This window comes from Felis catus, chromosome A3 (assembly GCF_018350175.1).
Source record: "Felis catus isolate Fca126 chromosome A3, F.catus_Fca126_mat1.0, whole genome shotgun sequence".
Classification (NCBI taxonomy): domain Eukaryota; kingdom Metazoa; phylum Chordata; class Mammalia; order Carnivora; family Felidae; genus Felis; species Felis catus.
Window position 1 is genome coordinate 76155857 of NC_058370.1, and position 144179 is coordinate 76300035.

The 144179-nt window shown below is 36.7% G+C and overlaps 2 long non-coding RNA genes and 2 pseudogenes across 2 annotated transcripts; all 4 read left to right on the forward strand.

The window, feature by feature from the left end:
- The first annotated feature begins 16531 nt into the window (after positions 1 to 16531).
- On the forward strand, positions 16532 to 17039 carry LOC101097060 (annotated as a pseudogene).
- Positions 17040 to 20650: 3611 nt separating this feature from the next.
- On the forward strand, positions 20651 to 26156 carry LOC123384470. The gene is made up of 3 exons (XR_006595588.1): positions 20651 to 21348; positions 24134 to 24264; positions 24389 to 26156. It is a non-coding gene; the product is annotated as an uncharacterized LOC123384470 (long non-coding RNA).
- A 4234-nt stretch (positions 26157 to 30390) lies between these two features.
- Positions 30391 to 38730, forward strand: LOC101097966 (annotated as a pseudogene).
- A 30317-nt stretch (positions 38731 to 69047) lies between these two features.
- Positions 69048 to 75371, forward strand: LOC109498601. The gene is made up of 2 exons (XR_002155431.2): positions 69048 to 70243; positions 75317 to 75371. It is a non-coding gene; the product is annotated as an uncharacterized LOC109498601 (long non-coding RNA).
- Positions 75372 to 144179: the final 68808 nt, after the last annotated feature.

A 144179-nucleotide genomic window follows, 5' to 3' on the forward strand; every position in this document is an offset into this window, starting at 1 on the left:
ATACAGCACACAAAGCTTAAAAATTCACAGAATAATGTCCCTTACAGAAAATGTTTTCTGACCCAAACCTAGATTATTGCCTTCACCCAACAATCCAGAAGAAAAACAAACATTAACAACTTTGAACATAATATCTCCATTTAATGTTGTGTTTACACAATACAAATGTAATCTATGTTCTCAAGACTTGCCCATACTGTTGTCTCCATTCCTGCTCTCTCATGTAAATTTGGCAATCTGTCAGTGATTACATCTGGCACTCCTACTAATTCTCCACTATTCACCCAGTTGGGTCAGATGGGGTTGCAAAGTGTGGTAAAGGCAGGCATGCTTGGACCCAGTCACTCTGCCTTTTTGCCCAATGGCCTCACAGGAATATCTGGTTTTAGTGACTTAAGTATGAGGCTTAATGCTATCTGCTACCAAGAACATCTGCATTCACCCCCAGCCCTTCCAAACCCTCTGTTTAGTGGTATATTAAGCCTCTGAACCTGTCATTGAACTACTTCCATTCTTTGTAACCCTATTAAAACCAGACAAATGCACTTTCAGCCACAAGTTGTTGAGGTAGCAGTGTCATCCAATAGCTGGACAGGTTAATACCTAAGATCTAATCACTGTGGCCAGTGAGAGAACATTCCAGCGTTTAGTTCTTTTACCAAAAAGTGGCACTGTGAATTCTAGGGATCCTAAGTACATTACTCACACTTCTTAAATTGCAAGCTTATTTTCCCTTTTCCTTTGCTAAAGGACATCTTAAAGTAATTATATCTTTCACTCTGGGGTCCAAGATTCAAATCCACTTCCTTTCACCATTGACCATGTATTACCAATGACAGTTAACAGTCAGTCCAGATTCAAGAGAACACAGAGATATTTGGGACTCAAAGTTGACTCATATTATCAGGGTTGATCTGACTTTAAGTCTGTTTCAGAGGCATGAAACCAGAGTTTTCCTAAAGCTTAGGATACTGGGATAGTGGCCCCAAGTGAAAGTTTAAACACACTAACCTGGAGACATTTACAGATCTGTTGTTGCTAGTGATTACTAGGACTTGCAGGCTCGGCCAGTAATTCACTTGTGGTATCAAAAATGCCATGTTTTAAGACTTTTTAGATATCCGTCCATACTTAGCAAAGCAAAGGTATCTTCTCCGAAACCTTTTAAGTTGATCTTCATTCATCCGAGAATTGAGCATAATGTTAAGAGTCATGAAGATATCTATCTATCTACACATATATATATATATATACACATATATATACGTATATATGTGTAGATAGACACATATATATGTATATATATGTATAGACAGATAGATATAGATATATATACCTGATCCTTTAAACATAGTATTTTATATAACTACTATTTTAGCAAATTTTCTCACATTGAATTTGCTGACAAGTGATATATTCAGTAATTTGTTATGTATTTTCTACATACAAGGCACTTTTATAGATATGCAGGGATTCTAAATATTAATAAGACATTGCACTGTTTTATACATTTACAACGTAACAGGCAAAATTATATATGTATACAATATATACAATATATACAATAGAAACAACAAAACTAGTAGCTTAAAGATAATAGAGTGCTGTAATGGGTCTGAAAATAAGTCAGATTCTGAATAAGTGAAGAATAGGAAATGTGAAACAGAAATGTGTTATCCACGCTAAGACCTAGAAGGCTGGTAACATATAATAATAGGATGGAGCAGAAACAAATCTTAGACCAAGAGAATAGCAAGAAAAAAGGGAGGAAAGTCGAAATAGCAAAGAGCATCTTTGGGAGGGTATACTTGATTATAACATAGGAAATGTTATATAGAGAAAAGAGAGACCAAATCTAATATAAAAACCTGGATGATTCCCTAAGGAGTTTACAAATTACTTAGTGGCCAATAGGAAATCACTAGTTTTCTTATAAGATAAACGTATTATTTATTTAAAATATTTATTGGATTCTTACTTTATGTCAAGACAGACAGAGCCTATGAAGTGAGGATCTTATAGTGTAATAGAGGGACAGAAAAAAACAAATACAATGGAAGGTGACATGATTTGTTATAAAGATTGGCAGGAGTTTTCTTTAGTAAAATTAATGTGAAAACAACTAAAGAATTATGGAGAGAGATAAAAGGCCAAGAGGTTCTAGTAATGAGAAGCAGTGGGTACCAGTAATTCTAGATTTGAAGTCTAGCATAACCACTTACTAGCTTTGTAACCTTGAACAACTCTTGACCTTTCTTAAGTTGAGTTGCCACAACTCCGAGTTAATGTTGCCTATCTCCTAGGAACCTGTAAACATTAAATAAGATAATGTATGAAAAGCACTTGACATCAAATAGGTAATCAATAGTGGTAGCAATTATTATAGCATTCTAGGTAAAAAGTAATTAAAGCTGCAGTGGAGAGTTGGCAATGGGAATGTGAAGGAAAAAGTAGAAGTAAGGTGGACTACAAAAGCACACTGTATAGCAGTGGATTTCAAACTATGGTGTACCTATTTTAAAGAGAATATGTTTCTTTATCTCATTCAAAGTGATTCTGATTTGGGGATGGGGTGGGGGAAGATAGACAATCCAAGTGATTCTTGGCATATAGTCAGATTTTGAGAAACACTATCCTACAGGACTTGGTCACTAGCTGGATGTAGGGGATAAAGAGAGAATTCAAAGATGCTCACAGTAGGTACCAATCCAAGGATGGTGAACCCTCATGCTAATGGATGGAGTTCAAAGAGGTTAGGTGAACATAGGTATATATGAATGCTGAGAAGAAAATCCATAGCCTTCATCAGATATTCAAAAATACTTCTATTCTGAAATGTTCAGCTTCATGACTTACATATTGTGGGTAAAAGAAATAAAAGATTAGCAATAGAAATGGAAAAGCCAGAACAATTCATACAATCTGGGATACATGCTGCTAGCAACTGATCATGTGACCAGTAATAGAATATAGAGTATAGAGTTTGTTCTGGAAGGTAAATTTAGGAGGCAATCTGTGGAAAGAGGAAGAGGAACACCATAGGAATGGGGGAAATCTTTAAAAGGAAAAACGAGAGGAGAAAACAGAAGGTGGCCAGACCTAAGAGTTTGGATAATGGCTCCGTAGAGTAGATAAAGAGTGAGTGGCCCCTAAAGGAGCCCTGAGTTCAGTTAGGAAAGCCAGGTAACTGAAAGTTTCAAAAAGCAGGAAAAGATCAATAGTGTTCAATACCACAGAGATCAGACATTGAGAGCCAAAAGAAACGTTAGTTGTTGACTCGGTCATCAGCAACGTCAGAACAGATTGGGGTTAGGTTGCAAATGGTTAATGAAGGACTGAGTATTAATTAAAATACTTGTTCTAAGTTCATAAATTACATTTTCTCTGAAGAAAACAGGAGTTCAATGAAAGGCCTCTTTGAATTTTCACCCCACTGAAATTCTATTTAAATCGCGTACTCTGGCAGCAAAAGAACCACAGTTTGGGGTAAGGTAAGACCACTCAGGTGCAGTCTTAGGCTTAATGCTTAGAGTTTCCATTTCCAAAGGAGAACTGTCCCCAGTAGCCATAGAGACTGATTCAAAAGCCAATTACTTCCGCGTGCCTCTATCCCCTACTTGGTCTGATTTGTGGTGAAGGCTAAGCACAGAGGGAAAACGTCAAATAAAATGTTCACTGTCTCCATAAAATACCATCACAGTACAAGAGGATAATCCTGCTTCTTTGAACTAGCTAAAAACTGACCTTCCCTCACTCAAACTGCCTGTAAGAGTCCCAGGACAGGTTGTTCTGACATTCTTTTAATATCATCTCATCATCACAGCCAAAACTAATCACAAGAATATTACCCGTTGACAGGTGCATTTATTCTGTCAATTAAATCAGATGGTTAAATCGAAATGTGCCCCAAATCTCTCTTGTTTGCATTATCCATATTGGCGTTTCTTGGCCGTGGTTCATTGCTGGCTGGAAGTCGTCCAGCCCCCACAGAGTCACTTTGCAATATTGTGCCAGCAAGTTTCCATGCTCTGCAGCAGCCACTCCAGCGAGGCCAGAACAGCACTACAGGACTGACCTGGAATGTTATATTGCTTCACTAAGATTTATTAAAAAATGGAAGGAGAGAGACTTAGATCAATGTTTTTGGAATGGAAGAGGATATATCACCTCATGGCTAAGCACAGGTGACACGTGGGCAATGAAGCGAAGATGCTAAAGACAGGCAGTGAAGAAGGTTCAAGGAAGGATAAAACCAGCTGTATGCCTGCAGCTTTCTGCCCCTTTTCTACAACTCCCCTCCATTAAAGTCTCCAAAGAAAAGCAGAGCCTTGAAGACTGACTCCTTCTGTTTTGAAGACCACTGCCCCAAGAAGATATGCAAATATACCCACACCCAGCAGTAGAGCCTAAATTCTGCGACAGAGCCATGCCTATATTCCTACAACAGAGAGGGAGTTTACCCATTTTGGCCACAACAGCTAATCACAGTGAGGCACATTAAGGGCAGGTCTAGGATTCTAGTCCCTGATGTACAGTTGAAGTGCCAGAATATTTTGGCTCCCAACTCAAAATCCCTCGCTTTTTCAGCCAGTGTCTTCACCTAAGCATAGCTATAAACATGCCTCCTTTTTTGTAAGATGCATTTGAAAAGCAAATAGTTCTGCTTTGGAGAGTATGAATAGAAAACACAAAAACGAAATGGGGAGGTAATGAGTGCAAAAAAAAAATCTAGAGCATGAACAACAGTTGACATATTAGATTATAATGGTAGCGCCACTGGAGAATGTCACGTCCTCTAAAGATATGTTTGGACATAACTGCAAATTTCAGTCTGTGTATTATCTACCCAAAAGGTCCTAATGGCTTCTTGGAAACATTTCAGATTGTCAAATAAACATACATGTAGACTACTGTTTTTAAAGCTCAGTATTGCATTATCTTACCTAAATACCAGTAAGTTCTCAATATCTGTAAACTGTATTTAGCTTTTGTGTCAGTTTGCATTATCTACCCGAAGAACTTAAAACAGTCAGTGATCTTTCTTTCTTTCTTTCTTTCTTTCTTTCTTTCTTTCTTTCTTTCCTTTGTTGCTTGCTTGCTTGCTTTCTTGCTTTCTTGCTTTCTTTTTTTGGTCAAGCTTTTCACCTTAAAGCATGGCATGAGATTTTAGCTACTCAATCCTCATTGACTCTAATGGTTCAGTCCCCATATACACTTAAAGAGTTTAGACCTATGATTTATCTTTGAGAACAGTTACAATCAATCAGGTAAATATTCTGGCCATTTCTCAGTCAGGTATTCAATCCACCTGAGAGAAGCTGTTTTAGCCTATTTTGTAAATCTTTATTTGAGCACTTCTAAAAATATGCATATTCTATACCCAAGAGAATTATTTGATCTCCAGCTTAGCTAATTAGCATTTAGGACATGGATTGCACATAATAAAAAACATATATTAAGACTATTGGGGAGGGTCACCTGGGTGACTCAGTTGGTTAAGCATGTCTGACTCTTGATTTAGGCTCAGGTCATGATCTCGAGGTTCATGAGTTGAGCCCCATGTTGTGCTGCTGCATGCTGACAGCATGGGGACTGCTTGGGATTCTCTTTCTCCCTCTCTCTCTGCCCCTCCTCTACTGCCTTTCTCTCTCTCTTAAAATAAATGAATAAACTTAAAATATATTTTGTAATTGCCATGGAAAAAAATAGCTACCAAATATGCACACAAACCAGTGTGGAGGACTTATCAACTAGGAGTTCTGGAACATCATGGCCAGTTCAGTAAGACTGAGTTGGTCCCTGCTGAGAAGGTGAAATAGGCGGATTCCAATAGGATCAGATGCAGAGCAAGGCTTATTCTACATTTTAAGTAATTATTTCTCAAAGACCCGTCAATAATTAAATAGGCTCTATTTCCTAAAGCCTAGTATTTGATTTCTTATGTGAAAGGGATAGGAAAATGTCTCTCCTATGTTCCAAAGTCAAGCTAATATAATAGGTACAACCAAAGAGCTGAGGGTCAGATGTGGGTGCCATATCAAAAAGGTGCAATATATTATAGGTTTTCTGTGTTCCAGGTATTGTTTGAAGTGCTTTGCATATATTATTTAATTTTTTCAAAAGTGTATGAAGTGTGATTTATCATACCCATTTAACAGTTAAGGAAACTGAGACTCAAAGAGTCTCGGTAACTTAACCACAGCATGTAAGTAAACTAGCCAAGATTCAAGTTCAAGTCCTTCTGATCCCAAAGTCTGAACACTGAACCTTTATATTCTGCTGTTATCCGTGACCATGCTTGGTGTATCCAGATAGGAAGCAGATTATTGATTTTATCATAAATAGCTCAAAATTTTGTATCTTGTTAAGATGCAGAAAGATATAATCCTCTTGCTTAAGGAAATGACTCTTAATAATTCAAGAACTCAAACTCGATCGATTGATCAATAGATAGATCTATGCCACTAACTTACTTTTTTAAAGTACTCACAAATAAGACTTCCCTTATATTCCTTATAGTCCCCTTCCCTTATATTCACCCTAATGGTGGTACTATGAACCTATCAGTATGGTCTCAATGTCAACCAAAACCATTAAATGCTCCTCCAATCCTACACATCTAAATCTTCTCTATGGTTTAGAATGTATTTCAATTCCTACCTCTTCTATTAGTTTCCCTTATAGAGACTTTCCATAATGCCTTCTTTAGGTAAATGATCCTCATAACCTCTGCTTTTTCTAACCAGTCATGGCCATCTCTGTATACATCATATTTTGACATACGCTGGGTGTACTTGAAGGTCTGGAACTGTCTTTTAATTGTTTGCATGTCTCCACAAAATACAAATCTCTCCATTATGTTCATTAACTGAGAGAACAGACTTCATTTTATATTTTTTGCTCTAATTCAGTATCCTAAAGGGGGGTGGGGGTGGGAAATGTCTGTTTAAGTCCTTAAAAGTTTACCAAATATGTTCCTAGCATGTTGGGAATACAGTAATGACACAAAATAGTTGTTGAACTCAAATAAAATCCTATCACTTTTGGTGACTTCAATTTTTAAGATCCAACTTCTTGAAGAAATCTCTTCCATCCTTTCTAACTATTGACCAACAGGGAAGAAAATTTGTTAAAACCAACAACTTCACATTTGAGTGGCTAATTTATGTAGGTGTTTACACTACCATAGCCCTTTAAGACCCCTACATCTCTAGAGGTTAAGCTGCCCTGAAGAAGCTGTAGAAATGCAAGACACGTGATGGGCTTCTCTGCTCTGACTGTGGTTTGTCCAATATTAGTTTTGAATGTGGTTGACAATAGACATCAGAAGCTGGTTTAAGTGAGTGTATGTCAAACCCTAACAAGTGACTCTTACTTTGTTGAGAGGATTATCAGCCTCAGTAAGAATCGGATGAAGGTATGGACTGGAAAAATGCAATTACAACCACCAAAATTCCACAAATTTGGCCCATGCTTAAATCAGCTTAACATAAACCAAATCAACACAGACTTGACTTTTATTCCTAAAGTCAACTAGGCATCACATCAATGTCAAGGAACATGAAGTAAGAGAGAAGAAGCCCCTGGAAAATGGCCAGATTTTTAAGACTCCGTGCCATATGAGTCTTTTTCCTTGGGTTGAGCCTTGTTACCATTAATTAGTGACTTCACTTGGGACTAAAGGGGTATCAACCATCTGACTTCCATTTGTCAAGAGATTTCTGATAAAAAGCAAAAAAAAATGAACGCATGGTAAATTCTGGACTACCTATGTTCCCCAAGGGTTTGGCATATGACTAAGCAAATACACTAGCCCAATGGTTCCACCTTTCTAAATGAATGGGCCTGGCTCCAGAAAACACAAATCTTATAAGGTTGCCTGGACTGCCAGCTGCCTCAATTTTAGCACAACGATTTAATGTATTTTAAATAAATGTAACATAAGGAAAAAATGCTTTGTACAAATTGGTCATCTGTTGTTTTTCTGGCTGGCACCATGATTTATGTAATATATCAGTAGAACGACATCTCTCTATCTGTCTCTTGGATAACAAAGTACATATGCAAGTTTCTTTATAGTGCTTTAACCCCCTGATGACTAGAAAGGTCCTACTGATGATTTATTTCTTATACAGCATCTAAGTAAGTTAAAGAAGCTGTCAAATAATTCAAGTATTTTATGTTTTATCTGTTCTACTCTTACCCTGGATGCCACCATCGTATTCCTCACACTCAGAGCTGTGCATTGTTTTTTTCATTGTGTACAAAAGTCAGCACTCAAGATTTGGGTGACATCCATCTCTACTCAAACTAGCATTAACTAAATTGTCATAATATCCCAAATTAGTCTTTATTGATTTATGCTAATCATAAGGGCCACATGTGTATATTTACTTTCTATTCCTTCTTTTCTCCTCACGGAAAAAAATTGAAATAATATATTCCTCCAGTTTAGCAAAGCATAATGCAATTCTTGTTTTTGGTAGAATACCAATACCAGGGATGACATCAGCACAAATCACTAGAGCATGAAATAGAACAATTTTTTAACCTATTTTGGATCACACAAATATATTGTGAAAGTCTTATGAAAATTTGGAGGCCTCTCCCCAGAGCAATGTATATTAGCTCTTACATAAAATTTTGCATAAAATTTCAAGAGGTTCACAAGCCAGAAGAACATAACAATATGATTTTGTATGTCTTTCAAAGATAAAGCATTGTTTTAGCTCTCTAATTAATCCCACAGGAATAACATGGTGGATTTGTGTTGTAGCTTGCTTGTAACAATTGTTTCTGGGCTAGTTAGCTTTTTTTTGGAGCTAATGAGGAAGGGGGTCATAGGTTCAATTCATTTAGGGGTCAGTTGGTTGTCATACAAAGAAAAGGCCTTTGCCATATTGCTGGCCCACCATCTTGCAAATTTATGCATTTTTCTCACCAATGAGAGAGTGGATGGCTAAGAACAAATCATCATTTCTTCTGGAAGGAAAACTCACAAGTGCTTTTCCTTGCTTTGAGGATATCAATAATTATATAATTATTGGAAGTGGCAATGTATTATAGAAAGAGGATGAGGGTCAAGAGATCAGAGCCAAAGTCTGCCATAAACTAGCAAACTGTAGGACTTTCAGCAAGTTATTTGGCTTCTCTGGGTCTGTCTTCTCATTAAATAAGAGGATCATACTACATAATAAGAAATATTTCAACTCAAAAACTCTAATATTAAGGATAATTGTATATGAAGGAGAAAGAATTGCATATTGTAGCAAAAACAAAAGTACATACAAATGGGGAGCCCCTGACGGTATTCAAATGATTCCATAGTAATAACAAAGTTCCCTGACTGAAGCATTCTTATCACTGTCATTGATTATGGGAAAGCTTAATTCACAAAAATGTGACATACTGATTTACGTTTATAGTCAATCTACATATATATATATATATATATATATATATATATATATATATATAGTGCTTTAACCCCCGATGACTACACACACACACACACACACACACACACACACACACTATTAAAGTCCATGTTCTTAGCTCCTAAGGAAGAAAATACACATGCACCAGTAAGTTAACAAAAGAGAAGAATATAATTTTTAAATATGTAAAACTTTGTTGGTTCAGCAGAAAGGGACAGGGAGAGATCCTGAAAGGAACCCATCTTTCCCTAAGTCGGAAAAATCAGACAGTTTCTCTGTATAGGCTGATGAAACAAAGCACAGATTAAAGCATGTAATTACCAAACTTACACTACTTATGATAAAAACACCACCTATCTTTAAAACCTCTCTGTATTTCTTCTTTTTTTTAGATGTAACATACCACACACACACACACACACACACACACACACACACACACTGGATAGACACTGTTAAGTCACGTTTCATGGTTTGGTTTGGTTTTGTTTTTCTTTTTTCCAACACCAAAAAATGCCTCTCTTTTCATTTGTTTTATAGTCTGCTAATTTGGCTACAGAGCTAATGCCCATTTAAGGGAATATGGTGTGGGACGACTGTGCAGCAATATTAAGTGAGGAAGCCATATGTTTCTTAGCCCCAGCATACTGTCTGTGACTGCCCTCACCCTTGTGGGTTAGCTTTTTCATCAGATAGGCCTGAAGCGGGTGGGATGCCTTTTTTACAGGTGTTTGGTGGAGATCACACACAAAATAAAGATTTCTAAGGGGAGTGAGGTGTGCAAAACATCCAGAAATAGCAACTTGTTTTCACTTAAGATGCGATCCACAGAGGACTGTTCAGACTCTTAATTTATAGTATTATCTTTATATATCATAAGTGACTGCCTGCCCCTAGGTAGCTGACACAGTGCCCGGCATATTCAGAGCTGTCTAGTTTCGATCATGTTATAGTCTGTCTAGAAAAGTATTAGAAACAAACTTCTTACGCCACTAGATTCAGTGGCCAAAACTGAAAATACATTTCATCAGAGAAGCGTTTCATGTTAAATTCCAAGGGTACACTTTCTAATGAGGAGATTAAAAGGTAGTGTCATTAAATATGTCCACACTACCAAACCCCTTTTTACAAACTGTCATCAGAGTCTCTTCTAATTTGCTATTTGGGGGTGCCACTGAAGAGAGAGAGGCAGAAACATACAATAAAGTCAAAAAGGCCCTCAACTAAGCAGAAGGTTAAACACAGGCACTGACAGTTCCCATCATCTGAAATTATATTATCGTGGTTTCCTTGAGCTCAAGAGAATTCTCTTCTACTGACTCATTTGCTGCCCAAATTAAAGTGTAGGTGCACACAGCCTCAAAGAGGAAATCAAACAAGAGAGAGGGTATAAAAACAATACAACTGGAGAAGCATGAGGTTTATATTTTTATGCTAATGTGCTGGTAAGAAAAGGGCTCCATTTGGGGAGCAATAAAGAAAGGGGTGGGGGGAGGCTGTGAGCAGATCTCGGTAAAAAACACAGAGGCTTTCTATGCAGATGGGGGATTTAAAAGAAGTAAAATGATAACCACATAGTCAAGAGACTAGAAAAGAGACCTTGATGTTTGATAGTTGTAATAACCTGCAGAGTGCTCTAATGGCTCGGGGATCAGGTGCAGAGCTCCAGCAATAACGAGAGCTGAATAATTATCTCGGCCGTATCTGTATCACCAAAGTCCCAGCGTATGAGCTATATAAGGAGGCTTCTGCTGCCTCTCCAAGATTTCCTGAAATGTTAAATCACTGATTTGGGAGCACTTCCAGCATTAGTACTGCCCAGTTAGAAAGAAATAAAGCCCAGAATTCTCCTGTGGCAGTTCTAATGTCTTTGTTAATTATGAATTATGGGTAAACATGCAGACTCACAGAGGTCACGGCTGTCAGCAACAATAGTTTTCAAGAAGGATTTTTACGAGGGTCTTTTTCACTCCACCATAATGTCCATTTTATATACATAAACAGAGCCAGGCATACAAAAAATGGTGTTTGCTTTTGAGGGGAGCTGTATTTTTTTTTCTCTCTTTTCCTCACCTCCCCCTCCCCTTGTGTGGAGGCATGTAGCCACAGCCAAAGCAAAGCGGTTCCTAACTAGAGTTCTCCTCTGTGACTGACAACAGCTGCACCATTCCAAGGACTAGACAGAAAGTGTCGCTGGGGCTGAGGCTGGGTTAATGATCAGACACTGAAAACCACCTCTTTCTTGTTAATAGAGTAAGCGGCCAGTTGGGTAACCCATCAGCAGTGGTCACCTTTCACATACAATGGAGAAACAAAAGCTGCATACAGTATGCTTGATTAACCTCACTTAAATGGCAATGCTAATCTCAAATCTATCCCAAGAGTGTATATAAACAGGATTAAAATTATATTATGTGTGGATCCAGCCCAACAAAAGCAACTGGCACAAAATCATTTTAATTAGGTGGTAGCGGCTGTAACTCATTCAACTTTGGCATTAATTCTTTTCGTCCCATCAAAGAACTTCTGGGCCTTACTGTAAGACAGTGTGAATGCAGGCTAAAGGAGGTGCTCGGTGGACATGAATCACTCTCATGCCTCAGCTTCACCCATTATGCGTTGACATATCGAAGGTAGGTTAGACAGTACCACCAGATCAAACTCTGATTAGAATATTCAGAAAATCTGTGACGATCTTTGTACGCAACTTTGTCTAGGCAGACAACATATATGGAAAAATGGGTTGGCAAATTTTGCCATGCTGACCTTCAAATGTCAAATAATGGTAGTATTAGTACTCACTTTGGGGACTGTTTTCTTCACACATAGCAAACTTAGGAACTATGTTAACCTCTGGATGTGGGAAAAACAGATTTCATGGCCAGGCCCTCTTCATTTCTCTTTCCACCCTTTCCACTCCTGGTCCATTTATTTAATTTTTTTTTCAATGTTTATTTATTTTTGGGACAGAGAGAGACAGAGCATGAACGGGGGAAGGGCAGAGAGAGAGGGAGACACAGAATCGGAAACAGGCTCCAGGCTCTGAGCCATCAGCCCAGAGCCTGACGTGGGGCTCGAACTCATGGACCGCAAGATCATGACCTGGCTGAAGTCGGATGCTTAACCGACTGCACCACCCAGGCGCCCCCTCTCCTGGTCCATTTAAATGACATTTTCTTGTCATGGGGCCTATGAGGCCTCTCCAGGTTCTATCTCAGAACAGATGTCACAGGGCAACCTCCCACAACCCTTTCTTGAGGAAGGTCCTTTGTTTACTTGAACTGACTTTTAAGATGAAGGCCAAGCAAGGTTAATCACACTTCAGATCATATAAGAGAAAATACATTGTAAAGAAACATTCTCTTCAGTTTCACAGGGAACACAGAAATAACATGAAATCAAAATGCCCAGAGAGCATCAGGTAACTCCAATTTCTAGATGGTTCTGTCCAGCCCAAGTGCTTAGCGACAATGCAGTCTCGCTGTACACATCTGAGTTACCTGCAAGCCCTCACACTTTAATAACCATCATCCGAGGGGCGCCTGGCTGGCTCAGTGGGTTAAGTATCCAACTCTTGATTTTGGTTTAGGTCATGATCTCATGGTTCATGAGACTGAGCCCCATAATGGACTCTGCGCTGACAGCACAGAGCCTGCTTGAGATTCTCTCTCCCTTTCTTTCTGCCCCTCACCCCACTCATATGCACTCATATGCACATGTTCTCTCTCTCTCTCTCTCTCTCTCTCTCTCTCTCAAATAAAACATTTTTTAAAAACATCATCCTATTTTTAAACCTGTTTCCTAGAAGAAATAGTACCTTAGAGTGGGTTGATCTTTCTCAACCTATTCAGAAGGGAACACAAAGAAGAGTCCCACAGATGGTGTCCCCAGTCCCAACCTCCTCCCCCACAAACATTCCCAAGGCCTAGATGAGCCTCACCTTTCTCTCTCTGCCCTGCTACAGAAAGGGCAGCTAGAGGCATGGTGCATCTTTCTTAGTAAGAACTCAAAAGGGGGGCGCCTGGGTGGCTCAGTCGGTTGAGCGTCCGACTATGACTCAGGTCATGAACTCGTGGATCGTGAGTTCAAGCCCCACGTCGGGCTCTGTGCTGACAGCTCGGAGCCTGGAGCCTGCTTCGGACTCTGTGTCTCCCTCTCTCTCTGCCCCTAACCCACTCGCATTCTGTCTCTGTCTCTCTCAAAAATAAATAAACATTAAAAAAATTTTATAAAAAGAAATCATAAGAAATTTAGGAAACTAATATGAATTAAATATATACCTTGGAACAGGCGCTGCCTTCCCAGTCATCCCATGCACCTCTAGCACATGACTCCTCACCCCTGGGGAGTTCTGACACAGCACCTATACCCAGGGCCTCACCCCCAAGGATACCGATGCAACTTGTTATGCAGTCAACACATATTATTATTATTGTTATTGTTATTATGGTTATTAGTAGTATTATTAACATGACTATGTAGATAAAATGAACTTACCAACCAGAGTGAAAAAAGGGAGTCTGTTATTGGCTTTAACTGAAAACTTCTAAAATATACGGAGAGAGATGTATTCGTCTAACTTTGACGATAATAACTTGTAGAAAATCTGACTATAAATATCTTCAAGATCTGGGGGTGCTTAGGAAAGACACCAGGTTATTCTGAATGATAGAACAAAATATAGAAGTGAGGAAAAAGAGAAAAGTGAATTCAACGTTCAAACCAAGTGAAAGTTGAGGCAAAGTCTGAGTGACATGGGAAAAATGTGGCACGGCTTCCTTGAGAAACTGCATAGATGGTAAAGAAGGTAGTAATGAGAGAAAAATCCAGAATAGCAGAAAAAACAAGCTACTTTGCTAGCTGATTTTTGAATAGGGAAAAAGAAATTGTTTTATTGAGTCAATAACCCAATTCCCATTTCATAATTCCTTAATTCTGTTTGGATTAAGACACCAAACCATGTCTCCTAGGAGCAGAATAATTTTTACAGTGTGTTAAAAAGAAATCTTGCTGTATTTAAAAAAAAAATTAAGTTTTAAACAAAGTCAGCTTATGCACCAGATTACCAGGACTCTGAGAAGCTCAGAAGTCAGGAGGAAAGAGGAGGGGTGATCTGGAGCTTGGCCATGGCTATCGTGAGGGAGGCGATTGGATCCACTCAAATGCTCCTTAAATCAAGCTTCTATTTTCTCTCTACTCTCATTTTCACTTTTGCCTTTTAATGTTGCCTGAATCTATTCCAAGTGTCCTTTGCCATGGCAACACCTGCAGGTGAAGGCCTTGCTCCTCACTGCCAGCCTCACCAGTGATGAAGAGGCAACTAATCACCGCACAAGGACAGGAGTGCAATCTCCAAGACACCCATGAACAATTTGAGTATGAGGGTGTCCCTGAAGCACCCTCTTCTCACAGGTGTTTAACCTGTTTAGCCATATACCAGGAAAAGGGAAAGTAAACGAAGACCCTTTATTTCGTTGGTGTTTTCATTTCATCATCTCCCCCAAAGCGCTGCATTATCTAAATTTGTATTAAGAGTCTCAAGGTGTCAGTTACTTCAGTGGCATGTCATAGGGTCCCAAAAGTGGAGAAGGAGCTCTCTCTCTCTCTCTGCTTGCCCTCCCTCTCCTACACCTCCAAGACCACGAGGACTTAAGGCCAGCTATAATGCTAACCCTTACATGCCAAGTGACAATGGCCAGGGCCAAGGTGTACGACATCTCAGCCTTCTGGGCCTCTGTCAATCATTCCCCAATTCTGAAAACACTCTTATTCAGAGATGTTTTCAGTCCAATCACCTGTGCTTCTTATTCATGCCATCAGTAAACATAGAATGTTATCCACTTCTGTTTGACGTTACAGCCTTTCAAAATAGGCTCTTAAAGCACTTCATGAACCTTGTCTGGATGCCAAGTACGGCCTTTCTTCCCCTTATTCCAAGGGACAAACAGGCACACAAGAGCCAAGAATCTGACCCAGTGTCTGCCTCAAATGACTCAACACCAAGGCTAGAAAGAGCTCTGAAGAGCTGATGTTCCAACCACCCACTTACCCAGCCTGTCTTTGTTCGTTATTATTTCTACAAAGCTTTATATACCTTGGCAGGTCAAGGAGACGACATGTGGCAAAGTAGTATCGTTACTTGTTGAGACTTATTGCAAAGTGTTCAGTGTGATTTAAACTCTATGCAAACTTGCTATTTCTTTTTATTTACAAAGTTGACATATTATTCTCTAAAATTTGCAATAGATGGGGCTGACATGTGATTGGGCAAGACAATAGCAGGACTTGAGCTTCGTGTAAGGCCTGCAAATCTAAACTCACAGTATAAAACCTCCATGTCTAATTGTTCTGCTCTCAAGAAGTCTCCTCTATAAGCATAGCTGTTAGTGGTATTACATTCATTCCTCCATCAAATGCCAAATCAAAACTTTCAGCAGAAGTTTTGCTTTGGAAACCTCTGGGGTTAAAGGTCAGGAAGTTAGGAGCAAGCAACCAGCAGTCATCAGTCTCATGAATCATCTAGATGGTCCAAAGAATGTCTCCCATGGCCACCTACTCCTCTCCACTCTATTCTCAGTGCCCATGAAACTTGTTTTGTCAAACCTCCTCCCAGCTTTCTTAAGTAGCACATCCTCTTTGAGAGGGTGATTATAGTACCTCCTTCATAAGGTTGTTGTAAGTATCTAATGGATTGATACATTGCTTACAAAAGTTACTGGCACACGGTGATCTTTCCATAATTGCTTATTATGTAAGAAAAGGAGGAATTCAGGAGGAAGAGATAAGACAAAGAATCTTAGATAAAGATTAAATTACACACTTAAGGACACACCAACTAGTGGTATAACCAAGACAGTCATGAAAGTCTCCAAACCTCTCATTCATAGTATGACCATTGCCATATTATGCAAGTGCCCAAATGAAATACAAAAACATCTACATATGAGCTAAAGACATAAACATATACCATGTTAAAGACCACTTAAAATTTGAATTTGAAGACTTGGTTTCGTCAGTTGGATCAAGGCTGCAGCTGCAATAGCTCTCATCTTTCTGTCTCTCCTTGCTCTGCCTCACCTTTCATATCTGGAAATATGGCCTCTGGTGTGGCCATCTCTGATGATGGCATCATCAAAGTGTTTGATGACACGAAAGCACGTAAATCATCAACCCCAGAGGAGGTGAAGAAGTGCAAGGTGCTGATGTTCTTCTGCCTGAATGAGGACAAGAATATCATCCTGAAGAAGGGCAAGGAGATTCTGGTAGGTGATCTGGGCCAAACTGTAGAAGACGAACCCTATGTCACCTTTGTGCAGATGCTCCAGATAAGTACTGCCACTATGCCCACTATGATGTAACCCAGGAGACCAAGGAGAACAAGAAGGAGGACCTGCTGTTTATCTTCTGGACACCTGAGTCTGAACCCCTTAAAAGCACAGTGATCTATGCCAGCTCTAAGGACACCATCAAGAAGCTTACAGGGGTCAAGCATGAATTACAACCAAACTGCTACAACGAGGTCAAGGACCACTGTACCCTGGCAGAGTAGCTGAAGGGAAGGGGGGCAGTGCCATCATCTCCCTGGAGGGCACACCTTTGTGAGACCCCTCTGGCCTCCTGCCTAGAGCATCTGGCAGCCCCAGACCTACCTTCGGGGGACTGTAAGCCTTCCTCTTCCTGCCAGACTGGAGGGGTTGGTGGAATCCCAGCAGGGGGAGAGCAGTCCCTTCACCCCAGTTGCCAAACAGCCCCCACCTCTTGCCTCCTTCCCTGACAGTTCTGGGCTTCCCAAAGTGCTTTTGATCTTCTGATTCCTCTTGGGTTAAAGTAGACCAGTTGCCCCCAGGCACCTCAGTTTTTTTTTGGGGGGGGTATACATTTTTTAATGATATCCCAACTCTCCACTTGTTCCTCCCCTTTCCCATGCTGCCAACTTCTACCTGCAATAGTGGCTCTGTGCTTGTCTGTTTCGTTCTGTATATAAATGGAATGTTGTGGAGATGACTCCTTCCTTGGGCTGCCTGGTTCCCCTCCCTTTTTCCCCCTGGCTGCTGCCACTCATGGAAGCAGGACCAGTAAGGGCCCTTCAATTTAAACACACGCATACACACACACACACAACAATAAAAAGGCTTGCTAACAGGAAAATAAAGTTTTAGTTTCTCAATTTATATACTTATGCTATCTATCTATATTTGATGTTTATTTATTTTTGAGAAACAGAGCATGAGTGGGGAAGGAGCGGAAAGAAAGAGGGAGACACAGAATCAGAAGCAGGCTCCAGGCTCTGAGCTGTCAGCACAGAGCTCGAACACAGGGCTTGGACTCATGAACCATAAGATCATGACCTGAGCTGAAGTTGGACACTTAACCAACTGAGCCACTCAGGTGCCCCTTATGCTATGTATATTAAGTTCAAAAAAAAATAAAAATAATGAGCTTAAATAAATATATACATATACACACATAGAGAAGTTATGGTATTTCCCCAGAGCCAGGGGATCATCTTGTACTCCCCACTGAGGAGATGCCTGGTGTTTTTCACCTACAATTGTAGTTTAGTTCTCTTATATTCCTTAAATAATCTCTTATATTCTCTTATATTCCTTTTAGGTTGTGACCTAGTGAAGGACAAGAACAAAGATTTGAGTAAGACTTGTAAAACTTCAGATTTAAGTGTCACTGCCTGACATTATGTGAGTAATTAATAAATACACAATGGATATTCCTCAATAGGAATGTGCCATTAGGGTGGAATGAAATAAAGTGCAGTAGCACCAGCTTTCATGGAAATCTGAGCTGATTCCAAAAGCCCCAGTTGAAATAGAAACTCATGCTTCCCTATTTCCCAGAGTTCCAACTACAGGGTCTTATACATAAAAGATGCCTATGTGAAAACGTGTTGATCTCTACATCTTAGGGGAATGTTCACATGGCAATTCTTTTTCTGCAAACTTGACTGGTAGGATTTTAGATTAAGAGATAAAGATGACCAAAGTAGAAGCAGGGAATTATTTGAATGTTGCTTTACATAAGCAGAGCCCTCTGCCCAGAGCTATCCGTGCTTACATTAAAAATCGTAAGCTAGGGGTGCCTGGGTGGCTCAGTCTGTTAAGCATCCAACTCTTGGTCTTGGCTCAGGGCATGATCTCGTGGTTCATGAGTTTGAGCCTCGCATCAGGCTCTGTGCTGACAGTGCGGAGCCTGCTTGGGATTCAATCTCTCCCTCTCTCTCTGCCCCTCCTATGCTCTCTCTCACTCAAAAATAAACACACTTTAAAAAAAAAAATAAGCTAAGAAGACATCAGTCTTCATCAGAAGACCCACAGTCTTCATCCGAAAAACCACAGCTAATTCCATGAAACACAACTACTTACTGTTAATATTTATCCTCTTGGAAAGAATTTAGATTCACCATTCTAGCTACGCTAACAGTGACAGATGAAAGATACAATACACAAAAGTATTTCCTTAGTAAACAGACAAGGACTAAAACGTCTTTAACCCTAAACCACAATTTCTTTACATTTCTACAAACTAGACTTCCACCCAGCTATCTAGTATTGAAAGTTAAATATTCAATTTTTAATGTTTATTTATTTTTGAGAGAGACAGAGAGAGAGAGAGAGAGCATGAGCAGGGGAGGGGCAGAGAGAGAGGGAGACACAGAATCCGAAGCAGGCTCCAGGCTCCCGAGCTGTCAGCACAGAGCCCGACGTGGGGCTCGAACTCACGAACTGTGGGATCATGACCTGAGCCGAAGCCAGACACCTAACCGACTAAGCCACTCAGGCGCCCCCGAAAGTTAAATATTCAAAACTGGAGCTTTAGTTCAGTAATCACTTAAATTTTCATTGCAATGCCTCTTCATGGATGTAAAATGGATGGATTTCACTTTAAAAAATACTTCTTTTTTTTCTTGTAGTTTTTTTTTTAACTGTAATTATTTTTGTGTCAGAAATGTAATTGTACTCCGTATTGAAAGCTAACCCAGTGGGGAAATAATTTTGCACAATTACAGAAAGTTTTAATAAAAGACTGATAAGTAAAGTTTTGAATTTTTAATGCATTCTGCAGGCGGTTGAGTGCCTTTTGCCATCTCTGTCACTTATCATTAAAGCCGTGTGAAAGGGAGGCCCACCTGTTATACTTGACTTGATTGGCAAAAGTGTACCCTGACAAATAAAAGTGAAACAGACAAAAGTCAGAGTGAAAAAAAAAATTAAAAACAGTCACAGTTTCATAGCTAATTTAACATTAATGCCTCCCCTTTACCCAGAAAAATTTCTTTGTATTTAATATTCTGTTCTTACCTACTCATTAGCCCACCATTGTGAGTGTTGAATTCCTGTATAGCACACAGCAATAATTCATTTCTATAAAAGCACATCCCATTTCCAGGGCATGCTTTTTGGCTTAATTTGAAAAAATTACCCTCGTTTGACAGAGAAAACACTTTTAAACACGCATAACCTACACATTTATGTGCAAGTGAAATCCGAAGAGTGTAATCTATCTAAGCTTTCTGTGATGAAGGCATCATGAGAGCTATCCTGTGAGCTGCACTGAATTTGCTCCGAGGCTACAATTTGAAGTCTTCCTACTGGTAGATCATTCTAATGTTTGTTTGTTTACCCTAGACTCTGCCAAGCCCTAAACAACCCACCAAAATCTCCTTTGGTTTCTTCGGGTCAGTGTCCAGTGAGCCTGGGTTCTATTGTACTGTCCACAGCCTGAGAGGTCAGAGGGCTGTGGATCCAGTCTTGCCGTTCCACTTCACATTGGCACGGACAGTCTCGTGGCAAACATCAAACTGTCACTTGGTTTCATGTGTCTGCTGTCTAATAAGTTTATTTTGGATCAGACTGATTCGCCAGCATATGCTCAAGATAAAATGTTCAAATGATGCAAAGTGGGATTTTCAAATTATGATCCTGAGCACTTTTTTTTTCCTTATCCACTTACATGTAATCTAAAAATAAATACCCAGGCTCCACCAGGATGTGACAACTTCAGCAAACAAAATTGAAAATAGCTGCCTTACAATAGTCTCTCCCTCCAAATGAAACAGGGGAAAATATACCTTTAGAGAAAAATACAGCGCCTGTTAAGGAACAGACGAGCTACTCACAGCAGGTTTGTGAAGAGAGGCACAAGGACATAAACAGCTCAGGATGGGTATCAAGCAAGGAAAAAAACCAGCCAGCAATCACTGCGCTGAATCCCGGAAGGGGCGCGGGGAAGTGGTCACAGGTGATTGTCATGTGTGATAATTATTATTACTGTACACCTGCTCCTCCGCACTAATTAACTTTGGATATGCAAATCAATCCTATTGCATCATGCCCCTGCTCTCCTCCCCTACAGATAAGAAGATGTTCAGCTGCTGGATTTAATTAGGATAATGAACGCCAGGCCCACGGTGGCTTGGCAGGGGAGGTGGGGGGGAAGCTGTGACTGACCTTTTCTCCCAAAACGTTGACATTTTCTAAGGCTTCTGAACACTCGAAGTCACCTCCATGGCTGGGACATTGATAGGAGCGGATTGATGAGGTGTCATTAGAGGAGAGACGCCATGGCCCCAGTGTTTGCTGGGAGAATACAGCAGGTGTTCTGACAAGGACACACACCATCACTGCTATTTGGCAAACAATTCTCTTGATTCACTAAAGTCAAGCATGCCAGCATTTCTTTATAAAAGAAAACAAGGCTGTTTTTCATAACCACCCAAAGGAGAGGTCATCACTAAATTGCATTTCTGAATTACTTTTCATTTCGCATCAATATATTAAAAAGGTTTCTATTATTCCTCTCCCCTCACATCCTCCTTCCCTCTGCACCCTTCCTATCCCCCTCTACCCCGCCCTGCCTAGATTTCCCGTGGCATGTAAGCTGAAAACACTACGTGAGGGTAAGTTAAAAAGGGTTAAGTTTGTTCATATTAATCCCTACAATTCCATTCCTATAATATAAGGTAAGGCAAGGGCTTCTGTGATTAAATGGAAAGAGGGCAGAGCAGCGTTTTCTTGTTTGGATATCTGGTCTGCTTGTTTATCAAAAAATTGTTTTCAATTATGTATATATATATATAAAAAGCCTTATTTGAATTTCAAATTCAAAGACATGCATACAAAATAATACCGAGGAACATAGACTGTAATACGATTCTGTTTTTCTCTCTCTCTGATCATTTACTCGGCTTTAACTTTTTAGCCATCTGTGTGTAGAGCCTTTCCTGTATTTTCCGTTCTGACAATGGAGTTTTATGTAGTAATAAAATAATACCATATTAGATCTCTCTTTTTTTCCTACTCTCTTCTTACTGTGTTAAATTATAATAGAAGAATAACTTTAGGAAACCAGCCAATTTCACAAAGAGGTGAAATAAAAGCCCCTTGGTGTAGCTGAAAAATCAAACTGATCAGAGCCCAAGAAGGCAATGCTAGTCCCACTTCTAAAGTAAAGCAGAAAGTTTCAAAAAAAAAATTAACCAGGATTTAGAGAAGAAATAATAGTGGATCGTTCTATTTCTATAATCTTGATAGGTTGCACATGGCATGAGTTTTCATCTAAGAAATCAGAATTTTGTGATATGTTACTTTTTTTTTTTTACATTCAAGAGATGATCTCTTTCTCTGAAAAATCCCATTAATCATAGGGTATCATAAATACTGCAATATATCCAAGTGACACCACGTTGGTAGGCTAGAGATATTTAAGTTGATCCTTTATCCAGTATTTAAAGAAAAAAATTAGGTAGTCAAACCAGGATACTCTAAGATAATGTAGAACCTAGTCATCTAATATAAAAGAAAATAACAAGTGCAAGGAAAACTGTCTTTTTTTCCCCATGAAGCATTATAAAGTGTTGGAATCAAGTAATCAATGTTTGTCTCTCACACCAAGATAGTTATTTGAATGCTATAGGTTACAGCTGGTTGCAACAGTCCTCTCTTCTGATCATATCCTTTCATACATAATGAGGTTTCGGCACATACTAACAGTTAACATTTGGCAAGGTACAGCTTTTGGAGATTCTACACGTGGACTATCAGCATGGAGCCAAACGTGTCATATAAAATGAGGGTGAGCTTTATACGTTTGCTTGTGTGTGAGTGTTTTCTTCCTTTTCCAGATCGGTCCCTTTGCCATTTGCTTATTAATCGCTATTCTAGACTATCTGCAATTACTAGTATCAGTCCTCCTCCGTCTTGCACCTTCTTTTTCTCTCACATGTTTCTCTTGAGCTTTTAACCTTCAGTCACAAGGCCCCCACAGCTGTATCGAGAACCATTTTGGGTAGCCCTGTCTCCTTTCTTCCGTATCCATTTCTCTGTGAAAGCCTGTGCCACTGATTTCATTAAGAATATTCGCAAGTATGTTGGCATTTTTATTACAACCTTTATTTGTTTGTCAATCTCAGTACTAGAGAGTAAGAGCTGAAGAACCAAGAACCTAGACTCAGCATTTGGGGGGAAGCAGTTTCTGACCATGGAGATAACAGTAGGGTATTTAAGACTCCTTCCTTCCCTGGCTACAGACAACTCCAGCCCCAGACTCCTTAGACACAGGACATCAGCTGGTTCACCTAACCAGGTGCTTGGTGCAAAAGGCAGAACAGTTAACACCATCCCAGCCTCACTGCATGAAATTAAGGTAGAAATTCACATGGAGAGAAAAGATCTAATTAAATCAGAATTTAAGGAATTGGGACTCAAAAGTTTTACCAGTCACAACATTAATTTGGAAGATACATTTAAACTCCTCATTCCTCAGTCAGTTTCATCTTGCTGGCTGTGTGTCCTTGGGCAAGTTCTTTACTGGAGGTTCATCATTTCATTTATAAAATGAGGATAATAGTAGTACCCCTGCAGATTTGTAGTGAAGATTAAATGGGATAATAAGTTATATTGGTTTGCAATGCTCAGCTCTTAGTACATGTGAAAAACATTGCCAGTGTGTCCAATAACATACTGGCAGTGTGCAGAGTAGCATATATAATAGTATATATATATGTACATATATACTATATGTACATATATGTATATATATATACATATATACTATATGTACATATATATACTATTATATATAAAATTATTATAATTATTATATATATGTATAATGGTTAAACTAATACAGTGGTATTTCTCAGAACTGCTTATATAATGTATATATCTCATCAGAGAATTATAAACATTTTTCAGTTATTTGCAAAATTAGTGATTTTTCTGCAACCTCTATTTGAACATAGCACATATATTTCTGTTGGAATAGGAAAAATAAATGCCTACTTAAACATAAGTATCTATTTTTCTTATCAAAGAGATTATAGTAGCTAGAAAGCTGGATACAAAATAGAAAAACGGAATACTAGGACCTTATGATCTTTGCACATGTACTTTGTCTGAATTTCAGACCATATTCTTAAATTCTTCAATTGAGAACATATCTACAGAGCTCCATGAGTAGAAATCTATGGGTATTCTAGACATTTTTCATATGTAACTTAAGCTCAGTAATACAACCTATTGTTTGCTTTGATTTGTATTTTCACTATCTGACCAAATAAAGCAGAAACAGATGGCTTTCCCGACTTACATTATTTTAAGCTACAAATATGTTGCCCACTTTTGAGCCTATGTAGTTAATCTGAAATCTGCCACACAATAAAATTAAACCTTCGCTATTTTAAGGTGGAGGCAGCATGGATTGAACACAGAGGCGAAGCCCCAGGCTCTCAACGTGGTTTAGCTCTGAACATACTACGTGGCCTCTTACGAATCACTTCACCTTGCCTTTGAATCTCCAATTTCTCATCCATAAGGTACGTTAGACTGTATGGGTCTGTAGTGTGCATACTAATCACCTGGGGATTTTGATCAAAGGAAGAGTCTTAACATCAGGCCTGGGGGAGGGCCAGCAACTCTACATTTCTACCAAACTTCCAGGTGACGCCAACACTCCTGATCCACAGACTACACTCTGAGTAGAAAAGAACTGGATAAATCCTTGGACAAACGCTGCATAATTTGGGGTTTCTATGACAGTATTCATGAAAAAGCATGTCGTGATGGCCCCAAACAGGGACCCAGCACAACCACACACATGGGTAGAGTACTTTATGGGCAGTGGTGTGTTCCCAGCCTTTTAGTCACCAGAGCATTTCTGAGAGGAACCGACACTCAGAAGAGTTGAATCACTGTCTCGAGTCCTATTGCCAGAGTGTGGAAAACCCAGGATGGAGCACAGAGCCTTGTCTCCAACCAGCTGTGTTCACACACCACCGTGTCTTCCGTGGTCGCTTTTGTGTCCAAAAGGCCCCAAAATGCGTGAAGCCAAAGAAAACCTGACAACCGAATATAGCCACGTATTTATGTATTTCTTTAAAGTCACCTAAATATTGATAAAATCTAGTGGTTACCTGTTAGAGCCGATTGAAGATGTCTATTTTCTTTCACAACTTTCCATTTTTTTCTCTGCTGCATCCTATTCATCAAGTACAGAAAAGTCTCTCAGGCCAGCATGTACATTTCCAGTTTCAATTGCTACCGTACACGAGTTCTAGATCTTAAAGGCCAAAAAGCATCTATTTGACTAAAGAGCTATAAGGCAGCCATAAAAATTATGGATCACAGAAATAAGCAATTAGTGTTATCTTCAATTGCTTTATTGGCAGTATTCACTCGTTAGAATAGAGGCAGCCGTAAAACAGATTGCAACATACTGTATAACAGCATATGGGATTTTACATTATAATGCTATTCTCTGCCAAGAAGTCATATTTTCATTTGAATGCATGGAACAGATTATCACAGGGTTTCCCGCATTAGAAGTGGATGACCCTCACTTTTTTTTTTTTTTTTGGAGTTGTTAAAAGGCAATTCCTGAGGTTATGACTAAATCAGAATAAGCACGATAGTGAACAGGCCTGTTACATGCCTGCATTCTGGGCCACTGGAAACTGGGCATGGATGGCATGGAACTATAGCAGATAATAAAGTCAATCTCTAACGTGGTGGATCGAGGGAGAAGTTGAAGGTTTGCCAGTCTTCCAAACCAGCTGGCGCCAATTCTGGAGGAAGCTGCTCACGCGCCCATCTCATCACAGCTGAAGTGCCACAAAAGACACCACGAGCACAGGGGATGGAAATAAAACAATAGGAATAATAATACGAAATAGAACAGGATCTTTAGTTAACATTGGGAGAAGTTTTCCAGACATCAACTCTGCTGTTTTACAAAATGTGTGTGAACATGTTTAGATATGGCAGATAATATATGCATAGACCTTCCAATCCATACACCCTGGAGCATGTTTCAACAGGCCAAGCTCTCAGGAATCATCCACAGGTCTAGAGCTTAAGAGTTTCCCCATCCCTTCGCGTGTTACATAAGTTCCAATATGGCACACCTGGAAATACAGCCAAATGCCCACTCTCCTGTTTCAAGTTGGAAAAGGAGTAGGGAAAAGTACATCGAACAGATTCTCTTTCCAAGATCAGCCTGGGATATAGCAAATGAAAGGCTTTGAAAGGCAGGATTGCTGAAAAGGAAGCTTGTGTGGTTTCAAATTAGAAGTCATATTGTTGCACTCACAGTTGATCAAATAAATATTAATCACCAAATGTATTTATGTCACTTCTCACGCAATTGCAATATATTTCAAATGTGTTTTTAAATGGTGGATAAAACACACTGGGAGGGCAAAAAAAATAAAAATAAAATAAAAATCTCCCTTTACAGAACCTCAGATACTAGGCAGCTAGAGGCATGTGTAGTAATTTACCAGAACAAAGGAATATGTTTCAATTAGTTTCTGTGTGTTTTCTGCTATTTATTCAAATATAGTAAAATCCAAACAATGTGATAGTCTTTAGAATCTATGTACAATGATATCATGTTAAAAGTAAACTTTAATCTTAGGTAATGTTTCAATGAATTAGTATATTTGCTTAAGTCATTTTTCTGTAAAAATTATTTAAAAAGTTTAATTGTAAAATAATTCTTATAATCTTTGAAAAAGATTATCCTACATGAGTACAAACACAGTCAAATGCAACCAAATGTACAAAACAAAGTATAAAAGAGCTGTCCCTTCCTGTATCCCTTGTTTACCTGAAGTAACGTGTTCAGTCCTCAATTTCCACATTTGTATGTTTAAGGACTTTTCCATTTCTTCATAGAAGGAATTAGTGAAAAGAATAATTAGACTAAAAATGCAAGCATTTTGCAACCCAATCCTGCCCATACTATGTCCTAGACCCTGTGGCTTGTGTATATTGATATGCTGTTTAATTCTGCTTTACCCGTCATGGATTTATTTGTGAAGTTGCATCACGGCCCTAATACCTACAGCCTCCTTCCAAATTGAGCTTGAAAAAATTGTAAGGTGTTTCTCAAGTGGTTAGAGTAATTTCTAGCGAATGAGTACCTTGTCTTATTTTTAGAGCAAGAAAAGTTGGTAGATTTCCAGGAGCCAAACAAGGAGGGCCCTTTACAAACTCAAAATGAAAACAGGAACCAACACAGTGGCTAGTGTATGCTTTTAGAAAATGCACGCTGACAGACCGAGGGTGTTTCACCAATGTATAACATACAGTGAAACATCTGCCTTTTGGTTCAATACTACTTTCCTTGATAGCCCACCAATTTTCTTAATTTGGCAGCTCCGGCCTTGTGATTGAGGCGACCTTATCGTATAGAAATGTTGACAAGCAAGCTGTTCCTCGGGTCTGTAAGGTAGCAAACTTAAGGGATTACATATTTTTTAAAGGACAATGAGTATGTGAGTGACTAGTCTGTGTATGTGTGTCTCACCGAAGAGGGTCTTGCTGAGTCCGACAACAGTGACACCAAAAGTTAATGGAGAAAATGGTTTTTAACATATTTTTCTTGTTAGGCAGTAACGTTACTTAATTCAGCATCATTCAGAACAAACCAACAATGAATAATATCTTGCTATATAATGACTAGTTTTTCCCTTCCTTGCATTAAAGTAAAGCATTTAAGAAAAAAAAAAAAACTACAAGCATCTCAAATAGCCTCTGCTTTGCTGCAAAAATAGACTGTGATGAGAGTAACTCTTCCAATCAATTATGCAGCATGGTTTTAAGTGAGGAAAAATTTCAACATACGTATCACTTCAAAATATATACAGCATATATCTATATGTACAAACTGCGTAAATTTTGAAGGGCTACGAAGCATATATTTTGCTACACCAAAGCTCTGACTGTTAAATTGATTGCAAGAAAACTATAATTTCTTTTGCTGAAAAACTTGAGCAATATGAATCTTACTGGGATTATTTAAACTCAGTGGTGTGTGTATACATCTATATGTGTGTGGGTATAAACAACAGGATTTCTACAAATTCTCTTCAGTAGGCTCAGAAGCAACTCCTCTAACTAAAATATTGCTCTGAAATTGTCTCCTTTAAAAGTGACGATAGTAAATGAACATACTTCAAATTCCGCAGTCTATACATATGGACTCTGAACCTGTTCTGCATAGGGAGTCAATGTCATTCACTCCCTTTATATATGTGCAGGAGTCATTAATGATCTCCCTTTAAGGGCACCCCTTTAAAAGAATGATATGCCACATTAGCCAAAGCAATGTGACTTAGACTTTTACATATATATATATATATATATATATATATATATATATATGTACATGTATTTTTTTTTCATTTTGGCTGAATTCAAGAATGAGTCTGTAGGCTAAAAGAATTGATCTGTCACAGAGCAACAGATTGCAGTCAGAGACTGCCAACAAATCATAAGCAACAGTAGGTAATGACTAATTGTAACAGGAACAGGGGAACAGAGGGTGGGGATTGTTTCAGAAAAGGTAAATGGAAAAATGATCCTTCCCAAAAGAAATCAAACATTTTTGTTTTGATATTTGTTGTTGTTAAATCAAATAATAAGCACATCACCTTTGCTCCTCTCAATAGTTCCTAGTGATGCTGATCAATTTGACAATTTCTAACAGATCTGTGAATTTTCCATCACAGGTTGCCTTTTCTGTTCTTTTATTCCTGTTAATACTATTCTATGACACACTTTTGAGGTTTCTCAATGAATTACTATTTTAGCACACTATAGGAGCTATACAATCAAAGACTTTCAGAAAACCTTAACTATGACTTCCACTTTGTGGTGATGAATATACAACATGATCTTAAAAAAAAAAGAAAGGAAAAGGATTTATGAAGATTTACAAGGTCCAAGAAATAGAATGGCAAGAACAATCATATCCATCTTTTTTATTGATTAGAATGTTGCAATTTTTAATTATCTATTCAATCTTACTTCCTCAGATTTTCACAAAATACTTTTTTCTAATTATCAACATCCACAAACATAAATTTGTTTACGACAGAAACTTAACCTTCTAAAACTTTATGAAATTACTTGGAGCTTGAGCTGCTTCAAGAAATTAAACTCTGCACTGGGGTTCAAAAGCTTTGGGGACATTCTAGAAGTTTTGATTCACTGCAGTGACAATTAACAAGAGTTTCTGTGTGGTTGAAACACAAGAATTTTGTGGCTCCCTCTGACTGTAGTGATTACAAAGCATATTGGGCATATTGGGTCAAGTGTATTATATTTTAAAAGGTCATCTATTCTGTTTAACATTAAAATTTTAATTTCAAGCAACACAGTGCAGCAAGATTGACCATATACTTATTCCAAATGTAAAAATAATGATTTTCTTAATTGATGATATGAACTAGTTACCCCAATCTTTAGATGATACAACCTATTTTGTCTCAGTGATATTTTAATTCCTAAATCCTCTGTTTTCTATAACATGTTGAGCATCAGAATTCTTGTCTCTATTTAATACCTACATCAAATATTCTCTGCCTCCTCATTATTCAAAGCAGAAATAAAGGAAGCTTAGGACTTCCCTTCTTTCTTAAGTCAACATTAATAGATATCCCCAAACTAGTTTCTCAACAAACTCAACTCTTCCTCTGCTGAAGAAAGAAGAGAAGCTCCTGAATGTCAAATTAGCCATTAAAGTAGAGACACAGAAGACAGAAAGTAATGTTTGCAGAAATAAATATCAGAACCAAATTGGATGGGAGGAGGATGAAAAATAATGGTGAACAATGAACTATAGATCACTGAAGCAGCGAATGTGAGAAAAGGGAAGAAGCTTAGGGCAAATGATGGCACAAGGACAGCAGGCACCTTGTAAGAGGAACAAGGAAAAATAATACTAACAGGAAACATTAAAAACTCTGACAAAGAGAAGCAAACTCCTAACAGAAACCCATGAAACACTAACAGAGAATCAGAATTATTCTCTAAATTTTAAATAAGTTTTCCATCTATTCTGTCTCTATTGTGTTCTAATTCCTTAACACTAATCCAAGTGGATAGGGGTCATAGGCTTGCAAGTTCCCATTTATACATATAATTGGTCTGCACCTAAACCATTCTTTTCTTCCCAAATATCAGGATATTTTGGACAAAATAAAAACCCATAATCAACATCTTGATAACTGAAAGTGTGCTAAAGCCATTCATGTTTATCATAAAACTGTTTGAGCTTCACAATGGGTAAGCTACAGATGACTTCATGTTCCAGATTTCAACACAAGTGCATCAATCTCCCATTATCACGTATACCCTCTGCTTCCAAACACAGAGCAAGAGCCCACCCACTTGACAGTGGTCATCCACTCCGGCCAGCACTTACATTTCAGGTGGTGAGAGAGACACCGTGGTTAGGGACTGCCAGTACAAAAAGGAAAATGCCAGAGTAACAGAGAGTAGGCAGTTCACCAGATACAACAGAAACACCACCGGTACCTTTCAAGAATTAAGGAAACACCACCTGAGGAGGACTCATTCAATCAATCATTCATTCAGTAAATGAATCATTTGTTTATTCGTTCATTCAGTAAATATTCATCAAACATCTACCCACCATGTTCCTGGTACTATACAATCCTACAGCCTTGAGTCTTAACATTGTAATATCACACAGGTATTGATGAAAATAACCCAGTTCACAACAGTACCGATTATAAAACTTGAATTACCACTTTTTCCCACATTCTGATTATGCCTGGCCTTTCATGTGGGTTGTGTTCATAACTATTTGATATACTTGAGTAATTTCAGATAGATCCCCTGCTCATACAGAAGGACTTCGTTAATGGTCAAGTTACAACATAAGCTTTCATGAAACACTGTTCTCTTAAAAATATTCCCTGGAAATATTTCACCTTAATATGAATGAAACAACCCCTCTACCGGAGGAAAGAAAGGCTAGCATGAAAACATTGGAATACTGGGATACATAGAGTAAGGCACTGAGAAGGGCAGAGGGACGCACAGCAAACCAGGCATGGCACCCCCATTTCATGAGGGAGTCCAGGGCTATCTTCACTTCGGCTCCAGGATGCGTAAATTAAAATAATTCAGTTCAGAGTGAGTTGGTTATACATATTATTTGTCTTGCCCAAGTTGCAAAGTGAGATTTGCCATAATTTCATTCTGTAATTTGACATCTAACCCTTTCAATTCATGATTTTATAGATTTCAACCAAAACGAATAATCTTTCCTTTTGTTTTTTGTTTCCAGACACCTCTAACTGTATTACCAAAATACAGGGCCAGATTATGCACTATCTAGATTTACTATTATTTTTTAGGTACTTTAACCAGAAATACATATGATATTATATACAGATTAGAGTTCATTTGTACATATATATATCACATATTTGCACTATATATTAAGATCGCTATTCGTATATACACCCACAACCTGTTTTCCTCCTAAAATTAACTTAAAGCGATTGTAAGAGTTTGGTCAACATCATTATTCTATGTGTTAAAATAAACATGTAACTGATGTACTTTCTATCCATAATAACTCAACTCTGAGCACAATTTGTGGCAGATTTTGGGTAATAAGCTTAAAAATAACAAATACTTAGCAAACACCTGACTACAGTAATTATTTGATGTAAATTAAGAATTAGCACTTTAGCCAGGGTTTTTTTCCCCTGAAAATAAGCTTGTTTGTAACTGTTAGAAGTTGATCAAATAATTGTTTTTTAAAAAATGACCATTTCTTTGCAAGGCCCATGTAAAATCAAAACAAAACAAATCTCACATTTATCACTTGAAGCCAAAATTTGTGAACTTTCCTTTGAGTTGTGTAGATTTAGAAAGGATCACACCATAACTGAGCATTTTCTGAGAAAAATTATCTAACCAGCCCCCAACTGTTCCCTTTTGTCATCTCGGAATCAGAGCTGGTGATCTCTAATAACAGGAAAAAGTGGGTGATGGCCCCCGGAGTTGCTTTTGAGAGTAATTCCTGCAGTATTCTTAGGTGTGCCCTCGTTTTTCCAGAGGGGACAGTGGCTCCCGAACCAGATTTTGTATGCGTGTGGTTCCTTCCAGTTTATACCACAGCATGTTTGACTTCTCTACGGGGCTGTCCTTAGCCACCGCGACCTCGGTTCCTGCAGGTGACAGTATGGCTTTCTGCTGATTTATTAAAAATCTCCCATGTTATGGCTCCCGTGTACTCTCTAGAGTGTGATCATGTGACCAGTATAATCACAATCTGTCTCCCTGCTAACATTTCTCTACTTTGGTTATTTGTTTGATAAAGTGAGGAGCTTCCCTTTTGTTGCCCTTCATCAGAGCTTAATGTCTTTACTTTGGGATCAATATACTTTATGAATAATTTTATTTCCTTCTATTTTTATGGTCTTTTCTCCTCATTATCATACTGAGTTTATTAGCTGGTGCTGTCAGTATCTCTACCCTGTCATATGTTCCTGAGGTACAGTAAATATCACTTGTGTTGTAATTAATATGCACGCCCTGTGCAGTAATTAAAGTACAGACCCCTTCAACCAGCTGAGCTTCCTACACTAATTCCACCTTATCTTCATAATGAACTTATTGTAATCTGAAACTACTACTGAATATTGTTCAGTAAGGCTAGAAGAATGAAATCTAACGAGATGCAATAATATTTGTGAACATGTTAATATAAAAAATGAATTTAATTAGTCTAAATCTAATTAAATTTCCCATACAATTAAAAGCCTCCCCTTCCTTCCATTTTTTAAAATCTAACAAATGCCACATTATTGCCCTTTCAGTTCTTTCTACAAAGCAGCAGACTGGACAAATGCCTTTTTTTCCCCTACAAGATATACACAGCAAAGCCAATAGGAACCAGAAACTGGAGAGTGACCTAGTAGGGAAACAGCTGAGTTCCTTTGAGGAACTACTATCTGAAACACAAGAACTGCAAGATTTGGACAAATCAAAAATCTGACCTTTCTTTTAAAAAAAAAGAAAACTCAGGAAGAAGTTATCAAATTTATCAAACAATCTGTGAATCAAAAAATATGTTTTAAAAATGTCTAATACCTTATGTACATTGCAAATTACACCAAGGCACCGTTCCTGTCCCCAGGGGGCTTATATTTTAATGGGAGAAAACATATTTCAATTCTTCAGATATTTATTGGGCACTTTCTGGAAATAATACAAACAATGGATGTCACAGAATTTCTAAGCAGGATACAAAAGGAAAAGTCTAGCACTAAACTCACACCTTGATAGACAGGGGAGAGAACATTTGGGGCAGGACACTAGCTGTTGCTGTACATATTCAGTTTTGCTAGAGAAAAAAGTCTGTGTAAGTTAGGAAAAAATAGACACAAAAGACTAAATCAAGATACATAATTGGCACAAAGGAGGAACATGGTGAGGAACCGCATGCACATTTAATATTACATTTACATTGTCAGGAAACATTTCAACGAGGAAAGCGGGTGCTAAGAGTGTAGAGCCATACTAGGCAGACGCTGGCAAACAAGCCCTCAAACTGGGTGAAAGGTCAGGCATGACCACAACAGTGCCAACAAATGGGATTCGTTCAAGTTGGAAAGATGCTACCAATAAGGCAGAGCCCTGCTTTTTTAATTATTCACAGTAATGCCTCAGATCTTGGAAGGAAAGAAATCATTTCCAAGATTGTATATTACACTAAATTAGCATGGAGCACAGAACTGAATACCGGTACAACACACACACATAGAAATACATCATCTGGAGAATTAAGAAGTGGTTTTGTGGTCAAAACACCTGTCAGTGAGGGCGTCACATTTACTCCTACCATTGTTTCCTTTAAAACTATCCCTGCTGATGGGAGATTTATAAGACACGTTACCTAATGGATCACTTGCAAGGAAGTAACCAAGTTATGTCATCCTTACAGAAGTGGAATCTAAACTCCACTACCACCTGGCACCTGTTCTGGCATTCTCAGGGCTCCCCAAGAAAATCAACATCTACTCTTCCGCTGGACTGGATACGAACTTAATTGGGAAAGAATAAAGAAGCATTTAGAGCAGCATCCATGCAATAGTCACTGTAAAATTATCAGCGGACTTGCTTTTTGATATGAGATGTCCTTTGGCAACATTGCCTAACCCCATGCCCCAACTACCACTGCTAACACCACACAAGATTCTGCCAATGCCCTGCTCCCTATTTGGTCCTGAGCCTCTAGTTTGAATTTGCATTTTTTTCCCTTAATGCATTAAGTATACAGAAGTTTGAAAACCTAGAATCATGTCAGGCCATTCCCTAATGTAATAAAATCAAGAAAATTTAAATTGCATGTAAATTACACCAGTCAGAAGGCAAGGAGTTCTAAGTAGAAACCTTATAGTTTAGGAAGTTGTCCTAAAAAGCAAACTTCTGAGAACTCTTTGCAACAAAGAGCTTCAGTGATGAAAACAAATAATATGTTGAGATGTATTGCTAAAGCTATGCATTGCAAATCAAAGGAACTAAAATAAAGTCAGGCATTCTCTAGAAGAGTGCTCACTATATTTTAAGGAAGATTTAAATGTACTTCAAAAGGGCAGCATGGAGAAAATGGAATGATACTGATACCAAAAATAAATTACAAAGAAAATCTGGGCTGTTTTGCTGTTAAAAAATAAAAGTTAAAACATGTTGACATCTACCTGATCGCAAATATGTTAACGGTGATCCTGACTATCAGAGGAAACCTATGCCTATACAGAAGGAAATCTGATAGGAATGAACGGAGATCCTAGAAGATACACTTAAAATTCCTAATTGAGAAAGTTTGGGTTATACCACCGAAAATCACTGAATCCAGAATGTCAACCCATTTTTAGAGAAGTCAAGACATGTGTGTACTAGTGGGTGTACATGTGTCTGTGTCTGTATTGGGATATATGAGAAAACAAAAATTGGAGCTCAGAAAATTAAGTAATGTATAATTTCCTTCAGTATGCTCTTCCGACATATTAACTGGAAATATAATCATTTATCTTAATTTACATTTGTTGATCTCTAAGCTTTGTGTTCAGTTCACTGTAGGACTTTAACCTAAAGCTGAAGAATAGTCTCAAAGGGCAGGAAAAGTTCTAAAAATAAGCAAGTGTTGTTCATAAGTCTGTCTGCATCATTTCTGAAAATTGTTCATGTGAAGGATGGGCTTGGCTTTGGAGCAAATATTTTGTGACTCATGATTTATTTTGCCTACTCAGCATAGTTTGGGAGCAATGCTAATGTTTATGAATTATCACACTAACTTGGAAATTATAGTGTAGTATTTGTAATTCATTGGGAACTTTCTTAGAAAGCAGATGTACTTATGTTTGCTCATTGGTGAGTTTAGTGACAGTCTAGGAACCAAAGTAGACGACAAATGTCAACTCTATGCAGAATTTTTGCACCTGTGATGTATGTGTGTGTGTGTGAGTGTGTGTGCGCGCGCGAACGCACGCGTGTGTGTGGGGGGGGTCAATTTCAAACTTCCATTTGGTGATACACTCTCGATTCTGTAACAGCTTGCAGGCAAGCTGTGTTCATAAGGGAAATGTCATTAAGAAAGGTTTCATCATGAGCCTCCTGGTATCTTCTCTAGCTCTTCTCGTCAGTTTGTGTATATACTAGACCATCAACCCCTTAACATTACACAGTTGAGACAAAAAATAAAACATGATCACTTAATGATAAATGAGGTGGGAAACAGAACATTCTAGGATGCTTACCTGAAAAACTTCCTTAAAGGGAACCATTGATGATGAAGAGAAAGTTTAAAAACTGGGAATGCTAAGCTATTCTCATTCTGTGTTTGTACTGTGTGCGTGTGTGTGTGTATTTTTGCATTTAATATATCACATATATTCTTTACTAATTTAATACTGCTGACATTGGTATAAAACACAAATAGCAACATTTCTCCCTCCATTCTTTCCAAATTTACTGAGGAGACTTTGCTAATGTACTTAAAACCTTTTAATGTACTAAATGTTGGAATTGTCATAATTTTCTTCTGTAGTTATCACTTCCCTTCAGTCATAAAAGCCCTAACTGTATTGTAAGATGTAAAAGCAAAACCAAAAACTCCAATTTGCCCTCCTTTTTTCTCCCCCTGGCTTAACTGAATGGGATTTGAAAATTAAATCTCACTGGTTTCCAAAACTCTACTCTCAAATTAACACAGAAGTGATTGAAGGCATTTTAAGGTACACCTGGTCAACCATTATTTTAATGAGAAAATGACGTAGAAATTGGTAGATATAAAGTATTGTTGGTTATGAACTAAGCCATATCTCATAGTACAAATAGTTCAGGTAGATTCCATCTTGAATACTCTGATTACTCCACCTTTCTTGTACCTGGCTTCTCTTTCAAATAAAGACTAACGGCCAACTGTGGCAACTTAATCATGTATTGAGAAATGGTATAGTTCAAATCTAGAAAAATTATCCTCCTGTAAGCACTCAGCATTAAGACAGAGATTACCCGTTGGCTATTACCTGCTTGGCCCATGTTGCCAACGTCCCCGCCAAACTGTGGGCCCGCATCCTGAGCTCTGGTGGGCTGCCACGCCCGCAGCCGGCCTCCAGCGCCGTTCAGCTGGCCCATCACCAGGGCTCAGAACCTGGCCCAGGAGCCATCACGGTGAGGTCTGCTGCCCACCTGCAGTGAGGACGGCAATGTGTTGTTCTGGGATGTCTCCAGCCGTGGTGCTGTGGCTGCTCTACAAGCTAAGCACAACTGGCCTCTTCCAGGCAGATCGCAAGCATGCCAACAGTGTGGCCCGTTGGCCCAGCATACACACCAACAGGCTTCACAAGACGACGGGCCACCATTCTGCAAGATGGGCTTCTTAGACATCCACAGTCACTATCCCAGGCTGGGCGCGGAAAAAGTGGCACCTTACAAGTACACAGCCCAGATGGTGGCAGTGGGCACTGCAGGCTAGGTACTGATGCTGGAACTAACGATGTGCCGTTGGAACAGGTGGTCAGCATGGCCAGCATGGACCTCCTCTGAGACCGCCAGGGCTTCACATGGAAGGGCTACGAGGGGCTGAGCTCTCACCCTCCCGTTTCTGGTCCCATGTGCTGGTTCAGTGCCTGCCTCCAGCTGCCGTCACGACCGTCATGCTCCACCTGGGAGCCATGTAGCCTTTGGCACCAGTCATGGCTATGGTCTCTTCAACCTCCAGTGCAAGAGCCCTGTGCTGGCCACGCGCACCCTTCACCCCAAAAAAGCTCCAGGCCATGAAGGGGCTGTGCTCCCAAGCGAAATAGCGCCAGTCTTTCCTGCGCTTCCATGAATCCAAAAGAGCTGCGTCTCAGGCTAGAAACGGCAGCTACTGCTAATAGCAAGTTGCAGGAGGCCCACACGCAGAACAGGCCTGCCCCCAGGACTTGGTGATGACGCCGCTGCAGTCCCCATCAAGCCCTGCAGGCTGACCACTCCCTCTCCGGCACCATGCGCTGCTTCTACTTCACTTACACGTTCCTTGGATGTGCAGCCCACCACCGACCTCCGCGTGGCACAGATTTCCGGCTCCATGTTTACCTGCGCAATGCGGGTGCGCGCTGCAAGGACGGCCGGAGAGGTGGGAGGAGGAGGGAAGGAGGTGCAACTAACGCACACGCTAGTGGTGGCTTCGTTGTGCCTGACATGCGCGATCGATCGCGCACAGCCTGCGCCCTGAGTGGCCTAGCGGGATTCCGCGCAGGCACCTGACTTGAAGGGGGATCACGCCCCACACACTGCACGTGCGGAGCAGTTCAGGGTGTTCACAATGCCGACGGTGAGTGCCACGATCAAGTTCAAACTGATGACAAGGCTGTCTTCTGCACAAAATGGCACCGGCTTTGTTTGCCAGTGTGGCCTATAAGGACTGTGCTAAGACCTGCCTGGCCTGCCTCACCAACCTAAGTGACATCTAGTTCTTCTCTATGCATGGCCTGTGACCCCAGAACCACTATTCCTGCATCCGGAAGGGGAACATAAGTGTCATCTCCTCCTGTGTGTTCACATGCAAGAGTCAGGGCTTTTATCTGATGTTCCCAGTTGGAATTTGAAAGCTTCTTCTTAAGTGCTCAGAACATCCCAGAGCTGCTCAGCTCTCTGGACATTAGCAAGCGGCCCAATGCCACCCATGCCAGCTACAGGTTCCCAGACTCACCCAAGCTGTGCCAGGCTAAAGGGACCCTGAGCATCATGCTGGCCCCATGAAGCTGTGATGGGAGTCCTGGTACTGTCTGCAGGGAGGGAGCTGACACCCCAGAAACACCAGAGGCCATACTCTTGTGCATGTCCATGAACTCCGCCACCACACTGTGCCTACGCCACACTGGACACAACAGGAGATGAAAGACATGAAAAATTTCCTGGGCTCCTCAGAGGAATCTGAAAAGAATCTGAGGAACCTAGTGTTAAGACAAGGCTCAAGCCTGAACCACCTTGATCGAATGAGGAAGATCAGAACCACCGGCCCACCATGAGACTGCTGGAAGCTGGGATCCAGCATCCCTGGCTCCTGCCTAGCCCTTCACATGGACCTACACCTGCTAGTCTGTGGGCTCCCGTGGGACCTGCCCACCCTGACTTCAGGGTGTGGACTCAGGACTGCCCAAAGCCTCTGGGGCAGATTCAGACTGACCCCTTTTACAGGCAGTGAGTACCCTGGAGGCCCGGTGCCACGGGGAGAGGAAAGCTGGGGCTGGCAGCCCATGCCACCTCCTACTCTACACATGCTTCTTCCCACCTCCCTTTGCAAAGAATATTTCTCTAATGCCTGTGCTAGGCAGGACAGTCATTTCTAAAACTATTTTGATGCTTGCTCCTGAGCCAGCTCCCTCCCACACACAGCCTGTGCATGAATGCACCCTTGTGTGTACATATATGTGACTGGGAGTGCCGCAGGGCATGCAGGTCCAGAACCCCGTAGGGGGTGGGGGCAGCGCACCAAGATGGGTTTCCCTGTAGATTGTACCTTGTTTTTTTTTTCCTCTTATTTTGTTAAAATTAGAGTTTTAATGTTAAAAATACAGCTTTTTTGATATTGAAAATGAAAGCATAGGGGCGCCTGGGTGGTTGAATTGGTAAAGCATCGGCTTCAGCTCAGGTCATGACCTCGTGGTTTGTGAGTTTGAGCCCTGTGTCAGGCTCTGTGCTGACAGCTCAGAGCCTGGAGCCTGCTCTGGAGTCTGCTTCTCCCTCTCTCTGCCCCTCCCCCACTCATGCTGTTTGTTTCTCTGTCTCTCTCTCTCTCAAAAATAAATATTAAAAAAATTGGGTTAGAAAAATGAAAGCATGTAATGACTCTTAAAGGGGAAAAGAAAGCAAGAGAGTACCAGTAGAATGAACCAGAACAAATGCATATTTTAATTATGATTTTCTACTTTCTGTGATTCTCTGTACCCAGCATTGTTACCCAGAATGTTGTTGCAGCCATGGGAAAGGAATCAGATACTTATTTTTAGCTAAAACATTATGGAGTTTGTGCCTGAATTTCATAAGTGATAAGGTTACCCATGTGCCTTTGAGAAAATGCTGAGAAACTTTTCTGGGCCTCAGACAGAAAATATAAGTCATGAACTTCTTTAATGGCTGTGCCTTCCAAAGAGAACAAAGGGAAAGAGTTATTGAGGTAACTAAAACAAAGCAAGAAATACTGCAGAAAAAGAGAAAAATATTTTTCCCCAGGTCTGAATCTAGCAGCTCAGAACACATGAAGGAGATGAATGAACTGAAAAGGTATTTGCAGCTGAAGAGATAGATGCTGAGCTATTATTTCTCGTGATGCTATGAGATATTTATAACAACAAAAAAAACCTCTCGAAAATAAAATGAGCACCCAATTTCTCAGCAACAAACAACCTTCAGATTCCACTAGCAATATTATACCTTAAACACTAGTTCATGTTTAAATATTTTAATAATGACTTGAATAAAAATTTGTGTTTTCTGTATCAGCTGTGTCTACATTCAGATGCTATTTTCAGAATATTTCCCTTAATAGGCTTTAGGCTTCTTTTCCCATATTTATCATAATAAGGATAAACTTGGGGCAAAATATTTTCTTTTCAGACTGCTTCCTTATCCTAGAACTCTAACAAAATCCTAATATATAAAAACTTTTAAGTTTTAAGTGTGCTACTTAATTTTTAAAATAAAAATATTAAAAGTATTTTTTAAGTAGTCAAATTTTTTTTGTAATCCAAAGAGCATCATGGAGTCTACTTTGAAAACGTACTCTCCTATCTTCCTAATTTAAAAAATAATACTATGCATATAGTGCTTGACATCTCCCTTTGTGAGGTGTAAGTTCCAGAAATCAGAGGACATTACTGAAACATCTGTTAGTTCACATTTTCCACTAAATGGCTTTCATGGTCACATGATCAAAAGAAATTACCACCATGCTTTCAGTCACTAGAGGTATTACTGTTTATACTACCAGCTCTCAGTGCTTCTACTCTCTGTTGGGATAGGTACATACAAGTGAAAGAGGTGAATTATGCCACTCTGATGCACCAAGTGGTATTGTATTGGCCTGAAATATTTCTTGTATGTCACAAAGCTCTTGGAATCAAGAGATTCTTTGCATGTGAACTAAAACAAAACCCTTTTAGTTGTAACCCTCATGCAACACTTTGCTAATCAAATCTGAGATGTATTCTTTTTAAATAAGACTTTGTCTTCTATGCCATATCAAAGCAACTTGTTGACAAGTGAAAAGTAAATTATACATGTGGTAAGTTTTATCTTGGTTTGCTTTCAGGGATTGCTTGTGTGTGTGTGTGTGTGTGTGTGTGTGTGTGCATGTGTGTGTGTGTGTGTGTTTGTTTTTCTTTGTTTCAGTTTGTTTGCTTTGTTGTTGTTGTTCTATGATGCCAAACAGTTGATTTCATAGATTAATTTTTGGTCGTGATAGTGACTTAATTAGACAGGTTGTTTCATTTGCCGATGTTTTGCACATAATCTTATAGACATAGCCTAAATGAGGGCTTTACACATTAAAGGATATAAATTCAGAAGAAACACTATATAAAACTGAGTAGAAATTGGATTCATAAATAATCTATACTGACTTCTGATTCCAAACACACTTCTAAATTTTTTTTCTTATTTTATGACATGTTCCTTACAAAAACAAAGGCAGAAAGGAAGGTTACATAAGAACATTACATTACATATCTTAAAATCTTACATTGAATTCACTACAAGGCTTTTATTTTTCATAGGTAGCCACAATACCTCCCTCCTGCATGCTTATCTTAAATGTAACTTTGACACTACTCCCAACAAGAGATGAGATGTGTGTACCCTCTCTTAAAAATGGACTGGCTTTGGACTGTTTTGGCTAACAGACTGTGGCGGATATGGCTAGGTTGCTAAAGGCTGTGAAGCTTCTGCTTTGTTAACTAAAATACTTGTTCTTAAAAGCTTGTTCAAAGCCCAGCTGCACAGAGGCTACTATGCTGTGAAGGAGCACAAACCCACCAAAAGGAGACTGTGTGGAGGTCGTGAGAACACAAGAGAGAGAGATGTCTAGGAGCCCCCAGCTGCTGGAAACTCACTTTTCTAGCTCTGGTCACTGTATGACTGCAAACCCCAAGAGGGACCCTGGGCCACAACTACCCAGCCAAACCCCTTCTACATTCCCACCCGTAGAACCCATGAGAAATAAAACAACAGTTGTTTTAAACCATAAAGTTTAGAGATATTAATATATTTATAGATCATTTATTAAACAGATGTCTATTGAATGTCTACTCTGTGCTGGGCAATATCCCGAGTACTGAATCCTGCAAAGATTTTTGTGCCCCTAGAAGTTTAATTAGTCCCCTCATCCTCTGTGTTTCCATGGCTTTTTAGACAAGTAACATAGCACTTGACTTCTTTTGTCCATATTATGTAAGTCGTGTACATGGTTGGTCATAAACCTGTCAGTTCAAGATCTGGGTCTCAGCAAATTTTGGTTCCCTCTGTTGTGTTCTGTAGTGCACACAAATGGTCAGTGATTGATCTACGACACCTATCTGGATAAGAAAATTCAATGCAAGGAAATGACATCATTTTCCTCCATGGTATAAATTAAAAGCTAATAAAGATTTTAAGCCCTGACTTCTTTAAAATAGCTGAAATTTTCAACTAGAGCAAAAAGAAGTACGTTTTACAACATTTGAATATTAAGCTACTTATTGAAGCAGTCCAAAAAAAAAAAAAGAAAGCATTTTTCAAATATTCTTAGTCATTAGTAAATAAGCCTTATGTTATTAAAATAGAAATCCGTTAAACTAGTTTTGTTTCATTTGTCAAATAGTCTATTTACACTGCTCTAGATAATTTTGTTCACATTGTAGCTTAAAAACGGGCTTTGGATATGATGAAAAGCACATAGTGTCCCAGACCTCCTAGCTACGATCTTCCTTCCCACCACTAGTCTATGCTGTTGCACTAAGTACGGGATGCTCATTCAGTGTCCATAGGCATGTTGAAAGGATCACTTTTGTCTAAGATTTTTAGCTCAAATGGAAAAAAGTCAAATGACTGATTGTTTCCTCAAATTAGAAGCAAACAATTTAAAAACAATTCTGTTCACAAAAATAGTTTTTTTTAATTCATAAATTTAAGTGTTTAAACTTCTTCAATTTAGAAAAGAAAATTCAGGAAAAAAAATCTCTTTTGGGGAGAGGGGGATCTCCCTTTCTAATTTTGAATACAGAAGCAATCCAATCCTCATAGTTATACATTCTTAAAACTTTCAGTTTTTGCTACTTTCTCCTGGTCCTCTACCCTAGTTTGATCTATGTTTAATGATCAAATGAGTTTCCAAATCCCATGAATTCTACTTCAGCACTGCTTTCCCTACCTAACCCATTTTCTCCCCTTTCTGTTAGTATACTTTAGAACCTTAATGTCCCATTTTCTCCCCTTTCTGTTAGTATACTTTAGAACCTTAATGTCTGGAAGTGGAATAACGGTGCAGGCAAACATTTATCAGGACTTAACTCTTTGAAGCCCTGTGCTAAGGGCTTCATATATGCTACCCTGTTTAAATCTCACATTAACGTGATGAAATGGAATCTAAACTTATTCCTATTTTACTGATGAGTAAACTATGGAGGACTTGAGAACTAAGTAATCCGTCCAAGGTCACAGTCCACAGTGGTGGAACCAGCATGCAAATTAGAGAGTTCAACCCAGAGCCCAGGGTTCTAATCTACTTCTCTAACTCACAGCTGGAAGGGACTTTAAAAATATAGCCCACTCCCCATCTGATGCTTCATTTTCCTTTGGCATTCATTCCTGCAAAGTTGTCTGCAGCCTATGTTGGGACTTCTCCAGTAACCATCCTAATAGTTTCCTATCTTTCAATTCCAACTCAACTTCTGCTCTGTACCAGATTAATTGTTACCAAAAGCTTTTTGTCGTAATCTCCCCTCTCAACCTCTAAAGCTAGCAATTCATACTCTTCAATTCACAACTTGCATCCAGAATCCTTCTTCTACGGTTGTCCTCCTAAGGATAATATGCTATTTCCTCCATTCTAGAATATGCTCCTCACTCTCAACATACTCATATTCTTCTCATCTTTCAAGAATCTCTTAAAATTGACACAACTTTTGTCACACATTGTTTTACATGTCTGACAAAATTCAGAAATCAGCAGCTCTGACTTTGCTTATCCTCTTGACTAATCTATCAGCTATTTGATAATAGTCACAATTTTGTCTTAATGTTCCTCTAATGTCTTAACGCTGTTGCACTAAGTACGGTGTTTTAATGTAAACTATCAAGAAACATTTGATGGATGCATACATTCATGCATGCATACATGGTTAGATGGATTAAAGCATTAAAAACAAAGCAAGTTCCATTGTTTCTACATAGATACAGTAATGCTTCAAAAACGTTTGAATTCAAATGACTGGCTCTTAGTAAACCCTTGAGAAGCCTTCACAGTACCATATTGTTGCTAATTCAACCAAGTGTTATCAAACTGTACTTAACAAGCTTTTAATTAATTGAACCAAATATTTGACCTGATTTAAGAATAGTTCTTCAGTGTTTTTGATAAAAACCATACTTGATTAAGTTTGTTGGTTAAACTCATTTGATTTGCTGTAAAACAAACATCCTATGAACATTAAAACCATCATCTGTTCAACATTTTATTATTTACAAATATAGAATACACAGCTATTATTATAAACTGAAATTCCAAGGCTAAACTGAAGGTCATCAAAGGTCATTCATACACAAAGACCAAGAGGAAGAAAAGTGAGCATGACTCTTGTACTATAATTTGTGGTGATATGCATTTGTAAAGAAAAACAGGCAATAGAAATGGTTAGCATGCGTATATGTGTGTCTTTCTTTCCTCAAAAGAGAAACACATGACCCAAAATAGTACGGGATTTAAAAAAAAAGAAAAAGACTACTAGTTAATTCATGAATAAAAAAAAAAAAAAGATTAAGATTCCAAACTGAAATATTTGAGAAATAATTAGCCTTTGGTAAAATTCATTGTCAAGTGGAAATTCATTTTTAATCATGAAATATATTTTTCCTGTGCTATTTTAGCTTTGTTTTAATTTGCTATTTAGCAGTGCCCTGAAATATTAATAATTTGTTTAATAAATTCCTTCTAACTCTTAATAGATTTTTAATGAAGAAATTTATCTTAGAGATCTGTGTGAGAATTGATATAACATACTTGCTGAAAGTGTTAAATTATTGACCTTCTGAATAGTTTCATTTGAACGTCTATCTTTTGCTTGCCATCATCTGTGTTCAGATCTTCTTAGAAGCTTTGTGAAATTTTTAAAACACGAAAAGTTATTGATCCTATAAGCCATAAAAGCAAATATTCTAGAAATGAAAAGAAAAATGTTTTATCCACAGAGTCAATTCACAAAATTAAAACTTTTTTTTCCAGATTATAGTGTCAAATCCCTTATAATTACCCTGATGAGTAAAATAAGCCCATAGTGCTTAAAACCTTGGGTTGAGGTAAAAGAAAACAGTCCCAGGGGGATTCCATCATTGGTCTATTCCTAGCAGCAATTCCTACAGGGTTGCCTAAATGCCAGGGCTGTTACAACTCCAAATAAATCCCTTTCTCCATGCTGATTTTCAGCACACAGGAAGGTCAGTTCTGGAGTTTGACAGAGTCAAGGTGCATTCTATCAGAATTGCTGGGATGCTGACTCCCTTGTTTTCTTCTCTCCTGGATTATGACAATAAAACACAATGCTCAGCTTTGAAACTACGTATATTTGTAGAGAAAGGAAATTTATGGCACTTTCATACCCCAATCCACTCATGCCCCAGGGAGAAATTTATACAGGGATTATCCGTGTAGATTTTGGAGACAAAATGGTTACTGAAAAGCCTGTGGGCTTTGCAGTCAATCAGATCTGGATTTGATCTCTGGATCCTCTGTTTACTAATTATTTAACTTTTTATTATTGGCTTAACTTCTCTAAATCTGTGTCTTTATAGTCTTACCAACCATATAGGATTCAGAGGGCAGATTAAATGAGATAAAGCATTCATGACTTTAAGTGTTTGTTACTGAACCCCACACATAATAAATACCAGCAGCTTCAGTGGTGATGGTGGCTGTGGTGGTTAAATCCTCTGTCAGTTCCAAAGCCAATCCTCTTACATGGGCAAGAATGGAGGCTATGAATTAGACTCATGGGAAAATTCCCCAGTGGATGTCATCCTCTTATACCTCAAGAGCTTATTCAGCATTGAGATTAAAACTCAGATTTGGTTGTAAATCTGCCATGGCCCAGGAGCAGGAGGGGTGCAGACTAGCATTATTTCTCTGCCCCGACTGCCCAGTGAAAGCCAGCGAGAAATGGACAGTATAGGGGAATGACTGTCAGATTGGATCAGACAGACCTAGGTTTCTTTTTGTTTGTTTTGCACTTATTTTGTTTTGTAACATTTCCCAACAGAGAAACCATGGGAAATCGAGTTGAATTGCCTACATTTCAGTTTCTTCATCAGCAAAATATGAAAATAATGACCTATCCTTAATTCACAATGCTTACTTCATACTAAATATTATGCCATGGTAATATTAGTAACACAGCTTGGATTAAGATTCTCAGAGAACCTCTTGATCCTCTAAGATGTGCTTTTTGTGGTCCTGTATTTCAGAGTTCCCTAAGCAAAGTTCCCAAGTTTCTTTGAGCAGTTGTTCTTAGAGATGCTCTGAGAAAAAGAATAATAAAGGGCTCCATAGTCAAAATACATTTGGGGTATTTTAGGAACACTAAACCTTATATCCCTTTCTGGAAGAGTCTCTCTTAATACTGGCATGTTAAAAGCCTTGAGAAATTATTCGACAAAGAAACCTACACAACTCGATGATCACTTGTGAGTGTTTTCCAAATTATTAAATATATAATAAAACCCCGCAATATTAACTATATAGCCTCCTCCCCTTTCTTTTTCATAATATCCTTTGGGATGGGTGTTTAGCAGAACACACATTGGGAAACATCTATTTCCCTGTTGTCCTCAGATTAGCTAGAATTTTCTACTACATACAAAAGACGTGAATTGCCAGATGATATAGACATCACAGATGGAGCTGATACATTCTGATGGCTGCAGAAACCAGCTCTGACCAAGCCATGTTCATTGTCAGGGGTCCCTTGGCCACACAAAGTGAATTCACTTTGTAACTCCTAAGTGGACTTGGACTTTTGTTCTCATCTTTTAAAGTTGCCCTGTCATACTGAAAGAAGTAAATACTCGGAATAGGGAAAGTGACACAAGCAAGACCCAGAGAAACTTGATGGAGGCATTAGCATAACTAATATGCATCACTGAGCATGGATATTTTGCACTGATAATCACATACACTTATGGATATGATTCGGGATTCTATGAACATTTAATTACAGGCAAACTAGAACAAAATCTGAAAAACAAATCAGATCAAAATCTGATTACGGCAGGGAGGGTCAAGGGATGTTACTGTTAAACTTCTTAGCACCTAGCCAAGCAGCAAGCCTTGTCAATTGACCTATTACATATAATATACAGTACTACTCACTGGATGTACAGTGATTCCTAAGACATATACATGCTCTCCAAAAACAGTGTCTGCACATAATAGACCCTTGCCAAATAATTGCTGAATATATGAACAGGGAGTTTTACTAGGTCCTACAAAAGGCCTAGATTTATATTACAAGATGAAGATAAGATTATACCAGTATCACTTATGAATGTCTGGTATTAATTGACTTAAATGCACATCAAATAGTTTTGATAAAATCTTCAATAAGTCACTTTCTAATTTTCTAACTGTATACATAACTAAGGATGGCCTAGCAAAGGAGCTAGTTGAAGTTTTCCATGGGAAAAACACAGAAAATTGGTGTAGGTCTATAGGGAAAGCAAGCATGTAACTTACCTAAAGAAGTCAGACAACTGGGACCCTACTTAGAGTGAAAAGACATGTTCAACACAGAACCCAAAGTGTCTTAGGGAAATATATCTGCAAAAGAAGTCTCAATTACTGCCTGGAGTTCAGGTTAGAATTCATCAAAGGGATAGCAGGGACAGTTTACACAAGGAAGAATTTCTTCAACAAGAAAGATTGAAGTTTGAGGAGAGAGTGAAGTAATGAATCTGTTCAGGAAGGCGTGCAGGTGTAGTAGAGAACATCCCTTAAGTTCAGAGGCAAAGCCCCATCTAGAACCACAGAAGAACTCAGAGAATTGCGTAGGGCACATTTGATGTACGCCAAGTAATTTTGTATGAAGTGTTCCTTATTGTTCGGTTGGATATTTGTAACTTGACTGAAGACCAGTGACTTTTGTTACCGTGGTATTTCATGGCAGCCAAGTAGCTTCTGGCATCTTGAAAAAATTCATGGGAAATAATTCAGGCACAGAAATTGCTTTGAATGAGGCTTGAAGGGGAAGCATTTACTGCCTATGGGACATTCTAAGATCATCATAAAGTGGCCAGAACACAAGGGATTTGGGTAGGGAGACCTGGAACTCAATCTTGGTCCTACCATTTATTTCCAATTACATGCTGTTAGGTAAGTCATTGAGCCTACTGAGTTTTAAAAACTCAACTGGTTGAAAATAGACTTTTTGTAGAGATTGTGTGAAGGTTAAATGATTTGTCTACAAGAGTGCTTAACTCATTGCCCCCCCATGTAATATGCATTAAAACAGTTTTTCAAATATTGCTTTGTTCAAAGGCTATCAGCAAATAATAGTATTTGCAAATAGTATATTTGCAATAGTATCAGCAAATAGTATTTGATAGAACTAGGCCAACATATCTATATCTTTGTTTTCCATTTTCAGTGAAAATTTATTCCTCTAAATTACAAGGAAATAAAGTTAAACAAATAAAGTTAAAGTTAAACAAAGAGCAGTTTGGTGGACTAAATAGATATCTCCTTGACTTTAAATGTTGCTGTCTCCTTTGATCATATTGTATTGCACCCAAGTATTTCTGAAAATTTAGATGCACTGTAACTTTACTGTGCCATCCAATGTTTTTGTCTATTCTGTATGTATTTATTCTGATGTTAGAATATTAGGATAAGGTATTTTCACTAGTTGTGCTTACTTTTTAAATTTTGTGATACTTCAGAGAGATACATAGAATGTTAACCCCAAACTGAATTTTTTTCACGCCAAACTGTAAAAGTATAAAGGACACTTTTATGTGATCTGGTCTCTAATAAGACCAAGGAATGCAAATCTTTATTTTCTCTTCTTACACATTTGTCTTAAAATATCATTTCTACATCATATTTCAGTTTAAATGAAAGTACTTTTTAATGGTGCCCAATAATATTTATATGTGAGTATGTAATAAAGCATTAGTTGAATAAGTCATGTTAAAATATAACCACAAAACCAGTTACTAGGTTTCCTATATAAAGGCCAACAAAAATAGTTGATATCAATTTACTTTCTCATTCTTAAGTCAGACACAAAATTCCTTAATTAAATATTTAGATTAATTTAATACATTAAAGAGAAAAAGTTCCAACTTTTGTAAATTAAAAAATCCATTTCATTGAGTATAAGTGTTTTGAAAGTTCAAGAATCCTTGCTTCAGAAAATGAACATCCTCTGTCCATTAGCTGCATTAAATAAATATGTACAATTAAATACATGTGTACTAGTTAAATACATATGTACTAAACATAAGGCTCTAAGGTCAGCCCAGATCCCAACATTCACTATTTGAGGTACATAACCTCTATTTGGCTTAGATTCCTCATCTGAAAAAATGGAAATAATCATATTAAATTGTGGCATAAATTGTATAAAGTGCTTTAGCCCAAGACATAGCACAATAGCAAGGCTTCAGTTAATTTTAGTTCTATTTGTAGTGGTAATAATAGAACTCTATCCCCATTATTTTTTCTAGTCTACACAATTTAAAAGTAATTTAAATTATATCAGGACCTAGGCCTGGCCTAAAATATCACATGATACCTAATTGTAGGTCACCTCTGCTTTGAGTCTTTTATAAATGTATTTGTCATACTTGGTTACAGGCCTTATGTATATACCTTGTCTTCTTAGGTAAAACTGCCTCTTTATCCAAATATCTGAAAATATGCTAAATGACTCAGATAAAACTTCTCCTTTCAGATCATTTTAATTACAATAGCAACAACAGATGTATATATGTTCATTAAGAAAAGTGTAATTTGTAGAGGTGTCCCTCTGAAAATTAGGCTGGAAAATTGTAGATTATATTGAGACACAAAAAGAAACACTGCTCTCTAAGTCAGATGCTCCATTATTAAAAAATGTCATCCCTTATGAATTTCATAAATAGTAAACCCAGGAACAGAGTAACCATTTTAAAAAGTCTGGAGGGGATTCCATAACAACATTTAAATGCATTACTACTCGAACAATTTGATTGGATTATAAAATATTTAAAACTGCAGCTGTAGTTGTGGTGTTTACTGTTGATTATTTTGATTTTAAGATCTTCACACAAAAAAGGTACAAGTTTACAGAAGTTTTTGTTGCACTGACAAATAGCTACACTAAAAATGAACTGTGCATAATATATATTTAGATAAAAAGGACAAAAGTGGAGACAGCAAAATAAAAAATTGTGGTTCCTTAGAAGTTCTAATTCCAAATAGGAATAGTCAGTTCAAAACTGAAAAGACCAAATATATGTTCCAGTGGAAAATGATATTAAAAACCAAGCAAAATACATTAATCTGAGTTCCAGTTATCATAAAGCTTTGCTGTAACTCACTATACTTGATTCTACATAAACCTAAGAACACTTTGCAAACATAAAGCATTTATAACCTAACAACATAAAATAATAATTCTATGATTTTGTTTCTGAAGATCAGGCTCAGGATTACCTAAAGAGGTTTGACTTCACGGTGGCAGTCTCATCAAGCATATATTATCATCACATATTTAGAGAAACCTGGTGAATGGACTAAAAGAATAAAGAAAAGAGACAAGAAATGTATTTATGGATATGCATGTGTGTGTTGATAGATACGTGTACATGTATACATTCACTAGGATGGCAAAACAATATAGAAAAAAGAATATGCCTGAAAAGGTTTCCACTGTGCCCAACTCTACTTCCTCTCCAAGACAGAAATGGCACAATGATGACCAAAACTCCTGATGATGAACAAAAGTAAATTCCACTTTCTGACTGAGGCTTTACCATGCAGTCATCTGTGGTACGCTCTATTTGTCATAGAAAGTTAAAACTGATGACTCCTAAAGCTAACAAGACTTCCCATTAAATGGGGAAATACCTCCACTGCAAAGTGTCAATTATAAGACCACCCTCCAAAAGCCACAGTCTTGTGGCTACCTGATTTTAACTCCAGGTTAGTCTATAAGTTTTGAATATTCCATGTATCAATTCACCCTCCTTAACCCAATGTTGATAACAAAGGTACTACATCAAAAAAACTTTTGCATATATGGTATTATTTAATGGTCAAAATAAAAAAAAAAACTCTCTCTTTGTGGTCACTATTCCTATTTGACAAATAAGGAGGAAATTAAGGCGCTCAGCCAATTAAATATCCTGCCCAACATGGCTCAGCTCATGTGGGTAGATTAGAGCCATTTGTCAAGGTGGGGAGTAACTCTCTGGCTCTGAAGTTGAACAGATGTCAATTCAAATCCTAGCTCTGTCATTTGGGGAAGTCACTTGAGTTCTCTGAGTCTCTATTTCCTCATTTGTAAAATAAAGATCAGAGTCGTGCCTACTTCATAAAGGCTGCTGTAAAGTCAAATGAACTAACATATGTAAATATTATTATAGAAGGCTAAATAAATGAGGAGGTGAAACAAACATAGGCAATGATGTAGAATATAGAATCTCCAGAGCACATTCAACTAGTTGGTAGATCTAAGCCCTAATTAGGTATATAACTGCTATCGACTAAATTTAAGTTGAACATCAGTTATGCCTTAGCGTTGATTAATAATCCAGCTACCTAGATAGACTAGAGAAAGAAAATACCGATGACATGGGAGAATTGCTTGAAATACAAGAAACAATGTGTAGAAGAGAGAAAGGCAGAAATGTTAGTATGGATCCCACTCCCTCTTTCTTTTGACCAGCCTCCACTCTCTTGCCTCCATTTCTTCCTCTCCTACTTTTATGATAGGTACTTGCGGTATAAGCGAAAATCACTCAGGCTGTGATTTCAGATAACCAAAGTTGAAGACCAGTTATTCATAGAGTAACCCTAATTAATATCACTGAGCCTTATTTATTCATCTGCAAAACAAAAATAATAATACCTGCCTATTTGCCTCAGCAGGCATGTGAAAGCAATTTATTATATAGGTGTATGCACATGTGCATTTTGTTATTTAACACTGGGCGTTTGAGATGCAAACTGTGGACTTCTGGCTGGTTTCCTCCTTTGGACCAATTACTAAAGTTTTCAAAATCCATGAATGTTTAATTTTAGATAACGGTATCTAGAGAGTTCAAAGCTATTCCAGGCTAGTATACTGAGTTTCTTATCTTCAGTATTTTCACATTATCTTTTTGACAAATGGAATTTTGATATAGCTTTATTTTAATGACTGGGGAAAGGAATTTTTTAATGTTTGGGGGGTACACATGCACCCTTTATATTTTACATGTAATCCTGAAATATAGAGTCCTTGCATATGATAAACAGTTTCCCTATAAATAGAGATGGACTCATGAGTCACACATGAAAAGCCACTTGCAGCTGCCCTCTATATTCATGATCTAGAAGATGTAAGTAGACAAATATAATTTGGTAAGGTTGGTAATTTCAGAGGTGAATGTAAACTTTGAGCTCTATTAACTGAAGTTGAAAATGAGACCACCAGATTTCAACTACCCAGCAGTAATTAATTCCAGCATGTGAAGCTTAATTAAGGAAAAACAAAATATATTGCAAATTGTCGAAAAGGAAAGCCACCAACTGATGACACAGGACTATTTAAATATATTAAAGAAATGGTGCAGTATGTTAAGCATGTAATTCCGCCAAAATTCTCCCAGCTTTATTTTGTCTTCCTTTCCATATCCTTGGCTCTCAAAAATTCATTCTCAGTTCTTTGGCAAAAGAGACTGGAAGAGACCAGAAGGAGGAGAGGGGGAGTGGACAGCTCATGCTAATGCCACTCTTGATTTCATATTTTTGTTAAAAAATCCTACTTTGTGCATATAAAATATAGTTCATTTCTTATCCTGAGAGTTACCCTGGCATATGGCTCAATTGGAAACATCAAGGTTTTTAGTTCTTTTTTAAATGGCTTGCCTCTTTTCCAGACTTTTCTTCAGATGTATTGTCAATGCCACTTTTAGAGTCTATCACCCGTGTATTAGTAAAATCCAATTCACTTGCTGGCCGAGAAGGTCCTGACCATGATGGTAGGTGAGTAGTGAATGGAACAACTCTGGAAGTGACTGTGGAGGCGACCACCGCTTTTTCAGGTATGACCCATCTCATGTACTTGGACTTTTTTGTAATGTAAAAGATATGTTCTCTCGACGCAGAGAGAAAACTCTTCCCTACTTTTTCCTCTTTTGTTGAGTTAAACAATCCAAAACATCTCTTGAACTCTATATCATGCGCAGAGGCCTATGTGCCCAACTGAAGTCATATGGGTCCAATCCAAAACTGACTCTTCTTGATAAAATGCAGTGCCAAGTAGCTTATCTGCAAGAACGTTCCTGTTTATCTGAGGCCTTTCAAAATCACTGTTGGGCTGAAGTGGTAATGACATAATTAAAATAGCCAAGTCCCTAACGTTGAATGAGGACTATAAAAAATAATAGCTTGTTATACCACTCATCCTGGATGAAGTTCGAAAGTATAAAAATACTTATCCAATTCCATTCATCATGACTGGTCTGCATTAGTCTGCAAAACAAACTGACTAGACCCAATTAAATACACTGGAATTATTGGATAAGGCAGATCCCGCCCCAGGAGGGAAAGGAAGTTAGCCTAAAAGTGTGTCTCCAATAAGGAAGTACTGAGTATGAAATAAAAGGTAAAAGTTAAGAGAAAACTGGAAGGAGGTGAGTAGTTAGTTCTTTAAATAATTTTCTCTTAACTGGGTATAAAAAGATAAGAAACATTATTCTTTGTTTGCAATGCTAAAGAAGGTTTCAAGGAGACTTTATAAAAGTGACTTTCGACTTCTGGCTGGCTATAATTTCTGAGGCCTGAGGCAATTGTCAGTCACTTTTTCAAACTGGAGAATACAGTATTAGTTTTAAGAGTGTATCCCTACTTCAGCTCAATATGTATATTCTAAATCTAAATATCATTTGTAAACAATATATATAGAACTTTAAGTGATAAAAAAATTACAAGTTACAATAAAAATTCATTTACAGTCAGAAACATACAAATGTCTGCCTACAGACATTTTGAAGGACTATGCAAGGTTATATTTTTCCTTAGCAAACTCTTCATCTATTTTCCATTTTTCTTACCTGGCAGGCAGCTAGGGGCTACAAAGTCAAATAATGAAGTTGTCTTTCATTTGGATATAGTTTATTAATGGCAAAACACTAATCCATTAATCAACTTAAAACAAGCCAGTAAACTAAAAAAAAAAAAAAAAAAAATCGGTATCTCCTTTAGTAACAGAGATCACATGCCTCTTAAAAAGGATCCATTATCTCCATGGGTTTCTCAGCTGAAGTTAAAAATCTAAAAATGATTTTCATTCATTTCTCATTAATATGCAAAAATATTCAAATTAGATAGTAATTAACCATCTACTCAGTAGAAAACCTTTTCATGTTAATTTATGATAAACTCAGTTGCTGCTTTGATTGAGATTGATTTTTGGTGTTGAGAATCTATCATGAATACAAAAAAGCACCTGAAAAAATATTTTTAAACACCTTACTTATGTTGCTCAGCTAATTACATGGTAGCTGTGTTCACAGACTATTCCAAAGAGAGGCTTATGGAACCAAAACCAGCGTGAAGAAGCTGTACATACACGCTCCTGTGTGCTTATTGTGACTCTCAGCCTAGAGTACAGTGTCTTTGGGTGCCTCAGTTTAGCCGATTCATATGGCTTCTGGGTTCATCATTTAATTCAACCAACAGACAACACTCTGGAGGAGAGTGCCTGGATAATACAAAAATTTCTATACGTAAAGAAGTATAGAGATCTTTACATATTTGCAAGATCAATTGATTTCACAGGATACTTTGCTCAGTGTACTCAGTCTGATTTGTCAACAGACCGGTTCGTTTTGCTTTCTGTAGATGAGACACTGACCTCAGTAGTAGAGATGAAAGGGTGATTATCATGTGCATGTCAGGCCAGTGGAAGTCATTTTCATTCTCAACAACAAAAGCTGGAGTTGAGTACCAGTGACCATAGGGTATGCATCTGAATCTAAACCCTGAAGACAGCTATTCAAAACGTTGCTCCCTGGGAGTAACAAAACCATGGGGACACAGTGACCTTCTGTTAGCACTTTTAAAGAGTACACAAAGGAAAACACCTACTACTTTCAGTACCTATTTGGTTGCAGGGATCAACTATGGGTGAGAATTCCTGTGGCAACAGATAAAAAGAAAAATCTAACTCCGGCTGGGTATAGATGGCTGCCTCAATCATCCATTTAACAGCATGTTATTGTGGGATCACAATAGTACACATTACATTTTGGCAAGCATTTTACCTTAGGTTTATATTTGTATGCAATAAGATTTCAGATATTATTTCACTTGCTCCTTTGCCAGGTATGCTGGACAGATAATATACTCATTTTCTAGGTAAAGAACGTGGGGCCTGAGCAGTTTGTCTGTCAACAAGTTAATCATTCAGTTAGATGAGGAGGGACCAGGACTGGTGTTCTTTCCACAGTTTTCCCCAGCTACCTAGTGTTTTTTGTTTGTTTGTTTGTTTGTTTGTTTGTTTGTTTTAAGTGTCTCCCAAATCTCCCACGAACATCACCAAGGGGCTTCATCAAGATGCCGATCTCCAGGCCCCCTCTCAGTTGGTCTATGTCAGCCTCTGGAGAAGGAGTCTAGGTATTTCCATTTTTAAACTCGCTGCCCAGGTAATTCTTATGCACACGCAGAGAATTTTAAATGCACTGCCTATACCTCTGCCGCACTAAACAGTTGAGGTCCCACCCCTGCAAAGTATACGTTATACAATCAGGGAATGGGGCGAATGGGGAGTGTGATACCCTTCTGTGGATCCTCCTGGGGATTTTCTGACATGGTGAAATATAGGGTAATTAGCAAACTATCCTGAAAACATTGTTCTGAATTTTTCCAGCAATGTCTGAGAAGGATAATTATAGAATAATGAGCATAAGCCTAAACAAAAAGGAGAAAAAATTTGCCTTCAAAAAAGTAGCACCTTAAGAATTTTTGAAAGGTGCCTCGACAAAACGGAGTGGTGACGTGATTGAAATTTGAAGCATACTGCTGGTTCCCATAGGGTCCAGTAAACTCCCACTATAGATAATATGCATGCACATTCTTTCTGATAGGATCTGAAAGCAAAAGAATTAGCCGTAAGCTCAGAGTTGCCATGATTTATGTTTTTTAATAGCCCCTCCTTTCCATTTCCTGGTCAGCGTTCTGGATGATTGTTCCATTTAGCGCATATTCTCTAGTTTGTTTCTTTTGCTTCAAGTCTATTTTACATTTTCCTGTACTGAACTGCGTTTGCCATCTGCTGATCCAATTACTTATACAATCCAAATCCTTTTGAGTCTGATTGTTTTGTTCCTCATTATTTGCTCAGCCTCCAGTTTTAGTATCCTCTGTAAACTCTAAAATCTTGTTTTCAATACCTCATCTGAATTACTTATATACAATACAACCCAATTAGCTCAAACTTTAGGTTTTCCTAAGGCTACTTGTGTCTGAGGGGATTTAGATTAGTTGAGTGGATTTGGATCCTAAGAAAGCCCTGACAATTCACTCATCTAAGGACAGCTGATCCATCAGGAATTGAGCCATCCTCTTTAAATGGGAAGGAATTGAAAAGCAGGAGAGATACATATTATAAAATGATACTATGTGTAATAACAATATTATCATTGTGGCCATCATCATCTTTATTATTGTTACCAATCACTATTATCTTATCAAATGTTTATTAAGTTCCCATTGTGAGACCATCTCTATGTAAAATAGTGTATCTACCCAAAGACTAGATTGAGGCTATACCAACAGGACAAAGTAAAAGCTTTAACTGCCTACTTTATGCCTCATTTACATCTGTTTCAGTAAATTATGTTTTTTCAACCAAATCTGTCATTTTTATTCAATACCTCAACATAATTTCTCCTGAACTTTATAGGCTGATTTTTCAAGCATGTTATCTAGCAAATAATGGTAAATTTAGGAACAGTGTAGGGCTCAAACCTTGTTCACATGTTTCATTTTCCTTACAAAAATCCTCTGAAGCCACACGATTAATAAGCAGTCGAGAAGTCCATGTTTCAGTAGTGCGTGCAAAGCTAAATAATTCAACTTTCACTCATTGCTCTTTGAAATGCCCTTTCTCCTCCTCCTGTGAAAGCCCATCATCTTTTAATATCTAGTTCAAAGGTCACTTCCTTTATAGAACATTCCCTGCCCCCCTCCCTGAGGCAAAAGTATGCACTCCTTTATTTCTATTCCCATTGTACTTATTAATTTCTATTGTAGCACATGATACATTTTATATTGTTCCTTCCTTAGATCCCCAAAGGGATCATTAAATATAGATTGGATGAATGAATGATTGAATGAATGAATATTAAGCACTCAATTAAAAGTTTATAAAAATTGAAATGTTAGTTACCCAGCTCTGCCTTCAAACATGGAGACTTAGGTCTTACTGAAACTAGCGCTAACGGGATTTCGGCTTTCTGCCATTCTGTTCTTTAGATGCCACAGCCTCCTCTCCCTCCACTCTGATCACAGTTCTAGCTGAAGCGTCTGCCCCATCCAGGTAGGATCCTGGTTTCCAATTCTTCTCCTTCCAGGCAGTGCCCCCTGCTGTGATAAACCCTGCCCACCCACCCCCATCTTTAGGCACACCATGCTTTCATTTCAATGCAGCTCAGGTAGAGGTGGCTTCTGAGTTAGCATCAGGAGAAGTAGCCTAGACCAATTCAGAAGCGGCAAAACTGAACACGCTCTGCTGAATCTTTTAATAGAAAGAACAGAAAGCCTCGAATGCTTCATTGCTTTCAAAATTCTGCACGCTCCAATTTTGGTATTTGGAAAGTCAAGGGGTAAATAGGGCTAGGGGCCCTGAATCCCACTCAAAGATGCACACAGCGGCATGTAGGATGGAGGTTTCTTCTTCAGGAGCAATAGCAGAGATATATAAGAGATCCATACTTTCTTTACCCTTCCCAGCCCTGAGGGGTGACTAACTTTGGTAGTTTGTTTGCTTCCTACTAATCCCACTTGGCATTTATCAGACCCTATCTTCTTTACTGTTTATCTTTCTTTCCTGCACACCTACCAACTCAACTAGACTTTAAACCCCTAAATGTTATTCTTTTTCTTTTCCCAGCCACTAACACACACTGCCTTCTCCATAATAGATGTTCAGTAAATGTTTATTTTAAAAGTATGTTCATTTTATTTCAACAAATATTTACTGAGATGCTAAACTACATACTTTGGGGAGGAGCCTGAGCAAGACATGGTCTTTGAACTCCTTAAGTTAAAGTTACCTAATGATGAAAAACTAAACACATAGAAACCATTAAACAAGGTGATAAGAGACTTAAAAGGAAGAAATCCAGGGTAATTTTGTAGTTGAAACCGCTCTTTTCCAGACTACAAGTTGCATATAATGCATCAGGTTGATGATGATCACAGTAAAAGCTTATTCTTACTTTCTCTAAAAACTAACTTATACTATTAACTTCTGTGGTTTCTACTATTTTTCTTTTGGATTACCCCTATCTCTATGAGAGTCCTTAGCTCTAATAAAAAGAAATTACCACATGCCTATATACCCCTGCTACCAAAAATGCTGAATCAAAGCAGGCAAGATGAAAGGTGCATGCATACCAACCTGAAAATCATGTATTTGTAGGTGGTGGGGTTTTGTTTGTTTGTTTGTTTGTTTGTTGGGTTTTTTTAAGGCTAGCATTTTATCTTCCTTTCAAATTTCCTTATGACCTTGACAAAAGAACCAGCTTTCTTCTTCTTTTGAAGATGGCTCTCTGCTTAGGCTAATTTTCCTCACTAATAATGATTGTTTATTCAAAGATACAGTGACTCAGAACCTTCAGAGCCTGGAGGCCAACAGGCAGTACAAGCCCAGGGAGCATAGTAGAGAGAGGGCCAAAACTGCACTTGAAGTAGAATTTGGAAGAGGAGACAAGTGTAGAGAAAGGAATAGTAGAAGAGAAAGCAAACTAGGTCCTAACCGGGAGTGTGTAGATTTGGAGCCAATTTTCTGTTTCATTGGCTTGTAATCAGTATTTTCAGGAAGAACTTTGCACAACTTTATCCAAGTCCCCATTTTGTCCCTTTTATTCTCGATGGTTCATTTTCCATGAATGACTTCCAGATTTCAGCACTTTCATTATATTTTCCAAAGTAGGTGTAATTTTTATATGCAAACATGTATTGATCCATCTCAGAATCAATTCTTGTTTTGTAGAAGGCTTCACTTCTGTTTTTCCTTCGGTGCTATTATTATTCCTCTATCATCTCCAGTTGTCTTTTTGTGTAGTAAAACAGACTCATTACTATCTATACCAGATATATATTTTGTAAAAAATATATACATAGGATGTTCATGTGTTCCAAATAAAAAATAGGCACATAGATCCAAAGAGAAAATTTCTTTGGTTTGTAAAATTTTTTGCATAAGGTGTCATATAGGGCTGTAAAAATTAAATAACATTTCTTTATAAATGCAAAGAGTTGCCTTTATTAAAAAAATAAAAATATATATTATGTACATGTATATATACATATATATGTATATGTGTATATATATATATATACATATAAATGTGTATATATGTATATGTGTATATATATGCATATATACATATGTGTATAGGTGTATATATATGTATATATACATATGTGTATGTGTGTATATATGTATATATACATATATGTATATGTGTATATATACGTATATATACATATGTGTATATGTGTATATATACGTATATATGCACATATACGTATATGTGCATATATACGTATATATACACATATACGTATATGTGCATATATACGTATATATACACATATACGTATATGTGTATATATACGTATATATACACATATACGTATATGTGTATATATACGTATATATGTATGTATATGTATACGTATATATGTATATATTTTTTGTATGTACATGAAGTAAATATGTATTTCAGAAAAAAATGTGTATCAGTTACAATAATAGTGCATTTTATTTTGTCCTTCATCGACTATTGAACTTGATGGCATATTTTTATGTTCACATTTGCTTGACATTGGGTAAATTAGAAATACTTAATTCTTCTTAAATGTCCATGAACATTTCTGGGAAAATGTCAGAATAATTGATTTGGATTATCAAGAAAAATCTTATTCTTTCGTTGGCCATTGGTAACTTTTTTGACCTGTGAAGTTGTTCATCAGTAAAGATGCCCATTGCCTCCTTTGTAGTTGATAATGAGATGTTTAGCTTATACCTTTTCTTTATATTTGAACTACTAATTGTTCTCAATATATCTTGAGTATCTTACAGTGTATTTGAATATCTTACTTTCAGAAACACATTCAATTTAGATCACTGTCCATACTGAAAAATATTCCCAAACAAAATGGAAAAAATATTGTCCAAAACTTTCCACAGAGTCTTTTTCTTTACCTTCCTTTCGATATTATTTTACATGCATTTATTAATGTTAGTTCCTTTGAAAGAACATGACTGAGTATACTTGCTAGCTACTAAAGAAACAAGACCAAATTTCTGTTCTCATGAAGTTTCACAGGAGACAATGAAACAGAATAAAGCTAACTCAACTATTTCACACAGAAATTAAATTTGTCCCCTGGACCTCATCTGTGACCTGCTCTTAAAAATAAAAATTACCAGCAAGAAAGTCATTGATAACATTTCATACAATTTATTGCATAGATCTTAGAGAGAAACATAACAATGCCATCTGGATCTAAATGCCTTCTGAGATGAAGCACTGATTCTGATTCCCTCTACAGTGACTATTAAAGTGGAAATTAGGGACCCTGGTGGCTCAGTTGGTTGAGCATCTGACTTCAGCTCAGTTCATCATCTCACATTTCATGAGTTCAAGCCCTGTATCAGGCTCGCTGCTGTCAGCCTGGAGGCATCTTTGGATTCTCTGACCTAACCCCCACTCTGCCCCTCCCCCACTCACACTCACTCTCTCCAAAAGGAACCAACATTAGAGAAAGAAAGAAAGAAAGAAAGAAAGAAAGAAAGAAAGAAAGAAAGAAAGAAAGAAAGAAAGGAAGGAAGGAAATTCAGGTTTAATACAAAACTTCTCCCTTCAGTCAACTAGAGAGAAACTTCAACTCATGCCATTATAAGAAATCTGGTCACAGATTTCTAAAGTGCCACAAAACTATAACCCTGTCTTTCACAACAAATGTGTCCTCCAAACAGAAATCAGGTAAATGTATTAAAAGGAACTGTCAGTGGCCTCACATAGGGTCTGCTCCCCAACTTTTTATCAGAAAATTTGCCTTTATTGACAGTAAAACCATTCAAATGATTTTTCTTGAATGTTTGTTCTCAGAGTGCTCCCAAATTTTAATGCCGAAAAACATATTAAGAGTGGCATACAAGTTTTGTACTGTTGTTGACATTGCTTTTTTATATATCATATGATATTGGGAGCAGGATGGCTGAACTGCACGTATGTTGTATTTTAATTTGACCTGCCATGAGCGCTTGGGATAGACATAATAAAAAACACTCTTGCTTTAGAAACATACGTGTATCATATTAGGAAAGGAAAGGGGATACTGAACCAGGTCTTTTTTATACATTATAAAGGTATTTCTCAAACCACCTTTCTGACATATTTGTCTCTATCGATTAGATGCCATTAGACTGACATTGTCTGACCTGTCTACATCTATCAATTGCTAAGCTGTTGATGCCTGATTCCCAGGATACTTTAGCACCTAGCCCTAAATATGAATATTATTCATAAGCTTTTTTACTAAACAGATCAATAATTATGTGCATATTAAATATGCATTATTGCTGTTGTTAACAGTGCCCTTTAGCTGGCCACAGATTATGCTTTTCTGTTGAGGCTGCCACAGATGATAAACATTTCATTAGCAACACTTAGAATGTACATGCGAGATACCATATCCCCCAGAGAGTATATGTGAATTATAAGGAACCTGTTTAGTGTTAGGGTAAGTACATATTCCCTACAGTTTTCATTGTATTTCCATTCTGGGTGCCACAAACCCTACCATTAAATATGTTTTGCCCACTTAAAAACTGCTTTGTGGGGATGGCATGTCTTAATTGTTCCCAAGACAATGCCTAATGCAGTGCTGTGATGGGCCTTCCGTTAAACTAATAGGCAGGCAAGTTGCCGCCTGGCTTCAGCAGATTTTAAAGCGCTAATGAAACACACTGTACTAAACAAAAAAATCTTGTTATCAGAGGAAGAAAAATAAGATTCCAGAGAGCCTTTCTGTGTTTTAGCTTTTACAAATAAAAACAGGCAACAAACGCATTTTACTGACGGACGGCAAAGCTTCTATTGTCTTTATACATAATATGTTTTAGGCCTACGAACAGAGAAAGATTGGTGCCAAGTTTTCCAAAGCAACTAATTTGTGCATAAAAATTATGCAGAGGAAGACAAAATCAGCTAGTTGCCCTTACAAATCAGGCAGTTGTGCCTGTAAAACAGGTAATGGCATATTTTGCACCAGCAATTACCTTTCTTGCACCTGTGAGTGCCTATTTTGCATATGTAAGTAGGTCCCCGTTTATTGCATTTAAAGCTGCCACCTCAGCTTCTTTAGGTAAACTTTATGTTTTTACTAAATGTCACTCTGAAACAAAAAGAGGGGGGCATTTCTATAGTGGGTTTATGTGTAGATGTGCACGTGTGTGCCTGTGTGTATGCTTTTTAAATAACTGTAAAATTGATGCTAACTTCATTTGATTTTAACTACTGTACCTTGCAGGGCCGTGTTCAGTGATATAAAATATTTCATTTTGGTTTTATGACATAAATGTCTAAATGTCCTGCTGCTGAGATGTATCAATCAAATCAAAGGTTCAAATTTAATACTATCCAGGTGCCAGGATGAGAGGGAAAACGATACTTCAGTTCACAGTCAACCGATACAGAATGTCTTCACAGTCAATAACAGGCTCCTGCATGTACCTCTTGTAAAGCCATTACTTCAGGGTTCATAAAGTGAGATGCAGCATTTCTGACAATTCTGCAGGGGTTTTCCCCTTATCTATATATAAAAAAACTGTTACTTGCATGAAGAAGGGAAAATATCAAATTCACTTTTCATAGGATCATTTTAGATAGGCATTATAAGCAATTAAAATCCACAGGGTTTCAAGGACAGTTCACAGCTTTTTGATAAACTGAAGCAAACCCCGAATCCATTTTTATAATCCCACCGCATATAGTAGTGAGTCATTCTGAAGCTATCAAACTGAATGCCTGAGTACTTCTTACTGGCCTATTATTTATCATTAAATATCCAAGAGGGTGCACAAGACATGATCAACTCAGCAGACCACACCACTAGACACAGGTCCAGGAAGCAAAATTTCAAGCAAGAGTATCCAATTGTATTTCATTACTTGCCAGCTTTATGGCAAATAGCATACTGTATTTGTCGATCTTCATCTAGGCAATTGTATGGGGAAAGTTTATGATCATGAGGATAGATTTCAGACCTACGAGTGAGGAGGTCTGTTTCAAAAGCAGGGAAGGGAAAGTCTTGCTTCTGTCTTGAGGCTCTCTAGAAGTTGTGACATGATTGCCTAATGACCACAGAACTTCCGGCCCTTTTATAAGACAAGATTTGCCACAGATATATTGTAATATGTTAGGTTATAGTGAGAAAAAAGAATATACTACTGTGATTTAGAAGCTGGCTACCAGAAGGAGGAATGATAAGCCTGAGACCACCAGATAACAAAAGGGAAGTAAGAAAAGGAGGGTTCTTTCCTCTCTCCAGACTATCTTTTGGCCAAGAGAAAAGGATTTGAAATAGTTTACCCTAGAAATTAAAGAAATAATAATTTTCTACATGTACAAAGCCATTCTTTTAAACTAGGTGTCATCAATTTCTTTTTATAAAGAGACATAGTAAACATTGTAGGTTTTGGGGGCCATATGGTGTCATTGTTAACAACTCAGCTCTTCCATTGTAGCAAAAACCAGCCATAGACAATACAGAATGAAAAGGGGGGGGGTGGCTGTGTTCAATAAAATTTTATTTATAAAAACAGGCAGTGGGCCAGATTTAGTTTGTAGGCTGTAGTTTGCCTACACCTGCTCTAAATGAAAAACGAAAACAAACAAAAAATATTATGGGTTCGAACAAAACCAATGTCTATAAAGGCAACAGGAAATGTTTGCCAATATCAATATTCACATCTTCCTTCTTAAGGAACACCCATCTTGTGGGGGTCTTTATAGCTACAGTCAAGTGTGGGGTCCCTAACTCAGGTTTCCTTTTTTTTTCCTTTTCAACATTATATCCTTTATTCCAATTGTTAACACCAGATAAACAGTTGTTAATTTTGTGTGTATGTGTTTGGGTGGATGGGGGTAGTCATATAATAGGCACAACACTTTAGCTACTTGTACACAAAGAGTACAGAACAACATACAAAAAAACCGTGAATGTTCTTAGAAAAAAAATTCTATTTTTAATTTGAGAGAGAGAGAGAGAGAGAGAGAGAGAGAGAGAGAGAGAGCGCGAGAGCTCACACACACAAGTGGGGTAGGGGTAGAGGAAAAGAGAGGGAGAATCCCAAGCAGGCTCCATACTCAGTGCAGAGCCTGATGCAGGGCTCGATCCTACAACCCTCGATCATGACCTGAACTGAAATCGAGAGTCGGGAGCTCAACTGACTGAGCCACCCAGGCACTCCTCTTAGAAATATTTTTGTAGAAAAGTATTTGAAAAGAAGAAAAACATTAATTCATTTAATTCATTAATTTGTGTGTTAGATAAACAGGTAAAAGAGCAAAAAAAATCACCTCTTCTTTATTCCTTTTCTTCAAATATGAAGAAGGAGAAGGAAGAGAAGGGAAGGAGGAGAAGAGGTAACAACACCTAACATGTACCAAGCATTGTGCTACGTGTTTTTTGTGCACTAATTCTAGCAGATTTATTTCTAGCAAAACTGTGAATTTGGCTCTAGTACTAAAAGCCAGTTTATGTACGAGGAAACTGAAGCTGATCAAGGATTCAGTAACTTGTTCAGGGCTACCCAGCTAGTAAATGACAGAACAGGAATGTTCTGGAATGCTCGATCAGTATTTACATGGAAAAGTATTTCTGAAGTCGCCAATTCATATATCAAATTTAAAAACCAGCAAATATCAAATGAAGCAATAGAAGACCCATAATTTCTTATTTGAAAAAGATCTCATATTGACTATAATTTCTCTTGGATACTATTTATATCCTAAGTTATAATCATACCCAGAAAAATACACATTACTTCTCAGAATTCCTTCTGTAAGATGTCCCATGGGTAGGTAGCTTCACTGGATGACCCTTTTCAGACTCCCCTGACATGACAGTGACCTTTTACCTAGACTGGAGCCTATGAACTGTTACCATATGTCTCAATATAAGGTCTGATACCTAACTTCCACTTTTCTGTGTTAACGTGTGTGTGTGTGTGTGTGTGTGTGTGTGTGTGTGTGTGTGTGTAAACTACCCTAACCCAACTCTACCCTACCACTTGGTCCTGTTCACCATACCTGTAAAGTATGCTCAGTATGATATTTTAGATTCTATTAATGCTATTCACCCTACTTGAAATACCTTTCCTCCATCCCAGTCCTCTTTGTGGATTCAAATCAATGAGTAGAAATAATAAATGGCTCTTTAAGCTTCTGCTCAAAATTGGCACCATCATTGCTACTCATATTTCATTGTCGAAAACTAGCCATATCGACAGGGGTACTGCATACTGCTCTGGAAGGAAACACTGTAAGCCCCATAGCAATAGGCAGGAAGGTCCAATATTTTCATATAGAAGGAGAGAATGAATATTTGAGAGTGATAAAATCAAAACCTAATAGAACAAAGAAATTGTGGCTAGGAAATGTGCCAGGGTGACATGGACAATCTGGTGAGTCTTACTGTCACTGCCACAACCTACACTTGTCACTCAAATCCATTTTATTTCTTCTTCCTACACATAGAATACACTTGATCGCTCTCCAGGGGAGACATTCTGAAGTCCCATGAAGTCATTGCGTCCAACTCAAAGGCCAGGAGTGCCAGGATTCTCCATCCGGTTCAGATGTGGTTTCTCTTGTTCTGGACACCCACACTAAAAGGAAAAAGAAAAGTCAAAAACCTCTCCACACCACCCTACTACCACACACAAGAACAGGAACAGAAACAAGATAGACACTTTAAAAATGGAAGGATGATATGGTATTTTGCTAGGGCTGTCATAACAAAATACCACAGACTGGGGGGCTTTAACAACGTACATTAATTTTCTCACAGTTATGGAAGCTACAAGTTCCAAATCAAAGTGCTAACAGTGTGGCTTCTGTCCTTGACTTGCAGATAGCCACCTTCTTGCTGTGTCTTCATGTGGCCTTAACACTGTGCACATACATCCGTGGTATCGGTGGGTTCAAATTTCCTCTTCTTAAAAGGACACCAGTCAGCTAGGAATAGAGCCCACCTTAACTGCCCCATTTTAAAGCAATCACCTCTTCAGGGGCACCTGGGTGGCTCAGTAGATTAAGCATGCTACGTGGCCTCAGGTCATGATCTCACGGTTGGTCAGTTTGAGCCCCGCATGGGACTCTGTGCTGACAGCTCAGCACCTGGAGCCTGCTTCTGATTCTGTGTCTCCCTCTCTCTCTGCCCCTCCCCTGCCTATGCTCTGTCTCTCTGTGTCTCTCAAAAATGAATAAATGTTTAAAAAGTTTTTTTAAATAATCACCTCTTAAAGTTTCCACCTTTGAATACAGTCACATTTCACATACTGGGAGTTAACATTTCAAGTGTGAACTTGATGGGAGACAGGATTCAGCCCATAATAAATGGGAAACACACAGCACTTGTAAACTATAGGCCTTTTACTCTGGGGTGCGGAGGTTCCTTGATAAGAACCTGATTCTACTGTGGAAGAAAATTCTTTGTCCATTGTTCTCTATGGCTCCTGAAGCCATCTGCAAAATATTCTTCCTTTTTCATTGTCCTGCTGGGTACATCTTTAATAGCCATAGGAGAAGAGGCCCTCCTTGGTAACCATACAGATCTGCAGCCCACCTCTTTCTTTGGGAAGATATGGGACCAAAGGTGGTTTGGAAATTTCAAATAGTCAAAGACAGTCAAGATTTTTATTGGCAGCACATTTTCCTTAAAAACATACCAGGCTTATAATCTCTTTGTTCCAATAATATGTGCATCCAAAGTTATTTTCAAGGTATTGTTCTCAGATCTACTTTATTTCCTAACTTTGTAATCCCTATAACTGCCGTTCTCTCTCCTACTGCCCACATCTCTCTCTGTCTCTTTCTGTACTAGGCAGGATTCTAAAATGGCCCCCAAGATTACCAGCCCCTGAAGTACATGTCCTGGATAGGTACTCTCCTTGAGTGTGAGTGAGGCATCTAAAAATGATAGATGTCATTTCTGAAATAAAGTTATGTTATATGATAAAGGTGGAAGAATTTTTATAGATGTAATTGTGGTTCCTAATCTTGTGCCTTTGAGTTAATCAAAAGGGACATTACCCTGGGTGGGCCTGGCCTAATCAGTTGAACCTTTAAAAGAGGGTCTATAGATCAGGCAAATGAATCAGCAGAAGCTGTCTCTCTTCTCCTGGCCCTGAACAAGAAAATTGCTATGAGTTCTACAGATGCAACGAAATGAATTCTACCAACACTATGTGAACTAGAAGACATCAGATGGGACCCCGACATCAGATGGGACCACAACCCCAGCTGATACCTCGATTGCATCTTTGTGAGAAAAAGGATCCAATTAACCCATGCCCAGACTCCTGAGCCACAGAAGCTATGAGACAACTAAATGGATATTTTTGTTTTCTTAACAGCTTTATTGAGATATAATTTATATACCATGAAGCTATGAACGTAGCTCTAACCCACTACATTTGTGTAAGTTGTTACATAGCAATGGAAAAAGAATGCATTCTCTTTCAAGAAAATGACAGTTCTTTTAAGGCTTTTATAACTAAATGGGAAGACTCAAAGTTATTTTGAGTTTTGGCCCTCGTCATTTTCCTGAGGTGGTAACTTTTATTAGACATTTGAGCCTCAAAGCCTTTATTAATACTATTTCTTACCGAGTAAGTTCTAGAAGCAGTAGGCTTTTCCAACCCTAAAAGGCCACATCTCTGAACCACGTATTTCCTTTCATTCCTGCTACAAACCAGACAACGCTTTCCTAAGCAAATCTCATTATTATAATACCTCACCACACAGAGTCAACAGATACTAAGATACACTACCGATGTTTTCTTTTCCAATACCGTGACATGGAGCTCCTGGCTCGGTGTTCATTTACATGGTCTGCTTCCCAAATTACTGCCAACAGTTTTCTGTAATGATTTGTCACTGTAGAACAAGGATCGCCTTTTCCCCCCTACCCCCCAATATCTATTTCCTTATTGCCTTCTCTCAAGTATTGTACTTGAGAGGTAGTTAGCATATTCTGGATTTGGATGATGGCCATCCCCCACTTCTGCTATGAATTTCTGAATAGGTCCTGATGGGCTAGACTAACTCCAAAAATTTCAGAGGCTTAATACAAAAAAAGTTTGGTGAGGTTTTTGCCCAATTAAAATCCAGTAGGGCTGAGCAATCCTCTTCCGTCTTGTAGCTCCCCGTCGAGAATTTACGGACATTAGGATCACATAGCAGAGGTGGGGAGAAGTGCGGGAGGCACATTGGCTCTTAACTGCCTGGACCCGAAAGTGACACATTTCACTTCTACTCACAATCCATCAGATAGACCTAGTCACATGGCTCCATTCCAAATTAAACACAACAGGGAAGTAAGAGAGCAATCGGAATATTTGGTGATCCTAGTCTCTGCCATAGGAGAGTTGAAACATGTCATGTATACTTTTCTAGTTTATCAGTTTCACTGTTGATTCCATATAAGTATTAGGGAGGGAAAGCAGGGGTTTCAGAAAAAAGAATCAAGAAGCAAGCAGAGCAGAACCAGGGTATAAGCAGAAAAGAAGGAGGAAATTCTAAATGAAGAAGGGAAAAAGGAGAAAAGTAATGAATCAGCTTATTCATATTTTGTTAAAGCCCTTCTGGGGCGAATGCGTTTCTTTCAGGAACGGAACATCTTCTTGTCTCCAAAGAGTCCCTGCAGTTACCTGCTTTTCTTCCACGTGCTGAAGAATTATTGAAAAATTCAAATCGTGCTTCACTTAAGCACAGTGGTGCAAGGTTAATTAGATGTACCAGTATAAAGTTTTATAGATTCACCTAAGTGTACCTGCTATACTTGTGAAGGATGATATCGCATGCCACAGCTGCACAGTAGCATTTATAAGATAATATAAATAACTGCTACAGAGATTTTTTTTTTTATACAAGCGTAGTTATCATAAGTATCACATTGAACTTCCAGCAAATCACAAAGCTTTATATTGAACATTTCTCTTTGGATAATACCAACTGGAGCTCCCATTTTAAGAGAGTGGCTCACTTCAGGAAACCCCCAGGCTCAGTTTAAATCAAAACAATGACAAAAAATCTGGAGGAACAAGTGAGAAAATTTCATTAAACATCCTAATATTATTGTCTTTAAACAATGAAATGTAAATGTTTAAAGATTTATAAATTGCAGCTCTTTTGCTGACTTTTTTGGTTCTCCATTGCATTACACAAAGCGTAGACGCTATAACCACACAGACTACAAGCATTTTATTAAATTGAATGAGGGCACGCTTCAGTAGAAAAGATCATTAGACTAGAATTCAGGATCACAGCGTTTTAACCGCAGAACCGTCTATCTGGTTGCATAAACTCCTGCAGGTCACTTCACTTTCTCTGGTCCTGATTTTTCTCATCTTTAAGATGAAAGTGTCAGCGCCTTTCAAGCTTTCCCCGAAGGTTCTAGAAGCGTCTTTGTGGTAGGCTGAATATTGGTCTTCCAAACATGCCCATGTCCTACTTCCTGGAAACTATGCGCATGTCACGTGACATAACAAAAGGACTTTACATATGTAGTTAAGGTTAGGAACCGGAATGTAAAGGGAGGAGCCTGCATTATCCAGGTGGGCCAAATCAGTCGCCTGAGCCCTCAAAAGCTCTTTTAGCTAGAGCCGCAGAGACAAGTGGGATGTCACAGAAAAAGAAGCCAGCAAGATTCCAACTCAGAGAAGAGCTTGGCCAGCCTTGACTGGAGTGAGGTCAGGGCTTCGTGGAAAACCATGGCAAAGAATGCAGAACGGCTTGTGGAAGTAAAACAAGCCCTTGCCTGACATTTGACGAGGGAAGAAGGACCCCAGTTCCACACATGAAGAGAGGGTTATTCCAGCAAGGACTTGAAGGAGTCTGAAAGCAGATTCTTCTCAGAACCTTCTGATAAAAGCCCAGTTGCCCAACACCTTGGTTTCCGTCTTACGAAGCTCAGAGCTTCTGACCTACAGAATGGTGCGATAATCTGTAAGGGTCGTTGTGGTAAGTCACCGTATTTGTGGCTATTTGCTATGATGACGACAGAAAGCTAACACAGTATCCAAAAGCAATCACTGCACACAGGAATGTTTTTGAAATCTCATGCACTATCCAAAATAAACCATGTGAATGTTGCATAAAGCATAATATAAAACAGTGTGGTTTAGCCCCACAATAATGTTTCAAATTCCCTCTGATTAAAACAAAACATATTTGTTGTATATCATATCATCACTTAAATTTTCAAACTTAAAGTTTCAAAAATTCTGTACCTTAGAGTAACCCAGGCACCTCACTGTACTAGATAGGGCGACAAATTCCAGTTTGAGAAATAAACAATCAGGTGGCCTTCAAAGTCTCTCATGGTGCTATTATTTTAGTGTAATTGTATGAAACTAATATTAAAATAGGTATAAGTTGAAGGACACGTATAAATACGATATGGTTTATTTACAACAGAGAGCAGGACATGGGACACTATAATTTCAGGATAAGTGGCCAAATAACAAAGGAATTTACATTTATGGCCCACTTGCAAGCAATGTTTAGCTCTGCCGAGTATCTTAGCTACATGGAAGCTGTATTTCTCCAGATTATCTGATCTGAATTATACCCAGACCCAGCCAAGTCAAACTGGGAATATTATTTAATGCAAGATACAATGGCAATAATGTAACCAAGGTACACATTATGCTCCTGGACTACAAATTGTAGCAGATTTTGTTTTAATGCGTTATTAAATAAAAACCCAGGAATATGTAGGCTTCGTGGCACCAAAACTATTGTGTGGTTGCAACCATAGCTATAACTGTCCATCTGCGGTATGGGAGAAAGAAGGTTAGTATAAAATGGAAAAAGGCAGGTAAAGTAGAGCAGGTATAAATAATGATTTGACCTGGAAATACAAGTTATCATAGTAAATGATTTGGAGCAGTTCTTAATATGTTTAGATCAATTTAAGAGGGACAAATATCCGGGTAAGTAGGATTTGATATTAACAAAGAAGTGTCACTTCTTTACAAGTGAGTATGGGAGGCAGGAGATTATGCACGTGTCTTTATTAGCAAGAGGGGTATTATTTACTCATATCAGAACTCCGACACATACATGTCTTTTTAAAAATGGAAACATACTAGACACATAACATTACATTAGCTTCAGGTGTACACACAGTGAATCAACAAATCTATACAATGATCACTATAAGTGTAGCTATCATCTGTCACCATATGATGTTATTATAATACCATTGACTGTATTCCCTATTCTGTACCTTTCATCCCGGTGACTTTTCATTCCATAACTGCAAGCCTTTACCTCCTACCCCCTTAACCCATTTTGGCCATACCCTCATCTTTTCCCCTCTGGCAACCATTAATTTATTCTTTGTATTTATAAGTCTGTTTCAGCTTTTTGTTTTGTTTGTTTATCTTGTTTTTTAGATTCCACACATTAGTGAAATCATAAGGTATTTGTCTTTCTCTGTTTGACTTATTTCACTTAGCATAATACCCTCTACATCCATTCGTGTTGTAGCAAATGGCACAATCTCACCCTTTCTATGCCTAAATAATACTTAGTTGTGTTTATTATATATTCATTCATCCATTGATGGACACTTGAGTTGCTTCCATATATTGATTATTATGAATACTGCTGAAATAAACATAGGGGTGCATATATCTTTCTGAATTATTGCTTTTGTTTTCTTTGGGTAAATACCCAGCAGTGGAATTACTGGATTGCATGGTATTTCTATTTTTAATTTTTTGAGGGAACTCCTAATTGTTTTCTACAATGTCTGTACCAATTTATATTCCCATTAACAGTGCATGAAGGTTCCCTTTCCTCCATGTCCTTGCCAACACTTGTTATTTCTTGTCTTTTTTATTCTAGCCATTCTGACAGGTGTAAGATGATATGTCATTGCAGTTTTGATTTGCATTTCCCTGATGATTCGTGATGGTGAGCATCTTTTCATGTGTCTGTTAGTGATCTGTACGTCTTCTTTGGAAAAATGTTTATGTGGGTTGTCTGCCCATGTTTAATCAGATTGGGGTTTTTTGGTGTTGGGTTGTGTAAGTTCTTTGTGCATTTTCGATATTAACCTCTTATTGGATATATCATTTGCAAATATCTTCTCCCATTCAGTAGGTTGCTTTTTTTGTTTTGTTGATGGTTCCTTTGGCTGTGTAAAAGCTTTTTATTTTGATGTAGTTCCAACAGTTTATTTTTGCTTTTGTTTCCCTTGCCTGAGGAGACATATCTAGAAAAATGTTGTGAAGGCTAATGTCAAAGGGATTACTGCATATGTTTTCTTCTAGAAGTTTTATGGTTTCAGGTCTCACATTTGGGTCTCTCATCCATTTTGAGTTTATTTTTGTATATGTTGTAAGAAAGTGGTCTAGTTTCCTTTTATTTTGCATATAGCTGTTTTCTCAGGCCTTTTACTGAAGAGACTGTCTTTTCCCTGTTGTATATTGTTGGCTCCTTTGACATAGATTAATTGACCATGTCAGTGTGGGTTTATTTCTGGGCTCTCTATTCTGTTCCATTGATCTATGTATCCGCTTTTGTGCCAGTGCCATATTGTTTTGATTCTTATAGCTTTGTAGGATCTCTTTAAATCTAGGATTGTGATACCTCCAGTTTTGTTCTTCTTTCTCAAGACTGATTTGGCTATTTGGGGTCTTCTGTGGTGCCATACAAATTTTAGGATTGTTTATTCTAGTCATGCAAAAAATACTCTTTCTACTTTGGTAGGGATTGCATTGATCTGAAAATTGTGGGTAGTATGGACATTTTAACAATATTAATTCTTAACCCATGAGGATGGTATGTCTTTCTTTTTGTTTACAATACATACATATTTTAAAATCAAGATATAGGTATAAAATATTATTGATTAAAATATGCATCACTACACACATTAGTGATAACTGGATAACTCCCACCAAAACACAGATTATAATAAAGCTATATTTTATAATTAATTTAAATATTGTTTTAAGCGTATTTATTTATTTTGAGAGAGTGAGAGAGAGCACACCTGGAGGAGGGGCAGAGAGGAGGAGAGATAGAATCCCAAGCAGGCTCTGTGCCATCAGCACATGGACTGATGTGGGGCTCAAACTCGCAAACTATTTGATCACGAGATGAGCCGAGATTAAGACGCTTAACTGACTGTGCCACCCAGGCTCCCCTAAGTAAGTAATTAAAAAGAAAAAAAAGAACAGCTATTAGAAGCCATGAACAACTCAAGACAACTATCTAACTATCCTCTCCTATTTGCAAAAAATTCCAACTTTTTATGAGTATGCACATACGATAATGTGCAATAATTTGCAACATTACACAAATTATGCAGCAAAAAGATTTCTTAATGTAATTTTGATTCAAGCTTTCAATAAACACTATTATTGTACAAATTTTAGTAACTTTTTAGTTTACTGAATAGCAGATAAGAGTTAGCATATTTTTTAAGAAATCTTTGAAATTGCATTGTATTTTCATTTACCCACATGAACCAGAGAAAGGAATTGTATGTATTGATTTGGTTTCTTTCCCATTAAAAGAATCCTGATTATTAGCCAATTGGTATTTCTTAGGCCACGTTTTGAGAATCAGAATATTCAAGAAAACATCAAATAATTATAATTATAGTAGATTTGATAAAAACCAAGGAATTCAAATCATATTCTAAAATATAATATTAATACTTTCTGTTTAACCAAATTTATGAAACTTTTGGATTCTGTATAACTTTCTGTAGCAATTTTCTACAATAACAATACCAATGGCAAGATTCACATGTATCTAATAGAACTAGAGATGCCTGAGAGATTCAGTCCCTTCTAATTTAGTATAGTCTGGCTATCCTGATCTGTTAGTAGAAGAAAATTTGCAATTAATATTCTTTGGTCTTCATGATGAAGATCTCATGTGCAGCACTAGATATGCCAAAAAAAAAGCTTCTTTTGGTCCTATTTAATCTTACCTCACTGATGAAAACCAATATGCACAATAATAAAAGGAAAAGTTACCATAGTAAAGAATTTCAGGTCTTTAAAGTAAAATTTTCAAAAATTTAGCATGTATCAGTACTTTCTAAAACTAGCTATTGCATCAAAGCTAGAAAACTGGAATTATTAAATAAATAAAAAGAGATGGCCATAATATGTAAATATCATCCAAATCAATCAGATTTTCTGTGGAACCAAGTAGAAGTGGGTCTAGAAATCTCAAAAACATAACTGTATGGAATAATTCCCTTCTGAAACACATTAATGGTTATGCAATAAGCTGTCAAAGGGCACCAAGGAATATAAAATTGCTGGGGTGCCTGGGTGGCTCAGTCAGTTAAGTGGCCAACGTCTGCTCAGGTCATGATCTCGCAGTTCATGGGTTCAAGCTCCACGTTGGCTCTGTGCTGACAGCTCAGAGCCTGGAGCCTGCTTCAGATTCTGTGTCTCCCTCTCTCTCTGCCCTTCCCCTACTTGTGCTCTGCCTCTCTCTCAAAAATAAATAAACATTAAATTTTTTTAAAATAAAATTGCCAGTATATATGTGTTGTATACTAATAATTTAATACTATAATATTATGTTAATAATATGTATAAATCAATAACATAGATACCCTAAGACACATTTCACGGACTCAACCACACAAACTTATGGGTAATGTTCAACCCCGATATTTACAACTGGTAGACCACTAGGAGGGAAAAATGCTTTCATTTATTAATTACTTATCTCCTGGGTTACAAAGCCACTCAGAGAGTATTGAGAGAACAATTTTGATATTCTTCCTACATATACTATATTATTTAGTAACTTTTAGTTCAGTGCAGATCATGCCAAAGCAGGCAACAAATATACCTCAAGATGCAAATGTGTTCCTGTTCCATAATTCACACTTTTTTTTTGTACATTGCATTGGTGATGTGATACAACTTTTCCCTGGCATTGGCAGTCAAGTCAGCCCATTCTGTATATTCAAACAATGTGGTCCCCAAATTACGTCATTCTCCTGATATTCTCATATTATTTACTTTTTCCTTCCTTTTCTCTTCACAGGTTTCACCACATTTGGCATATTTTCTTGTTCTATTAAACTAGATCTTCAACATCAGTGAGCCTCTTGTTACTCCTTCCTGAAGAATATATTCCCAGAGACTCATCACAAACTCATAATCCCAGTGTCTAAGGTTATACTCAAAGGAACTCATAGATTGAGAACTAGATTGAAAACAATATCACTTATGTAAATATATTCCATATGCAAAGCTCTATACTCAAAAAAAATTATTAACTCACCAAGCTGAGTTTATCTAACTTGATCCTATTAGCACTTAGACAATCCCACAATCACTTACTCTGATGCCAAAATATATGTAAGTGAAGATCTGGTATTAAGAAAAATCTCCTTTTCACTATCTAGTACTTTTAAATAACATTTTCTTTCTGTACTCATTAACTGGTGCCATATTTGTTTAGCCAACCATATCAGTGTATACTATGCATAGAACCCTTTTTTTAATTCTTAAAGTTATTTTAGAGTTCGGTTATTATATACTGTATAGTACACTTATCTTTAGTATAAAGTTTGGTGACTTTTTATACTTGTATACATAACCTGTGTAACCATCACTTTATCAAGATATAGAATATTTCCGGCATCTCAGAAGGCTTTCTTGTATCCATGCCCGTTGATACTCCCACAATTCTAACTAGTATCTCTATGGTTTATCTCACCGGTTCTTGAATTCCACATGGATATCCTCATGCATTCTTCTCTGCAGAACCTTTAACACATTCTGGTGCAATAATAAGAAGACCAATGCAATTAGACTTCCCCTTTGCTTTCCTCCCCAGTGCTTCACCATGGCCTCCAGGAAACCACTCAGTTGTATCCAGCTTTGGATACATGTTCACCCAGTACTTGATAATACGGCAGTTAATGTAAAGAAGCTTTACCTGTTTCTCACTTTGGGGAAGCCTCTAATTATACCTTTCCAGGAAATAAATTATTTTAGCTTATTGGACTTTACTAGCAGGATTTTAAAGAAATGACACATTGATCAGAACAGGAAACATGTTTAAAGGGAAGGAAAATTTGGATATCATGTTTCTGTGTACTGGAAATAATGAAGCGTACATCAATTTTCTTGGTGAGGTGAGGGTCGGAGATAAATAGGAGAAAGACCAGTTAAGCCCAAATGAATCACCATTAGTGGGAAAAGAGGGCAGGTAGATCCTAAAGAAGAGATATGCAATGAGTATGGTATTTTGAAAGGTATGAGAAGCAAGAAATTACAATGTCATTAAAATTAAGTGAAAAAGGAGTAATGAGTAGAAAGGGAGGCTGACGAAATAAAGTGCAGTAGAAAAAGCGAGTAGAACAAGGCCGCCTAGGGGGCTGTGAATTTGTCCTGAAGGAATTGACCGGCAGCTTATTGGGGACAGTTGAGGTAGAGAGTCATCATGGCAGCAAAACTGCAATGCACTACGAAGGCGTTAGTGGGGAGGAAATACAAATATTTGTTTAAACAATACAGTAACAAGTTATGCTTTATTAGGGAGGAACAGGGATTAAATGATAGTTGAAAAAAATATGGTGAACAGTTTCCTATGGAAACAGCAAGGCTGTGCTGAAGCTTACAAAGCTGGAGAGAAAGCATTATACAGGAAGGGAGAAGTTGGTGGCACCAGTAAGGGAGGGGGAAGCTTTAGCTCCTCCCTCAGAAGGGAAGAAAGGAGAATGCAAGTGAAAGTTTTCAACATTTTCAGTAATGGCAATACAGATGCGAGGAAAAAGAAAGGAGATGGCCATAATGAAAAAGGAAATCACATTTTGATATATTTTGTTACCGCTCCCAAATTAAGGTTTCCCAAAGTTGTTACTTTCAGGGTTAACAAATATTCAACAAATATCTCACAGATATTTCACAAACACCATGCATCAGACGTTTCCCTACATACATGTCCTGAACATGCATATCCTTGCCTGGAAGAACCATTGTTTAGAAGGCAAAAGTACACAGAGGAAAACAAAGTAAAAATAACATTTATGTGAGTATTCTCATCTATATGATTTCATTTGAATCTCAAAATAACTTTAGGAGATAGAGAAGATAACTTCAGATGAAGAAACTGAAAATGAAAGAAATAGAATAAGTGTCAAAACTGCATAGTTAATTGAGACCCAGACCCCAGACTTCTGGGTGTTAGCTGGGGCCATCTCCCTGAAACCTAAAAGTCTGTAGTAGATTTGTCTGTGGATGTGCTTTCTTCACTTGTTCTCTGGCAGCTTGGGCCTTGACTTAGAAGTCAATGGTACATTCACCAATTCCATTTTCTGAACATGTAGTTGGATGATACATGACTATTGCATTACCCAAGGAAAAGGGGATTTGTGGCCATAACACCTTTATGCAAATTCCACCCAAGCAGCTCAGAGTTTTGAAACTTTACATACAAAAAGGTATGGGAAAGGGGTGAGCAGAATATCTTGTAAAAAATCTATTAAGTGGATAATCCAGATATTATGAATGTTGCATTTTGTTTTTGTTTTTGTTTTACCATATCTATTGCCAGCTTTGACCTACTTATAAAAGAGAAAAGGGAGTTCAGTTCATCTCTTATCTGATTTGCTGAAATTGATCCTGCCTTCTTTTGTCTTGGTTGTACATACCACTTTTTTCTCTATTTAGGCTCATTTTGAGAGTTTGTCACATTTCTCTATGATGGATTTGCCTCTTCTTGCCTTATTGTCTCATATCTATATATGGACTCTAACTATTGATAGGGCATTTTCCTTTTCATGCATTCGTCCAGGAATGAACTGGACAGTTCTATCAATGAAAAAAAAACCAGAAATTATTTTGGATCTATACCATGAAATATGGCAATTGTATTACATTATGAAAGAAATATTAGAGCAATAGTTGTATACTAAAAAGATACTTTCTTGCATCATATGGAAGTTATTGTAGTTCCTGCAGTTCATCTTTCCCACATATTTATTTTTATTCTCACACTCTTTCTGTGATGTAGAAAGGTTGAATGTGATCTTCATTTATAGATAAAGAAAGCAAGATAGGAGGAGTGATTTGTTGATAGCCATACTAACAGAGGAAGAAATTTCCACCAAGAGTCCCAGACCAAGTAGAAGGAGGAAAAAAAAAGAAGCAGAGGAAAAAAAAGTTCTTCTGACTACAAATTCTATTATTTTTTACATCACAAAAAAATACAGTGGATTGATATCGCAGCCACGATCCAAATTTGTTTAAGTAAAGTGTTCTTCAAAGAGACTGGATGGAATTACCCAGTATAAATGTATATATCCAGTATATACCAGTATATATGATATGAGATTATCATCCTTCTTATGATAATAAATTTCCATCCAAGAAACAAAACAGATGAACATATGGAAAAGGGGGTAAAAGAGAAGAAAGGTCAACAAACTACAAGAGATTCTTAATGATAGAGACCAAACTGAGGGTTGATGGATGAAGGTGGGTAGGAAATGGGCTAGTTGGGTGATAGGTTTTAAGGCGAAAATTTGTTGTGATGAGCAGTGGGTGTTTATGTAAGTGATAAATCACTAAATTCTACTTCTGAAATCAATATTGCCCTCTGTGTTAACTAACTAAAATATTTTAAAAAGACAAAATTATTTTTTTTTATAAAGGAAGATAATACTACATAAGATAACTTCAGGTCTTTCCATGGCAGGACCTTTCCACTGTAATATCTTTCATACCTTTCCCCAGTCCACACTCCATGCTATTCCATCACTTCAACATTTGTTTCAATGTTTAGAACACAGTGGCTCCTCAGCAAAATTCAACTGCTTGACTGCATTTATTTTCCTGCTATTTTCTGTTTACTACCTACTAACTTGAGAGCTTCAGGTCATGGACCTGCATTCCCCTGGCCAGACTGTTAGTGGGATTTTTAACACTAGAGAGGAAATCATTATGCAATACATATTTTTGCCCAATCTTCTAGAAACCTTGAGCCATTGAAGAAAGTAACTAATATGACCTTCTTAGTGATTCCACTCCCTTTGGCATGAATTTTATTAGTGAAAAGATTCTTTAACATGGAAGGAGAGGTAAATATCACTTCATTCAATCCTTTCAGTTTAAAGATGAGGGAATGAAGGTCAAGATAGGTTAAATAATCTGTTCAAAGGCATTAAATTTTGTAAATGGTATTTCTTTAATGAGTTTATGCCATTTTTAAAAAATTGAGATATAATTGAAATATAATATTGTGTAAGTTTAAGATGTACAATGTGCTGATGTGATACCTTTATATATTGTGATATGATTACCACTGTACTCTAGCTAACATCTCCATTACATTTTATAATTATCAGTTCTTTTTTTGTGGTGAGAACATTTATTTAGTCTCTAAGCAACTTTGAAGTGTACAATTCAATACTGTTAAATATAATCACAAGACAGTACATTAGATCTCAAGAACTTATTCATCTTCTCACAGCAAGTTTGAAACCTCAGTTCCCCTAACCCCTAGTCCCTGCCAACCACCATTCTACTCTTGGTCTCTACAAGTTTAATTGTTTTAGACTCCGCATGTAAGTGATAACCATGCAATATTTGCCTTTCTCCGTCTGACTTATCTCACTTATCGTAATACCCTCAAGTTGTATCTCTTGTCTTCCCACTAGTGCTATTGAGTTGAGAGTGTTACAGTATGACGATGATAACTAGATTGTAGGTTCAATTTCCTCATCATAGTCTGCATATCCCCAGGCCCACCTGTACATCTTAAAATCACAAGCTTGACGGAAGTTGGCTTGTGACTCTCAGTGTACAAGTAAAGATAGGTTTATCATCACCAGTGGATGAGAAAAGGCAAGGTACTGCTTGCTGAAAGTGCCATTAAAATTCTGCACAAAGGGCATCATATTTAAAGGTTGAATCTCACGTAGAAAAATTGTGCATTGCCTATGTTTGTAACTTACATAGATTATTGGAAATATTAAATGAACCTTATCCTTTCTCCCAACTAAGTAAAAGCATAAGGATGGTAAACTATAAAAAAGGTGTTTTAGAATATATTTACCAAGACTGGATCATGAGTTGAAGGATATGGTCTATCAGGATTGGTGAAGAACATCTCATGGCCTAGAATGATATAAAAAAAGTCTATAATTGAAGTGAAAAGCAATTGCCTCAACATTGTGGCATGCGCAGAGTAAACTTCACTTATATTATTCAAACAAGATTGTACTTCATAACCATCTTATGGTCTTAAGTACCTTGCAACACGATCTCTGACACCATGTATGATAATGAGGTATAAGAGGCCTGTATATCCGGGTAATTTCAGAATGTGAAGATATTATGAATGTGAACCTCTGGGTTATATCAAAATATCTGCAAACTAATAAATTTATCTCTAGCAATTCTCAAGATTCATTGAAATGACAGAAAAATATAAAAATAAGAGTGAATCAATAATCATACTAGGAAACTAGGAAAAATGCTATCATCAGATTCGATGAACTTCTGGAAATTATAATGCAGATGAAATCTAACTGATGGTAAAACCAAACAATGCTGAAGAACCAGAGATAAACGCAGAATAAAAAGTTAATTTTCCCACAGAACCCAAGATTCCAAAGCATAAGAGTATCTCCTGTATTAAAAAGAAAAAAGGTTACAATCAGAAAGACGCAATTAGAATTATTCTTGAACATTAGAAATGTGAATATCACAACTTGTAAACAAAACAATAAAGGGGCTGACTTTTTTCCACTAAGAAAATGTTAGCAATCTGGAATATCAATCTGGATATTCCCAAAATGTAGGACAAAAAGACTAAAATAAATTTATGGAAGAAAAGTAAGGGAAAATACTAACCAAAAATAATTTATTTTCAGAATCAGAAACATGAAAAGGTAGAGTAAAAAATATAGTCAAGGAAATGATAGAAGCATATTTCCCTGAACTTCAAAAAGATGATTTATCAATTAGAAAAGAGGCTTTGAATGTTTTAGAGGAATAAAGATGGAACCATTTAAAAATCTATCAACACCAGTAGTAAAGAGAAAATATCATGAATTTCAAAGGAAAAAAGAGAAGTTACCTGCAAGGAATAAAAAAAGACTTTTATGTGCCTTCTCAGTTATGTACGGAAAATAATAGAGCACTGCTTAAAAATCCTGAGAGGACAGTTGTCAAACACAAATTTCTGTATTCAAAAAAAACTATTATTCAAATATAAGGTCAAAAAAGCATTTTAAGGAATAATAAATCTCAGACACCCTCTGTAATTCTCAAGAATGTCCTTCAGCTAAGTGAAAATTAAATTCTAGAAAGTAGAAATCTAAGATATAAAACACATAATGAGCAAAGATATTGAAACTTGTAGTAAACTGACTATTGATAATATGGTGGCAGATATGATTTATTAGACAAAGATGCATAGAACAGATGAGGTATAATAGTAAGAAAAGCCACTGAAAGAAAATTCAGTCTGATTTCAACAAAATGCTTTGATGATGGAAAATATGAGAGGAAAATATTGAATTACAACACAGATCCTATGTGGCTAAAAGAAAAGACTACTAATGCTGGTCATTTTCTGAACTTTAATGGAAAATTCTGCTTAAACATTAAAATTTTTATTGCAATCAGTTGTGTCAGTTGAGAAAGAGCCTAGACAGTGCTGTGGTAATAAAACCCAATGTCAGTGGCTTAAGCATGATAATAGTCACTCAAGAACCCAGGCTGACCAAGCCTGCATCATCCCTGAAGCCATCACCTCAAGATGAGATACTGAGGGTTCACTCTGCAGAGAAAGAGAACATGGAGGGAGAAAGGAGAGAGGGAAAGCGTGGGAAACCAAGTACTGGCTCTAAATGCTACAGTACGTAAGTCACATAGCTCTGCTCACCCTCAAAAAGGTGAGGAGGTGTACTCCTACCTGTATTGGTAACCACTAATAATGTCTACCATAATCGACTAGAAATTAAGGATGGAACCTCCCAAACTCTATACAAAATATAATGCAAAAATGTCATGAATCTAGTAAAAATCTGGAAAGAGAAAGAGAAAGAACAACAACACAGAAAATATGTAGTCTGTTGTTAGAAATAATGCCCAATATATCAATGATCATACGAATGTGAATGCCCCCAAATGAAGAGAAAAATACTGATTGGTTACTGAATAATTAAAGAAAAGTCAGTCACATTTTCTTCCTGAGAGGTCCAGGTAAAACGACACCAAAAGTTGAAAATGAACTGATGAGAAAAATAATAGAAGTATGCTAAAATAGAAAGAGGAAGAGGAGGAGGAAAAGGAAGAGAGAGCAGGCATGGTAATATTTGACACCAGACAATTTGAAATGCATGGCAGAACAAACTAAAGGGAGCAGAGAGGATTCACACTGATTAGAGGTAGGAATCTAGCAAGACTCTATAAGGAGTTAGAATTTTTAATACACCATAAAGCAAATAATCAAACCATATGAAGCAAACCAAGTAGAATTTGGCATGATTAAAACCAAACAGAACTCAAGGACACACATATAGTAATAATATAGAGGATTTGGGTGACAGAATGCCTGATGCATATGTCTGAGTGGATGCATATAATGTTTCATGTTAATACTCAGGAAAATGTATAGACTTCACTATTCTCCTTCTAGGAAGGGCAAAATAATTAAAAAGGGAAAAAAGCCATACTATTAGAGAAATTTCAGTAACTTCCCATGTCCAAAGAAATGGAAGCTAGGAATAATGTTAAAGGTGGCACTATGCTTTTTATGATGTGTCTTAACCTCCATTCTGTCAATCAAATAGATTGACATGAGATTGACATGAGATTGACATCCCAACTCCATGTATTTGCATATTCTCATTGTAATTTTTAAAGTATTGAATATTTGGGGACAACTCTTGTTTAATCTATATAAGGGTTTTTAAAACATTATTAATGTATTACTCTTATTTGGGAGATACCAATTAACAAGTCCACTAGCTTTTATATGTAGATGTATTTTCATTTTTTTACTAGTCAATTAGTTTTACTATATTCAGAAGACACAGAATTCCAGATAATTATCACCATCACATTATTTTCTAAATTACAACTTTTGTTTTAAAATCTAAGTTCACTGCTCAAGGTATGTCAAAAATGAACTGACAAGGCCAAAAATAAAAATGCCTACAGGACAAGACAGGTGAGTGACGCAGGTCAGCTCTAAGACAGTACAGTGGTAAGGACTCTGGAAAACTGAATGCGGGCATCTAGTCTTAGAGGGAAGGGCGACCATTTCTCAGCTCCAGCCAATTGTCACCATGTAAAAATCAGGCCCATGTGGCCACATTTTCTAATATACCAAGAGAAGCTGGAAGTCAGAATTTCTATGTAAAATTAATGTGGTAAAAAAATTGATACAATTTTTCAAATGCTACACAAGGAAAAAAGTGCACAGGGTCTAGATTGAGCCTATAGGCTGCCAGTTTGAAACCTGGCAGTTCTGGGTATATAGATAGACATGTTTATCTCCAGGCAATCACAGGCATGAGCTGACAATTAGTACAGAGAATTCAGGATAGAAGGGTCACTGGAATAAACTTTTAAGTAGTTAACCTGCTTGACTGTTACTTTATTCCCTCTCATTCTCCACGACTGACAGAGTAGTATTTTGAAAACTCAAATTTCACTAAGTCACTCCTATCTATAAGCTTGCAATGGTTTCCTACTACCGTAGGAGCAAAGACCAACACTGTTAGCAAAACCCATGGTTTTTATGGTCCACACTCTGCCTACTGACCTGGCCTCATCTCTGACCTTGCTATCTCTAGTTTAGTGTGTTCAACCTCACTGGCTCCTTCTGGTTTACCAGATATTTTCTCCCTCCCACATAATATTATACTTAGAAGCATCTTCTAATTGCCACCCTATCCCTCTAACACTCACCCCCCCCCCCAGTTAACACCCATTTATCATTTAGCTCATAGCTCAAACATCATTCCTCAGAAAACTCTTCCTTGATGCTCCCATACTGATACCCCATTATTTGCTTTCACACATCTGTGAGAGCACTTATTATACTTTGAATTTAATAATCTCTCCCATTAGCCTGTAAGCACTGGGACACAAGGAATGTGTCTATTTTGTTCGCCATGACCAACCCAGCACCTAGCACAGTGTCTAGTAAATAGAGGGCCTGTACAAAATGATTACTAAATGAAAGAGCAATTGAGCTGTAATGAGAAACTATGGTTTTTATTAGCTTTTATAGATCAAGCATGATTTTGGCCTCTATATCTGCAATGAAACACTTAAAGACAAAAGAGAATATTAAGGGAAAAAAGTAAAAATGGTATTTGGATACAAGGACAGATATCCTTTTGGTGAGTTTCTTACCTTTGGGAAGATTTTATTAGATGTTATAAATAAGGGTTACAAACAGGGAAATTTTTCTCGGGAGATGAATTTGAATTAATGTAGAAATAAACTTAAGATGAAGAGTGTCGTGTTTTCACAGTTAATAATAAATATATCATTCAACATATAACAATAGATTTTAAAAAGAAATGAACATCCTGCAGCATTAATGGCATTATTTGTTAAGAACAGTATTCATTTATTTTGCACTAAGCCTCCTTCCAGGATGCCCTAATGGACCATGAAGCAGTAAACATTTAGACTTGAATAAGCACTCTCCCCTCTATCTGACTCTTTAATTCCTTTATCCTTTTCTGTGCTTGAGTCTGACACTTTATTCACTTTCTCATTTGAACACCTCCATCCATCAAGTTTGGGGAACCCATTCTTTCTCTTCCTTGAGGACTTTATATGAAGAATCACACTTAGTTCTACTTACAGGCACGCTCAGAGGGTAAAAACATGGACTCTTTATGCTCTGGTTGGAGAAGAAAGCAGGCACTTGATGGATATCAGCAGCAATTTTCCAATGAGAATAATATTCTTGATACTTTAGAAATGAAGCTTTCAGAAGCTGATTCTCTAAGTTTCACCAACTTGCTACTCCTTTATAAAAACAGAGTTTTAAGATCTTTGCTATTGTGTTATGTATTATGAACACTGATATTTCAAACATTAAAATGCCGCTTGCGATCTTGTTTGTACTTTGCTATCTTCAGCATGTAGCTCTATGGCCTCTTATGATTTAGAAAAATCATATCATTGTGTACTTTATTCTGTTAAATAGATTGAAAGCCTTCAAGTTGAAACCTTAGGAAGTTATTCTCCTTCCTAATAGGAGACTTAATAGAAGGAGGCGAGAAGTATGGGAAAACTGTCAGCTCTATTGATGGTCTTTGATTCATACCTGTAGGTTCCAGGTTAAGTTTTGATGATAGCCCCTTATAACTGGAGTATAACTAAAATCATATCCTATTCAGAAGGCCTATATAGATATTGAGAAAGAGTTTACTAAACTCTTGCTATCTCTTTCAAAGAATGATTGTGAAGAAAAATTGTCTTTAGAGTTTTCACTGGTACTTTGAAAGTTCTTTTTATCTTGTAAAAGATATTCTGAAGAATCAATAAGTAATGTGTAGGTACCACATATTAACAAAAAAAATAATCATCACATTTCAGTATTATACCATGGACACCAACTTTAGATTGCTTTTTCAGTGAAAGTGAAAGATAAGCATGACCCACCCAGTGCTTTCTCGGGGTACAACTTGTAACATGTGAACATCACCTAGACAGCATGAAAGGCTGTGATTAGGAATCATGCAACAAAATAGAGGACTCTAGAGGAATTGAATCTATGGTTTTGATCTCATCTCCACATTTATTCTTGACCCAACCTGTTGATCACCATTGGAATGGACCATCTGCTTGCCTCTTACCAGTTGAAATAGTGAATTTAGCCCTGAATCGTGCAAGGTCTTTTTTTCCAGTTACCAAATTATTTATGCTGAGACTCTCCAGTACTGGAAACTGCTATCAGCTCCTTTCCAACAACCAAATGGAGTGGTCTCAACACCACTTGACATTAATAAAGGAGAGAGGGAAGCATCTGAAGCAGTAGAATGCCATCAGTGCCAAATTTTCAATGAATTTTGCAAGCAGACCAACAAAAGATTGAGCTCTTGTATCTCCCACTCCATGCAATTATGCTACAGATGGAGAAGTTGAGGCAACATGAATCTACTCTCATTGACATCGCCCGCATCAGTGGGACAAACATCAGGAAGTTCTCAGGCACACAGACACTGACGTCCACCCAAGTTTCTGCCTCACCCCTCCACGTAAGCTGGCTTCCAGTTGTACATACCTCAGGTCCATATTAGGCCCTTACTTTTCTTTGTGCAATTATCCCTTTACTGCAAATTACTAAAACCAGATTTTACTAAGAGGAGCTAAGGTAAAACCCGACTGACTTTTTTTTTTTTAATTTTTAGTTTTACTGTCTTTACTAACCCTAGTTTATGTCCAGAAACTGACTTCACTTCAGATCACTTATTTCTAAACTGTGATGAGATCTTTTTAACTTTACGTTACTACATTTCAGAAATAGGAATCAAATATTTATATTATCTTATTCTAAGCTGGGACCAAAGGCTTCTGTGATGAATACCTGGCAACATTTTTATACATTAAACTTCTGGTCCCCGTTAATTTTATAGCTACCACACAGTCATAGATACTTTTATTTTATTTTATTTTATTTTATTTTATTTTATTTTATTTTATTTTACTTTACTTTACTTTACTTTACTTTACTTTACTTTATTTTATTTTATTTTATTTTATTTTATTTTATTTTATTGAAAGAAGATTTGAAATCAGATTTTTAAATTTTGTCTCCATTATTGAAAATGCCGATTGCCATTTCTCCTTATTCTGACGCCTATCTGGTCTTAGAGTGCATTAAGTTCTATTTGCAGCTGGGGCGCCTGGGTGGCTCAGTCAGTTAAGCATCGGACTTCAGCTCAGGTCGTGATCTCGCGGTTTGTGGGTTCGAGTCCCACATCGAACTCCACGTTGACAGTGCAGAGCTTGCTTGGGATTCTCTCTCTCTGCCTCTCTCTGTCCCTCTCCGACTCGTGCTTCTCTGTCTCTCAAAATAAATAAATTAAAAAAAATTAAATTCTACTTGCATTTCATTCTACTGGTACATTATGCTTTGAGGACTAATTATCGATCCCTGCATGATTAAGATCATATTTAAAGACAAAAGTAAAGAAGAAATGTATTTAATGATGGACAGACCACATCCTGCAGCTAGATCATAAATTAATATGACTGGTCACAATGGAAAATGGGCACAGGAGTATAAATATCTCAGTAATACTAATACCTATTACTGGGAAGCCAGTCTTGAGCTCAGGGCATACAGATGATAGATCAGTTGCACCACCTTTGTATTCAAAGTACAGCACACTTCATTAGTTGACAATCTACAACATTAGCTGTAGCTTCAGAATCAATCATGCTAATGTTGATATATAGCTGGATATGTATCGCAAATTTCTGCCTAGGAATCTCTTATTCTTACATGCTGTCTGCAGAGCCAAGTTTCGGAACTAGTTGCCATCCATCCACCCTTTTTTAAATTTTTTTAAAGGAGCAATTCATTATGATAAAATTTATTGTACCATTTAGGGGAAAAGTTTCTGAAACACAGAAAGTAGAACAAACTTGGGTTTCCTACCTTTGAGTTCATACAATTAGTCCAGAAACTGGATCTCAAATGGCAGAAGACAATTTTCATGGTTTAAAAGAGAAGACTGTAAATACAGTTTATCATGTTCTTATAATTCTTTCAGAAACATGTGAGGAAACGTGAGGACCACTGTGAATCGAACAATAATCATAAAATTAGGAACAAAAGAATCAGACAGAACAAAGCCTTTTTTTTTCTTTTTTCTCCTTTCTTTTTTAGGATTCTAAATCACATACAAAACATTTGTTCTGCTCCAGCTCTTTGTGAACTAATTGGCTCTCCTGGAGGGATAGGTAATTGTACCTGACTACACAAGCTGTCCCGAAGCTCCCTTGGAAAGCTCCAGTAAGCTTCTAGTGTTAGCAGCCATCAAGGATTTCACAGGTCAGGCATCGGATCGATACAGCTAAAAGCAGCAGGGACTGTAATGTCGACAGCAGGTTTCAGAAAGCGCTGCAAGTGCCAGTTTGTTCCTCTTCATGCAGAAGCTCAAGACAGCTTAATTAACCCTTGGAAAATACAATTTATCCAGAGGCTCGGCAGGTCCCTACCAGGCCTTATTGGTGAACTGATAGGAGAGATACTATAGCTGGCAGCGCTGAATTCCCATTTCCCCCTTTAATGCTGTTTCAGTTAGGATGCAAAGAAAACATGATTTTTGGTGGATGTGTTCATCCCGTCCTGAAGAGCATGTGATAGGAGGCAGCTTTAGAGGGGGGTTCGTTAGAACTCACATGTGACTTCAGCAGGAGCAAGGCCGAGCCTGGGCATTGATCATCCGAGTCCTGGGGTGAGGAATTGGGGTGTGTGTGTGCGCGTGTGAATTGGATATGTGTGTGTGTATGTGAGTTAGGACGGTGCGTGTATGTGTGCATATGTGTGTGAGTGTAGTGGCGGGGACGGGGGGGAGAAAAAAAGCAAAGGCATTTTTTCACTTTTTCCCTGATGTAAATGCTTCTGTATCCTCATTTAAAAATATCCATCCCCTTGTTAGTTGTCTATTTTTCATGTCTGTAATATCACACAACCAAGAAAAGCACAGATCTGAATTTTTTTACATCCCCCAAATACTTCTTTTGGGAAGACAAAACACCTGCTAGGGGTAGAAATCAGGAAGAAGTTGTTTTGCCATGTTCTGCCCAAACTCTCATCTCTACTGTTGCCCATCGTGCTAGGGGCCTTGTCTCCTACTATTTCCATCTTAAGGCAAGCTGCTGAAGAGATGTAAATGCAGCTAGCCAGACACAGAAAATATTTAAAGTTAGTGGGGCTTGAGGAATTGTGGCCACATGAATGGTCTGGTGCGCTCACGCAAACTGATTGTATCTACTTGTATTTGCATTCACATTCACATTAGCCACGTTTTTAATTTGTATCATTTCAGTTAATTCATATAAAAGTATTTTCCTAGGTTCGTATCTATGGTCATTAGTGAGAGTTCACGGCATTCTGGTTCCAGAACAGTGAACTCTCGCATGGATGCCGACTGGATAGATACCGTCTCCTTTCTGCTGGCTCATTTCCATTTATGATCAGAAGCAACGTAGATTGAAGTGGAAGAAATAAAATTAAATACAGATTAAATGTGCATAGACTGATGGTATATTTTAGACCAGGCCACGATCTCTTTAAAAGAATTTACAACAAATGTAATACACACAGAATAAAAATAATCACATCAGTTGACACGTGAAGGTCCTGTCCTCCTCACTCATCACCAGCCTTTCTCTGGAGAGGTGCAACATGTAACCATTTCTGTTACTGGCTCTACTTTTGGATATTGGCATGCATTTATTCAATAAATGCATACTAAGCTGTCCCTATGTTGCAGGTAGCATTTTAGATGAAAAAGCCAGACAAAACAAAACAAAATCACAACAAAAAATCCCAAAAACTATGTCAAAGAATTTACTCACTAATATAAGTAGATTAAAGACAACCAAACAAAAACATATATATAATAGCTTGGGGAGTATCTATAAAGAAACACCGAGCAGGGTAAAAATATAGAGTTGAGTTTCTATCATTATTCCTCCTAGCATAGCCAGGGAAAGTTGCTCTAAAAAGGTGACATTTGAGTGAAATTGGAAAGAAAACAGTAGTTTTCCATGTAGATATATGGAGAAAGAGCAAAAGCAGCATGTACAAAGGCCCTGGGGTCGGAGCATGCCTGTCCCAAACAACAGATAAGCAAGGAGGGCTTTGTAGTCACAGCAAATTTTGTGGGGAGGAATAAGACATGATATTAAGTTATAGCCATAGTCGCGGGGCAGATCATGTAAGGCCTTATAGGTCTTTCCAAAGGTCACATAGTGAGTAAGTATTGAGTAAGGGTTTGTACACAAGAGTAACTGCTCGTTCCTAACCACCATACTGTACTGATCCCTTTAAACTAGAGTTTTTATTTTCACACATGATTTATGGTCATCTTTGTTCTCTCCCTTCAGTATCATTCTCTGCCCCACTTACTCTGATTAATCAAGAATTGACTTCAATTCCAAATTACCAGACTTATTAACTGATCAGCAAGGATGGCTTTATCTCTGCCTGAAAACAAACACCAGTGCTCTCGAGTTGCATGTAGAGAGGGGTGACAGAGGCTTTATCGTGAATTACATGTATGAGACTTCCAAAAGGCTGAGTACATACCCAATTTTTGACTAGTGACACAGGAAGGACCACAGAGATTAACCAGTCAACTCTCTTCATTTTATAGGCAAAAAAAAAAAAAAAGGAAGGTCAGGAGTTGTTAACAGTTTCCTGTTCAAAATCAGAGAAGTCAATTGCCAGGGAGATGGTCAGGAATGGAGGAACTACAGTATTCTTTCTACCTCAGTGTCCAGCATGGCCCCCTCTCACTTATTCTCTTCCTGACCAGCTCTGCCCCGTTCCCCTCCTCCAACCTCCATTTCTGGGATCCTGTTAGGCACATTATGAGTTTTTACAAATTCTGAAGGCTGGATGTAAGAAAAAGGAGCAATGAAACCCCTAAACCTTATCTTCATTCTACTGTCATTCTTGTCTTCTGCAACTATTTCACTGGAGCAGGTAGCAAACAAAAGGATAATTTGCACGTGAGAATTCCACTTGACTTTTAAGCCTTGTGCTGTGAAGTTCAACAAAATGGCTGGAAAGCCAACGGGAGGGAAGGTGAGGCAGTGTGGGGTTGGAGGCACAGCACTAATCAGGTGACCTGTTTGCCAAATGATTTTGAGCAAGTCACTTACCCATGCTAAGCCTCAGATTCCTCGTGTGCAAATTGAGAGTTTGAACAGATAATTTCAAAGTCTCTGTCAGCATTAGAGGTTTTAGATTCATGTCATCAAAGGACCAGCACCTAGCTGTCAAAACTTGTCCCCAAAAGCCACATACCATTCCTTTACTGTCGAGATTTCTATGCATTTCATACAGCCACCATTCAAATTATGGCATGCAGTCCCAATTAGCACTTTATTAAAGCTCAGCTCATGTGTCTGTAGTCCATTTTTCAAGATGACTTAAAAGAAATCAGAATTTGTGTGCTATTCATTCTCTCTCAAAAGCGTATTTTCAAGATGCATTTAGGCGATAGTGCTTTCTCAAAGCATAATTGTATCCTAATGTAAAAACTGCAAATATATTTCTTTTTCCATGTTTGGCAAATCCTTAAATGACCTCACATTTTAGCATCATTATATAATACAGCAAGGAAGATGCATCTTATTTGAACTTACACACATAAATAGGATTTTAAAAAATTCTTGACACATTACCGTATGCTGCATGCTTTTTATGGATTATGAAAGAACAGAAGACTAATATACTAGCTAAAGTTTGAGAATTTCTCAACATTATCTGAATTTCTATGGTATCTATTCCATTTCATCACACATTCAAATGTCAGTCCCGTTAACAGCGTCCTCAAAGTATTTATATGTTGACTGCATTTGAACAAGATTTTTTTATATTTTCATTTTACAACCAATCAATGCTAATATGTCTGAATCACAAAGATGAGAGAATGTCAGATTTATTGACAGATGTTGCATATTCACATTATAGTTATTGCAATGTTTTTACGATCAAACTGGAAATAACAGAATTAGCAAATACATCTGTTTGTTTAATGACATTCCCAATATAGCTTTTGTACCCTGAGAACTTTTTAAAATATCATGATACCATTTAAAATAGCCACCCCTGTCTTTCTTCAGGTTTTACCTGCCTTCATTTTTCTTCAGAATCTTATTACTACCTAAAATTAAGCTGTAAATATATGTTTATCCTCGTTAACTATCACAGAATGGGAATTCCGTGAATGTGGAAAGCTTGACTGTCTACTCACTGTATCTCCAGTACCTACAAAAGTGCTGAGCACATAGTAGGTGCAAAGTACATACTTATTTAATAAAAAATGAATTTTGAACTATTTATATGTGCTTGTAAACACATAAACTAAATACTAATTGATACATAATGCATATCCCCGATTATTGGCATATAATATATTTTCAACAGCAAGATATCTCTAAAGCTGATAATTATACTAATATAATAACTACACAAGGATGAGATCTGATGTTTGCAAAGTCATATTAAAGAGATTGGAGACCTCCACAGCTAAGAGGGAGACCTGAAGATACTCATTTTCTCAGCCTCATTCCAAAAATACTTTAATGGGGAAATAAATAGCTAAATCTTTTAATAATAACACAGCCAAAGAAAATGATATATGAAGAGAACAGGAGTGGAAGGCACTAGAAGTATAGAAAAATAGGATATTTCAAAGTTGGCAGTGTACCAGTCAACAATGCATGGAACCAGAACATTTGGGGGCACTAAGAAGTAATATGAGTAAGATGTTTCTTCCAAGCTCCCTCACTACCGTCCTCCTTTGCTCTGATTCTAACCTTATAGAGCAGTCCTTTGATTTAGAACTGGCTTCTCGATGAAGGGGCAGGGGTCTTCCTTGCTCAGCAAATACTAGCATTACTCTCTCCAGAAAGAATATCTCTGATAATAAATTAATGTCTCTGGTTTAGACATGACCTTAATGGTGTAATTCACCCAGACTAACCCACTCTCAGTATATGACAACATCCATTTCACGAGATTCTAAGGCTGAGATCCCGACTTTGGATTGAGGTGATCCAACATAGTGTCAAAACTGTGACAGCTGGGGGCGCCTGGGTGGCGCAGTCGGTTAAGCGTCCGACTTCAGCCAGGTCACGATCTCGCGGTCCGTGAGTTCGAGCCCCGCGTCGGGCTCTGGGCTGATGGCTCAGAGCCTGGAGCCTGTTTCTGATTCTGTGTCTCCCTCTCTCTCTGACCCTCCCCCGTTCATGCTCTGTCTCTCTCTGTCCCAAAAATAAATAAACGTTGAAAAAAAAAATTAAAAAAAAAAAACTGTGACAGCTGGACTTCAGCTGGCCATACCCCTACTAACAATTATGAACAGATTCATTAATTTCATTAATGTAAATTACATTTTAATATATGCACTGTAGTTACACAATACTTTATATCCCTACCAAGGCCTTTGATTTTTCATTCCTTTTTACCTACTTCCAAGTTATTTTGAGTTAAGGCAATGGACATACATTCAGCATCTTCAAAAACTCCATCAGAGAGCAACTCCAGCCTCACAGAGGAGAGCAAGGAATAAACCTGTTACCACTCCATAGATACCAAAAATATACAACAAAACTTACTGCATCACAAGATGCTTTATTACTCAGCAAACAAAAAGTGTATCATCATGGTACCATGGGTTCCCTTTATCCGTCAAGAGTTGTGGGCATTAATGACGGACCAGATGGGTTGGGTTGCAGCCAAGGACTATAAGGCCAACAGCTCAACACATTTTATAGCAAGCAGCAAATAAGCTAGTGGTGACAGTGGTCACCTTGACCAACTTAGTTTCCCTACATACCCCTCTATATCATTTGTTCAATATTGTGACACAGAGATAAGGAGTAGTAAGTATACAGGTAACAAATTGTATGGAAAGCGGTTGCAACTTCTAATGACTGCCTTCTGATTTGGTTCACTTGGCGTAAGTCCAGTTCTAAAATTAAAATGTTCTCATCTAAACAATATCATTACCTATGGGTTTTTCATGGTGACAAATTCCACAGAATTCTGGAAGTTACTTTCTCGATTATCTAATCAAATAACTATAGAAAGGAAATATACAAAAGTTTGTCAGAGAAAATAAAGAAAAGTAATCAAGGTTGAATAGTTCTTGAGACAAAAAGAGATAAAATAATAACACAAGAACAATAGTTATCAATTCTGTGGAATTTTTTTATTGAAGTATAGTTGACACAAAACGTTTTATTAGTTTCAGGTGTGCAGCACAGTGATTCGATGAGTCTATACATTATGCTCTGCTCACCATGTGTAGCGACCATCTGTCACCGTACAATTTATGGAATCATTTTGAATTATTTTAAGACAAAGTTACTAGTTTATGAGGATTTCCTATTATAAACTTTAAAAAAAATTTGACATTTATTTATTTTTGAGGGACAGAGCATGAGCAGGGGAGGGGCAGAGAGAGAAGGAGACACAGAATCCGAAGCAGGCTCCAGGCTCTGAACTGTCAGCACAGAGCCAAACGTGGGGCTCGAACGCACGAACTGTGAGATCATGACCTGGGCCAAAGTTGGACGCTCAACCGACTGAGCCACCCAGGTGCCCCTAATGTAAACTTTATATTAAACAAATAGAAATACTTATTCTAGTTAGGAACAGGATTGAGGTTTAGGGTATTCAGAATAAATGTTCCCTAACTCATTATTTATAATATATACAAAATGGAAAACTCGCTTAGATATCATAATTAAACATTTGAAATTTTTTAATATAACTGAGGAATACCAGGATAGCAAATGTGAAAAATAGAACATATTCCAAGTTGGAATAACTCAGTTTTTACTTCTTTGTTTATTAATATATTTTTAAAAATGTAAACCAATCTCAAATAGTTACCAATTGAAAGTGCATATATTTGGACATCATATACATACCCCCCTTATTAAGAGAAAATTATCAATTTTAAATACAGGAAATGATTAAGTGAAAGTACCAGAAAACTCACCTTCTGAATTTACTTTAAGATGTCAATATCAACATAGTTTTAAATAATTAGAGGATTTATTTTACAAGGAAAATCACATCTTTTGGATATTAAGAAGTTACTCCTTTCGTACACATAGCAGCATTCTGAGATGGTAGCATTATCTTTCCCATAACTAATTGTGTTTTTCATTTATTATGAGTATGATATATCAAGAATCTGAGGAGTGCCTGGCTGGCTCAGTCGGTGGAGCCCGCAACTCTTAATCTTGGGGGCATGAGTTTGAGCCCTATGTAGGGTGTTAGAATTTGCTTAAAAAAAAAAGAATCAGAAGGGTTACCCAATTTAAGCAATCTTTCTGCAGACCTGCATGGTGCCCAACTACCGGTTTTATGCAGAGTAAGGAGGAGGAATCCTTCTTCAAAGCAGCAAATAGATCAGTATAACTGCTAGGTATTCGTTCCCTGGAAGGAAGTGGTCTAGGAAGTTGCAGGTAACTGAACATTGGTTCCAGAAAGATGTTTCCATTTCTCCCAGAAAAAATATTCCCTAGGACTGGAAAGGCTTTAGTAATGGAGCATGCTCCGTAGTTTGGTCTTTTATTTATCATAAAAGGCAATGGATTACATCATTTTCCCAAGAATTGGTTCCTCTTCAAAAATAGTATGTTGAGCTGTGAGGACAGTAAAGAAATCCTATCTCACTTCAGGAAAACTGAAAGTCGAAATAGAAAGTTGAGGGCAAAACTAAGATAAGGAATGAGATGCCCAGCAACTTTATCTCCTTCTCCCTTTCAAAAAATAAAAGCTGACTGAATACAAATCTTGTCTCTCCACAATAACATTTTGTACTGATGGCTTCATGAATTCGAGTTTGTTTTCTTTTCTTTTGTTTTCCCCAGCTACTACCTTAGAGGGCCTCTTAGCATTTCTTTAGCAAACAGCCTTTAGTAAACATGTTGAAAAATAAGAGGAAACTAAGGATTTGATCAATAATGGATTAAAAGGGGATAGGAAAAATTCCCCCATTCTGAATGTTCCCTAAGAAGACATTTCTTCATTCAAGAGTGAGCCCAAAACAACAAATACAGGGCTTAAGATGCAACACACAAGAAGAGAAGGAACGTTTCCAGTATGTAAGAGAACATTATCTCTACACAGTGGAGCCTACCATGATGGGATAAATTATAGGTTAAATAGAGATTAAATAATAAATGCATATTGAGAAGGAAGAAAATTATAGGAAGAAATTACCCCCAAATAAAACTGCAATAGCCAAGTCTCAGAGGCACTAAAGGAGCCCATGTAAACCTGCAGAAAATTTGAATCACCAGTGTACAGATAGGAAAAGTACTCCTAGTATGCTGAAGGAAGAGAGAATACAATGTCAATCATGTGAGAAAAAATTTAAAGAAAAGAACAAATATACAAATTATAAATAAATAGGAGGAACAAGAGGAAATCCAAATTTAGTGAATTAATTAAGGTGCAGGAGAAGAAAGCATTTCTCATTTAAAACATTTTGAATCTAGAAATTGAGGAGGTTTACCATGACTCAGGAAAAATTAATGAAAGAGTTACTTGCCTAGACGTGTTTTCGACAAAATGTTTGATTCTTAGGTATGAAGCTAGACTCGTTAAAGAGGAAGACAGCGAAACTGGTCTCAGAAGAAAATAAAATTTGTGGTGCTTTGAGAAGAAACAGTTATGATTCAAGAATTTTATACCTAATCAAGTTGTTGTTATCATGGGAACGTCATTTTAAGATAAGCAGTGTTTCAGAAAATATACCCCACTTTGCACTTTTCACACACACACACACACACACACACACAGATTGAAGATTTGCTCCAGGTTACCAGGAGATTAAAAACTGAATAATGAGGAGGAGTGGCAGATCTGACTGTGAGAGAGCACTGAGTGTTTTGAAACAAAAGTGAGAAACAAAGTGTTTTGAGAGTCACAAATTGGAAAATGCTTGCCTAAATAATTGTGATAAGTGTACCTAAAATAGACAAAAAGGACAAAATTTACAGGGTTGCCCTTTATGAAGGAAAAGAGGGGTCAAGACGACAAAATCAAGATGATGAAAAACAAAGTAGAGAGAGAAACACACACAGTCTTATCTTCTATTTGATGAAGTCAATGTTACTTTGTTTTTTATTTACAAATAAATAAATATATGTTTAAGAAGTGTTGTGAAAGTCAAACACTTGAAAATTTAAGTGCATTTTCCGAATTACAGATCAAGTAGGAAATAAATTGGGAGTTATTATTGCATACACATTATTGACTTAAAAAATAAGACCAGTTTAAGAAATAATGAAACTGAATGTTATTTATATATTCAAATTTTTGGGATAGAGCTAGGGCTACATCAAAAGCAAACTTGCCACGGGAATCTACCCCCAAAACGAAGAGCACACTGTACATGTTGCATATTAGCCAATTTGACAATAAATTATATTTAAAAAATTATTAAAAATTATTAAAATTTGACAATAAATTATACAAAAATTATAAAAAATTATTTAAAAATATATTTAAAAAATTATATTATATCTCTTACTAAAGAGAAAAACATTAAATTAAACTTATATGTCAAGAAATTAGAAAGAACACTTCTAGGAGTCCTAAGGAAATCAAGACAAAGGAAATAATAAATATTAAGTAAAAGATACATGAAATGTGAAACAGGAAAACTGAGGAAGTTACCAAAACAAAAGCACTTTAAAAGAATCTTACTGACCCATAGGTCTGAATATGTTACAATTTCGGTTTATTCCTTACCTATTTTCTTTATACTCTGTAGTCAAAGTCCAGAATCTCAGGTTTATTTGAGTGTGGGATAGAAGATGGAACAATTCCAAATGGAAAAGGGCATATGCAATGCATATATACACTTATATACATCTACACAAAATGTATCTATATGCATACATATGTGTATATGTATATATTTTCATACCAAAGTATGTTTCTTTATGAAAATGTGGGTATTTCTTTACAATGAGAAATTTTGAAATGAATTTTTTGCTAAAATTTAAAATATTGCATAGTAGCAAAAGAAGTACCAATATAAAATAAAAATAAACAGTGAAAACTATGTATAGATACTAAAGAATTTCTTATGAAAAAGAACCCTGGCTCAAATGATTTATGAAATAATGTTTTAATCTTCAAGGAACAGCATTTTCTTTTAATACATATTTTTCTTAGAGCATAGAGAAAATATGAAGCAGATGTAAATTTAATATTAAAAGCAGTTAAAATGATAAAAAAGGGAAAATTGAAGAGAATCTCACATATAAACATATATGCAAAAATATTTAAAATATTAGCACATACAATTTCAAACCTTTAGTTTTCAAATTATTGTAAAATTTAAGTTTAATATTTTATTATATAATAAATGTTTTGTAAATTTTATTATAAAATATAATAAGTATATTTAAACCCATTACTAAATTTTAGCAAATAACAATTATAAGCAATCTGGTCCCCTATAATCCCACTGTGCTATCTCTTTACAACCCCTGTTGAATTTCTTTAAAACCAATCCCAAACATTGGTTCATTGCATCTCTAAATGTTTCAAAAATCTCTTTTAATTAATAGAGTTTTTCTTCCTCTTTTTTTGCTTTTTCAGAAGTTTATTTTTTAAAGAATCCATAGAGCTTTCCACATTCTGTACCTTGCTGATAGCATTCCTGTGGTATCATTTACATGCTCCTTTATTCCATGTATTTTTGTAGACTGGTGGTAAGGTATAGAGTATTTGTGTTGGGGTCCCCAAGACCACCCTCAGGTTCAATGATTCACTACACAAACTCGCAGAACTCAGCATGGGGTGAAGTGTAGGGGAAACCAGATACAAGCTTGAAAGAACCATCTCTGAGTGGATTGAGATATGACCAGCTTAACAAGTGACAACACACATAAGAAGCTCATTAGAAACTCAGTGTTCAAGGTTTTTATAGGAAGCTGGTCATGGGGGTACCTGCTACCTGGTTACCTTGTATTTTTCCTGCCTGAACTGTGGATTCACCCATTTCTACAAAGAGGCTTGGTTTATTTATTGGGAATTGGTAATGAGGGACCACACTTTGGACATTGTGGGTGCTCATTACTATCGGGTTACTTATTGTTTCTAGGCTTTTCAGTAGACAAATCTAGAAAATATGTTTGCTCTTGGTTCGTTTTAAGATAAATACATATGACATCATGTTGATATTTCTAATTCAAGTGTCAACTTTCAGAGTTTTTAACTTCCTTAATATCTACATCTCTTCTCACTTATACAAAAAACTTTAGTTCCTAATGACACTGATGTACTTGCTTTATCCTACTATACACATAATAATTACAGAACAACAAAGCAAGAGTAGCTTACCAAAAACAGTTTATTTTGTGTGTGTGTGTGTGTGTGTGTGTGTGTGTGTGTGTGTGTTATTTTGGTCTTCGGGATATCAATCGCTAAGAAAAGTCAGTCAATTTACTATATTTTCAAGTCTCTTACATTAATTATTTTCTAGGTAGTTATGCCATGAATTCAATACAGTTAGATTTATTTGTTTCATTTAAATTTTGTTTTTGGCTGCTTGTATTTTTTATTTAGATTTCATTTTTTACATTTATGTAAAATACATCCATTAGTACAAAGTGAAATCTTATGGAACAAGGTATATAAATTTTTTACCTTCAAGGTCTATATTGTTTCTTTTATCTGACCTATAGACAATCATACAGTTTTCTCCAGTTTATTTTTCTTTTTCATTTAAAAACTCATACTAGGAATTATTCCATATGTGTATATAAAAATATTCCTCATTTGTTTTTGTAGCTACATATTTCCATTGCATGAATGTACAATAGTTCATATTCAGTCAGACACCAATTGATGAGCATTTGGGTTCTTTCCAGTTTTTGCTACTATTAATAATGCCCTAGTAAATAGCCTTATGCATGTCTTTTCATGTTTCTCCAGAATATCTTTGGGATATATTACTAGAAATGAGCTTTCTGGGGCAAAGGCTAAATGCTTATATAGTTTTGTTAGATATTGCCAAATTTTTTCCATGGGGGTTGTACCATTTTGTATTACCATAAACAATATATGAGTGCCTATTTCCTCACAGCCTTGCCAACAGTTGTCAAGTTTCTGAATTTTTGCCAACCTGATAGGGGAGAAATAATAATTCAGTGTAATTTTAATAGGCATTTTTCTTAATATGAATAAATTTGAACATCTTTTCATATCTTTAAGGGCCAAGCAAATTTTACTACAAAATATATTAAAAAGTATGATCTCCTATTAACAAGTAAATGTATTCCAAATAAACAAGAGTGTTGATTAACTAAAAACAAAGTAATATAATATAAAATACAAGTATGTTAAATTTAAATGTATTTACTCAAAATAGGCTGAAAAGCACTTGCCCATATGTCATCCAATACCCATTCCTCGGAGGTTTTATAGCTTTTAAAATTTGAATTTCTTTTTTTTAATGTTTATTTCTTTATTTTTGAGAGAGAGCACGTGCGCAAGGAGGGGAGGGGCAGAGACAGAGCGGGAGACAGAGAATCCCAAGCCGACTCGCTCTGTCAGCGTAGAGCCCGACAATGTGGGGGTTGAACCCACAAACTGTGAGATCATGATCTAAGCCAAAAGCAAGAGTCAGATGTTTAGCTGACTGAGCTACTTAGATGACCCTAAAATTTGAATTTCTATATAATGAATTCTGCTTACATATTTACCTCCCTTACCTCCTCATCTCTTAATAAATTAAAAGGAAAAAATTCAAAATAATAATTGTCTAGCAGCACTGTAAAACTATAACGTGGGCCATCAAAGAAGTAGTAAACGTTTGGATTTCCCGGAAGATATGATACAGATCTGATTAAAATTGCCAAGGAACATATTGGTTTTAATGCTGAAATTTAAAGATAAAGAAAGAAAGGATAACTCTCTGAGAGGTTCCATTTCTTGACAGATACATATATTCCCTAAAGTCACAGAGCAATCTTTATGTTCAGAGTAGCTGAGGCCAATAGCTAGCAGAAAAAACAGAAATTCATTATGAAAACTGTTCTTCCTTAAGGAACAACCCATTTTAGTTTAGGAGGGGAGGTGCTTATATAAGGAAGGAACATTCAAGTACCTGAAACTGTATGATGAGAAGGAGACAGACAAGCAAAGATGCCAAGAACAAGGTAAATGGGTGGGAGGTGAGGAGGTGGAAGCATTCCAGAAAATTAGAGTATCATGTGCATGGTCTCTGGGGAATGAAGTAACTAAGTGTAGTCTCTAGAGTAAAAGAAGATTTGGTAAGGTAACAGCAAAAGTTTATATTTTATTCTAAGTATGGCAAAAAATGCATATAAGGATTCTATAATTATTTAAAAGTATTCTTTCTGCTGTGAAGAAAATAGGATCCGAGGAGGAACAGAGCTTTAGTCATAAAGAAATATTTTATAATACCTTTCTCTCAGAAATGATCAGATCAAGTAGATATACAAGTTATAATTAATCATAAAATTCTGCCTTCATTTATTAATATATTATAAATCTATAACCAACTAATATAGAATTCACATTCTTTTCAAATGTCCATGGGATATTTTTTATAAATTGTCTATATGCTAAGACCTATAGCAAAATTGCATTAAATTGAAGAAAGTAGGTGGGCCATATTTTATTATGTTTCAAAGAACAAGGAATTAAATATGAAATATCAATCTAATCCCTTGGAAATAGAAAAGAGTTTCTTGTAAGAAGTCAGCTAAAAGTACAGGCTCTTTGCAACTCAATGAGAATTTGAGCATGTGATATGAAATCCTCTGGGTTAAAGGCAGAGGCATATAAGACAAAATTCATAGCTGTATATCCATTATTATTAAATAAGAAACACTGAAATTTTTTAAGGAACCAGCTCCCTACTAAACTAAAAAACAAAGAGCTAAATTAATTAACAAGGAGGTAGAAGACTTAATAAAGGCAGAAAATAATTAATTGAAATCTACATAGAAAGTATAATACTCAACCCTTACCCGATGGGCAATGGCATCAAAATACATAAAGCAAAAACTATTCTACTCACACTAAGAAACTAAAGATATATATATATATATATATTATATATTATATACAGACATATATATAATATATATATTATATATCTTTAGTTTCTTAGTGTGAGTAGAATAGTTTTTGCTTTATGTATTCTTCTGCTGTAAGTGTATATATATATATATATATATATATATATATATATATAAATTCTTCTGCTGTAAGTGTATATATATATATATATATATATATACACTTACAGCAGAAGAATTGAACATCTATCAGATTTAAGAATCAGGTAGACCAAGAAAACAATAAAGACAACTTAAATAATACAACTTATAAAATTTGTGTAACTGAGATATACAAAATGTCATAAATTATAGAGAATAGATGTTATTTATATATTATATTCTACAGGTTATTGCAAAAGTATGTCATCATATTTTGGGCCTAAAAAAGTCTAAAATTTAAAAAGTAGAACTTGGGCAAGCAATATTCTCTAATCACAAGAAAAACACACTGCTACCAGGAAATTAATAACAAAGTTACATATTTTAAACCAAGGCATTCTAGATAAGATCAATGGCTGAGCTGAAACTTTGACTCATCCCCCCAAAAATAATCATGCTTCAAACATATAAAAGCACTACACAAAATTAGACTGACAGTAAACTTTTTAGGAGCAAAAATAAGCACAGAAAGATAATGAAGTACTGCCTTTTTGTGATGTGATTTGTTTTTTAAAAAGTCAACCTAGATTTTAATATACTCTGTATATTATTTTTCTATTGCTGCCATAACAAGTTGCCACAAATTTTGTGGCTTAAACCACTATAAATTTATTATCTTACAGTTCTCGGCCCTTTCTCCATCTCTAGACCCAGCAATACCGTATCTCTGCCCTTCTTTCACATTCACTTCTTCCTCTGACCTCAGCCAGGAAAGGTTCTCTGCTTGTAAGGACTCGTTTGATTAGACTGAGCCCACCTGGATAATCCAGGGTAATTTTCCCCTCTCAGGGTCGTTAGCCTAAATCATCTCTGCAACATCCATTTTTCCATGTAATTTATACTCACGAGTCTCAGGGATTGGGACATAGACATCTTTGGGAAGCCATTGTTCTGACTACCACATGCCCTGCCAAACTATCACATGAGCAGAAAGGAAATAAAATAAAAGGCATAGAAGGAAACTACTCATAGTGTAGGATTCTAGCTGGACAGTATTTGTCCCCCATTAACACTGTGCTTTGGTATTTATTGCTGCTACTGAAAAGTATACTACCAATAAGAGGGAAGTAGAACCTGTGAAGGAGAGTATATGCAATGCTCTAGAAACACATGTTGATCGATAAAAAAAAGTCTTCACTGAAATAATTATTATAATAACAAACATCACAATGGAAATTTGGAAGGTTGAACATTGTCACACCAACCGTATCAATATTAAAGAAGAGAAAGTGACATTTATAGAAAAAGTTAGTGTTCCAGTGTTCTAGAATATGTGAAGTCCTGTCTTTCTGAGCCACACAGTGGTTGAGGTAACAATCATTAGCCCCTTCTCTGATCATGACTTTACACAAAATCAGCCAAATAAAGTCATCAATTTTGATATAACTCGCTGCATTGATGGAGTTGGATTAGTTAGGAAATGGGGAGATGAGGTATGTGAAAGGATAACTTGAAGAATATTAAAGGTTTTCAGAATTTACTTGGGCAATACTCTGTTCAAATGGGGCAGTGCCAAACTGGAAGCGGTTTTAGGAGGCTTCTACAGACAGGAATCAGGGGAAAGACGTCTAAAGAAGGTGCAGAAGCAAAGAAAGGAAATTATTGTATTGGCTATAGCTTAAAGCCTAACTGGCTATTTGTAACTGGTTGTCCTTAACATTTAAATTCCTACCCTTGAGATAGTCATAGGCTTAGGGTTTGATTTGGTTAGTATAGCACAGGGGCATTAGAGCCATCCCAACTAACAGCCTTCTTATTTAATTAATTTAACAGGAAATATCAGAAAAGGTCACTGGGGTTGTCGCGAGATTGGTGTTTGGATGATATTGTAAGGCAAACTTTTTCTTTAAAGGGCCAGATAGGGGCACCCGGATGGCTCAACTGGTTAAGTGTCCGACTCTTGATTTCAGCTCAGGTCATGATCTTATTGTCATCAAATGGAGTCCCATGATGGGCTCTGCACTGAGCATGGACCTACTTAAGACGCTTTTTCTCTCTCCCTCTGCCCTTCCCCACCTTGCTTGTGCATGCACTGTCTCTCAAAAATGATAGCAGGAGAGAGAGAGAGAGAGAGAGAAGGGGATAATAAATGGCCATATAGTAAATATCGTCCATACTGTTCATACTGCCTCTGTCACACCTACTCATTCTTAGCACCAAAGCAGCCATAGACAAAGTGTCAATGTATTCTCTAAATGTATTTTTTAGACCCTAATGTTAAATGTGCAAATGAATAATTGTTACATTTGAATGGTTAAAACAGTAGGGTGGACTCTTTATGCTAAATAAATAAATCAAGACATAAATTAATAAATACATAAATGCAAGAAAAACTTGATATTACAACCTAACAAAACAATTAAACATATTTGCAGTACAACCTCATGTATCACTAGAAATGCAAAAACCAAAAAGCCTTCCTAAATAAAATGCTAACAAAGTATTTTAAGTGTATTAAGAGAAAAATACTCAGTGACCAAGTAGGTCATTTCTAGAATGCAAGAGTGGGAAATATGTCAATGTAATTTATCTCTGGTAAGAGAATAAAAACCATGTAATTGTCTTAAGTGCTAAAAGGCATTATATTAACAGTTAACTCTGCTGAGCATTTTTAAAAGTTTGATAAAATGAATCCTTCTTACCAAACTAGAAAAGGAAGGATCCTTGTTTAACATAATAAAGACTATCTACCCCAATATACTTCATGAGTAACACATTGAATTAAATCTCTTGAATGTCAGGGAAAAAAACAAATGGCTAAGGATTATGTTTAATGTTGTCCTTGAAGTTACAGTCAATCCAATTAGATAAGGACAGTAATGAGACATACATTTTGAAAAGGAGATATTTTTTTAGTTAACATTACTCTTTACCAAAAAATGCCAAGAAAAATAACAAAAAATATTAATATTATTTAAAGAGATCATTATAAAATAAGCACTTAAAATTCAATAGCTTTCCTACCTATCAGCAAAAGAAAACTGGAGGCTGTCATTAAAAGATTCTATTTTAGGGGGCACTGGGTGGCACAGTCCATTAATCATCCAACTTTGGCTCAGATCATGATTGCCCTGTTTGTGAGTTCAAGTCCCATGTCAGGCTCTGTGCTGACACCTCAGAGCCTGGCGCTGGCTTCAGATTCTGTGTCTCCCTCTTTCTCTGCCCCTCCCCTGTTCCCACTCTGTCTCTCTCAAAATTAAGTAAACATTAAAAAAAATTAAATATTCTATTTTATTTAAAAAAAATTTTTTTTAGTGTTTATTTTTGAGACAGAGAGAGACAGAGCATGAGTGGGGGAGGGTCAGAGAGAGAGGAAGACACAGAATCCGAAACAAGCTCCAGGCTCTGAGCTGTCAGCACAGAGCCCGACGCGGGGCTCGAACCCACCAACCGTGAGATCATGACCTAAGCCGAAGTCGGAAGCTCAACCGACTGAGCCACTCAGGAGCCCCAAATATTCTATTTTAAATGTAGCAAAATGATGTAACACTAAGGAGCAAACATTTTTTTTTTAATACACAGGACTTCTATAAAGAAAACTAAACATTTTTATTAAAATTTTTAACAAAATGAATCAAACAGTTAACTTATGAAAGTCATCCTTAAGTCATTATGCATGTTTGTTTTCTTATGCTCTAATTTTTCTGGATATTTAAAGCTTATCATAAAAAAAGAACTCTCTTGCTGGAGTTTGATGAACAGCCAGCTAGTTATACAAACAAAGATTGGATGAAACTGGTATCTGATAGAGGAAATCACTTAATAATATTCTATACCTATCCAATAAAATAGTATAAAGAAAATCAAATCCACACCATGAAATAACATTTAATAATACAGAAATAATATGGAAAAATGAAGTAATATCTTTTTACTTATACGATCAGAAAAAACAATACATTTTCATTAGAAAATGTCCTGACGGAAAAAGGAAGATTTAGTCAGGAAGTGGCACTAGAACAATTGCTTGACTATTCTTAAAAAGTTAATTTCAAAATTTTACTTCACACATCATTTTAAACAGTAAGCAACACGTAGAAAATGAGTCCTTGTTAAAAGTAAAGGAGAAAATGCACAAAAGTTGAGTCAGCTATTTTACAAATACATGAAAATGATCAACTTGTTATTAAATGAAAATTTGAATAATAAAGGCATGTTATATTAAATTATCAAATATTTTCTCAATCACTAATATACTATGTCAGCAATTGTGTAATGAAATCGATAAAATCAATCACTTGAGATAGCCATGTAAATTAGAATTTTTCAATTAAAAAGCTATTTAGATGTACCAATAGAGTTTTAAGAATATTCAAAGCTTTGAGTCAATAAATCTACTTTTGAGATATATCTAAGGCTATATTCCTAAATGCAAAAAACACATAAAGAACATATGTTTAGTTCAAAGTTATTCACAGGACACTAGAAGCAACCTAAATGTTAACTAACATCACAATACCAGAAAAATCATCATGACTTGAAATGTAAACCAATTAAAAAAAAAAAAAGCACTTGAAAACATAGATCAAAACACAGTGTTGCCTCTTATCTAAATTCCATTTATAATTTTTTTCAATTTTAATAAAGAAGCATGTATTGACAAGGATTTATGCTGAAATGATAGCATATATACATAGCAAATAAGGAAGGGGAAACAGTGAATAGAGATGGTAAAAATGGGCACATTAGTAAGAATTTAAGTTCAATAGTTATAATGGATTAAAAAAAATCAGTGTTTTTTTGTTTTGTTTTGTTTTCTTTTGTTTTTATGATATAAACACAGATTTATCAAGGGAGCTTTTACAGATATATATATGTAACACTACGGTACAGGTTTCAGGGATACAAAAAAACTGTAAAATATGATTCCTGCTCCAAAGAAAACACACTGTTATTGCTGAAGATGTGACTGCAACACTCAAAATAATTAGATAACAGATGATAAAATCTTATATTTTGTAGTACAGGCAATAAATGCAATTATAGAACAACAAATATATGTTAAATAGTCAAGTTATTTATTTTTAAAGGTAATTTTGAAAATTAAACTGGGAATTCTTTTTCTCAAATGTTTCCAGAATCAGTGGTTTAAATAAAATAGAATATCTATGAGGACTAGTCCTATGACAACTTATGACTCCATGGTGTTAGAGACCCAAGCAGTTGTATCCGGTTGTCCTGCCATTTTTTGGGTGTTGCCCTCATTCACATGTTCTTGGGTTCCCATCTAAATCCCGGAAGAATTGGTAGAAAGACCAATTTAGTTGATGTTCGAACAATGGACCCCAAATGGTCATATTTAAGAGTTAAATTTTTATTGCATTAATATTTGGTCTTCCACAATTCAATTATGCTACCCAGAAGTTTTGAAGTTAATAGAATTTTTACCATTGTAGCCAGGATTTCTTGTTTTTATGATATGTTCCAAATGTCTAGAAAAGGAGAGGGAATAATATTACAAACACGTATAAACTCAATACCTATAAACATATTTTGACACATTTTCTGCAGATATTTTTAAAAGAAAATGTTATAGACACAGTTGGAATCCCTTAATATATTTCAATTCCATTCCTCCGCCTCCTTAGAATCAACTATTATCCTTATGTTGTTGGGGTTTCTTTCCAAACATGTTTCAATACTTTCCTCCATATCTAGTATATCATATAGCCACGAACTTCCAAAAGGTTTTAAGATTTGGCTAATCAAACTCCACTAAATATGCTTTTAGAGGTTTTGTTTAAGTTATATTTGAATTTATTGCTTGATTGAAGAAGAATTAACATTTTTTTCCATTTGTAATCTGATTTTCATTCATGAATATAATCTATTGATACATTTATTGGTCTCCTGCTATGTACTTTAAGATAATTTGGTATTCTTTTATAATATTCACTGTAATAATTATTGATTGCTTATTACATTTAATGTTAGATCACTTTTGGGGTTTCCTCTTAATATGAAACAGCTTTTTCTTAACAACATCTTCCAGTTGGCTTGTTATGGGTTTATGGTATAGTTTTAATGTTTTCATATTGGTTTTATAAGCAGTTAGTTGGCTGAGCTTTCTTACTAGTTTAACTGGTTTGCCTGAGATTGTCTTAGATTTTGTGTTTTACTAGAAATTATACCAGTTATTACTTTTTCTTCTATTTCACTATCCACAACCTCCAGTAGAACAGTGAATGAAAGTAGTGAAAATAGGCACATTAGTAAGAATTAAAGTTCAACAGCTATCCCAGGGACTTAAAGAAAAATCAGTGGTTTAAATAGAATAGGATACCTACAAGGACTGGTATAATGACTCCATGGTGTCAGAGACCACACTGGTTTTATCGAGTTGTTCTGCCATTTTTAGGATATTGCTCGCATCCACACGTTCCAGGATGATCATAGCTACACGTCTAGTTCAGTAGGCATAACAGCCTAAGAGTCAAAAAATGAGATGTGCTCCTTCCCTTTAAAGATGCATCTTAAAAGTTACACACATCATTTCCCAAAACGTGTTCCAAAATGAACACAGTTATATCCATTTGCCAGAGAGGCTGGGCCATACAGGCAGCCATGGGCCCACTCTAAAAACCAATAGTTATATTACTGCAGAAAGAGAGAACAGACATTGAAGGATTCCTTGTTAGGGGTTTCAAAGAGACTGCTTCTAGCACTGTACCCATTTGAAGAAGTTACCTCCTATAACTAGAACTAGTTATTTTAGCCTTTTTATCGTGAATGAATGTTTCTACTACACCTATTGAGATGACCACATTTTTTACAACTTGCTACTGTGGGATATTTCATTAATAAATATAATGCTAAATATTTCTTGCATTCCTATAGTAAGCCATACTTAGCCAAAGTAAGTTATTTAAAGTTATTACTGGATTTGATTTCCATGCACTTTGTTTACAATTTACCTTCTATTTTCTTAAGTGTATTAATCATTAATCATATTTTGTGTATTGCCCTTGGCTGGTTTTTGTGTCAGCTTATACTAATATCAAAATTAGGTTGGGTAGCTTTGGTGCTTTTAATTTGTTCTCTGAAACTCTGAGATATGTATTATGATTCCTTGATAATTTAGTAAAATTCATAGAACAATTTCATCTTGGTTCCCTTTTGAGCTAGGTGGTAAGAAGGGAGAACGTTTTTACCAATTTAATGTCTTGTTTTCTGTTATGTGTTAAAGAATATTGGAATCTATATCTTCTCCAAAAATATTCTCCATTTATTCTAGGTTTTAAAATTTTAAATTTTTAAATTTAAAATACTAGTTTTTCTAGTATTTCCTTATGCTTTTTCTGTTTTCAATTCTACAAAAACTGTGCTGACGTTGCTTTTCCATTCTATGCAATTTATTTGCACCTTCTCTCTTTTTTGTTCAATTCTATCGATATGTATTTGTTGTTCCCAAAAAATCCATTTTTTGCCTTTATTAGTAATTTATGTTGTTTCTTTGTTTTCTATGTGATTAATTCCTGGTTGTTTCTAATTTTTCCATTTTTTTTACTCTTTATTTGGGAAGAGGAAAATTTAATTCTTGTGTAGCTTCTTAAAAAATAACCCAATTAACTCAGTCTTTCAATTTTCTTTATTTTCTAAGATATCTAACATATCTGTATATGTTAGATAATATCTAATATCTAATAATATCTAAAATATCTATTTAAGGTGATAAATTACCCTCCCGGTACATCACACAAGTTTTTGTTTTGTTTCGAAATGGTTTTTTAATGTTTATTCATTTTTGAGAGAGAGGGAGAGAGAGAGAGAGAGAAAATGGGAGCAAGACAGAGAGAGAAAATGGGGGAGGGCAGAGAGAGAGAGACACAGAATCTGATGAAGGCTCCGCACTCTGAGCTGTCAGCACAGAGCCCAATGCGGGGTTCAAACTCAGGCCGTGAGATCATGACCTGAGCTGAAGTCAGACACTCAACCGACTGAGCCACCCCGGTGCCCCTCTAATTACATTATATTAAGATCAGGTCATATGATTTATATGATATCACATTTTTGGAAGTTGCAGAGACTTTTTAGTAGCTTAATATATTGCCAATTTTTGTACTTTTTAATGTGCATTTAAGTAGAATGTACATTTTTTAGGGGGCAGGGCCTATATTATGTCTACAAGGTTGAATTTTAATTTTTTATTCTTTTATATTTTTAATTTTTTTACATTTATTTTTTTTTTAAATATTTATTTTTTTAAAAATTTTTAATGTTTATTTATTTTTGAGACAGAGAGAGACAGAGCATGAATGGGGGACGGTCAGAGAGAGGGGGAGACATAGAATCTGAAGCAGGCTCCAGGCTCTGAGCTGTCAGCACAGAGCCCGACGCGGGGCTCGAACCCACAGACCGTGAGATCATGACCTGAGCCGAAGTCGGATGCTTAACCGACTGACCCACCCAGGCGCCCCTATTTATTTTTGATAGAGAGAGAGCACAAGTGGGGGAGGGGCAGAGAGAGAAGGAGACACAGAATCCGAAGCAGGCTCTAGACTCTGAGCTGCCAGCACAGAGCCCACGTGGGGCTCGAATTCATAAACCGCGAGATCATGACCTGAGCCGAAGTTGGACGCTTAACCAACTTAGCCACCCAGGCGCCCATGAAAGGTTGAGTTTTTAGTAATACTTTCAAATTCTTCCATATCAAATTATTTTTTATATTTATGTTATCTAACAGTTTTGTAGATAGAAATATCAAAAACTTCCACTATACAGTGGAGAAACCTGGTAGATACTACCTAACCACTAGTTTAACTTTTCAAAGGTGACATCACTTGTGATGAAACATATCACATCAATGTCTCTCCCGATATGATGCACTGAGAAGAACACAACATCACTCCTGTGGTATTCTTGACAAAAAATGTATGACCTTTGAGGTGCTCAGTTGGTTAAGTGCCCGATTTCAACTCAGGTAGTGATCTCATGGTTCATGAGTTCAAGCCCCACATCAGGCTCTCCAGTGGCAGCGCAGAGCCTGCCTCAGATCCTGTATCTGTCTGTCTGTCTGTCTCTGCCTCTCTCTCTGTCTCTACCCCTCCCCCACTCACACTCACACTTTCTCTCAAAAATAAATAAACATTAAAAATATATATATATGACCTCATGGGAAAACATCAAACAAACCCAAACTGAGGAGTATTCTACATATAAATGATCACTATTCTTCAACAGGCCTTTGCTTTATGTATCTTCAGATAATATTATCAACCAAGTAAAGGATATTGACCTATATCTTTCAGATGGATAATCACTGCATAGGTTTCTTTATTTCTTTTCTATTCTGATCTATGGTAGTCGAGATCCCATCAGGAAAGAAAACCACACTATACAGAGAATCTGTTGCATAAAGGGTAGAGAGCTGAAAATTTTGAGGTAGCTTAGAGCTAATTACTGTGAGAAGCAGTTACTATCTCTAGAACTCAGGGAAGGAATGGATTTTATAGAACCAATAAGCTCAGAGCAGCTGCCCCATGGAAGTGATACATAGACTGCTAATAAAACAAATATGACAAGACTGGGTGAAATGAAAAAAGATAGAAGCAGAAGCGAAGTGACATTGAGGAAGCAACAATGACAGAAGAAAGAATGGAACATCCCTTATCCCCTTCACTCTCTCTGGTGCCACCTATTGGCAGAGCTTAATGGAAACCAGTTGGAACAGCATCTAGGAAATACAGTTTGCAGAATCCCAGTACCAGTGACACAGAGAGTGTCACACGTTAAGAGCAGATTTGGTAGTGAGAGACATTAGGAAAATAACTGGCATACCATTAGTGCTTTCTTTCAAATCTTTTCTTCCAATATTAAAATTAGAACATAAGCTTTCTTCTAAGACTTGCTAATAACTTTATCGTTGTTTAAGAATTTTTTATGTCATCCGCTTTGCTTTTATAGTTTGTACCATTTCTCTTTTAGTAGTGAAGTTTATTTTATTAATGTTTAATGTTATTGCTGATGTATGTTCAGTACTTTTTAAACTTATTTTTCTTATTTGCCATAACTTTTAATAAACCTAAATTTATTTTGTCTTTCTACCTCCTATTACATTCATCAAATACTATTTTTTCCTTTAATTTTCCTCCACTGGTCTGGAAAGTTTACCTTCTACTTCTACTCTTTAGTTGTCACCTTCCCCTCTTTTAAAATGTATACTTATTCTAACCAAGCCTGCTTATAAGTTTCTTTGCTTATTATTTTCTCATACATGACATGTTTTTGTTCTGGAGTTAATTTCCTTCTCGTAAATGTTCTTTCTTCAAGAAAATATATGTATTACATGTATTAATAATATATGGAAATGTCTTTATTTCATACTTTATGTTTTTCAGAGTTGCAGGTTCTAAATGAAAGTTGTTTTATTTTTCTTGGTACTTTGATGTATTGACATTTTGTATCAATTTGTCTAGGTATATATTTTGTTTTTATTTTTTCTTCTTAGGACTCATTGGGCTTCAAAACAGAAGATTCATTTTTTTACTCTCTAGGAAATTATTGAATATTAGCTATTCAAAAATTCAAATTTTCTCCATCCTCTTTTCCTTTTCTGGAATGATTACTAGACATATATTCAAGCTTACCATTTTGTCCTCTGTGTGCCAACTTCTATTTCATATCCCCCATGTTTGGTTTTTATTTGTTATGCTGTGAGTGGTTTTTGTCATATGTCATATTTTCTAATTCACTAAGTTTCTTTTCAGGTGCATTTAATTTGCTGTTTAACCTTTGAATTTCAATTACTAGATTTTTATTTTCTGGAATTTCTGTTTCGCTGATTAAGATTATCCATTTGGAATCAAGGGACACCACCACAAACATAAAAAGATAATAAGGGAATATTATGACCCACTCTTCCCATAAATTTGACAATATACTTCAGAAGGATAAATTATTTTAAAGACATAAATTGCCAAAGCTCACTCAAGAAGAAATAGACAAGCTGAAATCTACCATGTCTGTTAAAGACTTTAAATTTGCTGTTACAAATGTTCTAACCAAGAAAACTCCAGGCTCAGATGCTCCTCTGGCAACTTCTACAAAATAACTAATGAATAAATAATATCAATTTTTTGTATAAATTTTTTTTTGTATAAAACCCTTCCATATTATGGGGGAGGAGAAAAACACTTGCTGACTTACTTTATGAGGCCAGCAAAGTCATACAAATGGATGATGGGAAAATTGTAAACCAATGTTCCTTGTGAACAGAGACTCAGATATCCTTAACAAAATACTACCAAATTAAATCTATCAATGCACAGAAAGGACAGTACACCATGACCTAACTAACAAGACTCATCCCATGAGTTCAAGATTGGTTAAACATTTGTAAATGAATCAATGTAATTCAGCATATTAGCAGACTAAAACATGAAAAACAGATATTAATATCTCGATAGATGTGGGAAAAAATTATCAAATTCAACATTCAGACGTGATTGATTAAACCAACAAGCAAGCAAAGTGCTTTCACCAAGCTCAGAATTGAAGGGATTTTTCCTTGCTTCCTTAATCTGATAGAAAACATCTCCAAAGAATCTATAGCTAATATAAGTACTGATAAAACAGTGAATGATTTTCCCCTAAGATCAGAAATACAGTGAGGATGGTTCACCTTCAACTTTCCTATTCGAAATCATACTGAAGGTCCTAGCTGACATTACAAATCGCTGGTAGGATGCAGAACAACTAGAATCCCTCATATTTTACTGGTAGAAATGCAAATTATTAACAACCTCTTTCAAGGTGTTTGGAAGTTTCTTATAAAGTGCACTAAGACGACTTCTAACTCCTAGGTATTTATTTGAGTGAAATGGCAATTTATGTTCACACCAAAATGTATATGTAAATATTTATAGCATCTTTCTTCATCGTTGCTAAAAACTGGAGAATGGACAAAAATACTGTGGCAACTCCATACAATAATATTCAGTAATAAAAAGAAGAAATGAACCCCTCATACGTGTAATAATATGGTTGAATCTCAGATACATGATGCTAAGTGAAAGAAGCTACATTTAAAAGGCTATATATACTATATAACTTCATTTACATGACATTCTGGAAAAGCCAAAACTACTGGGGCGGAAAACAGAATAGCTGTTATTATGGCCTGGGGTTGGAAGAAGGGGTTGGCTACAAAAAGGGAGCATGGGGGGGCGCCTGGGTGGCGCAGTCGGTTAAGCGACCGACTTCAGCCAGGTCACGATCTCGCGGTCCGGGAGTTCGAGCCCCGCGTCGGGCTCTGGGCTGATGGCTCAGAGCCTGGAGCCTGTTTCCGATTCTGTGTCTCCCTCTCTCTCTGCCCCTCCCCCGTTCATGCTCTGTCTCTCTCTGTCCCAAAAATAAATAAATGTAAAAAAAAAAAGGGGCATGGGAAAATATTTGGGGCTTATTTTATAAATAACCCCAAATGTGCATGTGTGTATTTATATATACATATATAAATAAAATCAAAATATAAAATATAGTATAGCGATAGTGGTAGTGATTACACAACTGTGTATATATATTACATATATGCTATATATAAAATCAAGATATTTTATAGATATATTTTAAATTTGATTTTAGTGATGTTGGTTACACAACTGTATATATTTGCCAAAACTTGCAGAACTAGGCACCACAAAGGGTGATTTTACTGTACATAAATTATAATTTCATTAAAAAAATTTTTGAATACTCTTCTAAAGTACAATCCTATTCAAGCTTTATGTTTTCCTCTTCTTTATGTTATCTATTCTACCTTCTTGGGCATACTTACATTAAAATCTCTTCATATAGTTTATGATTTCTACTTCATGAGACATTTTATCTTCAGCAGTGGCTCAGTGTTTTGTGTAATGATGTTACCTTTGGGTCTACCACCTAATGTAGTCAGTGCACATTTGGACTCCACAGTTTTTCAAAGCACAGTTTGGGGTTATGTATGCTAGCTCTTGACTTTTTCCTCCCAGGGCACCAGATACTGCCAGTTTCTTATTGCTTCCAAGTTAGCAGACTTTTTTTTTTTACTATTTCAGTGTCCTGAGCACAGCAACCCCTTCATAGCTCAGTTCCAGTACCCCAATTGCATGGTTCCATTTCTTCATCCCCTGTCCACGCAGATATTAAACCCAGGCATCAGTGTCTGGAGATGGCCTCTGGGCTTGGCTCCAGAAAGTAATTGGTGGCATTTCATATCACCTAAGGCTGCCATCTTGACTGAAAGTTTCACAGCATTATTTCCTAACATACCATTCTAATATTATTTGGTTTTGCTCACACACAAAATATGAGTTGGAACATTGAGTTAATTATTTGGGTGTTCTAAAAAGGAAATTTTCATATTGATTTTAGATAATTTGTATTTTAATTACCTGTTATATGGCATCAATTTTCAACTAAGTGCTTCATGTTTTATCAAAAATGTTGTTGTTGTTGTTTTTATAGTGCCTGTATGTTTTTTTTTGACACATCAGCAATCCATTCAGGCAGATGCACGCTGACACCAGTAAGTGTCACTGATTTAATCAGCAAACAACTAAGGCTTCTTTGTAACACAGCCTTGGAGTTCAAGAAAACCTGAAAGTAGAGATGTGTAAAGTATCCACATAATAAATGCATTCTTCATTTTTTCAGAGGATTCAGATTTGTAAATAAAATTTCCAGTTTTAACTAGACAGTAGTTTAAAAACAATGTTTACCTCCTGTTTGTTTTCCTGCTTTAAGAAAAATATATTTCCGAATTAATTTATAAAGCTGCCAAAGGATAGATAAGTTAATAAAACTGTATAATAGATCACTAGATTTAGAACATCTAACTGGAAAAGCTGGAAATGAGAAGTTTAAAGTTCAAGGAGGTCTGAAATCTAACAAGCTTAATCAAAGGAAAAGATGTGAAATGTTCACAAAAAGGAGTCTGCAAAGCCACACACACAGAAAGACTCTGCCAGTGTGGGAAAAGAATGGCAACTTTTTCCTATTAAGAAAAAATAAAAATAGGTCACATTGTTGACCTTGGCCATCCTCTGGCATAGTCATGTCACAGCCATAACACAGAGCATAACATAAATGGCCAAGGGGCTCTCAACATGTGAGAACAATTTCTGAAAAGGGGGTAGGAAATCAATTCATACTAATTTTAACTCCCTCTTGTTTCTGCAAAGGCTCATCTTGATTTCTTGGTGAACTTTAACACTCTTAGTCTCCTTGACACAGTTCAGTTTTCATTCAGTTCCCTTTGGACTACAAAAGAGATCACTGGACCATAGACAGTGCAACAGATAAACATGACCTATCTTGTACTAAAACCGAGTATGTCATACTGAGCTGAAAGAAAAGAATTATATAGGGTAAATATGGTGCAGATGATACGATCATATTATAGGCAAAAATACAGTAAAATTTGCCTCTAAAAATTGCGTAGCAACTTTTTTATACTCATCATCAAAAACATCACCAAGTCTAAAAGTAAACATCACTCCAATATTACTGTCTAGTGTTGCACAATAGTTCACAAATCAACCAGTCACTCAATCAATGAAAAAGCACTCATTAAATATAAATAAGTATCCAAATTTTACTGGATGCTATCGTGAAGAGAAGTGGAAGAATACATTTCACTAATATTTTCATATTTAAAAAATATTTTGATTGCTGTTAGCATGGGAAAACACAATATATTTCATTTTCTCATTATAATAGACACACACACACACACACACACACACACACACACAGGTTAAACAAACAGGAGGTAGAGAACCCAAACCCTTTGTTAAATCCGTGAAGAGGGAAGAGTTAGGAAGAGGAATGTTCAGAACGCCTCTGTCCATAGTGATGGATGGAAAAAAATACATCCTTGAATATCTCCAAATATACCTCTAAAACTGAATGGCATGGATCATTTCAATAAAAGACTTTGATCTACCTCCTATTCTCTGACTCTAACATGAAGATATAGAGTCCATTATTACCAAAATATCAGCGAACATGCTTCAACTGTTAGAGGCATACCTTCTGAGTTCAACCATCAGTACCCCTGTTTACAGGTCCATTTAGGCACTAAAGTTTTTAATATTTGTTATGGTTCTATATCTTGATAGTAGTGGTAGTTATATGACTGTATGCATTTGCCAAACACATAGAACTAAACTTTTCAAAAAGAGTGAATTTTACTGTAAATTATATGTTAACCAAAAAAGGTAAAATATATACAATATAAGAAATGATGGGAGGTGGAGACAGTGTTGTGTAGAACATGGATATAGATATCTAAGGAAGACATTGCAAATAAGTATTGAAACAGACAAATGCTGACAAGCTAATAGTCTATGGGAAGCAGGCTTAATTCATCCTGTAGCATTTACTAAAGTAGAGTAGTCCAAACAATGTTCCTCGACATATTTACAAAGCATGCATGTTTCTTGAAAGTAAGTTGAACAGATACTGGTTTTAAAAAGAATGACTAACAAGCTTCTTTGCTATAGGATTTTTCTCCAGGTGCTTTATAGTACATTTCCAACAAGGGAAAGCAGCACATTGTATTTCCCAAAATCATTTGACTGCTCAACATTTTTCTCCTAAGACCTGTAAAATGGCAAACAAATGGCAACCAGAGACTAATTTGACCCTCCAGAATAGTTAGACACCCTGAAATTAAAATCAGAAGAAAATCCACACTAAATAATGATCTCCTGTGCAACAGAGACTGGGCTGGAGACTATAGATCTTGACTTTCAAATCACGGACAAATATATGTGCAAATTTTTTCACAGCTAAAATATATAGTTAAGAGTACTAAAGATACAGACCTGTATAGTTGTGAACCACGTGTCTAGATGTCCCTGAATTCAAAAACAGATTAAAAAAATACACACACACATGTGTACATATACATGTACATATATGTATATGTATATATGTGTGTGTTTATTTATTTATTTATTATAAATACGTACTATATAAACACACAAAAAATACTGAGTCACAAGAGAAAAGCGCAATCCCCTAAAAGCTGGGAAATAACAGCATAACTGAAATCTCTTCCTACACAAAACATAAGATTACTGTGTGAAGCATTTATTTGGTATACTAAAAATTCTAAATAGATGAGTTCTATAAAGTAGAAGCAGGGAGTCATGAGAGGGCAATATTCTGAGGTGAAGTTGGACAAGCAAATGAAGCTGGCAAATTCTTTACAAAACAGACAAAGAATCAAACAACTCATAAAAGCAACAACAGAATAAAAATTAGTGTTTGCATCAGGAGAGAACAAAGTTGACCTTAGAGAAAGCCAAACCAGTAACATGAGGACAAACTCAAATGGCTCGTGCCGCGTTAGAAGAAACAGACAACGAGAATACAATCCAAAACCTATTGGCAGAGCTTCCAAAACTCGTCACAATCTGGCCCCTGCCTAAATCTTCTGACTCATTTTACCACGATCTCAACCCTTCCACTTAACACATCCCACACTTCAGCCTTAAATAATTACTTACAACTCCCTGAATATGATTCTACGTTTCCATTACCCTAATTTGAGAGCATCAACTGTGGAGTGAAAATGCCAACTTGAATTTCAATTCTCCCAGTTACTAGCCTTATGATTTTTGGAAAACTTATTTAGTTTTTCTGTGCCTCAGGTACTTCATCTGCTATTAGAGTTTTTCCTCCTCTTTTTCAAAGAGCTAAATTCCATTATTTCTTCACATCTCAACCCAAGGTTTGCTGTCATTCCCTAGTCTCCTAATCGACGACGTTAGACATCTCAAAAGCATCTGAGTTTTTAAAATGAAAGCCATGTCTTTATTATTTTATCTTCTAGAATCAAAAAGAGTGGTGTGTAAAAAACTCTAGTAAGTATCTATTGAAAGTGCAAATATATGAATAAATGAGGAGATTAATAAAAACAGCTGCATAATGCTAAATTTCAGTCAGAAAGTGAAGGTGTTAGTCTAGCTTAAGATGGTAAGAATCACTAGCTAAACAGAGTTTTGGGAAGAGAAGATATTGGGCACCTTGTGACAGAATGTTTTCAGCCAGAAGCTAATGTCTTGGTAATTCCCTGATTTGGGTAGAAATTGCACTAGAAATCCTCTCTATTCCATTCCAACAGTTAAATTTTGGGAGCCTCTGCTTTTTAACAGATATAGTTGTATGAAGAAAGTGAAATTTGATATTAACATTAAAGAATGGGTTGAATTTGAATGGTAAGAAAGGTCATTCCAGATTAGGGAACAACATGTACCATGACATGAATATTTCAGTTGTCTTACAGTGAAAGGAAAATAACTCAGTAAAACTAAATACAAGAATCAATGAAAATTCCATACATTTTAACAGAATTCACTATTATTTTCTTATGATTGTGCTACATTTTGACTACCTGGAGAGGAATCATAGTGTAATGGTTGAGTTCACATTTTCTGCAGCCAGTCTGCCTGCATCCTAATCTCAATTCTGCCACTGATTAATACACTTGGACAAAGTTTTGAAACTCTCAGTGCCTTGATTTCCTGATCTATAAAATGGATACAATGAAAGTATTGACCTTATAAAGTAGTTCTAATGGTTAAATAATTTAATTCATGCAAATCACTTAGAATAGTGACTAGCACATTTAAGGGCTCAATAAATATTATTTAATTTGAGGCCACATGCTATTTCCCATGAAGGTTAGTTGTATGTCTTTCAACATTTAGCATAACTGAACACAGTCCTTTCTAACCCAGAATTACATTGACTCACTGCCACTTTAAGACAGGTTGTAGGGGTGCCTGGGTGGCGCAGTCGGTTAAGCGTCCGACTTCAGCCAGGTCACGATCTCGCGGTCCGTGAGTTCGAGCCCCGCGTCTGGCTCTGGGCTGATGGCTCAGAGCCTGGAGCCTGTTTCCGATTCTGTGTCTCCCTCTCTCTCTGCCCCTCCCCCGTTCATGCTCTGTCTCTCTCTGTCCCAAAAAAAAATAAATAAACATTGAAAAAAAATTAAAAAAAAAAAAAAAGACAGGTTGTAGCAGTAACAACACAATCTTATTTAGGGTAGCATGGTACTTAACATCATAAAAATCAAAAGAAGACTATTCCCTCTGAGAATACCTGTTTGTTCTCATTGATGCGTTCAAAAGTCCTAAGTACAGTTGCCTTAAATTTGATTGTGTTAAGCAATGAGTTTTTCTTATAAGCAATGTATCTCTGGAAAAAGTGAAAAGAAGGAAGAAAGGAAAGAAGGAAGGAAGGAAGAAAGGAAGGAAGGTAGAGAGGAAGGAAAGAAAAAGAAAGAAAAGGAAAGGAAAGGAAAGGAAAGGAAAGGAAAGGAAGAAAAGGGAAGGAAAGGAAAAAAAGAAAAGAAAAGAGAAAAGAAAAGGAGGGAAGGGAGGAAAGAAGGCAAAGAGGAAGGGAGGAAGGAATTACAAGAAAAGCAAAAAGAAAAGGAAAGGGGAGTTTAGACCATGTCCCTCTCTACCCCACTTGAAAAAATGTATCAGAAACTGTTTAAACACCCTAAAAACTTCTTTCTAAATCATACTGCACATGATCCATTGATTTTGTTTGTTGCCTCGGACAGGATTCATTCAAAGAAGTAACTGAAATATTAATCTGATCTGTGATTTGGAAAATGTTTCTCAATAAAAATATTCAAAAGCCTGACAGCTTCTCAGCTCTCAGATGAATTAAGATTTAACTCTGACATGAATTGAACCTCTCTCTGGGGATGCTTCTCTTTATGGGGCTGAGATCACAGAGTTCATCCCTCTGGCACTCGTAGCTCTTTGATCTTTGCTAGGGAGGCCTGCCACCAGAGCGCAATGCGCAGCAACGTGAAGGCATGTCTCCCATATGAGGGTATGTCTTCCCTAATGAAAAGCTAGCCTGGAGGTGGGGGGGGTGGTTGGAGGGTAAATTTCAAAGAGGGGAAAGGTCAGCTCTTGGTCAAAGTATGAAGAGCTTATGGAAGAAAGAAAACTTCGAAAATAAAGCATTAACATAAATTACTGAACACAGGCTTTCAGGTTCTATAGAAAGAGATGAAGCAATGCAACCATGATAAAAGTTCCCTTTTAAAAAGATGTACCCGTCTTTGTCCCCTTCTTATTACTTCAGAAAATTATCAGAAATGTCGGTAGATGATTCCGTTTGAGTTTCTTAAGGAAAACTTTGCAGGCAATGAAATTTGAAAGAGATCCCACCTCTTTAAATCAGAAAGGTGATAAGGTCATGGTAAGCTTTCTGGGAAGAAAATAAAATCTGTAACCTTCCCAGGAGAATAGCCTTTACTAATTGAGGGGGAAACGGTTAAGTTGACATAACATGATGACATAAACTGCATTAGTTCAAAGAGATAGAGGCATGAGTCAGTGTCAATAATCTAGTAAATCTATGAATCTGAATAAACTAGATAATTATTTTCCCATTATTTTCACAAAGTGAAGGTTTAGGGGGAGCCTGAGACACCTGCTGTTTATATGGTTTGGAGGAATAAAAATAACCGACCAGTCTCTGTTTTCCACTGCTGTCCCACTGGGATGAGTGATAGAAGGATGAAAATCCTCAGAAAGATACAGAAACAAAAACTCAGATAAGAAGAGAGAATATGGCGAACACTCAAGAGCTTTGCAGGCAAGAAGTCAAGAGCAGTAGTTTTGGTCTCAGGACTACTTTGCTTCCTTAAAAATTATTGAAAACCCCAAAGACCATTTTATCTGTGAATTACATATGTCAATACTTGCTATTTTAGAAATTAAACCTGAAAATATTTATGTACTCATTTATTAGTTCATTTAAACAGAATAACAATAAGCTGATTCTATGTTAGCATAAGTAACACATATTTTAACCTTAATTTCTATATTTTTCCAAACAAAAAATTATTGAGAAGAATGACTTTTGCAATTCTACACTTTTGCAAATCTCTTTTAATATCTGGCTTAATAAAGACAGCTGAATTCTCTCTGCTTCTGTATTCCATCTGTTGTGATATCTTAATTTTGATTAAAAATATCAAGAAAATCTGGTCTCACACAGAAATGTACTAGGCAAAGGAAGAAGCATTTTAATAGCCTTTTCAGATAAGTGTGAGTACTCTTCTCTGATGCTACACTAATATCTGACAAGTGATAATTTCTCAAAGGTTAGCTGCAAAGTAGAATCTGAGACCATATCAACAGATGTTCTATACTTGATTACATTAAAATCCATTGGTCATTATGAAACTTTGAATGAATCATTAATCCATGTATGATTTGCAACATCATGCAATTGTCTTTTGGAAAATAATTGTTTGCTGAGTTATATAGATCTTTCATTACAAAATACATTTTTAGTAAATCACATTCATCAACATCACCACCAATCTCAGGAAAAAATACTTTATTAGGAAGCTGTCAAGCTCACAGAAGTGGCTAGGAGTCTTCCAAAAACTTAATTATTGCTTGAAATCTTAAATTTTATTATTGGCAACAAATATTGTAAGTGGTTTCCATGAAGTGATAGTTTCACTCCATTCATTATCAAGAAAATATTGCCAAATACCCACATCTACATAATTATAGGTTTTCTGTCAGTCATTTTTTTCTAATAAAAATAGTATTTCATGAAAAAAAGTAGTTCAGCTCACTTCTCAAATAATCACACTAGTGCTTTCACTCAAGACAGTTACTGTATTTCCGTATGCAGCAAAAGTACTTTATGCATACTTCCTGTCATGTCACACAATATTAAAAAGACATGCACTCAAGGGTCAAGATTTAATACAGTAATACGTTTTGCTTCTTCATTAAGAACATTCTATGTGAAATTGGCTTTTTTAAAAACTGTGAGTCCAGTTTGCTACTACTGCCTGGATTCAAGCAAGGATGCAAAAGTTTTATCCAACGCCTTCACTTTTGCACAGCAGGGCAAATGCCAAAGCAAAGAAACAAACAAAGTAATGTCTGAGTGTTACTATGAAATATTTTTTTTTACCTCACAAACCACCTGAGAGGGTCTTGTGGACCCCCAGAGGACGACATATAATACTTTGAAAACTGATGAAATAGAGAAAAGTTGGCTAAAGACCACGGAATGAGCAAGTACTGTGAGGCTGTGTTAAGGAGCAGAGGGGAAGGCTCCTGACTCTGCTTTTATGCTGATCCATCAAGGAGGGAATCTTTGGGACTATTAATGTTGGTCATACCCAGAAGAAGGCAAACATATGAAGTCAACCCCTTTTAAACCTATGTCTTGAGTACAAAGAGGGGGAAGTGACTAAAACTAATTGTATATAACTATATTCACAAGGAAGAATTTCAGGCCAAATTGGAACAAGAAATCTCTGGACTCTTGGTCGGAAAAAGAATGTCTTCCAAAAAAGAGTGAGATTCCAAGAAATAGGATGAGGAAAAGCTAGTGATATGATAAAGATGGCTCACATGCTCCTTATCTCAAGAAGAGAAAGATGACCCCAGACTTAAAAGAAAAACAAAAATTATACAAGAAAGTCTGATCCATATCAGAAGCAAACAGAGTGTGTTATGATTTTGAGTAATCAATGGAAGGAAAGAAGGGAGAATCTATTTAATTTGATGTTAGGAAATTTCTCTTTTGAGTTGCTCGGAAATTTTTACATTGGTTTTGTGGAGAAGAAAATATTTACATAACTATAGTAATATAAATATATATAATATATATATATAAATATAAACTATAGTAATATAAATACTATTTACTGTATTTTTAATGTATATGTAACTATATACATTTGTCTTTCGGTTAATTATATATATAATTACACATAGATGTATATGTTATTTATATTTTAGCTTGGTTGTAACACACTATGTAAATACCATCGGTACTGGGGATGAAAAACAGAAGAGATGTAGAAGGGACATATATCCTCAGTAATGGGGAGTCAAGAGATGCAATTAAAAGTATAGGGAAACTTTAAGTATTTAAGTCAGGTATTATTCAACATTACAAAGTTCAAGTTAAGAGACTTAGAAAATCTTACAACGATCACAAGTTGGGACATGTAGGAGAGATAGGTATTGCAAATGAAATATATTTTCTTTGATAGTGCTGACTCAAGAAATAATGTTTAAATGTGATAAATCAAGAAATTAGTATGTAAATTTTATTATTTAGACAGCCCTAATATTAAAAATATCTGAAAAAAGTATCTGGTAACTATTATGGCACAAACACTTAATGATCAGACCAAGAGTCTATATATTCAAGATAGAGGCTGACTGGGACACACTGGCTACATTATCATCAGTTTTTAAAAAAGAATTAAGGAAGTAACAGCCAGAAGAAATAAAGATAGAAGTAAGCCAAAAGGTGGGCAAAGCTGAAGTAGGAAACTGTTGCTTTTTATTAAAAACTTTGCTGTGCTATTTTTATTTTTATTATATTACTTTGATTAAAAATAATATTAATATATAAAAAGAATATTTTATTTTTATCAGTAATTAGGACCATTTAAAAATTGTGCTGCCATTCTCTTTAAAGTCTATAAGCAATTAATGTTCAACAGAAATAAGTTTAATAAAATGCAACTGTAAACATTTCCTTGGTTTAGTAGCAGATTTGAAAAAAATTCTAATGTGTTCTTATATCATACTCTCAAGGATGTATAAAGGAATTACTTCAAGTTTTAATTTAGGAGATAATTCATCTTTTTACTTCTTTCTCATGAGAACAGAGAAGCAGTGGAAAATATCATTATCTCTAGGGCACATTTTTTTTAAGTTATCAATGCTTTTAAATAGTAGGAGATTCTCCTTACCAAAATTAAAGATGATGTTGGGAATTTTATTTTACTTTAATGAATGGGCCCCAATGAACCATAACTTATATCTATATGGCACAATTAACTCTCCTTTCTATTCTTTAGATCACCACAGAGAACAGGGGGCCTACGATAATTACTAGAAGATGTATTTCGAGGACATTGCTTTACTTGAATTTATGAGTAGTACAATTAGTCACAGATATTGTTGGCTGCAAGAAATAAGTCCATGAATAATAGTCTCCCAAATAACATAGATGCCTGTACAAAGAATTATTTGAATGTTGGACTAATTCATTCTGAAGGTCTATGAAGTCAGTAAAGGAAATTATGTAAGAAAAAAGTTATCAAAATGTAATTACTTGCAATTTTCATACACTTCAAAACTAGAATTTTGTAGAATTGTGTGTACATTTATAAATATGAGAAAATGGCTATATTATTGGACAGTTGTTACATTACAAGGTATAGAGGTGTAGTTGATGGAAAGTCAGGGTAAATGAACACTTGAGTTCATTTGAAGGAGGCCCAACACAGAACGGTTTTGCAGGTAGTATCCATTTTACCAACACTTCCATCTTAAATCGAATTCCTCATTCTGTAATATAACGATATCTTTGTGCAGTATTTTGGACCTCCAGAGTCAAATAACTTAGTATTTCAGGCTATATGGCTTTATTATTTTGTATGTTTCAAACATTCAAGTTGTAATTCCTTCTTTACTCATACTTTTTTATTCAATTTTGATAGGTCCTTGAGAATATAAATAAACTGTAATATTTAAACATAGTTTGGTAATATACATATTAGAAAAATAGCAGAATTGCCACATGTATGTGTATAACATAACCCTGTTGGAAATGAAAAGGAAATCTTAAAGTATTGGATTATTCAAATGCAGTAGCTTTGCGTTTGAGCACACATGTCTACAACAGCCTAATCACAACAAAGATAAGAAGTTAATAACTCAAATCTTTGATTATCTTTAATCAAATAGGTAGAATTTTGAGGCTATGAAAGTCACATATATATAAACATATAAGGAATATAAATATATAAAATGTCAGAAAGAATATTGCTAGAGACCTGCATGTTATTTAAAGCGCTGATTAAATCTTGTGTCATATGTTAAAATCATGAATTCTAGCAAACATCTATAGGAAGATACCAAAATCTGTCTTCAGAGCTCATATACATTTATTAGTTGCAGTAACAAGGTCACATATATCATATATACTAAAACATTTCTTTTTGTCCTGGAGTATAAAGTATTCAAAGCAAAGTTCTTAAGGGTCTTACAACACATCAAATGAACATGTATTAAAAACTGTTTAAAACCACATTATTTCTACCTAAGAAAGCAAATTTAATGCACTAGCTTTTCCCCCATTCGTTCAATTATTTCTCCACCATTCATCTTATAAATATTTATTGAGCTCCCTGCTCTTACACTACTGAAGAGAAAGCAGAGACATAAAATATACGGCCATAATACTCTGTGATAAGTGCTCTGGGTTATTTACCAAGTTAGTCCACTCACAGGAACAAATAAGTTAATTACAAAAAGTCTTTCAATAATGTTACTTCTGAAGTAACGGGGTTTAAAAATAAAAAGTTGCCTACATTAGGCTTCATTATACTACAAAAGAACTAGCAAGTGGAAAACTCTAGAATTATTATATTTACATTAAGGAAAATTAGGCAAGATGCCTATCTTCTTAACTTTATATTCATTTAATGGACACCCATTCTTCATCTTTTCTCTTCAGTTATAGAAATTCTTGAAAGGCATTAGACAGGTTCATTTTAATAAGAGAGAGAACAATCAGACAGAAAATGACTAAATTATCCTCAGTTTAGGATTTCACTATTTTTTTTTTATTTTTTGCCTCAGGCTTTGGGGACATTAAGGCCATGTTATAAATCCTGGCCACTGCTTTTTCTAAAGAGCAAAAATGAGAGTTTATTAGCATCTCAGTGGTTGCCTCAATAATGACAAAACAGTTGCTCATTATTGCTCATTAGTTTCATATTAGATTCATTTGCAATAGCAATACATCTTCTATTCATACTCGATTGCAAAACAACTGATATGATTTGACACCTGCTGTACGATGGAATTCATTAGATAGTAATAATACAAATAGAAATTCAGAAGCTGGACTTGTATTTGCCTCTATGATGACTCTGTACAGGAAAAGGCCTCTGAAATCACCTAGACTAGAATAAGACAAATAAATATGCACAACAGATGATCAAGGTTTCAAATACCAAATTCTCTGTTTTCCTATCTACATCAATGTTCTATATGCACAATGTTATATTTTAATGAGTGGCACAATTTCCAAAATAATGAAGCACTTCTCACTATGCAGATGAGTGAAATATAAATTGAAAGAACCATACTGAACAAATAAGAAGCCTAACATAACTTTTTAAACCATAAGATAAACTACATTATTTTTTCATACATTTTATATATATATAATATTTTCATATATGTATGTCTTAGTCCACGGGGAAGAATCAGGTTTCAAAGTGTACCTAATCATTATTTCTGATATTCAATTATGTTTGTTTACTTGAACTCCTTGTGGCTGATGCCACATATCACTGCATATAATAAAAGAAGAGACTTTCAGCTATTATTCTTTGGTTTAGATTCATGTCACCTAAATCATCTAAATGCAACACACAAATTCAAAATGAAATGACTGCTCCTGCTTATCAGAAATGTTTTAGAAGGGAAATCTAATGTGCTTTGCTTCAGGTAAGAGAGTCAATTGTTAACCTTCTGTCATATAGCCATAGAAAATAAAGAAAAACTATGTTAACCAATTCGTAAAAATATGAGCATGAGAGACCTTTTTTTTGTTCCATCCCACAACCATTTTTTAAGGTATCCTCAATATTCCAGGGATTATAAGGTCATGATAGTCACACTTTTCGCAACTAGAATTTAACAACGCTTTACTGTTTCCATTAGACCATAAGCTCCAGAGAATCACAATAATGATTAAATTCCTACCACATTGCATAGGCCTAGAACATGGTGGGTACTCATTAAATATTTTTTGAATGAATGAATGAATGAATGAATGAGTGTTGTGAGAAATATAACAGAGGGCAACAATATCTGCCCCTTGATTGGTTATAATTCTGCTGAAGAAATAAGTCTCAAGAGTTTTTTTGCTTTGTTTTGTTTTGGTTTGGTTTGGTTTGGTTTTAATAAAATGAGTAGTTTATAATGTATGAGAATGGGTAGTGGAGACCACACTTTGGGAATTCAGAAATCAATATAGGTTGAAATTGCAAGGGAATTTTTTTGTTAGACGGTTATATCTTCTTCCAAGCTGTGAAAGACAAGCTGAATTTGGATCAGTGGAAGCTGGAAAGCAAACATACTAGGCCAGGGAAAAGAATTGCCCTAGATTTAGAGGTAGAAATGAGCATAGGAAATATTGATAGTGCTTACCATATATTTTTTATAGTACACTTAAAGTTTGTAAATAGACATTTTTGCATATGCAGTGCCTCTTTTCAGACGTAAGAATTTTGCTGTTTCAATTGTGGAAGCATACTTCATTTTGTATCCTGAAACAAAGCTACTAGAATCACAAAATAGATGGCTTTCAAACACACCTGTAGGAAGAAAGCCAAGTCAGAGTCATGATGCTTTCTGCCCAGCAAGTAAACTCATTCCATTTAAATACAACAGCATTTAGGGGCGCCTGGGTGGCTCAGTTGGTTAAGCGGCTGACTTCGGCTCAGGTCATGATCTCAGAGTCCGTGAGTTCGAGCCCCGCGTCAGGCTCTGTGCTGACAGCTCAGAGCCTGGAGCCTGTTTCAGATTCTGTGTCTCCCTCTCTCTCTGACCCTTCCCCATTCATGCTCTGTCTCTCCCTGTCTCAAAAATAAATAAAACGTTAAAAATAATTTAAATACAACAGCATTTAAATATTAAGTAGAGTATAGAAAATACTCATGGTATTAGTATGTACAATATTATTTAGGTAAATGAACTCAAATTCCAACTAGTATATTATCTGAGAATATATTTAAGCAATGTTGGAATTTTCCATAACAAATATGTATAAAACAAATTTTATGATAATCAAAGCCTTAAGAAAATATTACTCCTATGATATAATTGTTTTATAATAAAAAGCAGATTTTCCTGCCCTTCTCCATAAAAAAAACAAACCAAACAAAAGCTACCCATAAATTCAATTTCATCATGACAAAGTACAGACTGTGTATAAATATAAGTTATGTCACCTGAATTTCTAATACTATTTATACCTTGCATCTTTATAGTAACTAATTTGAAACCATATTTCAACATTTTTACTTATCTTTAAGTAAAAATACTTCATACCACCTGGCTAAATCTTTTTTTTAATTCATAAATATCTTACAATACTTTCTATTATTCTTTATAATATCAGCTAATGTCTAATACAGAGTTTACAGATTTTGCAAATAAAAATACAGGGTGCGAGATGAATGTGAATTTCAGATAAACAACAAATAATGTTTAACAAAAGTATAATTTAGTGTAAATATAACAATCATATTATAGTATAAATATGTCCCAAATATTGACTTGTGGCCTATGATTCAACTATAATTCTAATCCAAGCTGAATCAAGGCAGTTTGGATTTATACCTTTTTATTTGCGCAAAGTTATATTACATAATAAATTGTTTACTTTAACTGGTTAGATCATGTTACTGATCCTTTTTGGTAGATTGGATTCTTAGGGCTATTTATCTTTGCCCTATTTAGACCAGATATATAACATTCCTAATTCTAGACAACCATCTTTCATACGTGTGAAAGGCATTCTCTCTTCATATTACTTTAAAGATTAATAACTTTTGATCCTTATTCAGAAGTCTATGTTTAATAGTCAAAGAAACATCTCTGCTCTTTTCTTCCTGTTAATTTTCAACCTCTTTCTTTCTCTTTGTCTCTCTCTTTCCCTTTCTCTTTTTTTCTTACACACACACACACACACACACACACACACACACACACGCTCTCACAATTCCTGATCCACCATGTACCGAGGCGATTATTATAAATTTGTTGCAGTTCAAACCACACTAATTCTTGAAGCCATAAAAATATTAAGTTACTGTGTATTATCTGAAGATGTGATATAATTTTTATGACTTGTATGATTTTTAAAAATTATTATTTAATGTTTCAATGGAAAAATTAGTGAATCTGTTTTGCTCAAGTTTTTTAAGTAAATCCTTTACCAAAAGTTTTTTATTAGAGTGATAATTGACTGTTCTCCAAATTGCAATTGTAATGATTTCGTCCAGTGAAACAAATCGATGCATTATTTTGAAATAGTGAGTGACATTTGAAATGAAGATTTTTGAGCCTGAGTTTCGCAAATAGCCAAAAAATATATTGTTGGACAGTCATGTGTCATTTGTTTTGGATTTTATTACCAAATAGAAATCTTTTATTCCTTTAAAATGCTTCAGTAATAGTTGATTTTCTTTAATTTTGTCTTCTGCCAAGGTAAAGCAATATTTGAAGCAAATAATATAGATGTTTCTAGCTCTTTTATAGATGTAGTTGTATTAGGTTTAATTTTAATAGAATATATAAATGAAATTTTTTCTACCTAAACATTTATCTGGTTCTTTCATTGAATCAAGCAAATAAAATAAACATGTTGCTTTGTGAAATATCAGAAATTCCTAAGTTGATCAGGGATTGTTGAGCCATATACTAGTTCTTTGAGTCTAGTGGAAGACTATTTTATAACTGTATTAAATAAGAGCCTATAAAATTCTCAGCAATTACAGTTAATTTTGAGATTTAAAGACTAGTTAAGTAGCTAGTATTCTAATTCCAGAAACCAATTAGTTGTCCATTTAGTCTAATTTCACAATTGAAAGGCAAAGAAATGCATAAACATTCAGGCATTAACACTCATGCAGTGAAGAAGAGGCTTGCAATTTTACAGGTCATCTAGAAAATATTCATCAAGGATTATCTCATACATTACATTCTATTTGATATGACTTTATAATTAGCCAGGTCAGTCTGTAGGGATTCAGATGTAAAACTATTTTCCAGGAAACCATGCTTACACAGGGATTAAGTTAAAAAAAGAAATAACATCTAAGAAGATAATAACTTACTTAGAAATTATCAAAATGGATAACTTTATTTTAAAACTATGGATTTTTGTCACAAAAATAATATAAGCTCATAGAAGAAAATTTGGAAAATACAGAAAGTGTACAGATTAAAATGAAAATAATTTCTTACTCCAACAGTATCTAGAAAGCTTGTGCTTTTTGATATATTTGTTTCTAGTCTTCTAAATCTTCATAGTTTTACAAAATTGGGATTATATTGGATGTAGTTTTTTACAATAGAATAATTAAATGTAAAAACTCAGTTGATGAAGTAAAGATGAAGTTAGAACTAAGTAAAGAAAGGTTAAGATGCAAAATGAATCTGGTGAAATGATACAAAAATATAGTAAGAAGAAAAATATAAAACACATAAAATAAAAGACATGGAAGAATAACTGAAAAGGTCAGTAATAACATTAAAAAAGATAAGGGGTCAACATTTTTGTAGAGGTGTTGGAAACACCAAAACTTAGATTATGAATCCCAATCAATCTTAGGTAAAATAAAAATTCTTAGTAACAACTATATAGGTCATAATAAACCAAAGAACAATGTGTAGAAAGAAAGATTTCAAAATTATCTGGCAGTGGGTGGTCTTTAAAAAATTGATTGTGGAGTTCCACTTCCAATAACTAGAAATGTGGAAATTTTGACCAGTCTTTTTCTGAGAACAATTAGAAAAGTTGGACAACATGAGTTCAAGTCCCGCGTCAGGCTCTGTGCTGACAGCTCAGAGCCTGGAGCCTGTTTCAGATTCTGTCTCCCCTCTCTGACCCTCCCCCATTCATGCTCTGTCTCTCTCTGTCTCAAAAATAAATAAACGTTAAAAAAATTTTTTTTCTTTAAAAAAAAAAGAGAAAAGTTGGACAAAAAGAAAAATCTTGTTGCAAATCATTAAAGGGCAACAATCAATGAAAAATTATGGGACAAAAATACAGAATGAAAAAGAAACTCAGAGTGTTGACCCAGGCATTTGGAACTGCCTTATACTAAGAGGTTTTTTCTAGAAAAACTGATACAACTGAGAAACTGAGCAGAGCTTTCATCAAACTTGTTAGGACATAGGAAAAAATAGGTATGTATATCTACCAAAATATGGGAGTAGAGGGGAAACGGGGCATGGAAACTTTACTGAGCTACAAACAAAGGGTAAGTGAATCAGATAGACCATCTCTTATAGAGACTAATGCTCAGTTTTGAATAATATTGATTTTTGTTTGATTTCAGGTAATCCAGGATTGTTGTTTCTGCTAGCTTCCTAACAGAAGCAATTATGAAACATCTGGGGAAACGATAATATTGTCCTAGGTCTCAAGTTATCTTAATATCCATCACTCAACGATAAAAAACAGATATATGAAGAAACAAAATAAACAGATTTAAACCAAGAGAAACGATGAGAGTAAACTAGTTGTACTAGGAATCAGCATAATAGAGCTTTCAAAATAGAAAAAATAAAACAAAGAATAGTGAAAGTGATAATGGTAGAGATTACAACTCTAAAATAAATCCCCACTGATATTGAGAATGCAATGCATAGCAAGAAAACAAGGGTAAACACTGATAAAGGGATAATTTGTGAACTGGAATCCAGGTAAGAAAAAAAATAACAAGAATTAAGCAGAGAAAGACAAATGATCAAAATTATACTCTATATAGGCCTCCAGCTTATTCCATTCTGACCTCACATTTTTATTATTGCCATTTTCCTTGAGACAGTTTTTACTGTAGAATAGAATGGGGGTGGGAAACTTGGTGTGGGGGGAGTAGTCAGCTTGTCCAGCCAACCCCACTCTTGGATCCTGCCATTCCAAATCAATGATGTCATCTTCTCAGGAGAACTTTACATACTACCAGAACTTTACATACTACATCCTGAATCCTCCATTAATTTTTGCCAAAATTCACTGAATTTTTCATCTATTCATCATTTTTGGTTAGGTATTTGGTATTATTTTATAGTTTCTATGCAAAAAATATAGCAATTTCTTTTCTTTGTTCTCTTTATTGATTTTAGTAGATTTTTGAGAACAGAGTGGAGCAGAAAGACTTAGCCTACCATTCTTAAATGGAAGGCATTCTAAATTTTTCAAATTTATAGAAAATTACATGATAAATATAGTTATTTTTACAAGTGTGTGAGTTTATATTATTATTTCCTTAGAGAAATGGAACATCTGGGACACAGGGTATGACATTGTCAAACTGTCTTTCAGAAATTTGTACCAATTTTGATGTCCACAATCACATGTGAGTGTGCCTATCTTCCTACCTTTTACCAGTTATATTATCATTCTTTTTAATCCTTACATATCAGATAAAGGAAAATTGTATACCATTGTTTTTAATTTTTAATCTCTTTATTAAAATTTTTATTTATTATTTTGAGAGAAAGAGAGTGAAAGGAGGTAGTGAAAGAGGGACAGAGAGTGGGAGAGAGAGAATCCAAACCAGGCTCTGCACTGTCAGTACAGAGCCTGATGTGGGACTCGATCCCACAAACGGTGAGATCATGACTTGGGCTAAAATCAAGAGTCAGATGCTCAACCAACTGAACCACTCAGGCACCCTCAGTTGTTTTAATTTTTAATATTTGATTCTAGTGGTAAATATTATTTAATTATTATATTACTAATTTGTAATTTGGGGGGTGAAGTTCTGATTGTGTGTTTCTCCCTCTTCTCATCTTTGGTCAGTTTCCATGGAAAACAGTCACTGTGATAGAAATTGTTTCGCAGGAAGTTCTTTTAGGGTGAATGTCAGTGTTCTCCAGAGAAGCAGAACCTGCATGAAATATAAAAAAATATATTTATATATGATATATACCTTTAAAATTTTTTTTAATGTTTATTTATTTTTGAGAGAGAAAGTCAGAGTGTGAGTGGCAGAGGGACAGAGAGAGAGGGAGACACAGAATCCAAAGCACGCTCCAGGCTCTGAGCCATCAGCACAGAGCCCAGTGCAGGGCTCGAACTCATGAACCATGAGATAATGACTCGGGCCAAAGTCGGATGCTCAACCAACTGAGCCACCCAGTTGCTCTTATATATGATATATATCTTTTATATGTTTATTATATATCATACATATTATTATTATATTATAAGGGATTAGCCTATATGATGATGGAGGCTGAGAAATTTCATGATCCGCCGTCTGCAAGCTACAGACCCCAGGAAAACTGGTAGTATCATTGTGAGACCAGAAGGGCTGATAGTATGTCCATGTCAAGGGTGGAAGACTAACAGTCTTCCCAAATAGTCAAGCAGAATTAGTAAAATTCTCCCTTCCTCCACTTTTTTGTTCTCTTCAGGCTCTTAATAGGACACACTGGGGAGGTCAATCTACTTTACTCAGTCCACTGATTCAAAAGCTAATCATATCTGGAAACACCCTCACAGATTCAAAAATAATGTTTAACCTGGGCACCTTGTGTCCCAGCCAAGTTGATACATAAAACTAACCAACTTGGAAGCAACACCAGTAAGGTGTTGTGAGGGTTACTTGGAAGCAACACCAGTAAGGGGAGTGAAGGAAGTAGGTATGGGCCAAGAAATGGAATTGCCCATGGAAGTTGCCCTCATTGAGACAAAAGGGCCAGACCTTTGTATTCCCACATAAACTAGCTATTTGATGAGGGCTGTCCCAAGTAGGGAGCATGATCTTGGGGGAACACAGCATCCTTTGAGAAATTCCTGGAGAGGGCCTCAACTGTGAGCCACCTTCAACCAAAGTTGAGAAACTGATGAAGTCCCTCTGTCCTCATAGAAAGATACAGACAATGGACCACAGCATCCACTACACCCAGTTCCCAAATTTTCCTTTGGTGAAACTGATCTCCTGGAATTTTAGACATGAGGTTTGTATGAAATTGACCTCAGATGACCTCTAGTTCCCAGGATGGATTGTAATTGGCCTAAACCTGTCAACAGAATCCCAACCTACTTCTTTGCTACCATATTTAGTTCAAGGATGGGCACATCAGTAAATACAATTACCTGACCATGATAGTTTATTTGAGGCTCCCAAAGTCACCACGGATGTTTGAATCAGAGCAAAGACCAAAACTGAGTTTCAATCAATCTCTCTCTTTCTCTCTCTCTCTCCATATAAATAAGGAAACATGTATCCCCTCTGTGCTGCTGGCAGCTGTTGTGTGGGGTTTTTTTCTTCCTGTTGTTTTTGACTGGGGAAACTAGGCATTGGATGCAGACACTAGGATACACAGGCTTTAGTTAGTTAGCAGTAGGGGATCTGGGGTCAGGATGAAGCTGACACCTCAGAAAGACGCAAAGATGTGGAAAAAAGCAGGGTCTGTGGCACCATTGGACTACCGGATGAAAGCAATCCTGAAGACTCTCTCTGTGAAGACTATTTCTGCACATATGTGAGCTAAAAAGTTCTTACACTGTTGAAGTCAGTTTGAACTGTTTGGGGGTTTTTTGGTCACTTGTAAAGTAAAGGGTACTGAGACATCTGCCATGCAGACATCTATTCCTGTGTGTTGGTAGTATTTCTATTAAAGCGTGACCATTTCTTTCTGCATAAATAATTTTTTCAGCCTGTTCATCTAAACGTCTATAGAGTCAAATATTTCATATTTTTCCTTTGTAGTGTTCTCTGCAGTGGTGTTGTCCACGCTTCTTATATAATACTCTATCAGTAAAAGTATTTGAACTTAAACAGCTTACCACGCAGGTTGAACTGTCAAAGTAGACTCTGGCTAATCATGGCTATTACCCAAGATATAACAAAACTTTACATAGATTCAAAGGACACAGGAACTGGCACAGAGGTAGCATTTCTTTCTAGAAAAGCACAAATCCTTTAGACACAGTTTTCAAAAACATCCCTTTCTCCTGCATAGATAACAAACACATTCTGATTGAGGAGGTGAAACATCTTTCTTAAAGAAGCCATCTCAGGAACGCCTGGGTGGCTCAGTCGGTTAGGTGTCCGACTTCGGCTCAGGTCATGATCTCGCGGTCTGTGAGTTGGAGCCCCACGTCGGGCTCTGTGCTGACAGCTCGGAGTCTGGAGCCTGCTTCAGATTCTGTGTCTCCCTCTCTCTCTGGCCTTCCCCTGTTCATGCTCTATCTCTCTCTGTCTCAAAAATAAAATAAATGTTAAAAAAAATTAAAAAGAAGCCATTTCAGTTTTGTGGTTCCCCAGCTTTATACTCAGAAGGAAAATGTTTATGTTACTATATCCCATTCTCCAGCAGCCAAAGTACATACAGGTTGATTTATAATAAGCACTCTAGACAGACCAGGTATAGTATTTTTTTCAGACAGGCATTTTCCAGTATCTTTCCCCTAATAAACATCATCAATGGGTTTTATAATGAAGGCTGGCCAAATTGATCAATGTCTCTGAGTAGGTAAGGAGTCAGCTTGTGTTTTTTTTTTTAATGTTTATTTATTTTTGAGAGAGAGAGAGAGAGAGAGAGAGAGAGAGCAAGTGGGGCAGGGGCAGAGAGCGAGAGGGAGACACAGAATCTGAAACAGGCCCCAGGCTCTAAGTTGTCAGCACAGAGCCTGACACAGGGCTTGAACTCTAACAGGCGAGATCATGACCTGAGCCAAAGTCAGAAGCTTAACTGACTGAACCACCCAGGCGCCCCTAATATTTTCTGATATAATGCCTCTAAGATCTAAGTTTTGGATATATAATGTTAATGACTATTATAACTGAAAAGATACGCAGATCCAGTGGGATAGGTGCTGAATTAATTGTGCTTACTAAATTAGGATATTCACTTTAAAATTCTCATTAACTAATTATGCACAGGTTCTTTTTATTAAATTTTTACCTTCCTCCTTGTCGATCAGTCCTTGCAAAATAATCAAAATGTAGTGTAATTTTACATTTTTAACAAGTGGTTTGGTTTCAATATTCACTGAAACCCCTCGTATGGAAGATTTGTAATTAGGTTAGAAAATTTTGTATCCAAGTTTTTAAAGTATGTAGATATGTGAGATTTATCAACACATATACATCAATATCAGACACACACACACACACACATTCCACATTATGATGCAAATATTTCCATATATTTATTTTCAAAATCCTTTCTGCTTATCATGAATTTCTGTTGAAAGCTGTTACTTTCTCACTTTTTGATAAAAAATCACTTCCATGAAGAAACTGATTATGGTGTTTATTTTTTCTAGAATATATATCAATGAACCGTTTCTCTTTATAAAAATCTGGAATGCTTGTCTTTTTAATAGAGAAAACCTATAGCCCATATTCAAGTTTAACAATTCTCTTAAGTACTTTGTCATGAGGTAACCAGGACAAGTGTTTTTGTTTGTTTGTTTGTTTGTTTGTTTGTTTTTATAGTCACTTCTCATCTCCTGTACTGAAAGAAGTATGATTCTATGATTTAGGAAAATACCATCAGTGGATCTGTTTAACAAGACACATAATACATTGTGTAGGCACATCCACACATCGTTATACGCGTAAATAAATAAATACATACATACGTACATACCTGAGAGGACCACTGTCAGTCTCTCCATTTGTACCATGGAGCTTTCTCTATTTTTTTCTCTATGTACCACTGGCTTTGAATGTCATCTGTGACCATGTGATATATTAACAAAGGACAGCCACCAGTGCAACCTGTTTACTAATAAAATTAGTAAAGGGTCATTTCCTTCTTATTTTTAGTTTAAAACTAATATAATTAGTAGATCTACTATGTCTTCTTACAGTTCAATTGATCATTTCATTTTCACCCATATTGTTCACACCTTCCATTATATGCCCATTTTATTTAATTCCTACTTTGATTTTCTGCAGTGTCAATTTGTATCATTGCTGCTTTTTAATGTCATCAGACATTTTAGACTATTCCATTTTCATCTTGTTCATACAGCCCATATTTTATTGAAATTGTAAAGACTTTATCGTGGATACTTCGTAGACTTCCTTGTTTCCTGAAGTAAACAGTATTTAGATATGCTTTGCTCATTGCCTGTAGATTGATGTTTTATTTATGTGAGAGAATACTTTTGTTGATTCCTCATGTTGATATTTTTTCAGCTTACTCATCCTTTAATGGGGAGCAATCAATATACCCAGGCCTACAAGTTGTAAACGGACAGTGTGAATGTGTATTCCAAATTTTCTCCTTAATGTTTCTACCTGATGTCCACTGGGATGCTGCCAAAATTCTTCTGTCCTACCTTAAGCTGGTTAACAATAGATGTGTGCAGAGCACCCCTGAATTTGTGGCTTCTAGAAAACCAGTACAACTGGTTAGTTGCTTTAGTTAGTATAAAATAGTCCCTATTGATCCTTGATTAGTTCACATACTGTGTCTTTCAAATACTCAATGGATAAAGGCAGTTAGTCTATTGGTCAATTTTGCTTGCCCCAGAGGAAGAATGATTGCCACTCATTTTGGCTGTAACACAGGTCTCTGTTTCTACCATAGGAATAGGGAGGAGGGGTGTGCAGGGGCTTTCTGCCATCTATCTGCCTGTCCATGCAGTAGTTTCCAAGGCCCAGGCATGAGCACCATGGTTTCCTGATCTGATCCTTCTGCATAGTTAATACTTCCAGACTAGCAATTCCACACATCTTTCCCACTCATAGCAATCCTTACCTTCTAAAATGTTATGTTAATTGTGTATTGTCTGCCCCTACCCTCACCCCATCGACCTCAGCTACTCTACAAAGGCAGGCAATTTTCTCTGAATGTTTACCTAAAACAATGCCTGCCCCAGAATATGCCCTCAAATATTTTTAATACATTAATAACCTTAATTTTTAGTGCAATTGTGATGTAACTCTATAAGTCTTCCTGTGTTTTCAGAGGCATTTCAATGGATAACTCCATCAGGCAAAGCTAGCTGGCCACCATGACTTGGAGGTCAAGAGTCAAGTGTACTGTTTTAGGAGTTAATCATGTGGACTTTATCCAATACATATCAATTTTAAGAAATATATAGATACCTAAAAGCCTGGGGCAGTTTTTTGTTTGTTTGTTTGTTTGTTTGTTTTTGGTAAAGTCAGAGAAGACAATTGAAGTCACTAAATTTGCATTAAGAGCAGCAACTTTTCCTGAGACAATAGCTGCCCTAGGGCAAGGGCAAAACTTCAGCCATGTTTGTTTGACAGGGATGAAAAACCTGATTGGCCACAGACGCTGCTCTACATATATAATCCAAAGAAATTGGTTTTAGTCAGTAATATTAATGGCATTCCTTCTTTGGGTTTCTTCCAATTCTTTTCAGTTGTAAAGTTATGCCTCTATGATGGTTCTAAGTGCCAGTCAAAAAGCTTCTTTCCAAAGCTGCTGGCTGAGAAGATACTTGAACCAGAATTGCTATTAATAAGTTTTCTAAACAGTGATTTAGCGTCACTCCTCTAATAAATCATATTAAATCATGGAAGAAATACACAGTTGTGCCTGGTGTACTTTCCTCTTGATGAATTTGCTTCTTCCTAACAATAGCACTTGAATTGCTAAGATGGTAAGAGATGTATTCCTGGAATTTCTCCTCCTGATGTTCCATTTTTTGGGTCTTGTTATACACAAGGAGAGCAAAACCAGTTCAGTAAAATGCGTTGTAGTAGTTGAAACCCAGGGGTTCTCATTTTTATGCCACAGGTTCACATTCAGAGTATCATTTGCTGTTACATACGTGCTATTATCTGAGCTAAATATCACTTACTATATGAAGAACAATATCTGGGTCTGTCATTTTCCAACAACAGTTCTGACTCTCTAATGTGGCCTACGAATGGGTGTCCTACAATTCGATCCTATTCTGACACTAGCTACCCAATGTTAGCATCAGACTTCATAAGTTTAAGAGCTCAGTCCTACAAGACTGTCCTCACTTCAGGGGCCCCTGGCTGGCTCGGTCAGTCAAGCCTCCAACTTGGCTCAGGTCATGATCTCGGGGTTCGTGGGTTGAGCCCCATGTCGGGCTTTGTGCTGACAGCTCAAACCCTGGAGACTACTTTGGATTCTGTGTCTCCCTCTCTCTCTCCCCCTCCTCCTCTGGTGCTCTGTCTTTGTCTCCCTCTCAAAAATAAACATTAAAAAAAAAAAAAAAAAGACTGCCCTCACTGAATTCCTGGGTCCACAGCTAACTGCCCTACTGTATCCAGCTTGGCTAAAAATCAGGGGTTCCCACAATCTACTCCCTTCAGGTTCGATAATCACTAGAATGACTCATGGAACTTAGGCAATCACTGCACTTAGTATTACGTTTATTACAAAGGATACAACTCAGGCACAGCCAAATGGATGAGGTGCAAAAGGCAAGGTAAGAGGAGGAAGGGGCAGAGCTATCAAGTCTTCTCCAAGAGCGCCATCCTCCCAGTACATCAATGCATTCACCCACCCCAGACTCCTGGAATCTTGCTGTTCATGAGTGTTTTATGGTTTTGTTACAGCAAATACTCACCCACAAAGAGACAAGCCACATGCACTCGGGGAATCAGGAAAAGACTGTTTATTGTGCACCGGTGCTGGCCCAGCAGAGTCACCTCCAAATGCTGAGCCCCAAACCTTGGCATTGGCCTCCTTTTATGGTTGGGATGGTAAGGGGTTGAGAGACAAAAGAAAAAGGGGAGGGGGCACTTATCGGTGGTGCTATACAGGCAGTTGCTGGACGCAGGAGGCAAACAAGATTACAGAAGCCAAAAGCATGCCAGGGGAGTATCCAGCCTCGGACATCTGGCTGGCCCCTTTTATATTGTTTTTACTAGCTTTTCTTGCCATTTCCCCCTCTTGATTCTCAAGCTGCTGTAGCAGACTTAGAGAAAATCAGTTTGTGGGAGCCAGGGAACACTTTGTTGCCATGGAAGGAGGGGCAAAAACCGTTCTGGCTTCTTCCTGCTGGACAGGGACATGGAAGGGAGGGATGAGGCAGCTAGGATTCTTCGTCATCCAAAGGAGAGTAGCAACAGTTACAATAGTCCAACTGGAGCGTCATCTGGAGTTTTATAGCTTCTAGATGAGAGGAAACAAACCTGGCTAGCCTATTAAGAATACAAGGACCGGGGCGCCTGGGTGGTGCAGTCGGTTAAGCATCCGACTTCAGCCAGGTCACGATCTCGCGGTCCGTGAGTTCGAGCCCCGCGTCGGGCTCTGGGCTGATGGCTCAGAGCCTGGAGCCTGTTTCCGATTCTGTGTCTCCCTCTCTCTCTGCCCCTCCCCCGTTCATGCTCTGTCTCTCTCTGTCCCAAAAATAAATAAAAAACGTTGAAAAAAAATTTAAAAAAAGAATACAAGGACCAAACCAGAGGACTATGAAAAGCCTTAGGAGAGGACCAGCTAAAAGGAGGAACCAAGATGCCCAATTCCATATGTTGCTCCATGAATCTGCTAGTTCCTGTCTTTGTTTGTTGATTCACTCCCTTAACTGTTGGACCATATCTCGGACTATCCCTGATTGGTTGACATAGAAGCAACATTTTTCATTTAGGAAGAGACATAGTCCTCTCCTTTCAGCAGTTAGCAGGTCCAACCCTCTTCTGTTTTATAAGACTACCGCTACTAGGGAGTGTCCTTGGTCTTGTAAAACCATCAGCGATTTGGTAACCTGTTCTATGTCATTTGTTAGGTCTTGGATAATTCATGATAATAAGTGGTTGAGGAGACTATTCCTCCTATTCCAGTGCCCACCCCTGCCATTATTTCTAAGGCAATCAGCCAGGGATATAACTTGAATGGCTCTTTTTGATGGAGTATATGCTGCCAAGAATACTATAAGAGACTGATTGTTGGGTACAATGTTTAGCTGAGGAATGAGGATGGCCAGGGTGCAGATGCCTGTCTAATTGGCTGGTAGACCATAGTTTACCAGATAACTGAGTTTCTAACTGTCAAGAGTCTGGTTGCATTTGCCAATGGTCAGATTGCCAACTGGCTCCATTCCCATTTTGTTTGTCAGACACTAGGGAGCTGTTTGGGACAAGTTGACTCCAGTTAGTACAGGTCTCACCATGTGGGCATTGGGGTCTTTAGTTAACAGGGTCACATTTGCAGTTGCCTGTGTTATTGGAGTAGCTGTGTAGCTGGGGAGTCCTGTGGACAAGCAGAGCCAGCAGGCTCTGTCCAGGCTGGGAATGGCATCATTGAGGAGGAGATGTGTTGTGTTTAACATTTGGTCTAGATGGGGATCTAAGATGAGTGGTCTATCTGATTTATATTTAGTCGGAGGTTGAAGGTGACCCAACAGGCATGGGGAACCTCAGGGCAGGTTGGATCAGGCAGCCCCCAATAGTGTTTTATTTTTATTTTTCCTATCCAATAAGTTTTCCCATTTCTGGTACAGAGGGTGATCCTCCTGGTATCATAACATCTGTTCGGCATGTGGGGGTACATGGTGGCACAAGGACATGGTGGTAGTGTCATTTTACCTCTACGGGCCGGAGGAGCAGGAATTGGCACAGGGGGAGGAGCTGGAACAAGAGTCGGGAAGGGCACAGGGGGAGGAATGGCCTCTTTAGGAGACCGAGTGAGGTAGCAGGCAGTGCAACCCCGTGCACCTGTAACATGAGTTTGTCCCTCATGAAGACAGTAGATGGGGTCCAACGGTTGGGAGCATAGAGTGGCTCTTTGTGCCTTGGGGGACAAAGGGGAGAGTGACAAGTCACACATTTGCATGGCAGGAGTGAGAAAACTCCTCTTGAACAGGTTAGGGACAGGAATATGTGTAGCAGGAAAGGAGATAGGGCAATCCCATCCTAGGGTAGGAGACGGCTATAAAGGCAGAGAACAACATGCAGAGAAGGACATCAATCATAACTCAGATCATATACATCTAAAGAGAATAAGACATCCTGACACCAGTAAGTAGAAGAAGGCTAACAAGAGTTTGTGAATGAGGTGCCAGTCTGTGGGAGTAACTTGGGTCAGCGCTACAGCAAAGAGTATAGCAACAAGTATGGAAAGAGAAATAAGTAGGGGATGACAATGAAATCTGAGAGAGAACAATTTTTTATAATTCATTTAACTTCCTTGGTGATTTTCCTCAAGCTTCCGGTTACAGAGAGTTCTCAGGTGTTGGCTTCAGGCTGCTTATTGTCTGCTACCTTCTTAAGGGTGGTCTGGAGAGGATTATTCCCTTAGCGGTTACTTTCCATTTTAAATGGTTGTCAGGTGACAGGTGGGCTGCCTTTACTCGAGAATGGTGGACCCAGGCGGTTAGTCCTGCAACCTTGAGAGCTGTGGGCGTGGTTAGCACAACTAAATAAGGACCCTTCCAGGTAGGTGTAAGCGGTTCCTTTTTCCAATCTTTTATCCAAACCTGGTCCCCAGGTTTGTGGGGGTGCACAGTTACTCCTAGGGAAACAGGTATCCTGTCTGTCACCCATCTAAGTATCTCAAATACAGTTTTCCCTAGACCTTGTAGTTGTTTTTGTATTTCTAAATTACCTAGCTCTGTCAGGTCCCCCTTGAATTTGACTAGTGGAGGGGGCCTTCTGTACAGGATCTCAAATGGGGAGAATCCTATTTTTGCCTGGGGGGTACAGCATATTTGGAGAAGAGCTAGGGGTAGTATATCTGGCCAGGACAAGTTAGTTTCCTAACATAGTTTGCCATGGCTGATTTAAGGGTCCTGTTCAAACACCACTTTCCCTGAACTCTGGGGCCAGTAGACTGCATGTAAGTTCCATTGGATACCTAGGGCTTTGGCTACTTATTGCACCACCTCAGCCACAAAAGGTGGGCAGTTGTCCGAGCCTATGATTAACAGCATTTCATGTCTGGGAATGGTATCCCTTAGCAAATCCTTGGTTACTTCTCCTGCCTTTTCGGTGCATGTGGGATAGGCTTCAATCCAGCCTGAAAACATGCAGATGAATACCAAAAGATATTTGTATCTTTTACTGGGTCTTATTTTGGTAAAATCGACCTCTAAATCATCAAAGGGTGGCTAACCACAGCGTTGGATTTCCATGGGCCCAGTGGGGCCTT